At 41.7% G+C, this 121,896-nt stretch overlaps 1 long non-coding RNA gene across 2 annotated transcripts; it reads left to right on the top strand.

Annotated features, from left to right (window-relative positions):
* Positions 1 to 37,700: 37,700 nt before the first annotated feature.
* On the top strand, positions 37,701 to 119,218 carry LOC124711568. Of its 2 annotated transcripts, none has more exons than XR_007005489.1 (3): positions 37,701 to 37,889; positions 53,508 to 53,729; positions 118,705 to 119,218. It is a non-coding gene; the product is annotated as an uncharacterized LOC124711568 (long non-coding RNA). The 2 variants fall into 2 exon arrangements; XR_007005490.1 differs by lacking the exon at positions 37,701 to 37,889 and adding an exon at positions 47,712 to 47,817.
* The last annotated feature ends 2,678 nt before the right edge of the window (positions 119,219 to 121,896 follow it).

The following is a 121,896-nucleotide window of genomic DNA, read 5'->3' on the forward strand; positions in this document are numbered from 1 at the left end:
GTTTCCAAAACTTGCCGGCCGGGGTGACCGAGCGGTTCTAGGCGCTACAGTCTGGAACAGAGCGACCGCTACGGTCGCAGGTTCGAATCCTGCCTCGGGCATGGATGTGTTTGTTGTCCTTAGGTTAGTTAGGTTTAAGTAGTTCTAAGTTCTAGGGGACTGATGGCCTCAGAAGTTAAGTCCCATAGCGCTCAGAGCCATTTGAACCAATCCAAAACTTACAGAACACCTCCGTGGACTTCACTTTGATACTGATGCAGCTATGCAAACGGAGATGAGGTTGTAGCTCCATCAACAAAGTCAAACAATCTACAGTGATGGTATCAAGAAACTGGTCTCTCATTGGAAGAAATGTGTTCGCCGCCAGTGTGACTATGTTGAGAAATAAATATATAGACATGGAGAATAAAGATGCAGAATGTTAATAAGGTTTGTTTTGTTTAAAATACCTTAAGGAGCTTTCACATAAAAATTCTGAGGCATGCTTTTCAACATGCACTCGGATTTGTAAGAAAATGACAGAATCTAGCAGCGTAGTGAATCTCTTAGTTCGTCGATGAAGGTGGTCGAGGTATATCAATCTGCTTTGAATTAGTGTATTGTTTCCTCTCATTTTTGGGAAACATTATTGCTGTGCTAGTTTCGAAAAAAATTATTTTATAAAAGAGATCACGAAATGATTGAATCATGTTCCAGAAATGTCGCAACTTGTGTCTGTTATGTCTTTTGTAGGCCCATTAAATCGCCTGCGTAATAGTAATGGCAAGATTCGACGGGACAACAAGTGTTTGCTCCTCTCTAGACGGCGACACGCTCTACACATGTCTGGTTCAGAAGCGAGCGCGCTATTTTAACGCCGAGCAGCCGCTAGCGCCCCAGGAGGTGGAGCTTCCAAGAATAGGCTTCTACCTGCCGCTTCTGGCTGGTGGGTGGCGGCTGGGGGATCTACTCTCGCCACACCACCGCTTGCACTTGCTGCCGGCTGCCGACCAATCGTACGGGTTGGCCTCGTTAGCAGCTTCACTTTCTTCTGTTGCAGTGGTTGCAAGCATTGCTTCTCGTTACTAAATAGACCATTAGCAACAGGTGTATTGGACTTACGCCAAAAATCGCAAAGAAATCCGTTGCAACATTTAGTGAAAGTAACCCTCTGCCGCACTCAATAGACTGGCAAGAGATGTAAGCAAGGTCGCAAATATTCAAACAGGGGTGAGACGCCTTTTTGAGTGGTAGTGTAACTGAAGAGTCTAGATGGAAAAGTTTTAAGTGTCATTTCTCATTGTATGATATTTGTACTAAGTTCCTAGACATGATCCAGGTGCCAAACCATGGATCCAGAGACCTTTTCAAGTTTCAAAACTCTCTGCTGAATATATGCAGACTGAAGCGGAGAATTAAAATTTATACCAAGGCCAGGGGTCGAGTCCGGCTGTTCCAATACCATTCGAGGGCCTCTGCAATGCTGTTCAAGTTTAGGCGTAATGCCAAGTGGGTTGAGGCGTGAATGGCAATTTGGATTTACGAGGAAAACATGCTAGAGTTGTTCATCGAGCTGTGCAAAGCCACTGTGCCAAAGTGGCGTAGTGGTTAGAACATCTGACTAGTGGGCAGGAGACCCAGGTTCGAATTCTGGTCTTGGTACAAATTTTCATTTGTCGCTTGAGTCTGCATACATACATCACGGAGAAAGTCTTTCAAGCAAGTGTTAGCGGATGGCAGATGATCTTTGTGCCAACCTGTGATTCCCCCTGCAGTTCCTAAATTTGAAAGGTACGAGAAGTGGGTTTTATTGACTATAGTTCTACTACCTAAAAACCTAATGCTGTGTTTCTGTGCCGAGCGGTTCTGGGCGCTACAGTCTGGAATCGCGCTACCACTACGGTCGCAGGTTCGAATCCTGCCTCGGGCATGGATGTGTGTGTGATGTCCTTAGGTTAGTTAGGTTTAAGTAGTTCTGAGTTCTAGGGGACTGATGACCTCAGAAGTTAAGTCCCATAGTGCTCAGAGCCATTTGAACCATTTTATTTCTGTATCACAAAAAGAACCTAGTGCCTCAGTGTTAATGAGACTTGAAAAAAAAATTTCTTTTTATTGAAAACCGTCTTTTTGAAGACCGCGAATGGTGAAAAAATACAAATCGATTATTGCAAAAAGAAAACAGCAACCAGCCGCTGTTAATAACGCTATTTATTTGCACAAGTAGCGCCGTTATCGGTTTCGAACAGACAGGTTTATTTTCAGACGACTGTACGCGTTTTTACTACATTTGTTGTTCTTTAGATTAGTTATTGGCTGTTTTTTTACATTAGTTGCTAAAAAACAGCCAACAGCTAATGTCAACAACAACAAAAATAATATAAATGGCTCTGAGCACTATGGGACTCAACTGCTGTGGTCATCAGTCCCCTAGAACTTAGAACTACTTAAACCTAACTAACCTAAGGACATCACACACATCCATGCCCGAGGCAGGATTCGAACCTGCGACCGTAGCAGTCGCACGGTTCCGGACTGCGCGCCTAGAACCGCGAGACCACCGCGGCCGGCAAAAATAATATAAACGTGAACAGCAGTGTGAAGGTAAACCTGTAGAATGAAACCTGTAACGGCGCTATTTGTGCAAACAAACAGCATCATTACCAGTGGCTAGGTCCTGTTCTGTCCTTATAATAGATTAACTTGGAAAAACTTCCTTTTTGGCACCTATAATCTGCCGGTTTCCTGTTATGGCACTTGGGAAGTTCTTAACAAAGTATTTATTTTCTAATTTGTCTCATTATTTTTTACGGCAATGCAGTGAGTATCAGAATAGCTGTTAAATTTATTGGATACAAATCAGAAATGTAAAAACAGAGATATACTTTTTATTCATTATCCTGACATATGTCAGTTAGGTACTTCGAACGTTTTCTATGTGTACTCTTCAACTGATTTACTTGCGGATTTTTGCTTGCGCTTGAAAGGTTCGAATAATACAATCGCATCATTAACAGAAACTCTCCCCTGAGTTAGTTTTCGCATAATATTAAACAGTAACCTGTGGTTGTAGACAAACAAGTCTCAGAAATTATACAGACAAAATGGGAAAAAGGACTTGTAATAGTAACCTAAGTTCCGCGTCGACCCGTAGACGGATCGAGAGCGGCCGACCGATCGCCGTGTCATGCTCTGCCAATGGCGTCGTTGTATGTGGTCAGCATACCGCTCTGCCGGTCGTTGTCGGATTTCGTGGGCTTGGAACCGCTACTAATCGATCAAGTAGCTCTTCAGTCGGCCTCACGAGGCTGAACATAGCACGTACCAATTCTCACACCAAGGCTAAATCCCTCACAGTACCAGGAATCGAACTCGGGCCTTCGCATGTTAGTCAATCGTGCTGACACCGCAGATATGGAGGCTAACTCGTAATTTTAACAGAAATGAGGAAATATCATCGTGATCAGTCGGGGAGGGAACGCTATTGGTACGAAATGGCGTACTGTATGAAATTTGTCAGTCACTGCATCTAAATTTACCATACGCCGTGTGTCAAAGTGGCAGCTAACAGGAAAAGGAATGAGCCACGGTATTGTTTTAAAGAACCAGCTAGACATTGCTTTGAAAATATTTATTGACGGCTCGCAATCCTAAATCAAGATCACCTGACATTAATCGAAAGGTGATACAGGTGTCTTGAAAGACCTGCTCGTACAGCGTATGCGCAGCACTCTACGTTGTGAAATGAAGAGGTGAACCAGATAGTGCACATGACTTCCCTCCATTAGGTCACCTTGACTACTGCGGCGTCAGGAAGGGAATTCGACCACAAAATGAAATAATAAAATGTGACAAATCCTACAAAAGTCAATATCATACTAGATAGGATAAACGCTAGGAAAAGAATCTAGATGTCTTGAAACAACAGAAGGCCAACGTCATTTAGTGAGGACTTTCTTACAATTCGTTTGGGCGAAAAAAATAATAAGACTATCTCAGACGATTCCGAAAATATTAAAAGTAAATAGCTTAGGTGACTCACCTTGTGTATAAATTAGTAACATAGTACCACGAAAAGTTCTAAGATATTGCGAGCAACTTGTATAGGGAATAGTGGAAGCGTGCCACAAGAATTCCTTTCAAATTTGACTTGAAAAGCTGGTATTCATCATTAAGATTTTTAATTGTTGCTTTAAGCTTATTGAAAACCAAATCTGCAAAGTAGTCTCCATCTTTCTGTAGTATGATTGTCATCACGTAAGCGAAGTTTCAATGGGTTCATGGTGATAGTACGTGATTACTTTTGTGTTATTCAGGATAGTTGCAAGACTTGTTGTGGAAAAACAACCACTGCAGATGGACCGGGCATTAACATTACGACGACAATAAAGTCAAAAGATTCGGAGTACAAGCACATAATTAGTAAATGGTTCTGGAAAGAAATAGGTTATGACTAAGGCTAAGCTCCGAATGATCTACACCTCTGCGCCAAAACAATATAAATATCTACGTACTAATGTGTTGGACAACCTTAGGCTGGAACGTGGACAAATCTTCGTAAAGTCGGAGGGACAGGGCATCGGGAGCTTTAGCACAATGTACTCAGTTACTGTAAATACCAAGGAGGTGGTTTATGAACTCCACGTCGTCAGTCTATACCAATCCAGATGTGTTCGATAGGATTAATAAACCGAAAACGTTTAAGATCAGGATGTATATCGAGTTAGGGCCATCATACTCCTCAAGACTCTGTTTCATGCCACTGATCTCGTGGCCAATTAAATTAGGATGCTGCTTGGCGAGGAAGATCCCGGTCACGAAAGGATATTAATGTGTAGTTAAAATTGACACCTTTCGCATCTTGGATCATACATAGGTCAATGAGTGCAGACTACAGGAAGCCTCAGATGATATCCCCACGAGCGCCCATCTACAAGATGGTACGTCCTTACAAGTCATCGAAGTGATTCAACAGGAAACGTGATTCATCTCAACAAGAAATGGTTTTCATTGTTCCTTGGAGCAATCTCAGGCTTGGCATGGTCACTGCAATCGTTAACTTCTGATGGCGTTGATTCAAGAAGCGGAGCTCGCTCTCCAAAGTTGTGTAGTGAAGAGCGTATTCCGAAACATGTGTACGCAACATCCTGGAACTCTTCCTCTTGTTTGCTAACCGGTGGGCGATCCTTTATTAGCCTGGGGGCTTGCCAGTTATTTTGGGTGACATGGCCCAGGCGCCAGACAATCAGCAATATTTTCTCAACTTCCCGCGCTAACCACAGACTGCTACGGAGGACCGCTAATGTCGTTTATCAAACTAATATCAATCAATACACTTTTCAATTTTGGAGATATTTAGACTTTATAATGCAATTTTGTGCATATTTTCTTTGGTCTGCTATAGGTTCCTCCGTCATTCGTCAGCTTTCGATGCATTCTAATGATGGCAGTGTGACATTCTCAATGACCTGGTTGATGTAGACATTGAGAAACTAGCCTCTCACTGAAGTAGAGCGGGCTTCAGCTCCGTCCGACCATTCTCGTTTATCAGGTCTGTTGACACTGCCAGTCAGAACATGCGTGATCTGTTGTAATGTTTTTATTTATGCTGGGGACTGAAAACCCATACAGTCAAGGTCGCACAGTAAGTCTTTTTTATTTGGTTTCATTACTAGTTTCGGTTAATAATCTAGCCATCTTCAGAGCTCAGATATAAAACAGGTTTTTTCTCATATTAGCAACATACAACAGCTTACAGAACTGTACATATTATTATAGCAGGGTTCCAGAATATATACACAAATTAATTACAGAATACATACCATAAAACATTCTTGATTAGTGTTGGTGCTATTAAGGCTTCTCACCTCGTTACAGTCTTTCTAAAATGACAAAATTCATACATAACACAATGGAAAACAGCTTTTCATCGTTCGTGGCCAGTGTAATTGAACGATGGTCATAAAACTAAAATATGCATTAATACAGAGAAGCGGCAGTGCAAATAAAACAATATTTGGATAAGGAACTATCCCTTGAAATGACTGAATATGAAAGATTTCGCCTTACCAAAGGCATTATGCAGTTACAACTTAGTAACTGAGACAATCAACATTTACATCATTCCGTAACGGGGATCATCATATATAAGCAGCTGTGAAGTGATGTAAAAAGTGATTGTGCTGGTTAATACGTTGTAACGACATAACGCCTTTTGTAAGAGGTATCTTTTACATTTAGTCATTTCAGGCGATAGTTCCTTTTGCAAATATTGTTTTATTTTCACTGTTTATTCTCTGTATTAACTTATATTTTTAGTTTTATGACCATCGTTCTATTACACTGACCACGAACGATGAAAAGCTGTTTCTCTTTCTGTCATGTATGGATGTTATCATTTTAATAAAGATTGTAACGATGCGTGAAGCCGTAATGACACCAACACTAATCAAGAATGTTTTATGGTATGTAGTCTGTAATTATTTCGTTTATATATTCTTGAACACTGCTACAATATCACGAGCAATTCTGTAAGCTGTTGCATGTTGCTAACATGAGAAAAAATCTGTTTCATATCTTAGATCTGAAGTTGGCTAGACTGTTAGCCGAAACTAGTAATCAATCCATATAAAGAAGATGTAATGTGCGGTCTTGACTTCATGGGTTTTCAGTCCCTAACATAAAATAATATACTGGTTTAGGTTTTGCGTAGGTGGTTCCTTTGAAAAGTCCATGGTCATTTACAGCTCCTCCCTTGTGTAATACGACCTTGTCTCTATTATATGCCTCCTAGAGTGGCGCCCGCTTCTCGCCAGCTTCAGCAGACTCCCACAGAGTAAGCGGCCCGATTATGGCCACAACACTGTCGAAACCGGTTACCAGTAAATAAATAAACATCTCTATGCGGTTGGGACTGTTTTATTACATAAAAATAAATTTCATTGGCTATTTCCCATTAGAGGTAGTAAGATTCCACTGAAAAATGCTGCTACCGACCAAGGCGTTTCAATAGTTTATTTCCAAAAAGAGCTTAGAGACACCTGGGATTTTGGAAAAATAATTTCTTCTTGGGTTCAAATCATACACCACCACCACAAGCCTTTTAGGAGGATTTGGAAAGGAATTGAGATAGCCTCCTTCTCTCTGATAGTGGAAACCGGTTATAGCCTACAGGACGACACACACGTGACGCTAGGAAATTATATGCTACAGCTTGCCTTTATTTCTGAAATATCTGCACCTGGAGAAACGAAATGATTTTTTACATCATTCTCACCTATTATTTGTAATGCATAACGCGCCCTCCACGTTTCATTACGTGATCGTAATTTATAAATGAAGAAAATATGACATTGTTACAATATTCTAAAATACTTATGTTTTGCAATCCGGGTTTCAGCTGCTTCGCCATCATCAGATACGAAGATAAATGTGCGTGGATGTGAAATTTTTGTGGGCTCGCCGGCCGGGGTGACTGAGCGGTTCTAGGCGCTACAGTCTGGAACTGCGTGATCGCTACGGTCGCAGGTTCGAATCCTGCCTCGGGCATGGATGTGTGTGATGTCCTTAGGTTAGTTAGGTTTAACTAGTTCTAAGTTCTAGGGGTCTGATGACCTTAGGAGTTAAGTCCCATAGTGCTCAGAGCCATTTGTGGGCTCAAGGATTTTAAGATAGTGCAACCACAGAATTTCTCAGTTGATTTCCACCGATGACAATAGCTAATGTTTGATTTAGGACTAAAACGTGGCGGATTATTCAGTAAAAATTCGATATAAAGATATTTGATATTTTAGCTGAAGTATGTGAGGCATTAAGTAATGATCTACATGATAAATTACAACAGTTGTTCCGAGAGAAAAACTAAGTTAAAAATTTATAGTAAACTTCGGTGACGTGTGTCAAGGGGGAGAATGGACAAGATAATCTTGTCCTTAAAAGTCCATATTACAAAATGGTACAATATAACAAGTGAGACTAAACAGGTAAATGAAACAACTGTAGTTACACTAAGTAAAATTTTAACTGGTCGAATGAAACTACAGGAACTGTAACAAAGGGGAAAAATGGGGCCTGTAAGTAGGAGAGATAATTTACAATGTGATTTGGATGGGACAGCTAGCGTTATCTGCAGTGAGAAGAGACGATTAAGGTACCTAGCATACATGGGCAAGTGGACGCATGTTTATTAATTTCCATTATTTCAAGGAAATTCATCTTTCTTCCTTTCTGGATATTATGTAAGACTTCGTGTTGAACACTGTAACTGTGGCCTTGTTTAAGAAGGTGGTTGACAAACGTAATTTTGTGGCAAACATCGTAACTGAACAACAAGAACAATCTCTGTGGTTGGACTGAAACTTAACTAGTGCCTGCTGAACTCGAGATTAGTATCTCGTATTATGGCCTTATTGCACGATGCAAAAGAGAGAGAAAAAGAGAAAATGCGACTTATTGATATTCCAGGTCTCACATTCATCGCACTTTTGTTTCTTAGAAAGCCAGGCTTGTGTACTTATAGAGATCTGTCGGTGAAGCAAGACAAATAGGATACCAGGCTGTTGCTAATGTGAAGCCTGACGCTGATTCGCCGGTACGGCTTCAGCCACTTACGGCTCGTTAACGTAGCAGAAACACTATACGGCAGCAGCTGCTCGGGGGCCGCGTGGCTGCCCCTGTACAACGGAATCCCGGAGCGTTGGCGCCTAAACTGTGTTAAACGTTTCTGCCTTTAATCAAAATAATACTATTTATTCAAATTAATTTCTTTCCCGAAGGGCAACTTATGCAAGTGTTCTTCGCAAGCGCGCCGTAATAACTCTGTAACTCTGTCACGACCACTGTACAGTTCGGTGCTTCCCACTCAGTGCACGTAAAATATAAACATGACATAGTATTAGTAGACTGCAACATATTAACGTGATGCAGATGCATTCATTTTCCATTGGATCAGTTTCTGTACAGAAATTCTTTGATGTATCACGAAGGGCGCCAGTTTTTCATCCTATCAGAGCTAGGTTCCTTTCGGAGTATGCTGATCCATTAGCTCCATGCTCAACAATCATATACAAACGTTCGCACGACGAAAGATCCGTACCCAAAGACTGGAAAGTTGCACAGGTCACAACAACATTCAAGAAAGGTAGTAGGAGTAATCGACTAAATTACAGGCCCATATCGTTAACGTCAATATGCAGCAGGATTTTAGAACATATATTGTGTTTGAACATTATGAATTACATCGAAGAAAATGGTATATTGACACAAAGTCAACATGAGCTTAGAAAACATCGTTCGTATGAAACACAACTAGCTCTTTATTCACGCGAAGTGTTGAGTGCTATTGACAAGGGGTTTCAGATCGAGCCCGTATTTATGGATTTCCGGAAGGCTTTTGACACTGTACCACACAAGCGGCTCGTATTGAAATTGCGTGCTTATGGAATATCGTCTACGTTACGTGACTGGATTTGTAACTTTCTGTCAGAGGTCACAGTTCGTAGTAATTGACGGAAAGTCATCGAGTAAAACAGAAGTGACTTCTGGCGTTCCCCAAGGTAGTGTTATAGGCCCTTTGCTGTTCCTTATCTATGTAATCGATTTAGGAGACAATCTGATCAGCCGTCTTAGGTTGTTTGCAGATGACACTGTCGTTTATCGACTAATAAAATCATCAGAAATCAGAACAAATTACAAAACGATTTAGAAAAAGTTTCTGAATGGTGCGAAAAGTGGCAGTTGACCCTAAATAACGAAAAGTGTGAGGCCATCCACATGAGTGCTAAAAGGAACTTGTTAAACTTCGGTTACACGATAAATCAGTCTAATCTAAAAGCCGTAAACTCAACTAAATACCTAGGTATTACAACTACGAACAACTTAAATTGGAAAGAACACATAGAAAACGTTGTGGGGAAGGCTAATCAAAGGCTGCGTCTTACTGACAGGACACTTAGAAAATGTAACAGACCTACTAAGGAGACTGCCTACACTACGCTCGTCCATCCTCTTTTAGAATACTGCTGCGCGGTGTGGGATCCTTACCAGATAGAACTGACGGAGTACATCGAAAAAAGTTCAAAGAAGGCAGCACGTTTTGTATTACCGCGAAATATGGGAGAGAGTGTCACAGCAATGATACAGGATTTGAGCTGCAAATCATTAAAAGAAAGGCGTTTTTCGTTGCGACGGAATCTTCTCACAAAATTCCCATCACCAATTATCTCCTCCGAATGCGAAAATATTTTGTTGACACCGACCTACATAGGGAGGAACGATCACCACGATAAAATAAGGGAAATCAGAGCTCGTACGGGAAGATATAGGTGTTTATTCTTTCCGCGCGCTATACGAGATTGGAATAACAGAGAATTGCGAAGGTGGTTCGATGAACCCTCTGCCCGGCACTTAAATGTGATTTGCAGAGTATCGATGTAGATGTAGATCTGTTCTATGACAGAGTATGAGTACCTGTGACTACGAGAACAAGGACCTCTTTAGAGCTTGATAGGAGAGAAAAGTGCTCTCTGGACCACCTGAAGAGAGCAATGCGCTCTTCGGACCAAATCTGACCTTTGACTATGGGGTTGCTTTTTAAGTTAGTTATACCTCATATTAAAATTTCTTGCAGTCATCCCAGTACAGTTACAGATGCAGCTATTAAATTTTAATCCATATATTCCTGAACTACTGCATTGTATTTCGCGGTTTTTAACTTCTATTGTATTGTGCTATTTGTCTTCTACACTTTTTGAAGATGTTGCTAATATTGTGTATAAGCTGGTTGTGGTATCAAACGGTGTGCCATCATGTGTTTCTGTTGTGGGATGAATTTTCTCGTATGAGAGCACATTGTGTGTTACAGCTATCTTTTACTGTATCTTGGTTGTTCTCATTTTTCTGCCTTCTGTTTGCATTTTATTTTAACAATATGTAGCTTGTGTTCTATCTTGGTATTTTTCCATTCTTTTGTGCTGTGTTAATGATCTTTTTGATAGTTATCTTTGTTTACAGGTATTATGAATTGTCTGTATGTCAGATGTCTGCTATTTGTTGAGAATGTGGATGGTTTTATTTCTTGTGTATTATGATGTATTTAGCTGTTGCTTTTCTGAATATGTTGAAGCTGTGTCTGTTGAATTTTGTGATTTTGTGGTCAAGGTAGTGTACTGTTTACTTTTCTGTTGTAATCAATTAAATGTTGCAGTATATGTTGTATATCTGCATGTATTGTTTATATGTTCTTATGGTTTATCTATGAGCCGTATGATATACATATGTGCCAGTACAATACTTTATATTTTTTGGTTCTGTTATTTCTACAAAAATTCTGTTTTCAGTGTGGTTAATTAAGATATTTGTTAGTCTGTTTGATACTGGGCTTCTACTGTCAGGCCTTCCCTCATAAAGAGATGAATTGTTAAAAAATATCTAGCTTAGCTCAGTGATTACTTTTAGGATTTGTTTCAATTCTTCTCTAGTGATATTTTCCATTTCTGGGTCTCCTGTCACTTGTTCTTTCATGTTGCTGACTATGTAACAGGTGAGGAATAAAGTGTAAGTGTCTTGGACATCAAAGGAAATCAGTTTTGCAGTTGGTAGGATGTGTGTATCTCTTATTTTTTGGATTAATGCAGAGGAGTTTTATACAGTTCTATTGTTCTCTAGCTTGTAATATTCAGCCAAGTATTAGTGTGCAAACTTTGCAATGCGGTGTGTGGGAGCATTTTTGAAATGATTAACTGTTTTCAGGTGGCTATTGTCTTGATGTATTTTGGGCTGGCTACTGAGTGTTGGTACTGATGAATTTTTTTTTTGTCCTACGTTTTTTATCTGTTTTTGCTATATTCTGACATTTGTAATGTGTTTTTAGTTTCATTTGGAATCTAGTAGTGGATCACACTTTGGTATTTCAACATTATTTTATTTTTTGCTATTGGTCTTTGTTTTATCCAAATATTCCTGCGTATTCACGAACGTCAAAGTGTTACTGTTGTCTGCTTTTGTAGCTATTGCCCCCTTTCCTTTATTAATTTAATTATTAGCATTTCTTTGTTATATTCATGTTTTTTCTTCTATGAGTTCTTTTTTGTTTTACTATTAATTCCCTGATTAATCCTGTATTTTTATCACTATACAAGTCCATTCCTTTACAGAAGAAAACAGCAACCAATCACTGGTAATAATGTTTTTTATTTACATAAATAGTGCCGTTAGCGAGTTCGAACCAAGAGGTCCCTCTTCATGTGGATGTTCACATTTAGCTTGCATCTGTTGTTGTTTTACACTAGTTGATAGTTGTATTTCCCACTTGTAGAGAAAGTTAATTGGGCTGGTGGTGCCATCTAAATGCCCGGCTCATTATGCTGCACTGCTGGCTGCTTGTGATCACGAAACTGTAAAAAGTATACATCGCATTTTTTTGATATACGGATGCGTACAGTAAAGCACCACACACATACATACCGAATAGTTTTTGCCACATGAAAGACTGTATACAAATATTGTGATATCACAAATGTACTGTTAACGTCAAAAGCCATAATGGTGCTATTGTGTAATTAAACAGCGCTATTAACAATGACTGGTTGTTGCTTTCTTCTTTAGAAGAAACAACTTGAATTTTGTACACAGCTATAGTCTCAATATGTCAGCGTTCGACAAAACAGTTTTTATATCATTGCTTTGATTTTTGCGTTCTTGTGCTAGACTAAATTCTGTTTCTCTTACAAAGTTCTTAACATCTGCCATTTTTAATTTGTACTTATTAAAGTTATATTTTAGATCTTTTTCTTACAATTACGTTTCCGCTTCACTCAGTTGTACGTCAGTGAGATTCATCACTCTTGGGTAAAATGTGTGTTGGAAGTCTTGCCGCTGTGTGTGTGGTTTATTTTGTGTTTTCTGCTGTTCTGTTGACTTTTCGTAGGTATCTGTTCTGCTTTATCTATTACATTCCATAGAACTGCAGGATTGTTCAGATAAGTTGTTATCTGCAGGTGCTAATTATACAGTTTTTTTGTTTATTTCAAGGTTTTCTGCATTTCATTAATTAACCAAGGTCTCTGTACTCCTAACTTAGCTTTACGTGCTGCATGAAAATTGCTTCCGTACTTAACTATAAATAGATGTAATTTGGTATCAAGTGATACTGTTTACCCTTTTCCTTGAATTTCAAATTGTTTCTTATCCTGTGGAATTGGATGTGGGTCTCCCATGAATTATAGATCTGTGATGGAAATTCTTGACAGAGTGTAATAATATTGTGAATACCTTCAGTCATTCTTTCTCAGTTGCTACTTTATTATGTTTATCATGTAGATAAGGACAAATGTTATCTTCTCTATTGGAACATAGCCCCAACTACGCCCAAAATAGAACCTAATAAAAAGATATATTAGCCAGCTAATAACGTCAATTATACTTTCAAATGTAGAACAATATGCATATCATCTTCTTCGCTAGAATTATGTTTGGTGAAGTGAACCATTACCGAAAAACTTCTGAAAAACGTCACGTCATCAGAATTCTTTTTTTGTAGCCATTATTGCAACGTTATTCGCAATAACAGAGGCTGCCTCTCCACACCACAGAAAACAACACCATACAATTATGCGTTCTGTAAGTGGAGATAGTGGTCAATAGTGTAATTGTGTTATATAGTAAGTTAACAAACCGTTTTACATTTTGCTCACAAATATCCTCAATGTAGCTAAACAAAAATAGACTATTTGCTCAGCTGTGGAGCCGACTGTAGCTTCAAAGCAGTTTTCTTAAAAAAAACGTAAAAGTAATAAAGTCTACTTTAGTACGTTGCTAGTATGAATTTGTGACATCAACATCAATACCCATGTGTTTAGACACATATTGCTCACAATAGCTATATCTACAACAGAAAATCTATAAAAATGGCTCTGAGCGCTATGGGACTTAACATCTGTGGGCATCAGTCCCCTAGAACTTAGAACTACTTAAACCTAACTAACCTAAGGACATCACACACATCCATGCCCGAGGCAGGATTCGAACCTGCGACCGTAGTGGTCACGCGGTTCCAGACTGAGCGCCTAGAACCGCTAGACCACCGCGGCCGGCAAAATCTATAAAAAAAACAACAATGATATCCTCTCAGACTGCTCACAGTACAATGTTTTAACATTTTAGTCCCCTGGGTTACGCAAAACTACTTACGTTAGCAATGGTGCAAATATGTCCATTGTCATGTAGGCCCTATGCAAATGCCAACACCATAGCCCATCCTTGTACTAGAAGTCCTTGACGGGCCTATTCCATGAAGGTGGTGTGACTTAGGTGTTAGAAGCATGATTGGATGACCTGATACGGCAGTAAAATACTTAGCTGTAACTGGGCTAAATACGTGTAATGCAACAGGCTAAGAAGCTCTCGGATTAGCGTATTTCCAAGCAATGGGTGGGTTTTAGGTAAGGGAGGGGAGGAAAGGTAGGATGCAGAGGAATAGGGGTGAGGGTTGGCGGGGGAGGGGGGGGGGGGGCACGATGACATGGTGTGTCTGCCCCTGCGTGTAGGGAGCCCGACAGTCAAAGGTAAAATTTGGTCCAAAGAGTACTTTGCTCTCCTCCTATGTCTAGGGTTGTCAGGTGCCTCGGTTTTTTTGGGACAGTCCCGGTTTCAGATTTAAAAAATCAGTTTCCCGAAAAATACTTCGAATTTCGGATTTCAGAGAAATATTCTCATACTTCCTATTTTTTTCTCCAGACTCTTGCGTGTATCTGTGTTTAGACTTCAGCTGTTAAGCTAAATACTGAAAGTTTTTATTACAGCTGACTGAGTACCTTAAAGAGTATTTTTGCTCTGTACGCTGGTGAGTGTCCAGTATTGTCCCTTATCTCACTTCAGTGTACGTTTTGCACCAACGTGGTTCTATGTTTCTCCGTGTGAGTTGTATCGTCGTTAATTTGTTATTAAAGTGTTTGATTGTTTCAAGTGAAATCAGAATGCCAAAGAGGAAATGTGCATTCCAAGAAAAATATTCAGAAAAATGCTTCTTCATAAACAGAGAGAGAAGTGAGTATGAAGGAGTGTGTTATTTGTGAAACTTCCTGGCGGATTAAAACTGTGTGCCAGACCGAGACTCCCCAGGGCGTGAGTCGTTCATAGGTAGCTCAGTTGGTGGAGCACTTGCCCGCAAAAGGCAAAGGTCCTGATTTCGAGTCTCGGTCTGGCGCACAGTTTTAATCTGCCAGGAAGTTTCATATCAGCGCACACTCCGCTGCAGAGTGAAAATCTCATTCTGTGTTATTTGTGTTATGTTTCCATACTGTACTTCTAGGCTAAGCATCAAACTTTTTATTGATTCCGAAGCAGCAAAAATGTGAGGTTCGACAGAAGAAAATGAACAGCAACTGTGAAATCAGTGTTAGGGTGCGACTCTGTCAAACAATTATGAGATGAACTTTCAAAGGTCCGTTATTTTGGTATAGCTACAGACGGTAGTAATCACAAAACCGAGAAAATATTTTCATTCATTAATTCACTTTTTGCAAGCTTAAGAGAAGTGTTCCGGTGAGTCCCGGATCTGATTCCAAGATTACATCCATTTTAGTCAGTTTAGGAGATATGTCCTAGTCTGTCAGACAGGAATTGTAGCAACCCTACCCAAGTAATTTGTTCTCCTCCTGTGATCTAAGGAGTACTTTGCTGTCCTACTCTTACGGTGCTCTGAGACCGGATGATCCTTATAGTAATGATAATAAACAGAGATATAACACAAGGCCAGTTAGATAACCATGAAGAAGGAAAAAGAATGCGAAATTGCAACACAGTTTCGAAATTATTTTGGAAAATCATGAGAAATCTTTATCAGAATTGATAAATGAGAATTTGGGCATCTCGCTTTGGCAATTGAGCATGATGTCGTAACCACTGAGCCACCTCTTTCCTAACTCGTAGCAAAGTGAAGAAAATCAATCGAAGAGTTTCACTCCTAATTAGAATACTTCAGACATTAATCTACCGACAGTGCGCACAGACACTAAAGCCTAGTTTACACGACGACACTAGGTTGCAGGCAACTGCGCAACCGGCCACTGCCCATGCGCGCCGCACGTTTGCGCAACTCGTTGGTGAAACTAAACAATTTCGGCGTGTTCCAACTTTGGCGACACTAGTTGCATGAGTTTTGAGGTTATGTATGTTCGTAGGGTGTAGACAAACGGAAATATGAAGTGGGGGAGCGGAGAAGAATGTTCGATATTTGGAGATCTGTGTTTTGCACGGGTGTTTGTGGGATTTCAGTGATGCTGATTACAAAAATAAGCAACATATTGCTGCCGCTGAGACCGTCATGTGCGATCATAACATAGATGGTTTGACAATGCCTGAGCTGCAGGGCAAAATTTATTGAGTTAGGAGCACATATACAACTGAATTAAGAAAAATACAAGCAAGTGTAATTCTAGCTGTGGCAATGCTCAAGACTAGGATCCAATCGTTCGAGTTGGCCAACTCTTTGTTAAGGAATATTGCTGACAGGGGAGAGGGGGGAAGCTTCACAAATTTAAGAAGCTGCATTCTTTATTCAATATTCATCTATTTAAAACGTCGCTGCAGTGCTCCCCCATTCACATATGCTAGAATTTTGAAATATTGCTACTATACAGATTTATCTTCAAGACAGTAGTTTGCAAACCATTCTCTTCTTAATGCGGCCTGCTTCGAACAATTATTGTTGCTAATTTTAATAATTATTACTGTTAAGGGTAATAATTATTGGTGTTAATGAAAAAGCTTCATCACCAAGTAAAACCGTATGTTATAGCATGCTGAGTATTCTCGATTGTAAGGCACGCAATATGATATGTAATTTCAGTTCTGGCGGCAGTGCTTCATGCATTACAGTACCTTTATTCCTTCTCGCATAATTAATTCCATTTAGAAGAAACGTAAACAATTCTGGTGACATTCTATGATAATTAAAAGAACTTCTTGGATCTTCCGTTATAAATTATTTCAGCAAGGATGCTGAGCAACCGAGCTGACGTCTTTTCTTCATCCACTCACGAATCGAAACACGTTTCTTATTTTTTTCTTATGCAGCGATTCCACGCAACAAGCTTTAACTCCATCACAACTCGTGCAACGTGCAGCCGCCAAAACTTTCATTTCAGACACCACTCTGGAACCCCAAAACGACGAAACTGAAGAGTATACTCGTTTCGCCGTGTCTACAATCAAATATGAAACCATTTGCGTGCAACTCATTCCACGCAACGAGTGGCGCAACCCAATGTCGTCGTGTAAACTAGGCTTAACGTATTAGCGTGGTAAGGCGAGCAAATAGTGAAGAGCGCCCAGTCGTTCGCTGCCTCCGGGATCAACACACTTGAGGCGCTCGTCAGTAAAAAAGCCGTGGTCGTGGCGCGTAATTTCGCTGCCGTCACCTTCCCTTCCTGGTACGCCCGTGATTCCTGCGCAACTGTTACGGCCCTGCTGTATTGCGTCACAGTGCAAAGCGGCTGCACTCGTGTCACACGCTTCCTCGCGGAGTCTGCCGCGCCAGCACGTGCGGCGTGAGTCGCTCACACGGCGGTTCAGCCGACTGCTGTTTCGGCCACATCTTCGCTACCTAACCTACCGGTATATTAGTTACAAAAGTGTCTCAAATGAGTCGCTAGATAATTTACAGCAAGAGGATTCGAACAAATTGCGACCACACGAATGGTTCATGCAAATGGACTTGTTATGGTGAAAATTACCGAACTATCAGTTTAATAAGCCCCGGCTGCAAAATACTAACAAGAATTCTTTACAGACGAATGGAAAAACTGGTAGAAGCCGACCTCGGGGAAGATCAGTTTGGATTCCGTAGAAATGTTGGAACACGTGAGGCAATACTGACCCTACGACTTATCTTACAAGGGAACCTCCCCATCGCACCCCCCCTCAGATTTAGTTATAATTTGGCACAGTGGATAGGTCTTGAAAAACTGAACACAGATCGATCGAGAAAACAGGAAGAAGTTGTGTGGAACTATGAAAAAAATAAGCAAAATATACAAACTGAGTAGTCCATGCGCAAGATATGCAACAACAAGGAGAGTATGAGCTCGAGAGCGCCGTGGTCCCGTGGTTAGCGTGAGCAGCTGCGGAACGAGAGGTCCTTGGTTCAAGTCTTCCCTCGAGTGAAATGTTTTATTTTTTTATTTTCAGACAATTATTTGTCCGTCCGTCCGATGCGAGGTAACTGCGCCATAGTATGGGGTCTCTACACCTAAACAACATATTCCTGTCATGTGACGCACATGCCGTCATCAGTGTCGTATAGAATATATCAGACGTGTTTTCCTGTGGAGGAATCGGTTGACCTATGACCTTGCTATCAAATGTTTTCGGTTCCCATTGGAGAGGCACGTCCTTTCGTCTACTAATCGCACGGTTTTGCGGTGCGGCCGCAAAACACAAACATTAAACTTATTACAGTGAACAGAGACGTCAATGAACGAACGGACAGATCATAACTTTGCGAAAATAAAGGAAGTAAACTTTTCACTCGAGGGAAGGTTTGAACCAAGGACCTCTCGTCCCACAGCTGCTCACAGTAACCACGGGACCACGGCGCTCCTGAGTTCACACCATCCTCGATGTTGCCTATCTTGCGCATGGACTACTTAGTTTGTATATTTTGCTTACTTTTTTCATAGTTCCACACAACTTCTTTCTGTTTTCTCGATTGATCTGTGTTCTGTTTTTCAAGGCCTATCCACTGTGCTAACTTATAACTAAATCTGAGGGGGGTGCGATGGGGAGGTTCCCTTGTTAGAAGAAAGATTAAGGAAATGCAAACCCACGTTTCTAGCATTTGTAGACCTAGAGAAAGCTTTTGACAGTTGACTGGAATACTCTCTTTCAAATTCTGAAGGTGGCAGGGGTAATATACAGGGAGCGGAAGGCTATTTATAATTTGTACAGAAACCAGTTGGTAGTTATAAGAGCCGAGGGGCATGAAAGGGAAGCAGTGGTTGGGAAGAGAGTGAGACAGGGTTGTAGCCTATCCCCGATGTTATTCAATCTGTATATTGAGCAAGCAGTAAAGGAAACAAAAGAAAAATTTGGAGTAGGAATTAAAATCCATGGAGAAGAAATTAAAACTTTGAGGTTCGCCGATGACATTGTAATTCTGTCAGAGACAGCAAAGGACTTGGAAGAGCAGCTGAACGGAATGGACAGTGTCTTGAAAGGAGGATATAAGATGAACATCAACAAAAGCAAAACGAGGATAATGGAATGTAGTCGAATTAAATCGGGTGAGGCTGCGGGAATTAGATTGGGAAATGAGTCGCTTAAAGTAGTAAATGAGTTTTGCTATTTGGGGAGCAAAATAACTGATGATGGTCGAAGTAGAGAGGATATAAAATCTAGACTGGCAATGGCAGGGAAAGCATTTCTGAAGAAGAGAAATTTCTTAATATTGAGTATAGATTTGAGTGTCAAGAAGTCTTTTCTGAAGGTATTTGTATGGAGTGTAACCATGTATGGAAGTGAAACGTGGACAATAAATAGTTTAGACAAAAAGAGAATAGAAGCTTTCGAAATGTGGTTCTACAGAAGGATGCTGAAGATTAGATGGGTAGATCACATAACTAATGAGGAGGTATTGAATAGAAATGGGGAGAAGAGAAATTTGTGACACAACTTGAGCAGAAGAAGGGATCGGTTGGTAGGACATATTCTGAGGCATCAGGGAATCACCAGTTTAGTATTGGAGGGCAGCGTGGAGAGTAAAAATCGTAGAGGGAGACCAAGAGATGAATACACTAAACAGATTCAGAAGGATGTAGGTTGCAGTAAGTACTGGGAGATGAAGAAGCTTGCACAGGATAGAGTAGCATGGAGAGCTGCATCAAAGCAGTCTCTGGACTGTAGACCACAACAACAACAACAATATATGCCATCCCATCAGTCCAAAATGTTTCGAAACTGGATTAATAAAAAATTGAGAATACTTGCGATGATGCTTTTACTGCTTCAGATGACCTAGGTTAGTGCTTTCTTAGACCATTACTCCTGAGTGCAGACAGATATTCGACAGTACCCCTCACCATGCCCCTACCACCACTCACGCCACCATCACAAACTTCAGCACCTAACTAAACTCCAAAATCAAAAAGAACTTTCTTTGAACACTTTTATTTTAAAAATAGTGCAAGATTAATGGTATTTTGTCGGTGTTATAAAGTCACAAACTAATAAGTCAATGAGACAATTGGTAAACCTTATGTCTAACAACTATTTTTATATCACAAATCATGCTACTGATCCATTCAGTTTTTTGTTGTAACAACAATATTGTTATTCAGTCCTGGACTTTGCTATTACTTGTTTTTACTTTCATAGCTATCATAGTCAGATATATACTTTCACATCTATAAATCTTGAAATCCACATTTCTTTTCCACGTGTCATGTGTTGTGTTCGCGGAGAGAGAGAGAGAGAGAGAGAGAGAGAGAGAGAGAGAGAGAGAGAGAGAGTATCTATACGCGTGCGTGTGAGAAACAGAGATCGAGCCTGAATGAAATTTGAAGCAATTCCCAGTGCACTACTGGTACTAACTATACCTCCTTCTCAGATAAGAAAGCTAACTAGTAACAGTGAGGGTAGGCATTTGTTACAAAACTTGCTTCCCCTGCACTACTACACTCCCTAGTGGCATTTGCTTCACCTTCACTTGCATTTAAAATTAACCAAATTATACCTCCTTTTTGTAAATAATTGTATTGCTGGATTCCTTAAGTCTGAACTGGCAGAAATTAGAAGCAGCTGTTAACGCTTTGTGTCTGACCATTCTTATAATAATTAATAATAATAATAATATTCCTGTGTACAGCACTACATTAGCCCTTACGCAGTGTGTCCCAGGAGGAATGCCAGTATTCAGGGATATGACGGAATTATCATTCGAAGCAGGAAAGTCTAGTAAATATGGGCTCTAAAATGCATCCCTTAAGAGTTATGAACACTACTTCGATACCGTGAAACAAATCTCTTCTACTGCAAGCTCCTTGCTGTCCACGTTTTGGGAGTAGACAGTATGGACCAAAACAAGACAAATGTACATATGGGCTTTATAATCCATAACTTAAGCACTATAGGCAGTTATCCAGTAGGAGAGATGTGTTTCTCTCTGGCAACGTCGAATCAGTGCTCGTAGCTCACAAGGTATGCAATTTACAGTCCGTATTTACTGGTCTTTTTTTCTTTTTTTTGGTTCATATTATCACCTCTCAAAATATGGAAAGCAAAGAGCTTGCGGTAGGAAAGATGTGTTTCGCAATCTCGAGGATGAAGAAGTGCTGATAGCTCTTAAGATACGCACTTTACAGCCTGTCTTTACTAGACTTTTTGTTTCAGATGATTGTGCCTGTCATATCCCTGAATATTAACCAATCCTCCTGGGACACCGTGCATACTGTTGTCATGCTGTCAAATTGTTTATTTATCTATTTCGAAGTGAGCGATGAAGCAATTTCTGGTCTATTGCAGAAACTATCGATAACTTAGAGAACACATTTTCGAGAGATGGTTCAAATGGCTCTGAGCACTATGGGACTTAACATCTGCGGTCATCAGTCCCCTAGAACTTAGAACTACTTAAACCTAACTAACCTAAGGACATCACACACATCCATGCCCGAGGCAGGATTCGAACCTGCGACCGTAGCAGTCGCGCGGTTCCGGACTGAAGCGCCTAGAACCGCTCGGCCACCGCGGCCGGCTTTTCGTGAGCTATTTAGCATTTGTTACATACACGTCTCACTTTTACCATGACCAATGTATGGTATAAAACACGAAGTATGTGTGTAGTGGTTGGATTACGTGAGAAACGTGTAATGTCAACAATGCAAGTAACTGAGAAAAAAGTAATTATCGATAACTTACATAGTCAATATTAATCTTACAAAATTGTGATAGTAGTAATGATCTTTTGAAAATAATTTTGTTTCATGACTGAATTACAGTCAAACTCATTTGCTTTTACCCCTCAGAAAATTTCATTTTAGCCTTCTGGGGGTAGTTATCCTAGGTTGGGAACCACTGCTCTAGATACTCTCCCGCCACTTGAGTACAACTCACAGAACGTTCATACAACTATGCGAAGCTGTTATAAAAGTCCTTCTTTGGGATGTTGTTCAACTAGCGTGTCATACTGGCTTGAATGTCAGTTATATCGTTAAAGCATTGGTTCTTAACGTGAATTTGGTTGGTTGTTTTGGGGAAGGAGACCAGACAGCGAGGTCATCGGTCTCATCGGATTAGGGAAGGACGGGGAAGGAAGTCCGCCGTGCCCTTTGAAAGGAACCATCCCGGCATTTGCCTGTAGCGATTTAGGGAAATCACGGAAAACCTAAATCAGGATGGCCGGACGCGGGATTGAACCGTCGTCCTCCCGAATGCGAGTCCAGTGTCTAACGTGGATTTCTGCAGTTTGTTTTTGTGATAGGTTCTCGTCAGTCGTGATGATTTTTTCAGAATAGAATTATCTGCGTTTTCAATCAAGTCGCGGGAGGCGACGACGGGTCATAGTTTTTGTTTGAAATTCAAGGTCTGCAGGACAAACTATGACACGCTTTTTTGTTCCTCCAAACATTCTGGAGAATCTCTTGAACACTCGATTTAGAGATGTTGCTCCATTGCGATTCACGACACACAAAAAACGTTGACACACTTCGGCCGCACATCCACTACTTAACACTGCTTGCTCACAATTGACTTGTCGAATTCAGATTTGTTGTTTGGAGTTCAAGCTATCATCGAAGTTAATGCGCTGAAGTCGCTTATAAACCAGGAATAAAACCAGTGTCGGAACTTTTTGGACGGATGGTGTATACGTGGTGAGTGGCGTAAGACATAATACCTGTTTTGTTTCCTATACAGTTCAAGATATCACAACGAGTTTTCCACCAAATAATAGTACGCAGAGGACCATGTAATATTGCTGCATGGCAGTTCTCTTAACTCTTGTATGAACTTACCTATATAAGAAAGCTTTTTTTTTTTAATGAGACGATATACTTTTTTGAAAGACTACATTTAGACAATCCCTTAAAATAACGATCGATCTGTTCAAGTACCTCGTATCGGTAATAACATCTACCCCTAAGGATATAGACATTGAAAACAGTAAAAAAATTCAGTGGTTTTGAAATGGCAGACACTAACAGGAGTTATCTATAATGCGGAAATGCCTATCGAAGTCACAGGAAATATATACAATCGAGCGACAAGACCAGCTTCAACGTTCGGTTCAGCAACGCTGGGCCATGCGCAAATTAGATGCTTGAGAGCTCCAGGTCACAGAGACATGGATGCTACGACGGTCTGAAGGAGTAACTCTAAAAGACAGTGCAAGAAACGACTACATCCTAGGCTCGTTTAAGGTACCAAAGATAGCGGAAAAGCTTCAAGAGAAGCTGGAAAATGAATGTCATGCACTGTGAATCTCAACATATGACAAAAGCAGTGCTCGACATAGAAGAGGAAACATGCCCTGGACCCACCAAATACATGAATTAGGACACTAGAGAACAACCTCAAAACGATGGGAGTGTGCTCTAAAATGGCACAAATACTTTCAGAATACGATGCCCCACTGCATTCTGTTAACGAAGATATCAACGCATGGAACTGTTTTCCAGAAATGTTTTTCTTATGATCAAAACATTTATTTTCTGAATATGGAACGGAAAAATGTCAAAGAAATGGTAAAACGCGCCAACAACTGCAGTGTGCTCCCATACTATAATTTTGATGTTGCAGTGGTCCACAAACGTCTATAATTCAGAGACGAATAGAAAATAACAACAAAACTGGCGTGTGATTTTGAAGCCACATGGTGGTGGTGGTGGTTAGTGTTTAACGTCCCGTCGACAACGAGGTCATTAGAGACGGAGCGCAAGCTCGGGTTAGGGAAGGATTGGGAAGGAAATCGGCCGTGCCCTTTCAAAGGAACCATCCCGGCATTTGCCTGAAACGATTTAGGGAAATCACGGAAAACCTAAATCAGGATGGCTGGAGACGGGATTGAACCGTCGTCCTCCCGAATGCGAGTCCAGTGTGCTAACCACTGCGCCACCTCGCTCGGTGAAGCCACATGGGTCTTCCGAGTGTTAAGTTATAAAACCCAGTGTGTTGTCCTCAACTGCGGGTTCTCATCAGAGTCAGGAGTTACCCAGGTAAGTGCGAGAATATCGCTCTTATCTCTACGTACTTAAATGGTATGACAGATAGGACGTTCAACAACCTGCGGCTATTTGCTGATGGCGCTGTGGCGTATAGGAAGGTGTCGTCATTGACTGACTGTAGGAAGATACAAGATGACTTAGACAAAATTTAGTTGGTGTGATGAATGACAGCTTGCTCTGAATGTAAGAAAAACGAACCTGTAATGTTCGAACACAGCATTAGTTGCGTGCTGCTTGACACAGTCACATAGATTAAATACCTAGGTGTAACGTTGCAAAGAGATGTGAAATTGAACGAGGGCCTAAGGAGAGAAGGCGAATGGTCGACTTTGGTTTATTGGGAGATTCTAGGAAAGTGTGGTTCATCTTTGAAGTGGAGGTTGGCAGACCGCAGTTCGAGAACGTTAGATTGTGAGTTAAGAATACTACACTCTTACAAAATAGTCTCATCGTTTCCGTATCGAAAGGTATATGAATTCGCTAGTTGTTTTCTAGATTAGCTGGACGTACTGATCAGACCAAGGCGATAAAGAGTGCACGTACCGGAGATCATGAGAAAGTGCGACACGAATATTGTATTATACTCGATAGACTTTGTCTTTGATGAAGCTCCCAGGTATAGATTTTGTCTTTCCATTTTCATAAAACTCCCACGTATAATGAATGAAAGAAGTATACTATTAGCTGTCCGCGTACGCGCAGTGTGTCGTCTTTGGGATACGTTTGGTTGGCATGTTCCTCGCTTGGCACTAGGAGTCCGATCGTTGTGCGGACGACTGCTTATTGAGCGCGTGTTTTCATTGTCTCCTATTACGGCTTGTTGACGCTTTGGTAGTTGCGTCAGAAGCCAGCCTGTTTGGCACCCGTGAACAAATTCTTCAAACAGCAGACTTTTCCTGCCACCGACGTACTCACTACAGTGAGTTCAATTCGAGGACACGTTGTTCTTATATATGTCGTCTATACTTCTATCTCTCCCCATCCATTCGTCATACCACAGTGTCTTCAACTGGTAATAAAGAAAGAAGTCGTGATGACTGGGTGTTGTGTGATGTCCTTAGGTTAGTTAGATTTAAGTAGTTCTAAGTTCTAGGGGACTGATGACCATAGCTGTTAAGTCCCATAGTGCTCAGAGCCATTTGAAAGAAAGAAGTAACTCCCAGAAAAGAAATAAGAACGCTATACAATTTATGAAAAAGTAGCTCTACATTTTGCCTCCTCCTCTAACTGTCCTGAAGAAACGTGTCTAACCTGATCCACTCAGAAATATAAAAATGTGCATGCCTGTGAAACGGTACATCGTATCGTTATTATCTCCTAAAAGAAAAATTACTCTCAGTATGTCTCTGTACCTGCCCTAATCTATCTCGTTATATAACCTGACTTTTCCTCTGCAAAATAACAAAAGTGGCCAAGAAGCCAAAATTTAGTATTGCACGAGGCATGGCGTTATTAAAGCAGTGAAGCAGTATGATCTAGCCTTCCTGCTGTCTGTTATCTGGCTCACCCAGCTAGCTACAGACGGAGTAGACTTTAACACTTGATGTCGATCACAGTGTCACTTTCGACAGACGTGAAAATAACACCGAGTACCAAAGATAAAATTTTAGAACCAATCGGACGTCAAGCCCCGATTATCGCACTTAACATTTACCCTTCAACGACAACTACAGTCTGTGCAACCCATGGGGTAATTTCGGAGTACGTCTGAAATACTATCACCAGTCGCAAATTGTTGTCTTTCGTGCAGACTAATCCGACGAATTACAACGATAGCAGAAAATTTTCCCAAAGACTTTGTGAGGCTCTCAGCCACTCAGTGCCTGAATGCATTACATGACACAACAGAAGGGAAAATCGTGGAAAAACTGTGTTTCTACAGAGATAATTTGTTTCCTATAAGGTATTATTGAACGAATATACACTGCAATTCTCTGCCATAAACATAATTTCTTGTACGCCATTTAGGCAACTCCTCTAGTGCAAATTAAGCTAATGATCCGAAGAATTTGTAAGGCACTGTGGTGCTTCAAAGAAATAAGAAATAAGCGAAAAACAACTAGCACATACTAGATCAAAAGACGCAAGAACAATAAATCATCGGGAAATGATGAAATCATAACATTAATCCTTAAATCAGCAGGGTCAAAACTACAAAAGAAATCACCGAAATCATGCAAGACATTTGGTAAATAGAACAAATTTCAGGAGATTAGAAAAATGCATTCATTCACCCGTTACACAAGAACAGACACAGAACAAATGTAAATAACTAAAGGGACGTCTCACTAATATCAGCTGCATACAAAATTCTATTCCCCTGTCTTCTCGATACAGCACAGTAACAACTTGAATCAATAACTGGAGAATAGCAGGTGAGATTCAGATGAGGCTGTTCTTGTCCAGAGCAAATCTAAAAGCTGAAGCTAATCCCAAGACATCAGAGAATTTGTACCAAAAGTTTAGTCTGCGCATTTGTTGATTTATAACAAGCCCGAGTGCGCTCACTCTTTTAAATATTAAAATAATGAAGTCTAGATCTGAAAACACTTGCAATCATAAACCAACACTGACACGCATGAACTAACAAGTTAAATTCGTGGGGAAAATCTCAGATCCTTTCAAAATCAAAACGGAGGTAAGACAAGCAGGTGTTCTGTCTCCATTACTTTTCAATCGCGTCCTTGAGAAAATGATACAAGAATAGCGCAAACAAAAATCAATTCTCACAATTGACCAACCAATCACTTTCAGCGGAGATAGGTTATTTATAGATTGCCTAGCATTTGCAGACGATTTAGCAATCTGAACTCGCGACAATACATCGGCACAAAATTGAACTGAATTCTTGAAAGAAACTGCAGAAAAAGTCAGCTTCTAGATATATTTTGAAAAGACATAGTACTTGTCCTAAAGCAAAAGTTTAGTCTGCGCATTTGTTGATTTATAACAAGCCCGAGTGCAGAAAAAGTCAGCTTCTAGATATATTTTGAAAAGACATAGTACTTGTCCTAAAGCAAACAAGCACCAAAATTCATGGAGACGAAATACGGCAAAATTAAACGAGCTCCAGCACTTAAATTTCTCGGTGAAACCATTCAGAAAAATGGAATCGGAACAAAAACTACGAAATTAAATGCCAAAATATGGAAACGGCATATCGACTTGCTCAAAATATCTACAATAAGAAATATATCCCCAAGCACAAAATACTAAGACATTATTCAGCGATTAAGTCAGAATCCATCTACGAATATCGGAAACACTCATTTAGAATAAGAAAACAGACAATGGAAACATTGAGATAAGGTAATGCAAAATCACAAGAAAAGCTCTGGGCCCAAAACTTGTAGACTAACAATACCGACTCAGAGGCAAACAGGAAATCAAACAATATCCTAATACTCGTAGTGTCATTACCAAACACAAGTTAATATTTTACAGACACATTAAAAGAATGAACTCTTACAGACTTAGAAAACAAATAGTTGAATTCTTTCACAACAAGAGTAAAGCCAAAACGAACACGATGAAATGGATTGGTGAGATTAAAACTGATTTTAAATTGACAGGAATTAGACAAGAAGGTGTCCAAAACTGCGAAATTTTCAGGTCTATTTCACAAAGGCAAACTGACCACGAGGAAAAAGCAAAGAAAAAGACTGGGAAAAAACATGGTATGAAGAGAGAAAGGGACCCCACTAGAAGAGACCGGAAGAAATGTGGGCACAAAGGAGGGCAAATGCCCACCATTACGTAGAAGGTGTTTCAAAATGAATATACGGGTTTTAAGGCTTTGTAGCACATATTAAATTCATCTTACAATTATAAATAATACACCAAATGAAAGAGAAACACAAACAGTTTTTCTTACAATTATTCAGTGAGAACACCGATCACACATCGAGTCGATAGGTGAGCTGTTCCGAAACCTTGATCAATGTGTCAGAAGTAACTGTTGCAATAACACTGTTTCTAAAGTCGGATAGATCATCTGGTATCGGAGGCACATAAGCATGATCGCATCATATCGTGTGTGAACGTGGAGGTCATGCATAAAGTGCTGTGTCAACCGGCCCCTTTGCGCCCAATCCACCGGTCGGATACAAAAGGTCGTTTAACCAGTCGCGTACTGAGTTATTCCAGTGAGGTGGCGCACCATCTTGCTCCCAAATAAAGATGTGTTATTCAGCTTCTTTCCATTGAAGCACGGGCCAAAGCTGTAGCACATCAAGATAAGAAACACCAGTTACAGTTGATTCACCGAAAAAGAAAGGCCCATAAACTTTCCGCAGGGCTAAGCGTGAAAGACTCGCACTCGTTCAACATGTTTTCCACTCGCTCTTTGTCATTCCATACCCTTCCCATTGGGCACAGGTAAGCAAACAAAACTGTTTGAGTTGCTCTTTCGTTTGGCGTATTATTTACAATTGTAAATAGAACGTAACAAATGCTACAACGCCTTAAAACCGGTATGTTCGCCAGCCGCTGTGGTCGAGCGGTTCTATGCGCTTCAGTCCGGAACCGAGCTGCTGCTACGGTCGCAGGTTCGAATCCTGCCTCCGGCACGGATGTGTGTGTTTTCCTTAGGTTAGTTAGGTTTAAGTCGTTCCAAGTCTAGGGGACTGATGACCTCAGATTGTAAGTCCCATAGTGCTTAGAGCCATTTGAACCGGTATGTTCATTTTGAGACACCCTGTACTTTGAATTGTCCTAAAAGGCCCATTCGCAAACAATAATAATAAGGCAGAACTAACATGTCTTATCATATTAGCTAATAACATTAAGTGACGCTGTATCACTGCGAGTAAAATAGAAATATTTTGCCAGTTACGTTTGGTTTTCATTCCCCGTAGGTTTTCGTTTTAATTTAGCCTCGTATTTTTTATATAAGAAACAAAACTTATCAATGAAATTTCTCGGAAGCCAAAGCGTTTTCCATCTCCGGGGTAGCATGTACCGGGTGATCAAAAAGTCAGTATAAACCATAAAACTTAATAAACCACGGAATAATGTAGATAGAGAGGTAAAAATTGACACACATGCTTGGAATGACATGGGGTTTTATTAGAACCAAAATAAAAAACAAAGTATTGCTAGGCGCGTGAAAGATTTGTTGCGCGCGTCGTTTGGTGATGATCGTGTGCTCAGCCGCCACTTTCGTCATGCTTGGCATCCCAGGTCCCCAGACCTCAGTCCGTGCGATTATTGGCTTTGGGGTTACCTGAAGTCGCAAGTGTATCGGGATCGACCGATATCTCTAGGGATGCTGAAAGACAACATCCGACGCCAATGCTTCACCATAACTCCGGACATGCTTTACAGTGCCGTTCACAACAATATTCCTCGAGTACAGCTATTGTTGAGGAATAATGGTGGACATATTGAGCATTTCCTGTAAAGAACATCATCTTTGCTTTGTCTTACTTTGTTATACTAATTATTGCTATTCTGATCAGATGAAGCGCCATCTGTCGGGCATTTTTTGAAAGTTTATATTTGTTTGGTTCTAATAAAACCCCATGTCATTCCAAGCATGTGTGTCAATTTGTACCTCTCTAACTACATTATTCCGTGGTTTATTCAGTTTTCAAATTTATACTGACTTTTTGATCACACGGTACATTCAGCTGTAGTCCCAATGAGGCTGTTGTTTTCAGTTCCTATCTGCCGAAAGACGGGACCCTAATCACACGGTGTCTGCATCCCGTGATTCGTTATGTGGAATGTGTACGGTGCCTCCGATATCCCTCGTCACACACTGACGGTCAAACGAGAATTAGCAGACGCGACGTGGCTCCGTCGTTAGCTCGTAAGTCTGCACCTCAGCTGCTGCAGCACCTCCCCACCCCCACCCCTCCTCCCTGCTCTCGAGAGGCGCCGGGCCAGACGAAGCCGCTATCGAGCGGATCGGCAGCGTCGCTTAGGCGGCTCTTGCGCTGCCGTCCCGTTGCGCAACGGGCAGTGGGTCACGGCGCCGCGACGCTGGCGGTGGTGGGGGGAGGGTGTGAAGCCGCGCGGGGAGGGGAACGACCGCTGGAGGTGACGGACGGTTTTAGATGGAAACCTGGGAAAATGACAGCGGTCACCCCAGCTGCCGGTCCGCTGGGGGCACGCCCTCTGCCAAGGACTAATTGCGGCGCCTGTCGCCAGGTGACAGCGCCGCGCCCCTGTCAGGCAGCAGTGTCTGCCAGTTGGAGATTTAGTACTTATCTCTCTAACTCGGACAGAGAGAGAAATCAACGAAAGGCACAATGAATTTCAGAATATACGTAATTACTGGAGTAAGAAGGTATCCGCAACCCGTAAATGTCTTCAGTTACGAATATGGTTAGACTTACATTCTTTTGATATCAAGAAGAGCCTGACGATGTTTTCAGTTATCAAGAATTAGGACTCTGACATGGTTATTTGAGAGGAAAAGAAGCATTCTATACTGGGTATTCCGAAATCTCCCCTTGAATTTTCAGTGAGAACAGTGTCTGTGCGACAGGAGCAAATATTTAAGGCCTTATGTCCAACACTCTAGAGTCCTGCTGGACGAAGGAGTGTCAGCAAGTCTCTGAAAATATGGTAATTATTACATTTGTACCAAAATAACTAGTGTGGCAATAACTCGAAATGTTAACCGTTGTTTTAAGAGGATTTCGATTGCAGGCCGTCAGTGAATGAAGGTACATGAGCTGTGTAAAGTGATACATGGATATTTTTCGATTCTAACGCATTTTAGCGTTAGGTGCTGTTACTGTATAAATAAATCGGTTATACATTTAGTAAATACCACAGTCACAGTAAATTGTTATGGCCCCCATAAAACGATAGGTTTGGAAGTGTTGTTTCACGCGTGTTTTCCTGAAGCAAGAAAATGGCATGTCTCTGTCGCCTTGTGTTTCTGTGTAAATTGTTAACTACCTAGTGCCCTCTATACACCCCAGAAGTTCGTAACGAAAATTTCAGAAGCCTTTGTGTAAAAGCCACATGAATAGTAGGAGCGTAAACTTGTGACACGTATCCTTAAGAAAGTATCCTTCATTACACCTACGTTTGAAGGTAATATCAATGGATTTGCTTTCGTGTTCATTTACCGTTAGCTATTTTCACTAGAAGTAGAGAGTAAGGAACATGAGTAGTACGCTGTTGTTGTTGTTGTTGTTGTTGTTTTCAGTCCGAAACCTGGATTGACGCAGGTCTCCACGCTACCCCATCATGTGCAAGCTTATTCATCGGTGAATAGCTACAGCAACCTACAACCATTTCAGCTTGGTTTTTGTAGCTGAGACATGCTCTCTCTCTCAAGTTTTTACCCTCCACACTTCTCTCCATAAACAAAATACGATTTCTTGATGCCTCAGAATATGTACTATCAACCGAGCCCTTCTTTTAATTAAGCTGCCATAAATTTCTTTTTTCCACTATTCGATTCAGTATGTACTTATGGGTTCCATGATCTACCCATCTAATCTCCAATATTCTTCTGTAGCACCACATTTCAAAAAACTCTATTCTCTTTTTGTCTAAACTGTTTATTGTCCACATTTTACTTCCGTACAAGACTAGGCTCCGGACAAATACCTCTAGGATAGACTTAAACCTATATTCGATGTTATACAATTTCCCTTTTTCAGTAACGCTTTTCTTGCTATTACGAATCTACATTTTATTTGTTCAGACACCTAAAAAAGTGCAGGAAATCGTAGCAAAGAATCGCCAAGGCTATGCTTAACATAGTGACTCTGAAACCATACGATTACGCATTGTCGTATATATGGTTCATAACGGAGGATACCTCACAGTAACATTACACAAGTTACGATACATATATGACAGGCGGTACAACGACTGTACAGTCAACCTCGAATATCCTTCGCCTAAATTTGACCAATAAGATTGCTCCTGCACAACACGCTCTCTTCCCAAAAAATCAGCTTTTGGGGAAAATAAAACAAATAGCGTCTTACATAAGGCGGAATGTCTCACCAGTTTTCTCAGCAAGCACGGAAAGAAAGAGGAGCATCAACATCCAAAAGTTGATCAAGTTAGCTCTCTGAGTATCTCGGTTACGCTTACGTATGTACTGCAATACGTCATTACAACCCTGCCGAAGCATCTCTAAATTACTTTCAAGTTTTCCGTCAGGACCGCTATATAAGAATCCCTGTCACCTGTGCTCTAGAACTATGTGCACTGTAGTCTTCGTTGCGTTTTCCTTACCAGGTGTATTGCACTTCCACAGAATCTTCCTAAATGATTTGAGTCTTCCATTTATATTCTCCACCTCTGATTTTACGCATTTCGTGTCGCTGCGCAGTTTACCCTAAGGAATGTAAATGGTGTGACCTACCCGTAAGTTTACTGCGAATACTATAATCTTATATTGTCTGGCTGTTTCTTTTCTTTATGGTAATACCCTCCTTGAAACCATTTTCAAGAGAGACTGCCATTCAGCATACCTCGTAGTAATTCCGCTTATCATTAAACCACCCAGCTACCTTACTTTCCATTACACAACAGCACCATCAGTGAGTGCTGGCTGCATCTTCGACGTAAGATGTGAGAAGGTGTGGAAGTTTTGAAGAGTAATCTCAGTTTTAACAGAGGAGACACTTCCATTGTTCCAGCCAGCGAGCAAGCAGCTAGCCTTCAGCGAGACACTGTAAATACAAACAGCTTCGGCGAAGCCATCCCTGCCTCGTAGTAAACAGAAATGTTATGTCTGCCAGAATGTTTGACAACATTCCCCTCCCCGTATTTTACCCAGAAACAAGCCACATTTCATACGAACAAAGAACATTAGTGTACGCTATTGTGTAATTAATGGGTGCCCAGCACACAGTTAAGCAGTACCGGGTTAAAATCGCAATATAATATTATTTTACAATCGAAGATTTAGAACAATAGTACTGGAAGAATGACTAGAGAACTATTCACATTCCTCTTTGGCAAAGGGTTAAACGCGACGACAAAAAAAGGCTACATAAAGCTCATACCTGTCTCAGTGAACAGTGGGTGTGATAATCCAGAGACAACAAATAAATTTTTGAAGATCTGGACCGAGAGTTGCAAGATAATACTAAGGCTTACAGTTTCAAGCGTTGGCTCAGCTTATACCTATCCCAGCGATCCTGTCCTCCGCAGCGTCAGTATGCGTGACTATGACAGAAGTATAAATAGATTGTAGAATTGCCGTGGCGGTCCTGTGAATTAATGCTGAAGATTACCAAACACGTACGCAGGAAGTGCACTCAGCAGCGTGTCGAATACTATATAGGATGTACTCGGAACGGCTGCAGAAATTTCCCGTGAGATTTTGGTGGAGCAAGTACGCCCACACGGCCTGCAGCTCCCTGGGTCCTTTTGTGATGGTCCCAGTTCATTAAGATCCGCAAACTCTGCGGGCTGGCTCGTGCAATACATACAGTACCCGCATTGGTGACACAGGTTCTTCCAAGCCAGTTGCCTGTGACTATAGCTATCAAGTGACGGAGACTCACAGCAACTCACTCTGCGCAGATTCCGCACTACATTCCGCTTGCAGCATTTTCTTTATCTTCTCCAGTTTTTGAGTCGTGTCTTTCATCTGTTGTAAGATTATTCTGAAATTGGTTCACTCCCGATCTTATGTCTCTATTACTGCACATTTACTGTTAAATACCGCAACGACTAGTCTTCGTGATCCACACAACAGTTTGACTGTTGATTGATGCTTCTATTAGAGAACTAACGAATCCTGTGTGTCCTATGCATTGCCCTTGCAACCCTCTTTTCTTTCTGGCAGCCTTTCTTTCTTCCAGTATCCTACTTCAATTCTTTAGAAATAGTGCGCACAGACTGACATTGATGAAGTGGCTGCCACCTATTACAAAAGGAAGTTGGTGCCAGTTGCTCAGATATGAAAGCACAGATGGCGGTTGTTAATCGTAAAGACCAATATGCCGTCAGCAGTGCCGCTCGTGATTCTCAGAAGTGCGTCGTAATCAACTGATTGACACGTCACCAATTTACCATTACCCACAGATCTTATGTGTAAAAGTAATAATATCGTCCGAAAGAGTACGATTCATGTCAGAACACAAAACAATTCAAGCACTAAAAATCATTTTAACAATACTGCGCTCTCCATCTACCTTATTAGAATATACTTTTTTTCTCCTTGTTTCAGAGAGGACACCGATAACACAATGACAATAGTGTAGCAAGTGTACTCGAATGTTGAAGGCACAATCCCAGTTTTGTACCGAGTGATTTTTATTAAATCGTATACAAACAGGATTAGGACAACCGAACTAGAGTTTGCAACAGATGTATTTTCTTATTACTCTAGAAATTCCTGTCTATAAGATTGTTCCAAAAATGGTTCAAATGGCTCTAAGCACTATGGGACTTAACATCTGAGGTCATCAGTCCCCTAGACTTAGAACTACTTAAACCTAACTAACCTAAGGACATCACACACATCCATGCCTGAGGCAGGATTCGGACCTGCGACCGTAGCAGCAACGCGGTTCGGGACTGAAGCGCCTAGAACCACTCGGCCACAAGGGCCGGCTTTAGAGTGTTCGAATGAAGCCTTTACTTCTACTCAAAATTGTTCGTTTCACATATTATGAACATGATATTACACGTATCGCAGGAAGTAATTAATGCTATTGACAAGGGATCTCAAATTGATTCCATATTTCTAGATTTTCAGGAGGCTTCTAACACTGTTCCTCACAAGAGACTTCTAATCAAAATACGTGCCTATGGAGTATCGCTTCCGTTGTGCGGCTGTATTCCTGTCAGAGAGGTCACAGTTCATAGTAATTGACGGAAAATCATCGAGTAAAACAGAAGTGATATCCGGCGTTCCCCCAAGAATTGTTATAGGCTCTTTGCTGTTCCCAATCTACACAAACGATTTAGAAGACAATCTGAGCAGCCCTCTTAGATTGTTTGCAAATGATGCTATCATTTACCGTCTAGTAAAATCATCAAAAGATCAAAACCAATTGCAAAATTATTTATGACAAGATATCTGTATGGTTTGAAAACTGGCAATTTGAAGCTAAATAATAAAAAGTGTGAGGCCATCCACATGAGTACTAATAGGAATTCACTAAAGTTCAAATACATGATAAATCACCCAGATCTAAAGGCACACAACTTAGGAGCGGGTTACTGTTCTATTTTGAGACTCGACGAAATTTGTTCTATATGAATCTCCTGTAGCGAAGTTTTTCTCCTGGAGACTTTAACGCTGATGGCGTGGAAAATCGCCGACATCTCAGGCTGGCAGCTTGTATCAGCCGAACCAGGGGCACAACCCTTTCTCACAAGCCATTTGCTGCAAGAATTATCTACAACAACAGCTCAAAGCGCTGGCAACCCTTTCATACCCCGAAAAGCGTATCTTTCTCAGGACCTTCAACTGAAACGTTTTCTAAGTGTGTCTCACACTACCTGTGTCATCTCACGATATCGAGACACTAAGACATGATAAATCTTCAGTGAAAACGCTGGCGAAATACCATTTTCTCTTTCCAAAGATGACATTCACATAGACGTATATCTGTATCATAATATGCAACCAACTGAAAGTACACCGTCATGTGAAGTAACATAAAGAAAAATTATCATATCTTCTTAGTATCTTTTATGCCTCACGCATGCTTTTCGTTTCTTTTCTCAGCAATGAATGAAATAAGGACGATAAGAGAGTCATGTCCAATCGCCATAGAGGTGCTGAGTCAATTTAATTGGACAAAATAGGACAGAACTTCCCGGAAACCATCACCTGAAGTGATTTACGGAAACCACTTTGGATGAAGAGGCTATCACTATAACAAAATACCGAGCAGCTCGCTAAGTTAGAAGAATGTTCCTTGTTTCAGTTTGACTCCCCGAACGAAGAGGCTATGACTATAACAAAATACCTAGCAGCTCGTTAATTTAGTAAAATGTTCCTTGCTTCAGTTTGACTCCCTGCAGTACAGTATACTATCCGTATAATAATCTGTCTTCTACAACCTGATGCTTCTTTTCCAAGTGAAATTTTAGTACAAACTACTGCTTAACCCATGAAACGATAGGGTGCAAAAAATGAAAACTGTATGACGTAAGGAAACTTAGATTTATAATTCTGTTATTGCTTTGTAGTTCTCTAATTCTCACTTTGCAGAACATCTCCTAACAGGATTGATGTCAGTCTTCGGTGACGCAGAATGTTTAACTCCAATACCTTTTACTTCAGTCTGTTGACGATATATGCAGAATGAGAAACAAGCAACTCAGAGGAATTTCACCGTGAACTACTTGTAGGACAAATTCCCGCAATCTGCAAGTATTTTATAACGTTGTAATTTGTTTCTGTTAGCTCTCATACAAAAACATAACGTCAGTCAGGCGCAACTGCTTCACCAACTCACGACGAAAAGTCTCAAGCGAATCTTCCGCTCCAAAGTGTGTATGGGCTGTTTCATTTCATTTTGGACAATAGAAAACCTTCGATTTTTGTGGGGGCTCAGTTTTCTTTCAAAAAATGGTTCAAATGGCTCTGAGCACTATCCGACATAACTTCTGAGGTCATCAGTCGCCTAGAACTTAGAACTAATTAAACCTTACTAACCTAAGGACATCACACACATCCATGCCCGACGCAAGATTCGAACCTGCGACCGTAGAAGTTAGGTTTAAGTAGTTCTAAGTCTAGGGGACTGATGACCTCTGATGTTAAGTCCTATAATGCTTAGAGCCATTTTGAAAGAAAAATTTTGAAATTAATATTGTATAGTTTGAGATGGCATTCAAGCGGCATTTTTAGAACTTGAATTTAATGCAATCTTCATTAAGTTTCATATTATTTCTGAAAAACACAATTATAAATGGAATAAAAACTGTGCCACATTGTTCAGCATTTGATTTAAAAGCAAAATTAGTAAATATTTTATGGTATCTATAATGTACAGCTGTAGAAAAAATAAAAAGTAAATAGAAACAGCGACAAAACGCACTTGCTGCGCTACACTAGATTACGTAACACAATGCCGCGAGGTCTCTTCCCACGATGACTAGCAGACGGCAGCCCATCGCAACCTAAGTACAGCGCGTGCGTAAATATTTATTATTTAATTATTTTTATACGTTTCAGACAAGGGGGTTCCATAAAATTTAAAACTGAAATCAGTGTGTAACAAAAAGCGGTTTAAGGCTAAGTGAGTTTCTCATTTTCCATCCAATTTGAAATCGAATGGCTCTTACAGGAAATAAAAAAAACAACAAAAGCTGAAATATAGACAGCCGGCGAACTTGTCCTTGGCGTTTTCATTAAGGCACAGTCACAAGTAACCTTGACACGCCTTCAAAAACGCAGCCTCCCGCTAACAGCAGAAGCCACTGAGCAGGGGGACCATCCTCGCTTCTGCCAGATGTCAACCAAGAGCCGAAGCTCTTGCGACACAGCTGGCATAGTCGACAAATGCTCTAAATATAACTGTCACCGCCTGAAGCTGCGGCCATTCGCAAACACGAGGCGTTAATAACAGTCTCCAAGGCCGGGGAGGACAACATGGGTCTGACTAGTATGTGTAGAATGATTGGAACAAGTATCGTTGTTATTGTTTCAGTTGGTTAGCATGTATTTGACACTAGAGGATACTGATATGGCAGAAGTGGACGTTCAAGTTTACAGAACTCCACGCAGAATCTTTCCGTGAAGTAAAAGTGAGTACACAAACCAGATTTAGCTTTAAATGAAACTTTTTATTGGCATACATATATGAACTATTTGCTATAGTTTCTGTATTTTAAGACCTAGTTTTTGGACTAAAAGGAGAGATGTACAAGAAAGAAAAATTTTAAATGTACGAGTAAAATAATATGCGAGCGCCGCCTCGAAATCATGGGGAGGAGTTCCAGCTGGTCATTTTCTTTATGTTTTACTCCACTTACTGCACTTTTTTGTACTTCTTTCATACATATACAGATTTGAAATACCAGTTCTAATTTTGCAGATTTCGTCACACATTCTCCAAATATAAGAGTAATCTCTCCTACGATCTTCTTCAGTTTTACTTTTCTTGGATCATCTACACGATTCAGCGTAGGTTCTCTATTTGGGAACATCACTGGCGTATTTATCAATTTACTGGACCTGTTAAACTGTAGCTGATGTACATGTTTCACGACAGTGGACACTTCAGTGATGGTGATTTTTTTTGACTATAAATGAAACGTACGAACTGCGAATGTTCTACAGCATTGATTTATTTCATTAGCCGGTTTTCGGCTTACAAGACAAACGCCAGACGCAAGAAAAGCTGCGTATGCAATTTCTCTGCGAATTGTGTAAACTCTGTTATATTTACACCTTTTTAACAGTCTGTGTGTTGTGTTTCTTAGGTTGAAAGTGAATACAATTCGACATTCCACCGAGTGTGTGTCGGCCGGAGTGGCCATGCGGTTCTAGGCGCTACAGTCTGGAACCGAGCGATCGCTACGGTCGCAGGTTCGAATCCTGCCTCGGGCACGGATGTGTGTGATGTCCTTAGGTTAGTTAGGTTTAATTAGTTCTAAGTTCTAGGCGACTGATGACCTCAGAAGTTAAGTCGCATAGTGCTCAGAGCTATTTGAACCATTTTTGAACCGAATGTGTGAAGGACATTGACTAAACAGTGGTCGGTGTACCAGATCAGCGGTCGCAAATCTGATAGTAGATAGGGTCCATTTCGAAATACATAAGAATTTGCAATGGAGCATTTAAGAAGACGAGCAGAGACAGTGATGTGAGTGGGGGAAGTCCTGAATGGAAAGTAAAGACGTGGTAAAAAAGAGACAACTGCCGGCGCAGTTTACGGCGCGTGCTCGTCTGGAACGAGGGATGGCCGCGTGGCCCATGTATAGCCGGCACATCTGGACACGCTGGAGCTCTAATAATAACGCGGGCACGCTCCTTGGCCGCAGCTAATGGAACAACAGCCGTCACTGGGACGCTGGAATTTTTATAGACCGTCCTGGAGCAGACGCTGCGCTATTTCCGTGCCAGACCGGCGTCGGGTATCTGGTGGCTCTTTTGTGTTTTAAATGCGGAGCCCTGGTATCTGAGGTGACAGAACTGTCATTGTTGCAGGAGTCCTGAGGATAGTTCGAATTGGTAACGTTACGATGCTCCACTTGATTACTAATTAGTCTGATCGCGTAACTAAAATAACTAAGGACTCACTCGAGAGGGTAACTATGTCGGACTTTATTTTCAGAGCGAGAGCACTCGGCGAAAAGTAAACGTGAACAAACAAGTGAGTCTTTAGTTGTTCTGCCACTAAATTCGGATACTATGTTCCGTTCTCGATACCAATGATTTGACCGTAATTTTCAGCAATCTTCAGAAATGTATAAAATGACAGGAGAAATATGAAGAGATTTCCTACAAGATGATGAAGACAGTGAGAGAGCAGATTTATTCGAGAGCCTGTAACTGGTCCACTTTCAGTTTCAGAACGATCTTAGAAGAAAATTGATGCTTCACACAAGAAGAGTTCTGTGAAGAATGAAGAGGTAATGTTCTCGTGAAAACAGGGTAGACTAGAAAACATTTCTCTCCTCAATTTTGCTTTCAATGGCAGGGGAGACAATCAAATTAAAGCTTACCAGGTGCGTTCAATAAGTAATGCAACAGATTTATTGCTGAAAGCAGGTTGGTTTTATTCAGGATTCCAATACACCATATTGTTCTTCACTCTTTTCGCTACAAAACCTTATTTTTTAACACAATCTCCGTTCAATGCGACGGTCTTCGCCACCTTCCTGGGAGGGCCAGTATGCCCATATGACGCCACTCTATTGGTCGACGTCGTAGCCAACGTCTTCCTGCATCAATAACCTCCACATCATCCACATATTGCTTCCTGCGGAGTGTATCCTTCATTGGACCAGACAGATGAAGTCGGAAGGTGCGAGATACAGGCTACAGAGTGGGTGAGGAAGGACACTCCAATGAAGTTTTGTGAGTTCCTCTCGGGCGCGCAGACCTGTGTGAGGCCTTGCGTTTTCATGGAAAGGAGAAGTTCGTTTTCATTTTTGTGGCGACGAACACGCTGAAATCGTTTTTTCGGTTTTCTGAGGGTAGCAAAACATACTTCAGAATTGATCATTGTTCCATAAGGGAGCCCCTACAGAGTCCCAGACTTTGCAGGCTGAGGGTGCGTCTTTGAACTTTTTCTTCGGTGGACCGGAGGTGTGGTACCAGTCCATGGACTGCCGTTTTGTTTCCGGTTCGAAGTGATCAACGCATGTTTCATCGTCTGTGAGTATGTTCGACAAAAAATCGTCACGATAAGCCTTGTAACGCGCAAGCAATTCCGCAGGGATGATCCTTCATTGCTCTTTAACGAACAGACACATCCAGTTGTGCAGCGAGATGCTTGACTGCAATTTGTCGATAACCTCGAATGAGGTGCCCGCGCCTTCCAACACTGCAGGAGGTACAGCTGTGTGCGGATTCAGAAAATATCGTTCTTGTGCAACACACTAGCTCTTTATTCCCATGAAGTAATGAGTGCTGTCGACAAGGGATTTCAGATCGAGTCCATATTCCAAGATTTCCAGAAGGCTTTTGATACCGTTCCTCACAAGCGACTGTTAATAAAATTGCGTGCATATGGAGTATCATTTCAGTTGTGTGACTGGATTCGTGATTTCCTCTCAGAGAGTTCACAGTTAGTAGTGATAGACGGTAAATCATAGAGTAGAACAGAAGTGACATCTGGCGTTCCGCAAGGTAGTGTCATAGGTCCTCTGCTGTTCCTGGTTTATACAAATGATCTAGGTGATAATGTGAGCAGCCCCCTTAGACTGTTTGCAGATGACGCTGTTATTTACCGTCTGGTAAAATCATCAGACGGTCAATTCCAATTACTAAATGATCTATAGAGAATTTCTGTGGTGCGAAAAATGGCAATTAGCACTAAGCAAAGAAAAGTGCCAGGTCATCCACATGGGTACTAAAGGAAATCCGATAAATTTTGGGTATCGATAAATCGCACAAAGCTAAGGGCTGTCAATTCGACTAAATACGTAGGAATTACAATTACGAGCAACTTAAATTGGAAATACCACATAGATAATATTGTGGGGAAGGCGAAACAGAGACTGCGCTTTGTTGGCAGAACACTTAGAATATACGACAAACCCAGTAAAGAGACAGCCTACATTACACTTGCCCGTCCTCTGCTGGAATATTGCTGCGCCATATGGGATCCTTACCAGGTGCCGGCCGGGGTGGCCGAGCAGTTCTAGGCGCTTCAGTCTGGAACCGCGTGACTGCTACGGTCGCAGGTTCGAATCCTGCCTCGGGCATTGATGTGTGTGATGTCCTTAGGTTAGTTAGGTTTATGTAGTTCTAAGTTCTAGAGGACTGATGACCTCAGATGTTAAGTCCCATAGTGCTCAGAGTCATTTGAACCATTTGAACCTTACCAGGTAGGATTGACAGAGGACATCGAAAAAGTGCAAAGAAGGGCAGCAGGGTTGAGAGTGTCACTGATATGATAAGCAAATTGGGATGGTAGTCACTGAAACAAAGGTGGTCTTCTTTGCGGCGAGATCTATTTACGAAATTTCAATCACTAACTTTCTCTTCTGAATGCGAAAATATTTTGTTGACACTCTCCTACGTAGGGAGAAATGATCATCACAATAAAATAAGAGAAAACAGAGCTCGAACGGAAAGATTTAAGTGTTCCTTTTTCCCACGCGCCATTCGAGAGTGGAATGGTAGAAAAGTAGTATGAAAATGGTTCGATGAACCCTCTGCCAGGCACTTAAGTGTGAGTTTCAGAGCAACGATGGGACAGGTTTGAGCGACCTTGTTGCGATGATAACAGAGGCCTCCCCCAACGACTCACCGTGCTTTTGCTCACTGCCTCGATTCCGTAGATATTCTGCAAGCGTCTGTGAATATCTATAATGCTCTAGTTTTCCGTCAAAAGAAACTCAATGACAACCTCTGTGCTTGGACCGCACCTCCGTTATAGACACCATTTTGAAGGCTACATATAGCACCTCCACTGATCGAAACTCTACGAAACTATAGGGGCTGAAGCAGATATATTTCACGATGTCCCACAAAAAATTCTGCATTTTTGTAACCGAAATTGTTCGAAGAAGATGTGTTGCGGTACTTATTGAACATCTCTCGTAGTTTTGTTCGGCCAGTTATTTACGTCGAGGACAATGCGGCGTAGGTGTCAATTAAATCTTGAAATTATCTAGACAAAAGTTGAAGGAATTAGATCCACTATTGGAAAACGGGCAGTTCTGTGGCGAGTGTAGAAAGATTACTTGCTTGTGGTACGTACAGTTGACGCACTATCCAAAAACCGGCAAGCAAGGCGTAGCGGTGGACATTGTTTAAGCTGTGTTCAGGAGATCCAGATAGAGATTCGTTGACACCCGAGCAGTGGGAGTTGGGGACGCCTAGCGCAATTAAACATCAAGGTGGTGTCAGTAGTCTTCTTCGACGAGATAGGTATTCTTACGTCAGATTGTTTGACAGGAGCTCTGATCCATGTTACAACTACCTTAAGACGACGTTACACCCAATTATCAAAGAAATATACTGCGAAATACGCAGAAATGGTGTTCCGTTTCTTGAGAACGCGCCGTCTCACTTCAACCTGATAACATTGTTCCTCAGTCAATGACTGTGAAATTTTGCAGCGTACTTCAGTTCTCCCCATTTATCTCCTTTGCATGTCTTCGCTTGCTCAATTATGAGTTCAGTGTTACCCTAAAATAAAAAAAGCTCATCAGTGCTTTTTTATCACCTGGTCTTACAGATTTCTAGCATAAATGATCCATACGTTTAAACAATTTGTAGTAAGAATGAAACTTCCACTCTGCAGTGAGAAAGAAACTAACCGGCTGGCCTATGTGACAGGTAGTTTAACATTGCTATAATGTTAAATACCTTGTTACAAAAGGGTAGGTTTGGAAGGCGACTTGCAAATAATGTCAAATAGAAGGGTTTTTTAATTTCTAAGTTTATTCAGAGACAGCGTTACTCTTGCTCCACTCGTATTGTAGTAGCCGTACCCACGAAAACACAAGGGCTTAGTACAGAGACGATGTCTGGCTTGTACTGTTCCGTCTGCTATGAAATGACGCTGTTACTACACCGACGGAAAAAACCGCAACACCAAAAACATTTAATGTAGAGTAATGAAATTTTGGGAATACATTTGCCTAGGTAACATATTCCAAGATCACAGGCTAATAAAAGTGCGAGATCAGCCATTGCAAAAAACGCTGGTACGTTAACTACCCGTATAACCACCAGAATGGTGCATGTAGTCATGAAAACTTGCATATGGGATGACGTTCCTTGCTTGTAGCACTTGGTCAGTCAGTACAAGGGCGGTTAACAGTTTTTGTGGATGACGCTGGAATTGTCGTCCGATTATGTCCGGTATGTGCTCGATAGGAGACAGATCTAGTGATGTAATAGACAAAGGCAACGTGTCGACGCTCCGTAGAACATGTTGGGTTACAACAGCGGTATGTGCGCGAGCGTTATCCTGTTGAAAAACACCCCCTGGAATGTTGTCATGAACGGCAGCACAATAGGTCGAGTCACCAGATTGACCTACAATTTTGCAGACTGGGTGCGTGGGCTAACCACGAGAGTGCTGCTGCTCTGATACGATATCGCACCCCACACTATAACTCCAGGTGTAGGTCGTCTAGCACGCAGACACTGCCCTTCTTCTATCCAACACACGGTCATCACTGGCACCGAAGCAGAACCACCTTTCATCGGAAAACGCAACAAAGCTCGACCCTGCCCTCCAATGAGCTCTCATTTGACACCACTGAAGTCGCAAATAGTAGTGGTTTGGAGTCGGAGGAATGTACGCTACAGAGCGTCTGGCTCGGAGCTGTCCTTGTAGTAACCGATTTGTAACAGTTCGTTATTCACTAATATGCCCACTGCTGCTCTGATTGCTGCTGGAGATTCAGCATAATGCGCCAGGATCATACACAGAACACGGTAGTCTTCCCTCTCGGTAATGCCGCATGGCCGTCCGGAGTACGATCTTCTTGCGACCGTACAATCTAGTGACGACCGGTGCCAGCAATCATATACAAGCCGCGCGGAGTGGCCGCGTGGTTAGAGGCGCCATGTCACGAATCCAGCGGCCCTTCCTGCCGGAGGTTCGAGTCCTCCCTCGGGCATGGGTGTGTGTGTTGTTGTCCTTAGCGTAAGTTACTTTAAGATAGGTTAGGCAGTGTGTAAGTCTCGGGTTCCATGACTTAAGTAGTTTGATCCCTTAGTAATTCAGACACAGGGTTCCATGACGTCAGCAGTTTGATCCCTTAGTAATTCAGACACACACAATCATATACAGTGGCTACATTCCTGCCAACTCTTTCTGCAGTATCGCAGAACATCCAGCTCCTCGTAGCCCTATTACATGACCTCATTCAAACTCAGTAAGATGTTGATAATGGCGTCTTTGTCGCCTTAAAAGCATTCTCGACTACCATCAATACGCCACGTCCAATGTCAAAGGTAACTAACGCTAACGACTGTTGAAGCGTGTATTTAAAGCAGACTTGATTTACAACCTCATAGTGGCGTTACTTATGAGACTGACAAGAAATTTGAATAGACACCATCTTTCAGATGTAGAAACACGGCTACCAACTTCATTTATGTTGCACAACTACTTCTTGGTGGTTTTCTTTTTTTTTTCCTCCTTCATTGTATGAACTGCACCCACGATAGAACACGCAGAGTTCCTCAGTTTCCCTCCTATGATCCCATCAGCTATGCTAACACTAACGCAGCTACTTCTGCTTAGCCCTGTACGGCTGCTAACACTCCTGTTTTAGCGCTGACTGCCTCTCGCTACTTCTACGCATCTCATTCAGAACGTCCTGCTCAACCGCTCTCTGCACGGAGCGTCCTGCTCCCTTACTCTTCCCTAGAGCGTCCTGTTCCCCGAGTTTTATTCGGAGTTTTTGCGTTGAACCGAAATTTTTTCTCGTTACCCTGCCTGTCACTGGCATGAAGTGATCCCGAAGATGCAACGCCGATTCATTGGCTCTAATTATGCAAATGTCTCCAGTATGTTCATCAGAGGCTGGGTGGAGGGAAAGAGACGTCACTCCTTATATGGTCACATACTGAGTCCTAGGTCTGTCATTGGTTCCGCAGGATGAATACGTGTCCCTCCCAAGGAACTTCTCTCAGCCTCTCTCTCTCCGCGCTCTCTGCCTAGTCTTACGTGCCTTTTGTCAAGTTCATTTGGAGGTATATTCGTTAACGGTGCACCGTAATAACTGTGTTTATGGGCTTAAAGCCTAACTGCATCTCGTGCCCTGTCGTTATCGACCTCATGGCGATGCCACAATCTATCCGTTACGATTTTGTCACAGGACATGGCTTTTTCTTTGTGGATACTGCAGTTGCACCTTTTTAAACATCTGAACAGAACTCAGGGACTGAGTGACGCTTCAGCGTACCACTTTCTATACCTTAGATAGTGGGTACACCACTCTCGTTTGTATTGTTTCTTGGACGGTGTCAGTCCCCGCAGACACACATTAGAGCTCCGCGTAGTTTGAGAGGCAGCAGAAGGGTGCTGGTAGGCTGAAGCTCTGAGGCTGTTCCTAAAAATGTTCGTGTGCTTAAGTCCAAGTTTTGGGGTCGAGTTCTCGTCGGATACACATTTTCGTAATCCTGTAATAAAAGACTTAATAAGTTTACCGCTGACTATGCAGCATTCGTAGGGTCTACTCAAGAAACCTTCAAAAAGCTTATGAACAAATCTGCTGCTGCATACAAGCCCTTCTGTATGTCTGTGAAGGTAACGAAGCCTCCGATTATGGAGCAAGGATACGCGAATGTGCCTGGCAAAAGACTCAACGGCTACTTATTGAATATAGGCAACAAATTCTGCTAACTTGGATCGTCAGTGTATAAGATCTGTCCTCTGTCTGACGTAATAAATGCGAGAATTGGCGAAACGGCGAAAACTTTCGGGAAGTTGCGCACAACAGTATGGGACTGCAAACATCTGCCGAGCACTGCAAAGTGATATGCACAGTATATACTGAGTACTGAGGTGACAAAAATCATGGGACAGCGATGTGGCTGTATACAGATGGCTGTAGTATCTTGTATACAAGGTTTAAAAGAACAGTGCATTGGCGGAACTGTCACTTGTGCTCAGATGCCTCATGTGAAAAGGTTTCCTACTTGATTAAGGCCGCTCGACGGGAATTAACAGACTTCGAATGCGGAATGGTATTTGGAGCTAGACTCACGGGACATTCCACTTAGGAAGTCGTTAGGGAATTCAATATTCCGACATCCACAGTGTGCCGAATAGCCGAAAGTACCAAATTTTAGGCTTTACCTTCGCACCACGGACAGCGACCTTCACTTAACGACCGAGAGCAGTGGCGTTTGCGTAAAGTTCAGTGCTAACAGATCAGCAGTACTATGTGAAGTATCCGCAGAAATCACCATAGGACGTACGACGATCGTATTCGTTAGGATAGCGCGGCGAAATGTGACGTTAATGGGATATGGCATGAGACGACCGCCACGAGTGCCTTTGCTCAGCAACACGACATCGCCTGCAGCGCCTCTACTGCGCTCGTGAACATATCGGCTGGTCCCTAGACAATTGGAAAACCGTGGTCTGGTCAGATGAGTCCCGATTTCAGTTGGTAAGAGCTGATAGTAGGGTTCGAGAATGACTTAGACCACACGAAGCCATGGATCCAAGTTGTTAACAAGTCACTGTTCAAGCTGGTGGTGGATCCATATGGTGTGGGCTTTGTTTTATGAAATGAACTGGGTTCTCTGGTCCAACTGAATCGATCATTGACTGCAAACGGTTATGTTCCGCTATTTGGAGACCATTTGCACCGATGAACTTCATGTTACCAAACAACAATGGAATTTTTATGGATAACAATGCGCCATGACACCAGGACACAATTGTTCGCAACTGGTTTGAAGAACATTTTGGACAGTTCGAGCGAATGATTGGCTACCCAGATCACCCGACTTGAATTCCATCAAACATTTGTCGGACATAAACGAGAGTTAAGTTCGTTTACAAAAACCTGCACGGCAACACTTTCGCAGTTATGGACGTCTATAGAGGCAGCATGGCTCAATATTTCTTCAAGGAACTTCGAGCGACTTGTTGAGTCCATGCCACGTCCAGTTGCTGCACTACGCCCGGCAAAAAGAGGTCCGACACGATATTAGGAGGTATCGCATCACTTTTATCATCTCAGTGTAGGCGTAGACCCATTTCTCTTACATTCTGCTGTGCTATTCACGCTATGCAATTCATCTAGCAGAACGGTGAGAGTTTTAAGTGAAAACGGTATCCACGCGAAGTTGATCTTGCCTGGGAGAAACCCTAGGGGCAGTGGTTGCAGGGCCGGTGATGAGCTTCCATTAGGCCGCTAAGTATCAGCAACTCTGGCAGCGGGTGCCTTTGGTCCTAAACATAGCCCCGCGGGGCTCCTTGCAAGAGGCGCTGCGGTTCTCCACGCCCGCTGCCACAACATGGCTTCAGGCCTGCTGGGCCGCAGCAGCCAGATAGTTAATTTCTCCGCTACTTCTGACGTAAGTGAGCTTTCAGCCTGTAGCCGCGAGCCCACTGATAACTTTGCACGAGCGAGAGGTCACTCCCTGATCTTTCTTCGAATCCAAATTAATTGTTCCTTAGCTTCAGCCAACGGTAATAGAATAACACTTCGTATTAGAGATAAGCAGGTTTGAAATCTACCACCGCCCACTCTTATTAAAGTTTTCAATAGGTTCTCTTAGTTGATTGCTGACACTTTCTTCATTGAGGACACGAACGGTTCATTTCCCTATCCTGAACTATTATCTGTCTGTATGGGCCTCACTGACGAGTCGGTAAACCCTAACGTTCTTCTTTTTCTATTTAGAGCGAGGTGTAGCAACTGAAGTACACTGCACGGGGTGTTTCAAAATAAATAGCGGACTTTTACGGCTTTGTAGCATTTATTACATTCAGCTTATAATTATACATAACACATCAAATGAAAGACTAACTCGAACAGTTTTGTTCGTATACCTATGCGCATGCGCATGTACTGTTTCCAATCTCTTCCGTTACAGAGCGCTAGTAGCGTAGATGGCGACTAGTGAACAGAAAGCTTTGTACGTCTTACAGTTTGCAGGGACTGAATCTGTTGTTACAGTGCAGCGCGCTTTCCGTATTAAGTTCCACTGTAGTTCTCCAAGCGATAATAACAGCCGTAGGTGGTACCATCATTCTAATACACCGGCTGTATTTGCAAAGGGAAGAGTACGGGACTACCAACGCTGACTGAAAAACGTCTTGAACACGTAGCCACATGAAATCAGTTTAGAAGGCTAGTCGTGCATTGGCACTTCCAGTGCCGTCTATGTGGGTACTTCTAAGGAGACGCTTACTGCATTCTTATCACTTGTAGTTGTTTCAAGCTCTAAAAGCTATAGACTATCGTTTACAGGCCAACTTTGCAAACAACATGTTACTGCATGTCGATGAAGATTTCCTGCGTTGTGTCGTCGTCAGTCGATCCTGTCACCTTTAGTGATGGATCGATATTTCACCTAAGTGGAAATGTGAACACACATAATGTGCGCACGTGGGGGTCAGCAAATTCTCACATGAAGGTACAATTGCAGCGACACTCCCCTAAATTGAATTACGGGCTTTTCTTTTTCTGCACATCAACTGTAACTGGTGTTTCTTAGCTTGATGCGCTAGAACTATGGTTCATTCCTCAATTGGACGAAGCTGAACCACAGAACTTTATTTGGTAGCAAGATGGTGCGCCGCCTCACTGGCATAACTCAGTGCGTTATTGGTTAAACGACGCACTACCCAACCGCTGGATTGGCTGCAAGAGGCCAGATGACAGAGATGGTTTCGTATGGCCTCTTCGTTCACCCGATCTCATCCGATGCAGTTTTTACCTGTGTGAGTTCATAAAGCGCATGAGTATGTGACTCCACTAAGTGCTAATCCACCTGACTTAACAAACATTTGTCGCAACAATTACTCTAGACACAACGATCAAGGTTTGAGAAAAGGTCTCCAATCAGCTAGGTATGTGCTCGTAATAAACACTTGTACGAAAAATAGTTTGAGTTGCTCTTTCATATGATGTATTATTTGTAATTGTAAGTTGAATGTAATAAAAGCTACAAAGCCTTAAAACCCCAATATTCGTTTTCAAACATCCACTCGTTTTAAGTTGTATCTGTCCCATTTCCTTCATCTGAGTTTAAATCATTTGCGGGTATCACAACTTGCTAAATGCAAATATTGCGATTCCTTATAATACATACGTAGGCACTCACTATTAAATGAATGCGCCGTTTTTCCACTTTGGCTGTATATTTGTTAAAACCTCTTTTTACTTCCACAACTAGTTTCAGGTGTTTACCCAGCGCAACATGTCATACACATGAAAATGCCAGCGAATCACACTATTGGTTTCCATCCGTTACAGTTTACAAATGATACTAATAGCGATTATTTCACTGATCTGAAACGGTTGCGAGTACGCTTCTAATATCCCTATGATGTCATGCTAAACAACACGAATTAGGACGATCGAAACTGGATTTTTAATTATGATAATCGGCGTAGAAACAGAGTTTGACAGTTACGCGTCACGGATCTCAAAATTTAGCTTAGTTATAGTGAGACTCCGAATCAGAGTACAACTCCGCACAGTAATAACCATTGTCAGAGACAAAAGAATTGATAACTGAGAGTTAAAAATCGAAGGACTCGGTGAGGATCGAATATTCGGCCCCTGTTTCCATAGTCTGACATTTAACCACTGAGCAATCTCTTTCTTTATTAGCACTGACAGGAGCATGCTCTTTTACATGTACTTCTTGTCTACTGTGTATTTCTCTCTGGAAATCAAAGTTCTTCTATCTTTTAAACATTCTGAAAGCAAACAAAAAATAAAGTAAATTTCTTCTTTCTTGCAAACTAAAAGCCAGTACATTTTTCAAAGTTAAATATCTTATTTCTTGAAAGTGAAATTCTCCTTAGAAAACAAGTAAAAAAATCCCATTCTTGACGATTTAAATATTCTTTCTGGCTCGGTAATGGACATTTATACTCCAGTTTACATTCACTGTTAATAATTTTGCAATAGGTCAATGTATTTTCTGCTGTACCTTTGTTGCATTTGTGCGTCCTATCTTTATACATTGTTCAAATATGTGGGACCCACAGCACAGCGTTCAATTTGGGGTCCACTCCTATTCCTTATTTTTGTGAATGTCCTCCCCTTAACATTCAGCAAGCAGAGTTGGTGCTTTTTGCGCACGATACTGGTGTTACATAAATTCCGTTAGATAGAAAACAACAGAAGAGTTAGTTAATGATATTTTCCAAATAATTCTTAAGTGATTCTCAGAAAGTGGATTCTCACTGAATTTTGAAAAAAAAACATATATTCTGTTCTGAACAACAAATAGTAATACCAAAGACTGATGTAGCACATGAGCAGGAATCAGTAAATAGGGTACAATGCTCCAAATTTTTGAGTGTACATATTGATGAAACGTCGAACTGGGAGAAGCATATTACTAAAATTCTCAAATAGTTAAGTTCAATTACTTTTAATCTTTGTATAATTGCTAATCTTGGAAACAAAATTATCAAACTCGTAACATATTTTGCATATTTGCACTCAGTAATGTCGTATGGAATAATTTTATGGGTTAAGTCATCATTTGGAAAGAAAGCAATGATTGCACAAAAGCGAGCAGTAAGAATAATATACATGGTATTCACTCACAGACGCCATGCAGATCTCTCGTCAAGGAGTAGGCATTTTAATTGCGCCGTTACAACACAGTATTCGCTAATTAAATTCATCATAAATGATCCATCACAATTCGAGAAGAACAGTGTCGTACATACCTACAATACTAAAGGGAAAATGACCGTTATTACCCATTGTTAAAGTTGTCAGGGGCTCGGAAAGAAGTTCAATATGCAGCAGCAAAAATTTCTGATTGCTTGTCCAATACCTTAAATGTCTGACAGGTGGCAAAGAAAAAAAAAATGTTCAAATGTATGTGAAATCTTATGGGACTTAACTGCTAAGGTCATCACTCCCTAAGCTTACACACTACTTAACCTAAATTATCCTAAGGACACACACACACACACCCATGCCCGAGGGAGGACTGGAACCTCCGCCGGGACCAGCCGCACAGTCCATGACTAGCAAAGCAAAACAGCTCCTTCTATTCCGCAGTAGAATTTCTATTTAAAAACTGACATCCGGAAAAAGGACATGTTTTTAAGTGTCGTCGCACGAGTAAGAACAAAAGAATAATGTTTTCATAATGTTAAGACTAATCATGTATACATATCCTGTAAACAAACACTTTCCACATCGTTTCGATGAAAGAATCGTTCAGACGATCTGTGGAACGTGCAATTAACTAAGCAAACAGACTAACAGGGGGCACTGGACGCATACAAGGATGACGACATGAGCGATCACAGGTTTATTTGACCCACTAGAGACACTTTAATGTAGGCGCAAACATCTCCCGCGAAAGCTTACTTACAAAGACTCGAGAACCAGTATTAAAATAGGAATCTCGAGACATTCTTCAGATCGCTACGTGTTGCTCCTGTAGGGACCGTAATGACAGTATTAGACTAATTACAGCACGCTCAAAGCAATTTCAGCTATCGATCTTCCCACGCTCCATACGCACCTGCAACGGGAAGAAACTCTTACCATGTGCTACCACTCGAAGTATCACCCGCCACGCAATTCGCAATGGTTTGCTGTGTGTGTAGATGTAGATGTAGACCTGATCCAGTGTTAATGCTGCAGATATTTTTGAATGTTCAAAACCATCTTTCGCCATTCTTCCCTATTAGGAGCTTGTTCACTCCGTCTCTACCGATCTCGTTGTCAACAACACGTTAATTCGTTACTTACATGTTCCGTAGGTAATTTGATCGATTCTTTTATCAAAATGATGTGGCACGAGTCAGTTTACAGAATACGTATAAATGATTAGTGTTAGCATTAATGTGAACACATTGTCTTAACATTAATGAGAACACATTATTTTTTTAGTCCTACTCACGCAACCTGATTCAAAACAAGATTTTCCCAGCCTACCAGTTTTTAAATAGTAATTCGTGGGTGGAATAGAAGGAGTTGTCAAAAAAAATGATTTTATGTCTGATTTAAAATTTAGTTTGCTACTTGTTACTTATGTTATTGGGCAAATGGACAAAGATTTTTGTTATTGCACATTGAACTCCTTTATGAATCGTCGACAGCGTTAATAATGGGTAATAAAGGTCATTTTTTCCCTCTAGTTTTGTATGTATCGACATCACTGTCCTTTTCAAACTGTGATGGATTATTTGTGATGAATTTCATTAGCGGATATATGTATTGTGACGGCGCAGTTAAATTGCCTAGCTCGCTGAAGAGGCGCCTACATGATGTTCGTGGGTGTACACCGCATATTATTCTTATTGCTCGCTTTTGCACATGCAGTACTTTCTAAGTGATGAGTTACACAAGAAAATTTTCCGTAAGATATTATTAAGTGGAAATATGCAAAATACATAAGGAGATTAATTCGTTTCTTTCCAAGAGTAGCAATTATATGAAGAGCAAAAGTAACTGAACTTAATTGTTTGAGAAGCTCAGTTATATGCTTTTTCCAGTTCAAGATTTCATCAATACATACACTCAAAATTTGAAGCATTCTACCCTTTTTATTGAGTCCTGTTCAGTTAATGGTATGACTCTATTTGTTGTATAGAATTGAATGTAGTGTGTTTTCTCAAGATTTAGGGTGAGTCCATTTCCTGAGAACCACTTAATAATTCTTGCGAAAATATCATTGCAACCTCTCTTATTTCTTTCTTTCTAATGGGATTTATTATAACACTAGTATTGTCTGCAGAAATTACCAATTCAGATTGTTGTATGTTATGTGGAAGGTCATTCACATATGTAGAGAAAGGAGTGGACCCAGAATTGAACCTTGTGGGGCACACTTTGTGATTTCTCCCCAGTCACTCAATTTTTTTACCTTTACTACACTGTTGGGATTATTCAGCACAACTTTTTGCATTCTGTTTGTTAAGCATGATTCGCGCCAGCTGCGTGAAAAGCCATTCTAAACTTCGTTCCTTCTTTTCCCAACGGCGCTACTGTTCCACCTCTTATGGCCTGCATGTCGATGGGACGTTAAACTCTTTGTTCCCGCCCTCCTCGCAGCCTGCAGTGTGGTATAACAGTGGGTTACGCCGACCCGTTGTGTAAGCCAGCCTGCGTCACCGAGGTAAGGCGACGCCCCCACGTCGTCACAGCGGCTGGCAGCGTTCTGCGTGCTCGCGAATACCGGCGCACAAATAGCGGCCGCAGCTGGCGCGGCCTTGGACGGGCTGTGGGGCGTCTCCGCCAGCGCACAATACCGGCTCCACACACGACAGTGGAAAGGTAAGAAAACAAAATGCGAGCCGATACTGAAATTTAGGAATCGAGTTCTCAATCGGTTATTTTAAGTTGTACCAGCTCTTTCCAGAATGGTAATCACTCCACAAAAAAAAATTAGTCATCGACAGGGCGCCTCTAGCCTTGATAATGGTTTCAATTTGGGGAGGAAAAAAGTCCACAGCTTTCTTCAGTTATGTCATATCCAGCTGAGGCCATTAACGGATGACTGGATCACGTAAGCTACCAAGTTGCAAGGCTGCTGATTGCTTCAAATACACTACGCAACACAGTTAAACGATCACTTTTTCGAAACGCCGTAATTGTCTCCCATTGCGACGTTTAAGTATGAAATTTGGCTCACAGCTGTCTACACACTTCCTCGGTTATGATACAAAAGCATGACGACTTCGACTTTACCCTCGGGCTCGGCGACGCTTCAAACAGCAAGTTGTCGATATATCCGATAGGAAGCCGACAGCTCAGAAGTTCATGTGAGATGTAAGGTAGGTCAATGGAGTCACATTTGCATCTAATTTCACCACAATTCTGCCCAACGCCAACGTGGACGTGATGGAGGTCAGAACCGCGATGCACAATGTCAAAATCAAGTGGTTTTCTTATGGGTATCCGAGGAATATATTTTACACACCGCCGCTCAGAATTGACACGAAAAGGCCTTAGGGAGTGGCATAAGTGGAATCAAGAAAACACCCCTTTCCTTGGGACGTTGATTCCAATACATTTCGAGGTCAGAAAAGACAGGTCACAGTGTGATGAGCAACAGCACGATGTTCTTGATAGCCTCTGTCACTACTGACATCGCTTGGAAGGCCCAGCCATTCTCTAAGGACATCCTAGGCCAGCAACCCCACTGAATATCATCGAATCCCTTTGCAGTGCAGTGCAACTTCAGTTTTTGCTCTGGTGTACAGGGTGGAATCACTACAGACGCAAAGCCATTCGACGAAATTTGAAAGAGATCTCTAGCAGCAAAAGGTGCTCATACTTTTTCAGCCCTTCTGTTTGACGCCCTCTTGTGGCGTGCTCAAGGAGGGTTGTGACATCTCTACGTGCGCAAATAAAAATGCAGAAGCTCCCTCTTAGACCACCTATTCGGCAACATCCTCGGTGCCACCCACCTGCCTTTGTTGAGAACTTTAAAAATGTACATGTACAGAGTTAAATTTGATGAGAGTCGCGAACTCCTGCAGGTAGGCTACACTGCTGCTCTTGTGCTTACTAGTAGGCACGTCGAATTGGAGGGGTATCAAGGGGTCAACTGTTTCCAGCGCCTAGGGCTACGTTGTGATTTGTCTCTGAACAGGTAATCAGAAAAGGAGGGTGGGTCGCACTGAGGGTGTTGCCAAACTGGGGCGTCTTGGCGTACCCTTTGCCATTTTACTTATGCGTTTATTAGTGTCACATCCATCTGTGCTTACACCACAGGAAGGTGCGAAACAGGTGGGCTGAAAAAGCATGAGCACCCTTTGCTCCTTGAGATCACGTTCTAATTTCGTTGAATGATTTTGAACAGATCCATAGTGGTTCCACCCTGTACAGCGAGCATAAACTGCAGTCGCACTACATACCAAAGGGTTACGATCAGGTTCAGTGGGTTTTCTGGTCCGCAGTGTCCTTAGAGAAGGATTTAACCGTGGGTAAGGGGGTGTATGACGACCTTCCCATCGCGTGACGCGTCCACGGTAGCATTGGGCAGATTTGAGATGAAATTTGTGCCAAAGTGATATCATTAATCCATCTTATTCCTCACATGAACTTCTGAGCTCTGCCTTTTTAGGGTTCCGCGCCTCAATCTGTAAAAAAAAAAGGACCCCTTACGGAAAAAATCTGCAATTTCCTAATCTGTAATTATGTAACACGAAAAAATATTTTTTTGGCTTTTCTTTATCTGTCTGTCTGTTTGTCTGTCTGTGTGTTAAGAATCCTTTTTCTCTAGAGCGATTTGTCGTATCAAGTTCAAATTTATCTCACATACTAAGATCGACGGTCGCTTTACGGCTTAAAAATATTAAGCTTCTAAGTGAATGCAATCAAAAGATGCGGCTACTTGCGTAACGTATTTTCATACTCGAAAACTCACTCATCAAAACCTATAGGGTGCTTCCCGTTGACACTGAATCATGAAATGTGACAAGAAACAAGGTTTCACAGTATAAGTAAAGGGAAAATCCGAAATTGATAATTTGTAATTATATCACACGAAAACGTATCTCTTTTGTCATTTGTTATCCGACTTCAACTTGAAATTAAAACATTCTCGGAAGTCTTGGAATCCCTGGGATCTATATCTTGTCAGTACCAGTGTCGATAACAAGCAAAAATCGCCAGTATCCTCGATTCCCGAAGTCGATGAAATATCTGTATACGTGATTAAATTTGTACGGAACCGTCAGTGCGCGAGTCCTACAAGCACCTGGCCAATTTTTACTTTCCATCTTGTCGACAAATTTATGTATGAAGAGCCCCCAAGCCCGAGGATGACATCGCAGGGCGCTACGCTTTTGCACTATCACAGAGGAAGGCTGTAGGCACCTTTGAGAAATATTGCAAACTTCAAAATTCAATTACGGCTTTACGAAAAACAGTCACTTTAATTGTGTTGTGCAGTGCCAGATACTTTCTGCTAACAGAAACGAATACCAGAACCGGATGAGCAGAGACTCACCAGATGCTGACCCTGCATAGCGGTAAAAATCCAGAGGGGAAACTGGAAGTAGATAAATCGGACCCTCTATTTAATTTTTTCTGTGCATATTATTACGTGACCATTTAGGAACCACCTATAATGGTGTTCCTGTAGCACTGAATATTTACAGGTACAAGCAAACAGACAAAATACCGTTATCCACTGTACATCATTTCGTAGTGCTCTGAGTCATAATCATTCGAACTACCCCAACAAACGACAGTGTTGGGTCGGATGGAATGAAATTAATTAGTCCAACGCTTATTAGCCGAAAAATTTCATGTACTTTCTTATACTCCAGTACATTTGAAAGCCTGCAGACCTAGTGCCACAGTATTCCAGCGAGACTAGTCTACGTGAAATAATCTTGAAATAAATAACTAAACTAATACTTAACTTTCAGAAAAATATAAATTCTGAAATATAAGTTTGTTGAAGAACACGAGCTGCAAATGCTAAACACTGCATGTGAAGTACAGCAGTATGTGATTAATCTGAAAATATTCCAACACAAAATATAAGGAAAACACAAAAAATTATCATCTCTTCCCCAGAAGACCTCATGCCAATATCGTGTAACCTCGCCTCTCACCTTAAAAAAATGCCTCAATTTTGCGAGGAAGACAGCCCAACATCGCTTTCATATACGTCGTAACCAACTGAAGCCACACGTTGATGAGCCGGCCGCTGTGGCCGATCGGTTCTAGGTGCTACAGTCTGGAACCGCGCGACCGCTACGGTCGCAGGTTCGAATCCTGCCTCCGGCATGGATGTGTGTGATGTCCTTAGGTCAGTTAGGTTTAAGTAGTTCTGAATCTAGGGGACTGATGACCTCAGACGTTAAGTCCCATAGTGCTTAGAGCCATTTTGAACCACCCGTTGATGGAGTAGATCCTGCAGATTTACCAGACTCTGGGGATGCAGATAACTATGTTTTACCCGTTGCTATAAATAGTCACAGATATTTTGTACAGGGTAAGGGTCGGGTGATTTAGAGGTCCAGTCGAAATACGATAGTATGCTTGAGTGTTCGTCAAACCAGGAGATTATGCTGCAGTCCTGTAACATGACTACCGTCATCTTGGAAGACGGGGACGTCGACAGCACACACATCACGAAGACTTGGAAGAAGGGGTAACACTTGGTCCCCCAGAATGTTGATCTAAACATACTGGTTTATGTCACAATAACCAGAGGAGTGAGCGAAATGGTACGACCTCCACTCCCGCAACCTACACACACACACACACACACACACACACACACACACACACACACAAAATAAAGCAGAACAACTTCCAGCCTCAACTACATCTTTCACACACTTCCTTATTGGGTCGTCAGTGAATTAGACGCTTGCATCATTTGAAAGGGACAAAATCTCGGCTCTTTGGTCCACACTACTCGTCTCCTGTCAGTTATTGTCCAGATTCTGTGTCGTTTAGTATATTAAAGAAATGATGTTATATGTGCCGTTGCCCGAAATGGCTCTGTAAGAGGTACCCGACTCCGAATTCCATCACATGCGATATTCGATCGGAAACTGGTTGCTTGGACCTGCATTCACTTACAGCAGAAAAGGTGCGACTCTCGTCTCTTGCCCCTGTCGGTTAGAATCTGCTAGAGATAACTGTTCTTATGCCGTGTTACATGGTAGCGAGTGCTACACTGTTCCCTGTAGGGCAATCAGACAACTTCATTCACGATGTGGTCCTGGGTAACGTGATAACTCCTTTCTGCCATTCTGTCATGACTCCACGTCGACTGATAATACTGCGCTAATTCCATACAATAGACTGGCACAAGCACACCAATTCACTGCCGTGACTTATATCAATAGTGGAGGTCCCATGACCAACTAGTACCAGTTCTACGGGGTGTTCAAAAAGTCTCTCCACAGTGGTATATGATTGTTAGCCGCGCGAACCGTATGCCTAAGTGAATATACCGAAATGAAACTCAGTGAAATACAAGTTATTAATTTATTGAATATTCATTTTTACTCACAAATTTTCACATTAAATGTTGAAAGTGTCCCCCCCCCCCCCCCCCCCTCTGTTGTAGAATACGAATTCAATTCGTCTAATCATGTTTCCAAACACAAGCTGTAACATTTCTTCTGCAACAGAAGCAGCGAAAGTGGATACTGCAGTTTTCAATTCATCGATGGATTTTGGACGGTTTTTATAGACAGTTGCTTTCGCTGCAGCCCGGAAGGAAAAGTCAGGTGGTGTTAGGACAGGCGATCGTGGAGGCCAAAGTCCTGTGACATTATGCGATCACCAAAAACATTAGCAAGCAGTGACATTGAAACGCGAGCTGTATGAGCGGTTGCACCATCTTGTTGAAAATAACTGTTCAGTATTTCACTTAACACAAGTTTTCCTATGAATGGGTACAGAATATCACTGCCGTATCGTTGTGCGTTTATTGTTTCGCTGAAAAATATGGGACCCACAATCCGACGTCTAGAAATTGCAATCGAAACTCCTATTTTCACAGAATGAAGTGGCTCCTCATGAATACACAATGGCTTCGCAGTACTGCACATACGAGAATTTTGCGAGTTCATGTACCCGGATAAATGAACCACGCCTAATTAGTGAAAAACGTTTCCTTAAGAATATCCCTTCCATTTTTTGAACGAAATTTTTGAACCATTGACGATAATACAGTCTCTTGCCATGATCAGTATTTTTCAGTTCTTGCACGACTGTCACTTTGTATGAGAAAAGTTCTAATTTTTTCCTTACAGCTGTGTGGGCCGTTCCGACACTAACATCGATTTCCTGGGCGAGTTTTCTTACTGACTTGTTCGGACTCATGGAGATTTTAACGGAAATATCGAGTAGTTTATCCTGAGACAAAACGCTAGGACGACCACTTCTCGGTGCATCTGTCACTGAACCCGTACTTCCAAATTCGTTAATGAAATCTCGCACAGTATCGCGATGTGGGAGTGATGTCTCCGGGAAAAATTAAATTAAATGTTTGAGGAAGTGAAACTGTGTATTTACCTCCAGCTTTGAACACTTTTTCGACTAAAAACACACGTTCTTCAATGGTTAGCATTTTAACAGTGACAAAACGAAACAAACGAACAAAGGAACTAAACTTGAACGTTCACGTCAACACGTAACGATACTCACCAACGATACGACTGACGCTGGCTGAGATAAACGGAACAGTGGAATGATGGGAGAGTCCACTTGAAGGGATGTAACCCAGGCAGGCGAACAATCATACGGCACTGGCGGCTAACAATCGTACGGCACTGCGGAGAGACGTTTTGAACACCCCGTATATCATATACAGCGCACCAAAGCGAGCAGGTTGCTCTTTTAAGGGAGTGTCTAATATTTTGGCCGGTGAACATATAAAATATGAGAGACAGTCTACTGAAAACCGAACAGCCGCCTCATTGAGCCATGGAATGGTTTCATTCAAAGGTTATCACCACACGCGTTAAGACTGTAAGTAGGCTGTTTAGGTTTTTATGTTGGTAACGTCACGTAGCGCTCTGTATGAAAATCACTGGCTGTGCTGTGTGCAGTCTGTGGCTGGTTGGCAGTGTTCAAAATGGTTCAAATAGCTCTGAGAACTATTGGACTTAACATCTGAGGTCATCAGTCCCCTAGAACTTAGAACTACTTATACCTAACTAACCCAAGGACATCACACACATCCATGCCCGAGGCAGGATTCGAACCTGCGACTGTAGCAGCAGCGCGGTTCCGGACTGAAGCGCCTAGAACCACTCGGCCACCGCGGCCGGCTGGCATTGTTGGAATATTCGCTATTGTAGTATTGGGCAGTTGGATGTGAACAGCACGTAGCGTTGCGCAGTTGGAGGTGAGCCGCCAGCAGTGGTGGATGTGGGAAGAGAGATGGCAGAGTTTTGAGAGCGGACGATCTGAACGTGTGTCCGTCATAAAAACGAAATTTGTGAGACTGGATGTCATGAACTGATATATATATATATATATATATATATATATATATATATATATATATAATGACTTTTGAACAGTATTAAGGTAAATACATTGTTTGTTCTCTACCAAAGTCTTTCATTTGCTAACTATGCCTATTAGTAGTTAGTGACTTCAGTAGTTAGAATCTTTTATTTAGCTGGCAGTATTGGCCCTCCCTGTATTGCAGTAGTTCGAGTAACGAAGATTTTTGTGAGGTAAGTGATTCATGAAAGGTATAGGTTATTGTTAGTCAGGGCTATTCTTTTGTAGGAATTATTGAAAGTCAGATTGCGTTGCGCTAAAAATATTGTGTGTCAGTTCAGAGTTGATCAGAGTAAGTAAAGAGAGAAATGTCTGAGTACGTTCAGGTCTGCTCAGCTAATTGAAAATCAAATAACATAAGAGGTGTATCAGCACAGTAATTCATTAATTTTTCTAAGGGGATGTTTCAAGACATTTACCCCAATGGGAGATGAGACGATCAGTTCCTGCTTCCCCTGGAGTCGAGGGCCTGGCCCACACTGGCAGTCGGACGAAGGCTACGCTTCAGCGATTTGGGTCGGAAACTCTGAAACATCCACCGTACAGCCGGGATCTTTGAGTGTGTCATTTTCACATCTTTGGCGACCTGAGCAAAGACATGCGTGGAGGTCGGTTTCAGACGGACGAGGAAGTGCAAGAGTGGATGCGGTTGTGGATCCCTCAGCGGCCGACCGCGTCCTACGAAACAGGAATTGGTAGTCTCGTCTCCCAGTGAGATAAATTTATTTATTTATTGATTTATTTAACCCGGCAAGATTAGGGCCATCAGACCCTCTCTTACATCTAACCAGGCATTCTACTTATTTTACGTTCATATGTTTTGGTAGGCATGTTAAACTACATCTAGTACAAAAACTGAAATAAACAATTACAAAGGCACACTTGAAAAAATACATACATATAGAGTTTATATTCGTAGGTGATAAGTACTGTTATAATTAGACAGTATGAAAGAGACAGATTTTAGACAGGAGTGCTAGCAGCAGGGAGACTGATGGTGAAGGGAGGAGAAGAATAGAGACATGATGTAACATAATCAAGGAAACACAAAGGAAAAGAAGATTGCATGGTTAATAGAGATAGATGAAGAGGAAGAAGAGAAAGGAGCAAGATAGGAGACACTAGCTTTGCTATTTGACAGAAGAGAGGATTGGCCTTGTACATTAATTTTGTAGAAAACGCTATGAAAACGATAGTAGGAAATGCTTCAACTTCTTCTTAAAAACAGCAGGGGATTGAATTTTGCGCAAGGTAAAGGGCAGTTTGTTCCAGAGGCGGACAGCGGTAACTGAGGAGTTTGCAAAAATTTTTGTTTTGTGAGTGGGCACAGTTAGGATACCAAATAAGAACGACCTCGTGTTTCCATTATGACGGTATGAAACGTGTTTAATCTCTGAAGCAAAACACTGGGGTGCTTGCGCGACGAGGAGTCGGTGAAGTAGACATAGAGTGTGGTAGTCACGCAATTTGTCCGGCCGCAGCCACCCTAGCTGGGAGTATGAAGCACTAACATGATCATATCGGCGAATGTTGCAGGTGTAACGCACACAGGCATTCATAGTTAGTTCTAGCCGTCGGTTGTTTTCACTACTCATGCCTTGTTGAATTAGTCTTAACGCATGTGGTGATCACTTTTGAATAGGAACATTCCACGGTCCAGCAGTGGCGGGTGTTCGGTTTTCATTTGACTGCCCCCTATAATCAGGTTTCATAAGTGAAAGGAAAATTCAGTCGATACGATGTCGGCTATTAGTTCTCTCCCAATCTCGAAGTTAGAATGAGATTTTTGGTACATTCAGCAGTAAAAAATGCGCCCGGTAATAAGATTTCCACCGTGAAACCATTTACCAGCCGTGCCAGCAAATTGCAGAGTTTCCGGTGCCTTTGTGCGAATTTCCGGGAACGGGGAACGCGGCCGACGCCCCGCGGCATTGAGCGAGTGGGCGGGCGTTTTCCACTCTGCGCCACGCCGGGCCCGCGGAACGGACACAGGGACAAGCACTTCCCGCCTACGCTGCTCTTCCGCGCCGCTGCCCGCAGGCTTCATTCAGGCGACTCTGCCGCCTCTGAACACCTCCGCCCCGCTGCTGCTGGGATGCAACCGTCGTGGGAAAGCCGGGTGTCGGCTTGCTACTGCGCCACTTGGCGAGAGCGTGTGCTGCCGGTACATCTGGGGTTGGACTGATACGAGGGCCAGTTCCGTGATTTACCAATTAGCGCCGCTGGCTACAAACGCGGAGGTCCCTGTTTGATTTGGGGTGACCACTTCAGATTTTCCTAGCGTGGAATCTGTTAATTTTGGACTGTCACCATTGTTATAAGCAATTTATTTAATGGTGTTTAATCCATCAGTTTGATCAGTAAAATAAACCCCACACAGCCATCCACAAAGACAAACCAACACTAAATAACACCACATCCCACCTAGCAGAAAAAATATGCGAGCATTTCATTTTTAGCAAAACTATCAATTAACGTAGCAAACTTTTCCAACAAATGTCAGAATCAGTTTTCACACAAATAACAAAATAAAAAGACAAAGCCATCCACAGTATCAGAAATAACAGTGCGCCATACAGTCGATCAGGAATATAGAAACTTAGCTCTAATTCTAGTTCACCTACAGCTATCTACAGCAACATCAAGGTGTCACAATGCAGAACTCGTTAGGTTCGACACTGACAAGCTAAATGATGAAAGCTTTAGAAGAAGGTACAGAATAGAAATTTAAAATAGATTTGATGCTCTCAGGACACACGAAGATCAAGACGAGGATGTAAGCCGGCCGGAGTGGCCGAGCGGTTAATGGCGCTACAGTCTGGAACCGCACGACCGCTACGGTCGCAGGTTCGAATCCTGCCTCGGGCATGGATGTGTGTGACGTCCTTAGGTTAGTTAGGTTTAAGTAGTTCTAAGTTCTAGGGGACTTATGACCACAGCAGTTGAGTCCCATAGAGCTCAGAGCCATTTGAACCATTTGAACGAGGATGTAAATAAACAGTTGATCACTGTGAGGAATGATATCAAAGAGGCAGCGAAGGTCACAACAGGTACAATTAAGAATAACAGGAGGAAACCGTGGTTTGATGAGGAATGCAAGAAATTGGTAGAGGAAAGGAGAAAAGCGCGAATAGATTGGGATAGAATGGGAGACAGAAAACGAGAGGTTCTTGAACATGAGAAGGGAAGTTGGTCGTAGGCTACGGGCAAAGAAGAGGGATTATTTGAACAACCAAATTAAAAAAATGGAAACAAACAGTAAAACAAAAAACATTAGGGAACTTTACCTAGACATAAATGGGTATAGGAAGGGCTTCAAGGCTAGGACAAATGCACTTCGAGGGGATGCCGGGGGAATACTGACAGACCCCAGTGCTATATTAAGTAAATGGAGGGCGTATTTTGGGCATCTATTAAATGTACACCAGGAAGCAGGAAATGAGCAGGCGTACGAAATACATACAGCAGAACCCCAGATACCTGAGCCAACGTTAAAGGAAGTAAGAGATGCAATCAAAAAATTGAAAGACCATAAAGCACCAGGATCAGATTGCATAACTGCAGAATTAGTTAAAAATGGGGGACAGAAATTGGTGGAAGTAGTTCGCAAAGTGATAACTAAAGTATGGAACTCAGAGATGATACCTGAAGAGTGGCAGGACTCGATTCTGATCCCAATTTTTAAGAAGGGCGACAAAATGGATTGTAGTAATTATAGAGAGATATCACTATTACCAGTATGTTCCAAAATTTTCTCGAATATTCTGCTAAGCAGGCTTACACCATATGCAGATGAAATTGTGGGGGATTACCAAGCTGGCTTTCGGAGGAACAGATCAACTATAGACCAAATATTCACCCTGCGTCAAATTTTGGAAAAGAAATGGGAATACAATAAACCAGTTCATAATCTTCTCATGTATTTTACAAAAGCATATGATTCAGTATTGCAATCAAAATCGTACAGAATTCTTTTGGAACTCGGAATACCAAAGAAGTATGTTAGACTTATAGGAGCGAGTTTGAAAAACACAAAAGGTAGAGTACGCGTGGGGAAATTGGAGTCAGAAGAATTTGTCTCCGCTACTTATTAATTTAGTCCTAGAATATATTGTACGAATGGCAGCAGATAATTCAGAGAGTGTGGAGTTAAATGAAATATTAAGATATTAGGATACGCAGATGATCTAAACATCAATAGCGATAGGAAATAATCTGTAACAGCAAATGCGAATGCGTTAATCAAGGCTAGTGAAGATGTAGGTCTAAGGATAAGTGAAGACAAAACTAAATACCTGGTTACTACTAGAATGCCAACAGCGGTAGATCAGGAAATGTTAAGAGTTGTAGACATGCAGTTTGAAAAAGTGAACACATTTAAGTATGTAGGCGCGGGCATCACTTCGAGAAATGAGATTGAATCCGAACTGAAGAAGAGATTACGGGCGGGAAATGCGTCCTTCTTCTCACTGAATAGATTACTTTCATCACGGATACTGTCTAGGAATTTAAAGATTATAATAGACTAAACTATTACTCTACCAGTTATGCTGTATGGGTGTGAGACTAGGTCTCTCACTGTGCAAAATGAAAAGCCGTTTCGAGTATTTGAAAACAAAATTTTGAGGAAAATTTTCGGAGCAAAAAGGGATGACAGCGGAGAGTGGCGAAACTGCATAACGAAGAGGTTCACGAACTCTGTTCAAGCCCCGACGTAATCAGTATTATTAAATCACGTAGGCTGCGATGGGCGGGTCACGTAGCTCGAATGGATGAGGGCAGGGCAGCGCGCAGGGTACTGGTAGGGCACCTAGAAGGAAAACGTCCTGGAAGGAAATAGCCCAAGACAGGGACAGATGGCGAAAATACGTTGCTGCGGTAATGGACTCGCGGGTCCGGTATGACCAGTGAGTGAGTGTGAGCTGTAATTCATGTTCTAACATATTCATTGGCCAAACAGGAACAAACTTAAATATAAGTGTCCGGTAACACATGGGTCCTACTCGTTTAATAAATTCAGCGACTCCACATGTGCACTACATGTAGCAGAAGGTGAACATAAAGTGATAGATATAGCTCACAACTTACAAATACTCCACTTGACCAACAAAGGAAAAAGAATGAACTTACCTGAAGAAACTGAAATTTATTCTCAGAAATGTGCACCCGCAAATGGCATCCTAAATCACCAAACAGAGTTACCCAGCAAAATTTTTCTAAGGAATTTCCATAATTTGCTCATACAACAGCAATGTACACTCATGAAAAAGCACAATCAATCGTGAGCCTGTCGTTTGCAAGTAGTAGTTCCACATCACGTAAGTCTGTTTCTGCCTTTATTTTTTGCAAATGTCACTTCTACTGTGAGTAAAACACGTAATTTAATTCTTCTATATAAAATGTACTATGTTATTTTTTTAATGTTCAATATAACCTAAGTAAACAGTAGCCACTGCACTTATTTATTTAACCATACAAGCACTCAGCACATTCATTTAAACAATTTCATCTTTACTTTTTAGTCATACGGAATTTTAAACTATAAATAGCACATTCAGAACCTATATGTAAAATATAACTTTGACCTAGATATAACTTTCCAGTGTTACCATAGATGTCAGTTGGCAACATGGTGGATACTGCGCTGTCTTTGTGCAAGACGCAAGTTAAAAAGTCTTTGGGGTGAAAAATAGGCAAAAGTATTACGTGACGGTCATAACAAAAACAAAAACGTTTTTAGGAAAGCAATGCAACCGACAAATTTTAAAGAATTAATTAATAATTACCGGATAACACCTCACATTTGAAGAGAATAGAACTTATGTAATGAAATTTACTGCCAAAAATACTTGATATTTAATGGAATCTTATGCTATTTCAAAATAAGTTTTATAGAATCATCCAAGTCGATTTTTCTCAAATATTGCATTTTTGCGTTGTATCACTTTTTTTACTGGGGTGCGAACATTTTTTTCCTTAAAAACTCTCCGTCACCATAGTGAGCATTTGTCACAGTTTTTTTCTCCAATCTGACACAATTTATTAATCAGATCAACACATAACTCAACTGGCAAATGAAATAATCTGTTAAAAATCAAGGAAAGAGGCACTTTACACTGAAGCGCCATAGAAACTGGTATAGGCATGTGTATTCAAATACAGAGATACGTAAACAGGCAGAATACGGCGCTGCGGTCTGCAAGACAACAAGTGTCTGGCACAGTTGTTAGATTGGTTGCTGCTGCTACAATGGCAGGTTATCAAGATTTAAGTGAGTTTGAACGTGGTGCTGCAGTCGGCGCAATAGCGATGGGACACGGCGTCTCCGAGGCAGCGATGAGGTGAGGATTTTCCTGAACGACCATTTCACGAGCGCACCGTGAATATCAGGAATCCGGTAAAACATCAATCTCCTGCATCGCTGCGGTCGGAAAAAGATCCTGCAAGAACGGGACCAACGACGACTGAAGAGAATCGTGCAACATGACAGAATTGCAGCCCTTTCGCAAATTGCTGCAGATTTCGATGCTGGGCATCAACAAGTGTCAGCGTGCGAACCATTTAACAAAACATCATCGTTACGGGCTTTCGGAGTCGGAGGCCCACTGGTGTACCCGTGATGACTGCACAACACAAAGCGTTTACACCTCCCCCTGGGCACGTCAACACCGACATTCGACTGTTGATGACTGGAAATATGTTGCACTGTCGGACGAGTCTCGTTTCAAATTGTATCGAGCGAATGGACGAGTATGGGAGACAACCTCATGAATCCGTGGACCTAGCATGTCAACATGGACTGTTCAAGCTCATGGAGGTTCTGATGTGGTGTGGGGCGCGTCCAGGTGGAGTGATATGGGGCCCCTGATATGTCTAAATATGACTCTGACAGGTGACATGTACGTTAGCTCCTTGTCTGATCACCTGCATCCATTCGTGTCCATTGTGCATTCCGACGGACTTGGGCAATTCCAGCAGGACAATGCGACACCCCACACGTCCAGAATTGCTACAGAGTGTCTCCAGGAACACTCTTCTCGGTTTAAACACCTCCGCTGGCCATCTAATTCGCCAAACATGAACATTATTGAGCATATCTGGGATTCCTTGCAGCGTGCTGTTCAGAAGAGATCTCCACCCCCTCACACTCTTGTGGATTTATGGACAGTCCCGCAGGCTTCATGGTGCCAGTTCCTTCCAACACTCCTTCAAACATTTTGCGACACTTCTGCGTGCTCGCGGGGGCCCTACACGATATGAGGCAGGTGTACCAGTTTCTTCGGTTCTTCAGTGTAATATATCTAGCAAAAAAAAATTTTGTGAACAATATGTAATGATGTAACCACAATTCTAGGTTCCAATCGTACGAGAAGGCATCATTTCAGGTCCTTGAAACGTGTCTTTGTTTTAAAGAAGTTAACTTTAGGGCACCAGAGCATTGTTGGTTACTATCACTGGCGTAGCTCATGTTACTAAAATTCAGATCCGTATATGCGTTCGGCCATAATGATGTGTAACGCTAACAGCGACAACAAAGGTGCGCTTTGTATGCCCTTTGCAAGTCTTCGCTCTCCCTCTTTCCGGTCACCAGTTTCAACGCCTGACTAGCAACCAGTGTTGGTTTCGTCGCTCCGAGCAGCGACCAGTGACGGCGGAACCATACTGTAAATAACATAATTTCCGACATCAAAGCTTCAATTCAACTCGACTGCTACCCCACTGTGAACTACTTTCATTAGTCAAGCAAACATCAAAATGTACGTTCGAAGAGAATAATAACTGTCAGCAACTGGCTTATTTTCAATGCCTTTGCTCGTGATTGCAGTGGAGGGAGGAGCGGCGAAGTCAGTAAGTTCATATACGGAAAAACCTGTCTTTCCTTTCACAAAGTTATCGGGTAATTAACTACCAAATTGCGGAAATTTATAAGGTGCTAAAAAGAGTTATAAAGAGAGAATAGGGTAGGGGTTGTGAAAGCGAACAAGACGTGCCGCGCAACCATACTGAGTAGAAGTCAACATCTGTGAACAACTGATCGTAACAATCTTTGAGACCTTGGTAATCATTTACAAAACGCTAGGAATTTTCGAGAAGATGAGTCAATCATTTCTTCGAAGATGCCGAGTTTCTATCGACGCTACAGTTAGAAATTTTCTATAAAAGTATTTGACAGAATAAGAGGATTAAAAGTTTGATTTTTGTTCTCGCTCCCTCCAGTGTCTCGGTTGATAACTACTGATCTACCTTTTACTATAAAAGTTCGTTCATACTCTCCGTATATTAGAAAAATTAAAACACGTGACCTTTATATGTCATTAAAAATATCGCACCGTACAGTTCCACATGTCGCCTATGTTATTCTACTGCTGTTTCTATTGTGCAACTTACTATCTTAATAAATTTTATTGACATTGCGGTGCTCCTAGCGTGGTTTTTAATAGTCATGGTTTAACCAGAAAAAAATTATAGGAAAATCGCCCATAACAAATATTAATTTTGCCTAACTTGGACTTTACAATTAAAACAATTACACTGGGAAGATTTAACTAGCAACTGCGCACTTCAAAATGGGCGATCAAAAAGTTACCGTGCAATCCAGAATCGACTTGTCAATCAGACAAAATCACCCTGAGCGTTGAGGCAGTCATCCTACCCGTTTGGTGAAACACAGTACCCTGCTGCGTGACGCAGTCCATAACTGCGTGCTGCACATGCTCATCTGGCAGGAAGTCGACTAAGGACTTTTTTAAACGACCAAAGCCGTACTAATAGCACGGGGGGAGATCAGAACTATAGGAGTGTCACCCACTTGAGTTTGCGTAACTCCGACGTTACGACATTCGCGATGTGGCGACGTGCTTTATTATGAACCAGTAACACCCTTTGGTGCACCATTCCAGAAAGGTGGTTTCCGACAGAAATGCTGCCCCATATGGATTCTTCATTCTCCGATCCATATCTGCCAGTATTTGTCCTTCGGCAACCAAGAAAAGAATGACAGCACGTTGGTCCTGTTTGGACGCATTTGGTAATATCGTCACCATAGTTCACATATCCGCATTTATCGCACCCACTGTGGAAAGACACGAAAGGCACTCTAATACCTTGCCTACATGTCGGTACTTACATACGTGCATCGGAGACGCAATACGTTGCATACTCTGCAGCAAAACCCTCAAACGGAAACTTTTGATCTCCCCTAATAACACGTTCAGAAGACAAAGAGGAGTTACAAACGTCTAAACAGACTCGCTTCATAGGCCCTTAAAAATTGCCTACAAATAAAACACAGAAAAACCAAACAGATGATTTTCAGAAGAGTTGGTAACCTCACATCAAAAGACACACTGGCTCTTCAAAATAAAGCCTTAGAAGTGGTACAAAAATATAAATATCCGGAGCTATTCTGCAAACAACATTGACAACATTCAACACCAATGTGAAACAAAGAGCAACAGCGGCAATAAAATCAAGTTACAATAGCCAGCAACCTCAAAATTTCTCAATAAAAACGGCAGTGACGCTATTTAGAACGGCCATAGCACCAACAGCAGCTTTTGGGATCCACATAATATGGGACAAACGAAAAGTCAACGATCTCGTAACATTAGAGAAATTCAAATCCCGCTACATGAAAAGAATCATGGTCACCTGGAAGACAGTCCTTGAAGGCTGACATATCTTAACGAAAGAAACCTTCTTCATAGAAGATGTCAGAATGCAGATGCTCCTGCCAAACACCAGACCCCACGAAAGTATATGCCAGATAGCCCAAAAAAACACACCTCTATCTGGAACGACTTCTACTGAACCGACGCCATAATTGTGGAAGAATGGAAAAAGGCAAACTACTTACTGAGACATGTAGTAATACGGTACGTAACACATGGTTTTCATCACAAGTCCAGCCAAAACAAGAGATTTCACCAACTGAATGAAGACAGCGTGTGTGAACTGTGCAACGAACGCTGTGAAAGATATTAGGCAAAAACTATAATAAAAGACAAATCAATAATAAAAGTAGGACTACAGCAATGTAACTCAGTTATGCATTCGCCCATGTGCGCATTTTCATTAATAAATAAATTACAGTTGTTGCTACATCTGATTTGTCCCTTTTGATGATACATATATGTCGCTTAAGCACACAAAACTGCTAACATCCTCAAGAGAAGCAAAAGAGTCTTACTAGAACTTGGCACACTGCAGATTTGGGAGTCTGTGGCTACAGCTCTATTTATTGTTTAGGGGAAATTGTAAAACATTATCTTCACTTCAGTTTCACTTTGTAGAAGTGTAGTAACTTCTTTGGTAAATGTGATGGTAACAGATCTTAATTTATATGTAAAAACAGAAACGAAATCGAAGAGCTCACATCGATCGAGTGCTATAGAAATTATGGGGATTAATGTCATTCCAGAAATGATATTATTTGAAAATTTTATGTATTTCTTTGTGACCATTAGCTAAGCATAGTAATAAAATAGCAATGACAATATAGTGAAAAAAAGGATTTCTGATGAATGACCGTGTAATGATTAACACTTCAGGAAGTGGTACGCACAAAGCTAAATAGGACAATTTATTACAGGCAACTGCACTTAGTTTGCGCAGGAAACCACCAAAACGGATGGATCTGCACTCCTGAAAGGAAGACACAACTGAAGTTTATAGCCAGCAGCTAAGAATAATTTCATTGGGTTGCGTGCTGAATTTAAATTCTACACCTGTGCTGCTAGTGATGGCGGCAATGGAGCGGCGAATTTTGTCCGGGCGTTATAGTCCCGTTATAGTCCTTGAACTTTCAAGGTTCCTTCTCGTCTGTAATTCAGATACGGTGCTGCCTACTGCAGATTTATGCGATCTCACCCTGACCCAAGGCACGTTAGAAATAGGAGGTAGCTAACTGCGGTGAGATAGGGCGCTGATGCGAGAAGGAAGGGTGCTGGGAACGGGAATGGTATGGGTGTGAGACAGGCTGTTGTAGGTATGTACATCACTGTTCTCAAATTGTAGTAGGAGAAGAGTGAAAGGCGTATTGACGTCCGTTGCTGGCGTTCCTTTTTGTAGGACTCATGATTTTCTAGATCCAAGAACTTCACTAAGAAGTGATAAGAACTGTCTATTGAGATGTTTTTGCATAACAACTGCAGTTTCTAGTTTATCCATCTTTTTTTAGCTAAGGAAACTAATACGAGCGGTTAGAGAATTCTTCACTTCACGATGTCTTATAAAGATACAACTGTTCACTCTTTGGAGCATATGTACTACGAAATACGGAGGCAGGTATAAATTACAATATGCGAAATGTAAGGAACGAAATTAGAGGACAAAATCAAAGAGCTTGTAACTCGCTCATTATGATAGATATTCTTTAATAGATTGGAGCATCGTTTCAATCGAAATGATGTATAACGAGTCAGTTTACAGGATAAGTGTACATGATTAGTGTTAACATTAATGAATACATTATCATTTCATTCCTACTCATGCAACTACTCGTACACTTAGAAACAAGACCTTTTTTTTCTTTCTTTTCTGGCTACCAGTTTGTAAGGAGTTGTCCAGGGACAAAGATTTTAAATTACATTTAAAGCTTGCTTCGCTGTCTGTCAGACATTTTATCTTATTGGGCAAATGATCAAAATTTTTTATTGCTGCTTATTGAACTCCTCTGTGAGCTACTGACAGCTTTAACAATGGGTAATAAAGATCATTTTTCTCTCTAGTGTTGTAGGTATGTAAATCACTATTCTTCCCAAATTGTAACAGATTATTTACACCTTTACATCCGTCAATTTCGTCTCGGTAAGGAAAGAACGGAGCTAGTTTCCGCGTCATTTGGTTGGAACGACGAGACGTAGATTGTAACTCATTTTAAAAGCAAGCATCCACTAATTACTCAAACTCAATAACCAAGCATCTGCATAGTCTGTTAGGATGTATCGAATGGTAATGTTATAACCAAGGCAGCTAATAAGTACACCAACATTAGAAAAACCTCTGTAGTGGCATGTAGCACTGTCTTCATCCGGGGATTCGACAAAACACCGAGAGCAATGTGGATCTTGCTGTTCCGCGACAGCTCACGAACATTGATCCGAGCAGAATCGCAAGTGAGTGCATCGTCTTGACACAGACCAGGAGAGGGCGGGAACCTAGAGATGGGCCCAAGGGTCGAGTGTCCTCGTGCCCCTGAGTGTTTATCGAGCAGATAGGAACAATGGCGTGATACACGAACGCAGATGCCCCTTCCGTTAAGTAAAAAGTGAACAAATAGGTGAATGTAACCTATCAGCAGGCACTTACGTTGTCCCCGAGGATGGGGAAAACAGAAAGAAACCGACAGTATCTGATTCAAAGATTTTGAGCAAGTCAAACCTAGTAACTATTTATGGGCAACACTAGCATGTGATAAGCAATGGACCAGTCACGTAAAATTATTACTATAAAAGGTAAATGTAAAATACAGATATCTTGGAGGGATTATGAGATTATGCAATCTATTTGTAAATGGAAACGCATTGTATAAAATTTTTTCTTGTTTGCAGTCGTTATAAAGCTGCTATGACAAAAGACATGAAACAAATTCAGAGACATGTAACTATGATAGTAACAGGTAGATTTAATCCATAAAAAAGAATAGCAGCAGAGCTCGGTGAACTTATGTAGGAATGAAACTATACGGTTCCAGAGACCCTTTCAGGGGTCAGTGATCTATGACGTAAACAGGGTGTTACAAAAAGGTACGGCCAAACTTTCAGGAAACATTCCTCACACACAAATAAAGAAAAGATGTTATGTGGACATGTGTCCGGAAACGCTTAATTTCCATGTTAGAACTCATTTTGTTTCGTCATTCCAATGTGATCAAATTGTAAATTTTCACAATCAACATGTGTGGGCTGACGAGAATCCGCACGCAATTGTGCAATCGCGTCATCAACACAGATTTTCTGTGAACGTTTGGGCAGGCATTGTTGGTGATGTCTTGATTGGGCCCCATGTTCTTCCACCTACGCTCAATGGAGCACGTTATCACTATTTCATACGGGATACTCTACCTGTGCTGCTAGAACATGTGCCTTTACAAGTACGACACAACATGTGGTTCATGCACGATGGAGCTCCTGCTCATTTCAGTCTAAGTGTTCGTACGCTGCCGGCCGCTGGTGGCCGAGCGGTTCTGGCGCTACAGTCTGGAACCGCGCGACCGCTACGGTCGCAGGTTCGAATCCTGCCTCGGGCATGGATGTGTGTGTTGTCCTTAGGTTAGTTAGGTTTAAGTAGTTCTAAGTTCTAGGGGACTTATGACCTCAGCAGTTGAGTCCCACAGTGCTCAGAGCCATTTGAACCATTTTTTTGTTCGCACGCTTCTCAACAACAGATTCGGTGACCGATGGATTGGTAGAGGCGGACCAATTCCATGGCCTCCACGCTCTACTGACCTCAACCCTCTTGACTTTCATTTATGGGGGCATTTGAAAGCTCTCGTCTACGCAACCCCAGTACCAAATGTAGAGACTCTTCGTGCTCGTATTGTGGACGGCTGTGATACAATACGCCATTCTCCAGGGCTGCATCAGCTCATCAGGGATTCCATGCGACGGAGGGTGGATGCACGTATCCTCGCTAACGGAGAACATTTTGAACATTTCCTGTAACAAAGTGTTTGAAGTCACGCTGGTGCGTTCTGTTGCTGTGTGTTTCCATTCCACGATTAATGTGATTTGAAGAGAAGTAATAAAATGCGCTCTAACATGGAAAGTAAGCGTTTCCGGACACATGTCCACATAACATATTTTCTTTCTTTGTGTGTGAGGAATGTTTCCTGAAAGTTTGGCCGTACCTTTTCGTAACACCCTGTATATGCAGAGTGATGCGAAAAATGAAAACATGTACCAAGGCCGAATTCAACCCAGATCTGCTGCTCATTCGGCAGATGCGCAAGCCACTACGCCACCCTGTCACAGTGGCTTTGCACAACTGTACGGACTACCCTAGCAAGCTTCCCTCCTCATTCCAAAACCCCATTCACACCTCAGCACTCTCGGTATTTCATCTAAGCTCGAACAGCAATGTAGAGACTCTCCAACTGTGCTGGAAAAGCATCTCAGCCTCGAACGAATATAGCTGCATTTGATTAAAGAACCTATGCCTGGGTTTCAGGCAGGATCCCCGTTTTCGTCCGATGGTGAGCTGCTATTCCAATACAGTTGGAGAGCCTCTACGATGCTATTCGCGTTTAGGGGGAATACGAAGTGGGCTGAGGCGTGAATGAGAATTTGGATCAAGGAGGATGCGTGCTGCGGCAGTGTGTGCAGCTGTGCAAAGCCAATGTGCCAGAGTGGAGTAGTGGTTACAGCATCTGCCTACTGAACAGGAAACCTGGGTTCGAATCTTGGCCTCGGTACAAATTTTCATTCGTTGCTTCAGTTTGCATATATTCATCTTAAATGGGAACCCTTGGACCAGGACGACTTCGTTCTCACGGCAGCCGATCGAGTGTATTTAGAGACCCTGTATTCGAAGAAGATTGTGCGATAATTATTCTGACACTGTTGTACATCCCGCATAGGGTAGCTATAATATTGCTCAAGTCTGTGGGACCAGTAGCAAATAGCACTAACAGGTGATATTGAACGTATACAGAGAAGGGCAACACGAATTATCACAGGTTTGTTTGATCCGTGTCAGAGTGTAACAGTGACACTGAAGGAACTGAAGTGGAAGGCTCTTGAGGATAGACGTAAACTACCGCGAGAAGTCTATTAACAGAGTTTCAAGAACTGGCTTTAAAGGATACTACAGCCTACTGCATATCGCTCACAAAGGGATCGTGAGGATAAGGTTAGAATAATTACTGCACGCAGAGAAGCATTCAAACAATCATTCTCCCGCGTTCCATACGTGAATGGAACGGGAAGAAACCCCAATAACTGGTATAATGGCACGTACACTCTACTATGCATCTCACGGTGCTTTACAGAGTATAGATGTAGATGTAGATTTGGAATGCTTCGTTTAAGTGTCCTTCCTGCCGTCGCTCAGTTACCCTCCCGGGACGTAATGTGTTTACCCCAAATATCTGCGTCTAGTAGTAACTATGTGGAAGTATGCAAAAGTTTTCGGAATGTTTGCGAATCGCGCAAGTGAGGCGGAACTTTGGTACCAGCCCGGTATTCACCTAGTAGCATGTGGGAAACAGCCAAAAAGCCGCATCCACACTGGTTGGCACTCGGCCCTCGTCGTCAATTCCTCCGTCAGATTCAGTCCGAGGCTAGAGCACCTCCCTATCCCGGAAACTGAGCTTGAACACGCACGGCTATCCAGATGGGTACGACCTATACAATGACTTGCGGGGTACACCATGGTGATGTGATTGTGAAGGAATGTGAAGGAACAACCCCAGATAAATCAAGACCAGTGAGTCCTCTTGCACTGACAGACAGCGTCTGTCAAGCATTCAGGAGGGTGGTTGTAAAAAATTCACGTGCAGTCAGCGGGAGGAGTCCTCGTGAGTTCCGAAGTACTATCAGCAGTCCAAACAGCAGAGTGAATGTGCGTAAGAAATTAAAAAGAATAGTGCGCGGTGGTCGAGCAGCTCCTAATGAACCACAGATTTCAGTAGTCAGTGCTAGGCGACGCTTCAGGTTGTGTAAAGAGGGACGTTACTAGGCTGCGGATGACTGGAAACGAGTGACGTGGAGTGATGAACCACGGTATAACCTGTGCCGATTCGATGGAAGGGTTTGGGTTTGGCGAATGCCCGAAGAACGTTACCTGCCGTCACATATAGTGATAGCAGTGCAGTACGGAGGAGGTGATGCCACCGTGCGCTGTGTGTTTAGTGATCGAGGTGTGCTACTCCTGTTGCGCCTAGGAAAACGCTGAAGGATAGAACACATTTCACAGCACTGTATACTACATGCGGCAGAGGACAGTTCGGAGATGTTGACTGTATCAACATGAAAACGCACCCTGTCGTAAAACAGCATTTGTGACGCATTGATATATGGACAACAGTATTCCTGCAATGGACTGGCCTGCGCAGAGTCCCGATGTGAACTCAATGGAACACCCTTTCGATAAGTCAGAAGTCGACCCCGCTTCAGACCCCAGCGTCCGGCATCTTTACCTTTTCTTGTTTCGGCTCCTGAGCAAGAATGGGCTACTATTCCTCCATAGGCATTCGATGCTCCATTCAAAGTGTTCCCAGCAGAATTCAAGCCGTTATAAGGCGAAGGATGGGCATAAGCCATATTAATGTGTATTCTCAAATGTCCGAATACTTCTGATCAGATAATATAATGGGTGATCAAAAAGTCTGTATAAATCTGAAAACTGAATAAATCACGGAATAATGTAGATAGAGAGGTACAAATTGACCCACATGCTTGGAATGACATGGGGTTTTATTAGAACGAAAAAAATACAAAAGTTCAAAAAATGTCCGACAGATGGCGCTTCATCTGATCAGAATAGCAATAATTAGCGTAACAAAGTAAGACAAAGCAAAGATGATGTTCTTTACAGGACATGCTCAACAACAGCTGTAGTCGAGGAATAATGTTGTGAACAGCACTGTAAAGCATGTTCTGAGTTATGGTGAGGCATTGGCATCGGATGTTGTCTTTCAGCATCCCTAGAGATGGCGGTCGATCACGATACACTTGCGACTTCAGGTAACCCCAAAGCCAATAATCGCACGGACTGAGGTCTGGGGGCCTGGGAGGCCAAGCATGACGAAAGTGGCGGCTCATCACACGATCATCACCAAACGACGCGCGCAAGAGATCTTTCTCGCGTCTAGTAATATGGGGTGGAGCGCCATCCTGCATAAACATCGTACGTTTCAGCAGGTGTTTATCAGCCAGGCTGGGGATGATGCGATTCTGTAACATATCGGCATACCTCTCACCCGTCACGGTAACAGTTACAAAACCAGAATCACGCATTTCCTCAAATAAAAATGGCCCGATAACGGTAGATGTGGTAAATCCAACCCATACCGCGACTTTCTCGTCGTCCAATAGTGTTTCCACGACAGTTCTAGGATTTTCGGTAGCCCAAATTCTGCAGTTGTGGGCTTTGACAGACCCTCGGAGCGTGAAATGAGCCCCATCAGTCCACAACACATTACTCAAACAATCGTCATCTTCCGCCATCTTTTGAAACGCCCACACCGCAAATGCCCTCCGTTTCTCTAAATCGCCAGGTAATAGTTCGTGATGCCGCTGGATTTTGTACGGATAGCATCGGAGGGTACGCCTCAGTGCCAACTAAACGGTAGTGTATGAAATGCCTGTGCGACGTGCGACTGCACGAGCGCTGGCTTCCCCGTGCATGGACGAACCCGCTATAGTCTCCATTTCTTCCTGAACTGTCTCAGCAGCATTACACCTTGTGCTCGGTCGGCCACTACGGGGTCTATCGTCTAAACAACCCGTGGCTTCGAACTTCGAAATCATTCTCGCCACAGCTGCATTTGTCAACGGACCTTTACCCGTTCGAATCCCATTCCTATGGCGATAGGATCGTAACGCTGAACTAGCACATTCCCCATTCTAATAATACAGCTTCACTAAAAGCGCCTTTTCAGGTAACGTCAACATGCTGCGATTGCTGGCGCATCTGATTCTCTCTCTCATTACAGCTCCTTTTATACACGATTGTCATGTGCAGTCACTGACGTTTTGCTGTCCAGCGCCATCTGTCGAATATTTTTTGAACTTTGTTTTTTTTCGGTTCTAGTAAAACCCGATGTCATTCCAAGCATGTGTGTCAATTTTTACCTCTCTACCTTCATTATTCCGTGGTTTATTAAGTTTCCAAATTTATACTGACTTTTTTATCACCCGGTAGATATCACGTCAAAATACCTGTGGGGGATATGTCTCCCACCTCTTCCTACGTTGGAAAACGAAATTACATATGCAAAATAGACACGGATTCTCCGCCGGCTAAATAAAACTTCTTAGCCATTCAGAAAATACTTCCTATAGAATTCGTGTCACTGTACGCAAGATTTAATGCTGTGCTTGTGCTAGTGTAACATCTGATAACGCACAGAGGCACTTTGTAGCAAGCTGTTTTTAGAGAATATCACAATAGCTGAAATCACGATCGTAAACAAATAAATTTGTTAACAGACCAGGTGGAATATCTCATCGTTTCTAAAATACCGCGTTTCTAAAATACCACGCACGCATAGGAAATAATAATAAACACAAAGCTTTGTTCTGACTCGCTGAACTGCATTCATACATCTCATTCACTGAATTACAAAAAACTGATAACTTGCGAACAGACTTTTGGCACGCATTGAACCATTTTCAAATTATAGCAATGCCGCACAATGTCCGTGTGCTCGCATGCACAAGGCGAAACGGCTGGTATGGTTCCTGTGTTAATCAGAACCTTTCGTTTAAAATGATGGATCAAATGAAATCCAAGAAGAAAACACCGAAGGTGAGATAGATATAGGGGCAAGAAGAAGACTGCGCATGGAAAGCAGGAAAAAGGCGTTGCAGCGGAGAAATATAATCAGGGAATGGGACATTTTTTCCAGGTAAAAGTGTAAGCAAAGCTGGCGATGCTGTAGTAGCATTTTGCGCACAGGAAGTATCGGATGTCGTGGAAACTCAATACAGCCCCGGGCGGTAAACAGGTTAAGTGAACAAGGGTACACGCCGGGGGCCATCGCGCACGCCTGCTGGGCTGAAACTCAATAGTACCTCTGGCCGCCCACCTGCACCGCACGGGGCAGCGGCCTGTATGCAACACGCACTTCCCACTGGTCTACTTTCTTGCAGATAGAACGCTCACATACTTTCTGGCAGTGGCAGGCGTAGATACGTGGAGGGGGGGGGATGAAGGAGATGCCATGTGAATCACTCCCCCCCCCCCCCAACAAAATAAACATTTTAATAAAGTATATTTTTTTCCAAGCATAATTTTACAAATTTCTCAGCTAACTTTCATAGAATAAAGTATCGTGATAACTTGATAACTACGAGTTATGCGAGAAACTGCAAACTTAGTTTAACACAGAATATTTTTCAGTTACTTCGTGAGGACTGGCCTACGTGGAAGGGCTTACAGCCTACCAGACTACAGAAAAAATTCTAGCCAGGAAAATAAGTATTTTCGCAGGCTGATTGTACCTGCTGTCAACTACAAATCGGATACGGTTCGTGAGTAGCACCGGGAAACCACAGAAAGTTCAATAAGGGAATACAAAACGAGAAAGACCCTTTTTTTTAATAAAAAATAAAAAAATCCCTTGTCGAACGCAGGCGGAAATCATAGAAAGAATAGCATTCGCCACATTGACATTCTCTCTTAACATAGTCTGCAAGCCTGCGTTCACAATCGTAAAGCTACTTGCTCACTACGATTTTATATTGCGTAAATTAAGACTTTATCAAATCTATGAGAGTTTGTTGTAATTTTTAAATCAATTGCATTATACTTGTACGACTTAACTTTTTGACGAATGATTTCAGACTCTGTATTTCTCTGAGTTGCAATGTCTTGGAAATTACGTTGAAGTGATGCACTAAGCACTCATTTAAAAACTTATTGTTATTGGTGTAAGGTGGGCCTAAATCAATCATTTCAACTTTTTAGGCCACAAAGGAACAGGAATTATTTTCTCGCGCATTTTAAACTGTAATGGTGAATAGATCATAGTTGTAAGATTTGTATGGTAAAGATACATTGCCGTAAGATCTATTCTTCTTCATTGTAAATAGCAAAATTTAAAATGTTGAAACAACGGAAAAATGAACACTTTGTGGATCTGTTTGAATCGTAAATAACTCGCAACAACTTACAGGTAATCTTAATTCTTATACAGTATTTGTTTTCGACTCTCATATTGCGGAGATGGTTTTCATAAAGATCGAACTGATCACTACAGTTGTTGCAAATTAAATGTTGCGATCTGAACTGAAAATTGTTGAGTTTATAGTGACACGTCCCACGGTGGCGCTCGGCAGAATTGTGGTAAAATTTGATGCAGTTGTGGCATCATTAACTCACCTTACACCTCACATGAACGTCTGAGCTACGGCCTTTTTGTCGCATGTGTCAACATCTTGTTTGAGAGTCGCCGAGCCGAGGGTGACATCGTTAGAGGCTTCTTTGTTTTCATTGCACTTCTTCGCCGAATCAGAATCACTTTCAGTATTATTTACCATTTGAGCAGTACAAACGAACAAAAGTATAATTACTGGGTACGAAATCCGGCCGTTATACAAACAACTGTTTTTTTTTTTAATCTAAGCCAAAACATGTTTCTTCACTATTGTACCATCGTCAGTGGATATTCTTTACGGATATCTTCAATTTTACATTATTAGGTTGTATAGGAGCTTCTGTATATTATCAGATACTGATACCCTGTCATCTGCAAATTTTTACTTTCGAAAGTCCTTTCTCATCTGCGTTCCCATGAGTAGTTGAGAGGCACACATAAACATTTTACAATTTTATCAAAACACAGTGCTAAAGCTGATGTTGCGTGTTTAGTCCCAGCTGAAGTGTGAACCAATGGATTATCCTTAGCGACAAGTGGGCACGCAAGACAACTGGTCCCTTTGTAAAACTGCCCAAAGATATTATTTTCGCTTTTCCTTTGCCTCATCATTTAACCAATGCGGTACACATCTTCAACAAAAATTTCTCAAAGTTAATTCCAGGAGTAACCTGTACCGTACTCTTTCTTCTAATGTTCCTATTGTATCAGTAAATTCAAACATCATTAACAGCTATCATTCAGTAGCATACTGATCAAGTCATTTCTCAACCATTCAGAACGAAAGAGTAGTTTTCTTAGAAAGACTCACTCACTTTGGATGAATTTCCATTGGCTATGAGGTGTCCAAATCAACGACTTTTTTGACGGCATAGTATTCCAGTCCTACCCCCATGAACCATGGACCTTGCAGTTGGTGGGGAGGCTTGCGTGCCTCAGCGATACAGATGGCCGTACCGTAGGTGCGACCACAACGGAGGGGTATCTGTTGAGAGGCCAGAGAAACGTGTGGTTCCTGAAGAGGGGCAGCAGCCTTTTCAGTAGTTGCAGGGGCAACGGTCTGGATGATTGACTGATCTGGCCTTGCAACACTAACCAAAACGGCCTTGCTGTGCTGGTACTGCGAACGGCTGAAAGCAAGGGGAAACTACAGCCGTAATTTTTCCCGAGGGCATGCAGCTTTACTGTATGGTTAAATGATGATGGCATCCTCTTGGGTAGAATATTCCGGAGGTAAAATAGTCCCCCATTCGGATCTCCGGGCGGGGAATATTCAAGAGGACGTCGTTATCAGGAGAAAGAAAACTGGCGTTCTACGGATCGGAGCGTGGAATGTCAGATCCCTTAATCGCGCAGGTAGGCTAGAAAATTTAAAAAGGGAAATGGGTAGGTTGAAGTTAGATATAGTGGGAATGAGTGAAGTTCGGTGGCAGGAAGAACAAGACTTTTGGTCAGGTGAATACAGGATTATAAAAACAAAATCAAATACGGGTAATGCAGGAGTAGGTTTAATAATTAATAAAAAATAGGAGTGCGGGAAAGCTACTACCAACAGCATAGTGAACGCATTATTGTGGCCAAGATAGACACGAAGCCCATCCTACTACAGTAGTACAAGTTTATATGCCAACTAGCTCTGCAGATGATGAAGAAATCGAATACAGGGTTATAAATACAAAATCAAATAGGGGTAATGCAGGAGTAGGTTTAATAATTAATAAAAAAATAGGAGTGCAGGCAAGCTACTACCAACAGCATAGTGAACGCATTATTGTGGCCAAGATAGACACGAAGCCCATCCTACTACAGTAGTACAAGTTTATATGCCAACTAGCTCTGCAGATGATGAAGAAATTGATGAAATGTATGATGTGATAAAAGAAATTATTCAGGTACTGAAGGGAGACGAAAATTTAATAGTCATGGGTGACTGGAATTCGAGAGTAGGAAAAGGGAGAGAAGGAAACATAGTGGGTGAATATGGATTGAGGGAGAGAAATGAAATAGGAAGCCGTCTGGTAGAATTTTGCACAGAGCATAACTTAATCATAGCTAACACTTGGTTCAAGAATCATAAAAGAATGTTGTATACATGGAAGAATCCTGGAGACACTACAAGCTATCAGATAGATTATATAATGGTAAGACAGAGATTTAGGAACCAGGTTTTAAATTGTAAGACATTTCCAGGGGCAGATGTGGACTCTGATCACAATCTATTGGTTATGAACTGCAGATTAAAATTGAAGAAACTGCAAAAAGATGGGAATTTAAGGAGATGGAACCTGGATAAACTGAAAGAACCAGAGGTTGTACAGAGTTTCAGGGAGAGCATAAGGAAACAATTGACAGGAATATGGGAAAGAAATACAGAAGAAGAAGAATGGGTAGCTCTGAGGGATGAAGTAGTGAAGGCAGCAAAGGATCAAGTAGGCAAAAAGACGAGGGCTAGTAGAAATCCTTGGGTAACAGAAGAAATATTGAATTTAATTGATGAAAGGAGAAAATATTAAAATGCAGTAAATGAAGCAGGCAAAAGGGAATACAAACGTCTCAAAAATGAGATCGACAGGAAGTGCAAATTGGCTAAGCAGGGATGGCTAGAGGACAAATGTAAGGATGTAGAGGCTTATCTCACTAGGGGTAAGATGCCTGCATACAGGAAAATTAAAGAGACCTTTGGAGAAAAGAGAGCCACTTGTATGAATATCAAGAGCTCAGATGGAAACACAGTTCTAAGCAAAGAAGGGAAAGCAGAAAGGTGGAAGGAGTATATAGAGGGTCCATACAAGGGCGATGTACTTGAGGACAACATTATGGAAATGGAAGAGGATGTAGATGAATATGAAATGGGAGATACGATACCGCGTGAAGAGTTTGACAGAGCACTGAAAGATCTGAGTCGAAACAAGGCCCCGGAAGTAGATACAATTCCATTGGAACTACTGACGGCCTTGGGAGAGCCAGTCCTGACAAAACTCTACCATCTGGTGAGCAAGATGTATGAAACAGGCGAAATACCCTCAAACCTCAACAAGAATATAATAATTCCAATCCCAAAGAAAGCAGGTGTTGACAGATGTGAAAATTACCGAACTATCAGTTTAATAAGTCACAGCTGCAAAATACTAACGCAAATTCTTTACAAACGAATGGAAAAACTGGTAGAAGCTGACCTCGGCGAAGATCAGTTTGGATTCCGTAGAAATGTTGGAACACGTGAGGCAATACTGACCCTACGACTTATCTTAGAAAATAGATTAAGGAAAGGCAAACCCACATTTCTAGCATTTGTAGACTTAGAGAAAGCTTTTGGCAATGTTGACTGGAATACTCTCTTTCAAATTCTGAAGGTGGCAGGGGTAAAATACAGGGAGCGAAAGGCTATTTACAATTTGTACAGAAACCAGATGGCAGTTAAGAGAGTCGGGGGGCACGAAAAGGAAGCAGTGGTTGAGAAGGCAGTAAGACAGGTTTGTAGCCTATCCCCGATGTTATTCAATTTGTATATTGAGCAAGCAGTAAAGGAAACAAAAGAAAATTTCGGAGTTGAAATTAAAATACATGGAGAAGAAATAAAAACTTTGAGGTTCGCCGATGATATTGTACTTCTGTCAGAGACAGCAAAGGACCTGGAAGAGCAGTTGAACGGAATGGACCGTGTCTTGAAAGGAAGTTATAAGATGAACACCAACGAAAGCAAAACGAGAGTAATGGAATGTAGTCGAATTAAATCGGGTGATGCTGCAGGAATTAGAGTAGGAAATAGACGCTTAAAGTAGTAAAGGAGTTTTGCTATTTGGGGAGCAAAATAACTGATGATGGTCGAAGTAGAGACGATATAAAATGTAGACTGGCAATGGCAAGGAAAGCGTTTCTGAAGAAGAGAAATTTTTTAACATCGAGTATATATTTAAGTGTCAGGAAGTCGTTTCTGAAAGTATTTGTATGGGGTGTAGCCATGTGTGGAAGTGAAACGTGAACGATAAATACACTCCTGGAAATGGAAAAAAGAACACATTGACACCGGTGTGTCAGACCCACCATACTTGCTCCGGACACTGCAAGAGGGCTGTACAAGCAATGATCACACGCACGGCACAGCGGACACACCAGGAACCGCGGTGTTGGCCGTCGAATGGCGCTAGCTGCGCAGCATTTGTGCACCGCCGCCGTCAGTGTCAGCCAGTTTGCCGTGGCATACGGAACTCCATCGCAGTCTTTAACACTGGTAGCATGCCGCGACAGCGTGGACGTGAACCGTATGTGCAGTTGACGGACTTTGAGCGAGGGCGTATAGTGGGCATGCGGGAGGCCGGGTGGACGTACCGCCGAATTGCTCAACACGTGGGGCGTGAGGTCTCCACAGTACATCGATGTTGTCGCCAGTGGTCGGCGGAAGGTGCACGTGCTCGTCGACCTGGGACCGGACCCTCAGCGACGCACGAATGCACGCCAAGACCGTAGGATCCTACGCAGTGCCGTAGGGGACTGCACCGCCACTTCCCAGCAAATTAGGGACACTGTTGCTCCTGGGGTATCGGCGAGGACCATTTGCAACCGTCTCCATGAAGCTGGGCTACGGTCCCGCACACCGTTAGGCCGTCTTCCGCTCACGCCCCAACATCGTGCAGCCCGCCTCCAGTGGCGTCGCGACAGGCGTGAATGGAGGGACGAATGGAGACGTGTCGTCTTCAGCGATGAGAGTCGCTTCTGCCTTGGTGCCAATGATGGTCGTATGCGTGTTTGGCGCCGTGCAGGTGAGCGCCACAATCAGGACTGCATACGACCGAGGCACACAGGGCCAACACCCGGCATCATAGTGTGGGGAGCGATCTCCTATACTGGCCGTACACCACTGGTGATCGTCGAGGGGACACTGAATAGTGCACGGTACATCCAAACCGTCATCGAACCCATCGTTCTACCATTCCTAGACCGGCAAGGGAACTTGCTGTTCCAACAGGACAATGCACGTCCGCATGTATCCCGTGCCACCCAACGTGCTCTAGAAGGTGTAAGTCAACTACCCTGGCCAGCAAGATCTCCGGATCTGTCGCCCATTGAGCATGTTTGGGACTGGATGAAGCGTCGTCTCACGCGGTCTGCACGTCCAGCACGAACGCTGGTCCAACTGAGGCGCCAGGTGGAAATGGCATGGCAAGCCGTTCCACAGGACTACATCCAGCATCTCTACGATCGTCTCCATGGGAGAATAGCAGCCTGCATTGCTGCGAAAGGTGGATATACACTGTACTAGTGCCGACATTGTGCATGCTCTGTTGCCTGTGTCTATGTGCCTGTGGTTCTGTCAGTGTGATCATGTGATGTATCTGACCCCAGGAATGAGTCAATAAAGTTTCCCCTTCCTGGGACAATGAATTCACGGTGTTCTTATTTCAATTTCCAGGAGTGTAGTTTAGACAAAAAGAGAATAGAAGCTTTCGAAATGTGGTGCTACAGAAGAATGCTGAAGATTAGATGGGTAGATCACATAACTAATGAGGAGGTATTGAATAGAATTGGGGAGAAGAGGAGTTTGTGGCACAACTTGACTAGAAGAAGGGACCGGTTGGTAGTACATGTTCTGAGGCATCAAGGGATCACAAATTTAGCATTGGAGGGCAGCGTGGAGGGTAAAAATCGTAGAGGGAGACCAAGAGATGAATACACTAAGCAGATTCAGAAGGATGTATGTTGCAGTAAGTACTGGGAGATGAAGAAGCTTGCACAGGATAGAGTAGCATGGAGAGCTGCATCAAACCAGTCTCAGGACTGAAGACAACAACAACAGTATTCCAGTTACCCATTTCAACGAAAGATGCACGGCACAAGCACTTTAAAAATTCGACATAACAAAAATAAAATATTTTTGATATCAATATCATTCCTCAGACCCAGTGAGACTTTTTCACCTCGCCTACATAATACCAATAACATCCGACTAGTACGGCGGAGACCAAGCCCAATGTTGTCCAAACAAAATGCTTCAATGACAGCCGCAGCGCGTCTATGTGTACGAAGCGTGGACGCGGAGATGTGAGAGGAAACAACGGCAGTCGCCTCCTGGCCCACCACCGCTGGGGAGAAAGGAAGAAGAGGCCAAAAATAGAGCGTCCGGGCCGACACTATTAATACCGGCTCTGAACAAGGTCTGGGTTACGGCCGAGGGTGATCTGGTCCAGGACGTTCACCGCTCAGCCGCTGCACCGCCGCACCGCGCCGACGCCCTCCAAGACGAACTCTTTTCTTAGCGGGAGCGCCGAACCAAAGAGCTGCACAGAATACAGCGATGGACTCAGCTGAATAAATAGTGGTTTCTTTTAAAGAACATTTCTCAGACCATCAGGGCGAGGTATACAACAGTGTTACCAAATTCATAAAACGACACACTCCATCTGCATCTACTCCGCAAATCATATTTAAGTGCCTGGCAGAGGTTCATCGACTCACCTTCACAATAATTCTCTATTATCCCCATCTCCTACAGCTCGCGGAAAAAACGAACATCTTCATCTTTCCGTGCGAGCTCTGATTCTCCTTATTTTATTACGATGATCGTTTCTTCCCATGTAGGTCGACGCCAACAAAATATTTTCGCATTCGGAGGAGAAAGTTGGTGACTGAAATTTCGTGAGAATATTACGTCGCAACGAAAAACGCCTTTCTTTGAACGATGTCCACCCCAAACTCTGTATCACTTCAGTGACATACTCTTCACTATTTCGTGATAACACAAAACACGCTGCCCTTCTTTGAACTTTCTCGACGTACTCCGTTAAGCCTATCTGATAAGGACCCCCACCAGGCGGTAGTAGGCTATTGTAAAAGAGGACGGGCACGCTTGGTGTAGACAGTCTCCTTAGTAGATCTGTTACATTTTCTAAGCGTCCTGCCAATTAAACGCAGTCTTTGGTTAGCCTTCCCCACAACATTTTCTATGTGTTCCTTCCAATTTAAGTTGTTCGTAATTGTAATTCCTGAGTACTTAATTGAATTTACGACCTCTGGTATGACAGATTCATCGTGTAATCGAAGTTAACGGATTCCTTTTAGCACTCATGTGCATGACCTCACACTTTTCGTTATTTAGAGTCAATTGCCAAATTTTGCACCATACAGACATATTTTCTACAGCGTTTTTCAATTTGTTTTGATCTTCTGATGACTTTACTAATCGATAAACGACAGCATCATCTGCAAACAGCCTAATACGGTTTCTCAGATTGTCTCCTAAATAAGATATATAAGGAACAGCAAAGGGCCTACAATACTACCTTGGGTACCACCTGTACCACACAAGTGGGCCGGCCGGAGTGGCCGAGCGGTTCTAGGCGCTTCAGTCTGGAACTGCGCGACCGCTACGGTCACAGGTACGTGCCGACGTCAACCTATCATGAAGAAGAGGTGGAAAGGGTATACAGTGAGATAAAAAGTGCTGTAAACGTGGTCAAAGGACAAGATAACCTTATCATTATGGTAGAATGGAATGCATCTGTGGAGAAAGGAAGAGATGGCACTACAGAGGAACCTTTTGGGCTTGGAGAAAGGAATGGACAGGGAAATGGACTACTAGAATTCTGTACAGAACATCCATTCGCGGAGAAGGTATACATGGAAAGCCCGTGGAGATAGGAAAAGACATCAGAACGACTTCATTCTAGTTAGACAAAGGTTCCAGATTCAAGTAAGAGGCTGTAGAAGCTACCCAGGCTCAGACATTAACAGTGAACATAAAATAGTGATACGAGAATGTGATCTGACATTCAAAAATCTTATGAAAATAACTTGTGAGAAATACGACCTGAATAGACTAGAGGATGACATAGTTGGGAGACAAAAGGCAAAGCGTTTTAAAGAACGCACTATGGTTCAAATGGTTCAAATGGCTCTAAGCACTATGGAACTTAACATCTGAGGTCATCAGTCCCCTATACTAACCTAAGGACATCACACACATCCATGCCCGAGGCAGAATTCGAACCTGTGACCGTAGCAGCAGCGCGGTTCCGGACTGAAGCGCCTAGAACCGCTCGGTCACAGCGGCCGGCGAACGCACTATGGAAAGCATAATAACAAAAATAAATTTAAGACGTAACCTGCAGCAAGACAACACTGAGGAAGAACAAAGGCAAAATAGAGCATTGAAGAAAATGAAATCAACCGTGAGTCGAAAAGGGCTAAACCACAATTCTTGGAGAACCAGCGCAAAGAGGTGAATAAATTGATCACAGCAGGAAAGCTGGAATCCGCCTCCGAATCAATTAAACAGTTCTTTGTAAACAGACAAATAAAATGCAGTGGAATCAAAATTAAGATGGAGTAGTATTATCTTAACAGAAAGACATTGATTCAAATGGCTCTGAGCACTATGGGACTTAACTTCTGAGGTCATCAGTCCCCTTTAGAACTACTTAAACCTAACAACCTAAGGACATCACACACATCCATGTCCGAGGCAGGATTCGAACCTGCGACCGTAGCGGTCGGCGGTTCCAGACTGTAGCGCCTAGAACCGCTCGGCCGCTCTGGCCGGCCAGAAAGACATTGCAGAAAGGTGGAAACCGTGCCGTTAAAAACTATATGCAGGAAATAATGAAGACCTGGAACTGGAGAACGCTGAGGAAATCGGTGTGGAAGAAGTGGAAGAAATGGGAGTCTATATCTTCTGCCATGAGTTCAACCTTGCAGTCAAGCAGAAAAAACCTGCGAAAGCCATTGGGGTTGATGAACTCATTAAGACTGCTGGAGAGCACCTACATGAAGAACTGTGCCATCTCATACAAGTTATATAGGAAAATGGGGTGGTCCCAATAGACTTTAAAACATCTATCACAGTACCAATTTGAAAGAAAGCCACTGCAAACAGATGTGAACAATCTAGGACCCTCAGTATCGAAGATCTTCACCTCTATCATTCTAAGGCAGATAGAAGGCAGGATAGATGCAATGATCACAGACGACTAGTTTGGCTTTAGAAGAGGTGTAGTCACACGAGAAGCAATACTCAGCTTACGATTAATTCTTGAGAAAAAACTAAAGAAGGGTCAAGACACTTATATTACCTTCGTCGACTTGCAAAAAGCATTCGAGAGGATAGACTGGTGACAGCTTTTTAAGATGCTGAGAGAGACTGGCATAAAGTATAAGGGCAGAAGAGTCATGCGGAGACTGTGTAGAGGAGAGACGGCTGTGATAAGGCGTGGAGAACATCAAGAAGAAGCTCCTACTAAGCAGGCTGTACGACAGGCCTTCCCACTCTCTGCTAGCTTGTTCTGAGGATACATTCACGTGATAATAGAGGAAACTAGGGAGAAACTAGGAGACATAGGAGGAATTAAAATTCAGGGTGAAAAAATAAACATGCTGAGGCTTGCTGATAATACCGCAGTGTTAAAAGAAGATGCAGAACAATTAATAGCGACGCTGGCCCAGATGAAAACCACTCCCAGCTCTTCCGACAACATGAAAATTAATAAAGGTAAAACAAAAATCTTAGAGGTGAGCAGATAAAACACCGTTGCCCAATGCTCACTTAACGAGCGACTGGAGACTGTCAAACGCCTTGTCCACCAAGGGAGTAAAATTACATCAGACGGAACGTCAAGGAAGGATATCATAAGCCGAACCCTCCAGGCAAAATCTGCTTTTATCAAGAGAAGAAAACTTTTCACATTCAGCAGCACAGACAAACATCTCAGGAAAAACCTCATAAAGACGTTTGTTTGGAGTGTGCTGCTTTACTGAAACATGGACACTCCGAGAAGCAGGAAAACATAAAATAATAGCCTCCGAGATGTGGTGCTACTGTAGTTCTTGGGTAGACAACGCAGAGGTGCTCCACAGAGTGAAGGAAGAGAAGCCGTGTCTCCTGAAGCTAACCTTACGCAGGAGGCACACATGGGTAGGCCATCTGCTGAGACATGAAGGTATTATTAAAAGTATCATTGAAGGGACAGTAGAGAGGAGAAACAGAAGAGAGAGACCGAGACTAGGATACATCAGTCAGATCATGGAGGATATCAGCTGCACCTCCTACACCACTCTCAAGAGGAAGGCCGAAGACAGAAATGAATGGCGAACTACTGCTAACTAGCCTGATGGTTGAAGACCTAAGAAGAAGACATCTACATATACGTTTGTACTTTGGTAGACACCGAAAAATGTATGGAGGATGACGTGCAGTGAACGGCTCCGCGTAACTGCGAGTTTCTGCAATTTTACTGTCATGCTCATTGCACGACGTCTGTGTACGAAGAACTAATATGTTGCTTCACTAGTTTTGTAACGTCCGCTCTTGGAATTGCTTTTCTTGCACTCTGGTAGCATCTCTGACTAGTGTCTGCTGTGCAAAAAAAATGGTTCAAATGGCTCTGAGCACTATGGGACTTAACTGCTGAGGTCATCAGTCCCCTAGAACTTAGAACTACTTAAACCTAACTAACCTAAGGACATCACACACATCCATGCCCGAGGCAGGATTCGAACCTGCGACCGTAGCGGTCGGTTCCAAACTGACGCGCTTAGAACCGCACGGCCACACCGGCCGGCTCTGCTGTGCATTCCTGTAACACTCGCAGACAGAATAAATCGTTGACTTTATTTCATCTCTTCCATCAGGACAACCAAACCCATCGTAGACGAAATGCCCACACCACATAAATTAGAGGACAGACGACCGTCGACCATCTGGCACCAAGCTTGGGCTAATATCAACAATCCAGGCCTTCCCACGGAAGTTTCAGCGCTATGGTATCGTGTCGTAAACAATTTAATACCCACTAATCATCGCCTGGCGGTCATCCGCCTACGGCCCTCGGCTGCCTACAGCCGATGTGGTGACGTAGACACCAGAGAGCATCGTCTCCTATGCCCTCACGTCACAGAAGTGTGGGACCTTGCACGTGTGCTGTTAGCGCTGATCGGTGGGACGACACCAGACAATGTGTCAATCGACTGGTTCCTTACCCCTGATATTCAGACCAACCCCCGACCACGACGTAACGCAATGGTGTGGCTCTTGGGCCGCACCATTTTCACGATCTATGACCTTTCCCTCACCGATGCTGTCTCTTTCATGGACTACCTGTGGAGCCAGCATCGCCTGGCAGAATCTGACCGGAAATATACCACTACTTCAAACTACCCTTGACTTGCCTATACCCAAGATTTGACATTGGCCTTCTGGGCATCACTAGAGTAGACTGTTCTATGATACTGATGATATGGCAATTGGTAACATGGGAATTGTGTGAACCTTGTATGAAAAATTATTGGGAAATTAGAAAACACGTAATCTATCTTAGAGGATTATTACTTCGTTAATTCTATGGGCGATGGGATTATCTCGCCAGTTTCGTTTTCATTTGTGTGTGCTGCCGTCCCTGTTTTTAATTTGCCTTCATTTCTGTCTTTATTTCTTTCTTTCGTCTTAGTTTCTAAACTCGTCACTTGCTTCACACCTGCAGAGAGAGGTGAATTTCTGAGTAGTGTATCGTCGCCCCCTGAGGCATAGCAGAGTATGCCTCCGCTTTTATTTTCGGTTTATGGCAATGAGTCTTGCTACTAACAGCACCCTGCTTTACGTGCTGCGTCGAGACTAGAGGATGGCGGCATTTTTGGAGAGAAAAAGGTAGGGCTATAGGGGAGGAAGGAGGCCCATTTAAAAATAAATAAATAAATAAATAAAAATGCCCGTCTTTCACTCCCCTCCAACCTATCTAGAACCTGATTTATACGATCGCCGTCCTAAGCTCCTCCGGTTCACTATTCATAGATATTGATTGCAATCTGCAAGTCTCTCTTCTGTGAATACACTGCAGTATCATTATTAACAGATACCGGTACTGTTAGAAAATTATGCAGATACGTTGTTACCAGGTGGTAGGTGCGCTGTATAGCGTTCATAAGGCCCTTCAATGCGAAGTCGCAATTTCAATATTTAGTAAGATTCATTTGAAAGTGTTATGTTAAAAATTATGACGGGAAAAATATTAGCTGCTAATGAATCACCATGTGCATCAAGAGGGCGACAGATGATGAGTGCCCTGAAGGTGCAGAGATCAACTTTCTATGGGAGGCGTGTATTACACTTGACAAAATCGACGTCGTCGACATTCAAGAAATGTTAAAAACAATCCATTAACTTGCAACATGAACGCCGAATGAAAAATGGCGCGCCATAGTGATCACAAAGATCCACACCACCAAGATCGACGGCGAATGCCTTGAGAGTTACAAACCGAGCAGAACGTTCAGCTACGTATCTACCCTTAAAGAATGCGTATAGAATCATTCTGGTATAAGAGAATGATGATAACCGAAGGAATGTGACTACATGCAGCCGAATGCGAAACAGTGTCTCGTGGAGCTTTTCGTGAAACTGGCTATCCTGTAAGGCGTAGATGCAGATAGTGCGATAATATATTTTACAGGTACGGATAAAACAAACATTCAAAGGCTGAATTTGTCCAGTGGTTCGAGATGGTATGAACTGCAATGTCACTCTGTTTTCAGGAGGGATGATTTGCTCTAAAGGAGCATGATTATTATAAGCAGACCAGAAATCAAGCAAAAGCAAGTTATTTTGACCAGCTACGGCCAAAAGTAGTACTTACATTCTCTTACGCCTGTTTTCAAAGTCGTGCTTACTGTGCCATAAATACTCCGTATTGCCCTTACAGAATCACGCACACGAGAAAGAATCGTAGGGGGCAGAGCACCTCCAACTTCTCGTAACACAATAAATAATTTTCCAGCCAATTTACCATCCAGGTTAACAGTCGGTGTAATTGTATACGTATGCGTTAAGGCATCTAAGTTAGTTGATCTTGATACAACTCTCTTGCTACCTGTTATTTCCAGGGTTTTTTCCATATGCATTTTGTCTTCGAACCCCGATTGATCGGAGCTGAAAACAAATTTCTTACTGAACGATTGGAGAAGTCTGTTTATCTCATCTGCTAGCTTTCAGGCCGGTTCCGCAGTTTTCTGTGCATCGTCAAGTTTATGCTTTGTTCGAAATTTCGTCGTCTTACGTCTTCCAGTTCGGTAGCACTGTTTGAAAGTAAGCAACCATCCACTGCTTTCCTTGAAAACACTGTAAGCTATGTCGCGCCAATTTGATGTGCATAACGAATTAGTCACTATCATGCTCATCCTGTAAATTGTATTGAGTATCCAGTTTTCGTAAAAAATGTGCCATGTCCTCCCTTGAATATCCGTAGTTTCTCTTACGCACTACGGTCATACTGCTACGGACTTATTCGAAATCTGTTCATACTTGTTTTTTTTACTATGCAGAGGATGGTCTTCCATGTACGTAATTACGTTTAGTAATCACTCCTTGGACAACGATTGTCCTTTACTACGGTTCACTGGGGAGGGGATTTATGGCTCCCTGTCCGATAAGGATGATGAACTAATGGCTCGACCCCTATTTCAGTATCAAAATATTGCTCAAATGCGTGTTAATTCCTAAGGGACCAAACTGTTGAGGTCATCAGTCCCTAGACTTACATACTGCTTAAACTAACTTATGCTAAGAACAGCACACATCAATGCCCGAGGGAGGACTCGAACCTCCGGCGGGAGGAGCCGCGCAATCCGTGACATGGCGCCTCAAACCGTGTGGCCACTCAGCGCGGCATTTCAGAAACACTTTCACTACTTAAGCAAGTATTGTCACAACTGTATTCCTCATGTACATTGTCTGTATAGTCGGGCGTATACGACACCACACATTCCACTGACTCATCCTGCAGAAACGCTAATAATTCATCTGCCACTTCTTTTTCACTCTGCGAAATTTTCCGGCCGGTGTGGCCGTGCGGTTCTAGGCGCTTCAGTCTGGAACCGCATGACCGCTACGGTCGCAGGTTCGAATCCTGCCTCGGGCATGGACGTGTGTGTTGTCCTTAGGTTAGTTAGGTTTAAGTAGTTCTAAGTTCTAGGGGGCTGATGACCATCGATGTTAAGTCCCATAGTGCTCAGAGCCATTTCTGCGAAGTTCCTTGGTTTCCTTTCTGACGAAATGTCAACTTCGGCAACTGTTGTTGCAGATATAATGCAATGTTTGCTTTGTTTATCGTTGCCGTTGCGCTGTTTTGTATCAACGCCGCTAGCACTGTAGCATTTTGTGAGTTACTCGTCGACTAAGCAGTTTAACGACGCTCCGTAGCCTCCTGCTGTGCTCACTATTGGATACCTCCACTCCCGCCCCCTGTTGCCATTAGTAACTAATTTGTAGTTGCATGGTAGACAACGTATGAAGCGTCGAATGCCGTAAATATCATTGGCCTTTTGCGGCCTTGCTCTCAAGAGATTCCTTGTCAGTAATTTCTAACATCAGTTACAGTGCTCGCATGAACTCCCCCCTGTAACGTAACAATAACAATAGGCGACGACAGCGAGAACTAGGATTGATTATTGCTTCACCAAGAAGAATGCAAGACCAGCGCAAGTAAGAAGGGAGTACCGTTGTTTTGTTAGTACAGTGTCAGGGTTTTTAGCAACATCAGCTTTGAGAACGACAGGGAAAGTATCGTATGTTAAGCCAGTATCGTTAACAATGATGTCCCAAGATGGAATGCTTTAATTCGTCTTATTTACTTTCAAGTAAAAGAAAATCGGCTTTAAGTCACCAACCAATTCTTTTACTAGTCAAATTTAATCACCAGTCGCCAGAAATTTACACTGACTACTGTTCTAAGCGAAGATAGCCAAGGGTCAGATAAAGCGCAATATCTGGCAACCGTGGCTGGGAGCGGGAAGAGTAGAAATGTTTTCGAACAACTGAGAAGTAAAATATTTCTGTTTATTGTGCACCTGGGGTGGCTTGTTTATGTTTCCCGCGAGACACGGCCGGTCTCAACGCTGAAACCGCGAGTCGAAAGGCCCTGACATCATTTCTACCGAAATTGGTTCTCGCCGGCCTCCTCCGAACTCCTACCTGTAAACGCTGTTTTCTTCCGCTTGCAGTTAAAAACTGTACCTTTGGCACAATCATTCTACTGATCAAGACTGATTTTTATACCTAGTTCCACAGCCCTTGATGTTTCGCATATGTACTTCTTTTCATAACCACATGTCGTCGCGCAATCGTATGCATAACGAAGGCCATACAGAGTTGTCGGTTTATGTAGCGGTTAAGTTTTTCCAGGTTGCGTTATTGTCAAGCGGGAGAATACCGGAATAGTAGCTATTTAATTCAAAGTCGCTATCTGTGAATACGTCGTCTCACGACATTCTTGTGAAATATTTAGTCCGGAATGAGTAATAGAAATAAAATAATACTGATGTAACAAGGAGACCTACTCAGATTTGGGGACGGAACAACAAGAGAGCCCAGAAAACGTGATTTGTGAAGTTATTTGCCTGGAGATAATACTCATTCCTTTGATTAAGTGATACAAAAGTTTTGTACAGTCGTTTTCATATCTTTATCAAAATATTTGATGAATTTTCACGATATGTGATTGCTGAAAGATTTGTTGTTGTTGTTGTGGTCTTCAGTCCTGAGACTGGTTTGATGCAGTTCTCCATGCTACTCTGTCCTGTGCAAGCTTCTTCATCTCCCAGTACCTACTGCAACCTACATCCTTCTGAATCTGCTTAGTGTATTCATCTCTTGGTCTCCCTCAACGATTTTTACCCTCCACGCTGCCCTCCAATACTAAATTGGTGATCCCTTGATGCCTCAACACATGTCCTACCAACCGACCCCTTCTTCTAGTCAAGTTGTGCCACAAACTTCTCTTCTCCCCAATCCTATTCAATACTTCTTCATTAGTTATGTGATCTACCCATCTAATCTTCAGCATTCTTCTGTAGCACCACATTTCAAAATCTTCTATTCTCTTCTTGTCCAAACTATTTATCGTCCATGTTTCACTTCCATAGATGGCTACACTCCATACAAATACTTTCAGAAATGACTTCCTGACACTTAAATCTATACTCGATGTTAACAAATTTCTCTTCTTCAGAAACGCTTTCTTTGCCATTGCCAGTCTACATTTTATATCCTCTCTACTTCGACCATCATCAGTTATTTTGCTCCCCAAAAAGCAAAACTCCTTTACTACTTCAAGTGTCTCATTTCCTAATCTAATTCCCTCAGCATCACCCGACTTAATTCGACTACATTCCATTATCCTCGATTTGCTTTTGTTGATGTTCATCCTATACCCTCCTTTCAAGACACTATCCATTCCATTCAACTGCTCTTCCAAGTCCTTTGCTGTCTCTGACAGAATTACAATGTCATCGGCGAACCTCAAAGTTTTTATTTCTTCTCCATGGATTTAAGAATGGATAAATTCATTGGCAGGAGAACATTAGGTGGATCATATTTCCAAATAAACTTTTAATAACTTTCATCGCGTGTTTAGAACAGTTTGATGTTTGATGTTTCCTTAATGGCAAATACCAGTTTAAGAAAGAACTCTGAACACTTGGGTTTGGCTTCACCTCTTACTTTGTCCAGGTTTGGTCACTAATGTCAGCATTTGTAGGTAGAGTATGTCGTTGTTTTTCTAAGAAGGTTGTTGCCCTAGCAGTCTATTAGAAAGGCAACAACTTTACTAAATTTAGTCATATTTTTGAACTCGGGGCCACCGTAATCTATTCCATATGGCATCTATAAAATGGGATCAAGTAACTACTTATCAAATAAAAGTGAGCATCGTGCGGTGGAAGAGATTTCAGCACACAAGTACGTAAACCCACATCTAGGATGAATTTGCTTCAGTAATTTCATTTACAGCCTACAGTAGCTATGAAGCACATATAAACCCCAAGCTCAGAAAAATGCAGATTTGTACGACCAAACGTTATCTCAAGAGCGTTGTTCGAAAGTCCACTCTTTTCTTATTAAGACTTGGTGTAATGGTTGGAAAATGTACTGATATCACGCTAGTACCATTCTGTAAGTGTAAAACATTAATAATATTTCACCATCTCATTACTGAGTTGTGTCGGGAACACGGCGCGAAGTTCAAGTAGCTATCGTTTATAACGACGCGAGCAATTACGAAACGTTCCGATCACGTAACTGAAATTGCAGATAAGATAAATGACAAGTATCAAACAGTTAATGCACCGCCAGAGAAAGCGGTTCTCCTGACACGGTGAAATTCTTGAGCAATGCCCGTGTCTACTATACAACTATGGGCCTGTATTAAATGTGGATAACAAGATTGTGCTACTAATTTATAAATAGCTGGGTATATAGTCGTGTGGATCATATGTGTGTATGACTAAATGTTTGTAGTGCTTGTGTATGGTTATGTAATGAGTGTGTTTTTATTTTTTTGCATTATGTCGAACCTTAGTTTAAAATATTAAAAACTAAAAAGTTTCTTCTTTTATAAATTATTTATTTCAAGATTTTAGCTCAGCACAGTTGTATAAACAATGTTTTGGTCTTGCCTTCTTTTGCAAGGACGTACAGGTTTTGTGGGCTGGACACATGTGAGCGCACAACATAAGAGTTTTCCAAGACAAAAACACTTTTTTTTCTAAAAGCACATTGAGTGTGTGCCGTTGGGCTTTATTTATGGTCATTCCAAGAGCATTTTTTAGCGGGAATTACGATCTTTCAAACTGAAAAGGCAAATCCGTCTATATTAACTGAGATTCGTGGAATCAAAACACTTTCTCCTTTCGCTGAGCTGCTAATTATAGCACCCCTAGCAATATTTTGGCTCAGATTTGTAACTTGTTAGCGCATACCGTTACACATTCTGGTCGCATCAACATTTCTTATTAAGAGGACTGGAACACCAATCTTAAACCTCAGTTTATGAGAAGGCACTCATGACAATTGCAAAGATTTAATAAACTCTGTGGGGTAACAGACGACTTGTTCAGTGTCTGTATTTATCGACAGAGAGATACTCTTCATCATCTTCTTCTAACTGTAACATAATTTTTTCGTTTAACTGTACTATAAATTCATTACTCGGGGCCATAATTGCCCTTTCACACAGCCAATTGTTATTTCTTATTTTTGCTTGTAATTCAGGATACATTTTTCTAACCAAACTCTTATTTTCGATGAACAATATTATACAGGGTGATTCAAAAAGAATACCACAACTTTAGGAATTTAAAACTCTGCAACGACAAAAGGCAGAGCTAAGCACTATCTGTCGGCGAGTTAAGGGAGCTATAAAGTTTCATTTAGTTGTACATTTGTTCGCCATTTCAGCCAATAAAGTTTTTGGTCCTCTTTTCTTCGAAGGTGCTACTGTAACTGGACTACAGTATCTGGAGATGTTAGAGAATTGGCTGTTCCCTCAGCTCGAACAAGAGGCACAACAATTCATATTTCAGCAGGATGGAGCGCCACCACATTGGCGCTTATCTGTCCGTAACTACCTGAACGTCAACTACCCGAGGCGATGGATCGGCCGCCAGGCAGCCCGTGACAGAGCACTTCATCACTGGCCTCCAAGAAGCCCTGATCTTACCCCCTGCGATTTTTTCTTATGGGGGTATGTTAAGGATATGGTGTTTCGGCCACCTCTCCCAGCCACCATTGATGATTTGAAACGAGAAATAACAGCAGCTATCCAAACTGTTACGCCTGATATGCTACAGAGAGTGTGGAACGAGTTGGAGTATCGGGTTGATATTGCTCGTGTGTCTGGAGGGGGCCATATTGAACATCTCTGAACTTGTTTTTGAGTGAAAAAAAACCTTTTAAATACTCTTTGTAATGATGTATAACAGAAGGTTATATTATGTTTCTTTCATTAAATACACATTTTTAAAGTTGTGGTATTCTTTTTGAATCACCCTGTATATTTCACGATGTAATGTAATCATGCCCTTTGCATCTGTGGCAATACGATCTTCGCCGATTTTCAGAAGAGTATCCCGCATATTATGCAAATTTCTGTGTCACGGTGTACTTGCACGAACATATTTGTTGTTAAATTAAATTTTTATCATGTCACTATAAGGTTGGCGCCTTTAAACATGCGTTTACTTCATCTGACGGTGTGTTTTTAGTTATTATGAGCAGAGTCTGTCAGACCATTGTACATTCGTAGACGATCGCTATTTTTGTTAATGCTACAAATAGATATATCTTTGTGAGCGAAGTTCACCTGCAGCTTAGATACCGAATGGGCCGTTCAGCCGCCATTGAGCAGCGTCGCTGTTAGTCCAGAGGAGACTATTGCAGCATCTCTCTTATTTTTAACGATTTGGGCTCAGAGCAAATTTGAAAGAAAAGTCTTAACAGTTCTTTCCGGGAGCGTGGTGTATCTCTTTTTATTTGATGCCAATGATGATAAAATAATGACGACGACGACACGACGACGACACATGTACACTCAGTCGTGAGCGGAAAAAAAGATCTCGCCTGTAATCGAACCCAGGATTGTAAGACTGAGGGTGAAGAAGGTTAACCACATGACCACGACCTGTTCATCCGAATTATTAAGCTTCTCAGAACATATAACAGACGCGAGACGCCGAGCGGCTAAAATGCGATGTGCTGTCGCTGATATTAGTATGGAAGTGTGAATTAAACAAGTAGAGGATTGTATAAGCATTTTATTCATTACGTTGAGTAGTATTATGCAGCACATGTCAAGCAATAAATGCATTTTAAGTTCTAAAGCCGAAGAGTAAATAGCTTCTTCGACGAGTAATTATAGTTCCATATTTCGCTTTGTATTCTTCAAATCTATAAATATGTTGTATACACACTTTCTAAAGTAGCCTGTGCTCTTCCTCAGTTATCAAGTTATCTCCATACCAAATCTCATCAAAATCGGTTCTGTGGTTTTATCGTTAAAGCGTAAAAGAGTTACTTTCGCATTTATAACATTGGTATGGAAAGCATGGATATGGAATGGCACTTCTTCTGGTTGTACTTCGTAAACGCAGTGAAATGCAATGTTACATGCCCCGGAAGAGAGTTGCTATCATCTCTTGAGAAATTATTTATATTATTCCAGTTTTTTGTAAAGAGTGAAATGTGTGTCTGTAGCTTATCATTTATATGTTAATGAAACGACATGAGCAGATGATGTACGCGGTTATGGAAACGCGCAGTCTTCCAACTGTGCTGGCAAGGTCGAGCTACACCAGACGAACAAACTTCTCTAAACGCCAAACGTCCACTCCAAAAACAGCAACCGTAAAAGTAATAACGCGTAGGACTTTCTCTTATAACTGTTCAGTCTCAGAGGACATCTTTCCACTAAGCTCTGATATAAAAAAAGGAAATTTGACTCCGATTTTTCCTGCAGCATGGTGAATATTTGGACGAATTGATCTGGCACGCAAAAGAAGCTATACTTCATTCAAAAGACGTCTGGCGGGGTCCAGTCCAGGATTTGAATAGGCTAATCCAGCGAGTCCTTGATGAATTGTTTCTTGTGTGGACAGAGATATTGTCATGTTGACATAAATTACAATTCCAACCTGTTACTGCAGTGCGGGTCATTGAATACTGCCGGAAATACTATCTTAAGTACGATATCGCCAACCTCTAAAACCATTGATACGATATCAAGTCAGAGAAAAAACCAGATACAGACATGGAATATGGACTGAATCTTACTGTGACTGCAAAACAATCATACGGCCCTAAGAGAGCCATAGGGATTCATAATTCCAGAAAACCCTCCACTGTTTCGCAGACCAGCGACAGCATTGTTTGCATCGCTCTGACAAAGCAACGTCAAACATTTATATTTGGTTCAATGGCCTTTGGGCAGCAGCGTGACGGAGAATACCAAAGCATATTGCCTCTCCACATATGGCTTTGTCATTTGTCTCTCTGTGCATGAGTAGCAATACGGTAACTGACGAGGATAGCTGTCGATCGTTCCCTACATTAGAATTCGGCGGCTACTATCCGTTAAATTCTTAGGTCTATGTAAATGACATGTATTCAGATTTCTCTGACATTTCCGCTTCATATAACGTCATGAACTCTGCGCTTCGAGATAGTGACTACCATAATTCTCTGACAGGCGCGCCTGAATTTCTTAGTCCCTCCATTTGTTGTTTAAACTTACTCATTAACTAGTGTTGATTTATTTTAAGAGAAAACGTAATATACCATCACCGCAGAGTTTCTACACTTACACACCGTCGGAAGCATAGAGTGCAATGAGTGTCTGTCGACTTTAAGCGACATAATGTTGGCAGCGCACTGGACGAGCCTGGTTTCTCAAAAGTACCATGGCATCAACATGCTTTATTCCTCTTCTATCTGAGCTATTACTCTGTCTAATGGCCTCGAAGCGTCTGCGACGTTAAAACATTAATCCTCCCCTCCCAGAGCCAACGAAACTGGAACAACATCTATTCAAAGAGACCTGGTATAGCCTGTGATCTGCAGAATTCAGGTGTTACGTGCTTGGAAATATTTTGACAGCCGTTCAAGAAATATTGCACGTTCCGTAAACACGTAATAACCACCGCAGACTTCCTCGCGCAAACTCTGTCAATGAAAACTGTGACTGATGTATGTGGGGCGGTTCGTTTCTGACGGGTGGAAAATTTTATTTATAGACATCGCGAGATCGGTTTTGTACTTGTTACAGTAAATGGCGAAAGCACCATAATGCGCTCAGTGTGGGATAGTGTCGGTTAATGTACAAAAATGGACGATCGGATATTAAGGACGCCGAGTCATCATGACCAATGGATAGACGAAAAAGGCGAAACGCATCACTGAACAGAATCAATACTTCACAACTAACGAAGTGCGTCGTTATTGCCGTGAGAATCAGGTACTGTTGTTATCATGGCCAATGGAGAGAAGGAAAAGACGAAATGCATCATTAGGCAGAATCGATACATCACGACTAAAGAAGTGCATCGCCATTGTCATCCCTTCTGAACCCCCCCCTCCCCTTCTGACCACAAAAAATAAATACCTTTTATTGTAATATCATATTATTTAGGCGAGTAATAACATCAATCATAAGCATCTCCTTATAATACAAGTGAATCTAACATAGTTTACTGTCAGTGCTCAGTTTAATGAGTGGATCGATTAATGCTGGGTATTGCTCCTTTTAACGGTTGATTATCCCTATGACCTTAATTTCTTAAGCGTTAAAAAAGTCCACAGACTCCCGCGCAAGCTTATAGTGGGTTTGCAGTCTGTGTATGCACGCACGTGGACGGACCAGGACAAGCTGTTGCGGTAGAGATAGTTCTACCTTTTGACTTGACTCCAAAAGCCGCTCCATTATCTTTGTTGATTTTTTGAAGGCTTGTAAGAGGGTCATGAAACAACAATTTTGTCCATTTCCATAATGGATTGGTGCCAACCACAGCATGTGGCTTAACTAGTAATAAAATGTTCGATCTTCGCTGTTGTATTGTATTATTTCTCAAACTACATATTTCGGAAGATATCCATCTTCAGGTACGGTTACGTGAGATACTTAATTATTCTCATGTATTCATTGTCTGGGTATGTCGCCACTTTCAGTATTTTGAAACCGGTAACAACAAAAATCAGCATTTCATACTAATGTAATTCTTAGCAGCACTAGCCGCTCCAATACATCCATGGGAATAAATATTTAATTTTTTATTACATTTTTCGGGCTGATGTCACTCAAATGGTATCATTGCCAGTTTCAACTTATCACCAAGACATCATCAGAAGACGTGAGGAAAAAGAGGGCTCTGATTGTTGGAACTGAAGGCTTCAGATAATTACGTAACAATGGATACTCTTAAATCGTTTATGGTCCTTAGATAAACCGCGAAATTGCTCATGGTTAAGGGAAGCCTGCGAAACACGACTAAAAATCATAAGACTTATTGACCAGTAACGTTGCAATCAAACGGTCAGTTACGGGAAAAGCCTATTAGGCGCGTGAGTATTTAACGTTGCTGCTTATTTGTTGTTTTCGGTAAAGTGTCAAACTGCATTGCGTGTCCAGTAATCTAAGTATTTCACCTAACCGTACCTGAGGATGGATAATATCTTCCGAAATATGTAGTGTGAGAAATAATGCAATACCCCAACGAAGATCGAACATTTTATTACTAGTTAAGCCACATGCTGTGGTTGGCACCATTCCATTATGGAAATGGACAACTGTATGAAAACGTAACTTTTTCTGTCTAAAATTGTTGTTTCATGACCCTCTTATAAGCCTTCAAAAAATCAACAAAGATTATGGAGCGGCTTTTGGAGTCAAGTGAGAAGGTAAAACTAGCCCTACCACAACAGCTTGTCCTGGTCCCTCCACGTGCGTGCATACACAGACTGCAAACCTACCATAAGTTTGCGCGGGAGTCTGTGGACTTTTTTAACACTTAAGAAACTAAAGTCATAGGGTATTAGGAAAGTTTTGCAATACAGCTTTATTTATTTAATTTTTTCGAAGTAATTTCTGCCACGTTGAAGACGCCTCTCCATCCTTCGAAACCAATCCCTAAACCAGTACTCCCAAGTTTCTGTGGGAAGTAAGGCACACTCGTTGCCCCAAGCCCTCAGGACGTCCGCATCACTTGAAAACTGCACTTCTTTCAGCTATATTTTCACATGCGGGAACAGTGCAAAGTCATAAGGAGCGAGGTCTGGACTGAAAGGAGGGTGCTCGAGAAGTTTCAGTCCTATATTCCACAAATATTCGGCGCATGCTTTGGCGCGGTGAGCTGGAGCGTTGTCGTGATGGAGGAATCAAGTGTCCAGTCTTGACTTCGGTTGCAGGTTCTTCAAAGACTGGATGACTTTGGGCAGGCACTGTTCAGTGTACCATTCAGCTGTGACTGTCTTCTGTGTGTTCAAACCAACATGCTCTACAATTCCACTACACTAGAAAAAAAAATTATCATTTTCTTCTTTACTGGTCGGGATTTTCTGACAGCTTCGGGTGTGCCGTCATATTCAAAGACACAAACTTTGTTTTGCGTCTTAGTCGGCACCTCATAATAGTGCAGCCACGTCTCGTCACCATGTTATTCACATACTGAGATTGTACCTTAGAAAACTTCTTTAACATCTCCCGGCACCAAGTCATACGTCGTGTCATCTGCTCTTCCGTAAGTCTATGCGGTACCAAGAGACAAAGATTCTTTACTTGCAAATGACATGCAGAATCGAACGAAATGCTGGTGCATTTAGCCCTGAGGCATTCTCTATCTGCTTATAGGTCACTCACCTGTCTTCGTCTAGCATTTTCCCTTACAGCATCAATGTTTTCCTCAGTAACTGATGATCGTGGGCTCCCCGTCCTCTCAGCGTCCTCCAGAGTGAAATTTCCTCTTTGGAATTCTCTGTATCATCTGAATATAGTTGCACGATGTGGACGCACCTCACCAAGTGCAAGAGTTATTTCTTCAGAGCACTTGTCTATGTGTAAATCACGCGCGAAATTGTAGCGCAAAACTGCCCGAATCTCACTTCGTGACCACGATGCCATAGCTGGCACTTCCTATTTCCTCTGTTGATGACTAATAAGGCTAAACTCAATTGATAGATTTTTTTCAAGTGATTACTTTACTCCTGCCGCTAAACAATCGTTGTGGACAGACAAAAGACATTTTAGTTGAAATAAACTTCTCTCTTCCCTCATTTTTATAAATTTACAAATAAATTTGCTTCTGCATTCCTGGATGTTTAAGTTTTTGATCTTCAGCTTCAACTGTTCACACGAGTCTACTCAAATTAATTTGTTAGTGGTAAAAATAGATGCTTAAAGTCAACAATCAACCACTGGGACATTTACAAACAGTGTGCTATCGAACTTGTTTATTGTGGATATGATTTTCCGGCAGAAAATGTGTTTCGGTACCGTAGTTTTACCTGAAGAATGACTAAATTAATACCTATCCATACTCAGTGTGAAATTTCTGTCGATGAGCCGGCTAGGAAGGTAGACAGAAAAGCACATCAGCAGTGTCATAATATATCGTTACAGAAAATTCGAAAGAAAACAATATCTGTAATAAGTAAATGATGTGATCAGCTTTGTTTCGGTTGTTCTGTTTCAAAAAATAATAAAATTCGCCTTATTTCTGCGGTCGACTTTGCCGAAAATTTTCAGATGTGGACGAATGTCAGGTAGCCGGTGTACTACATATTGGAAGTGTCCCTCGGTAAAGACGGTAGAACCAAACTGTTTCATTCTTTGTTGACGAGCACCTCGAGCTGGAGCTCTGAATGCAGACGTGACCTGTCCTCTAGCGGCAATAGGAGGTACTCGCCTGAGCTGAGGCGCGAAATTCGGATCTTTCCCAAGCACCGACTGTCTGCTCTTCCTCAGAACCTATTTATACATGGGTAACACGAATGTCATTTACGAACAGTTTATTAGACAGCAGTGCACAACGACAGATATGCTGCAGGAAAAGTCAGCAGTGTTTTAAAATAATTCGGTGTTGTTATTAGTGTAATATTTGAGCCATTTGAGTGCAGAAAGCTTTGTAGAACTTCGTAAGTACTCCATTTATACAACTGCTACAAACAGAGGGATGCATTAACACAGATTTAAATACAATAAATTGCGAAAACGTTGTACTTCTACAAGAACAATGAATGTATATTCGAAAGAAACCAATACTGACAGTTTAGGGAACTGATATTTTGATATTGGTTGATACATTTCCAAAAAGCCTTTTTATAGTTGATATACGAATCTACGCTTCCTCGTGAAGTTAAATGGTTCTTGGCTTACAGTAAGCAAAGAAACACAGAAGCAATGAACAAATACGTTTCCAGTAATGTTACTTGTTGCAAAAGTTACTGTGAAGCATAGTTATTAACGGTAACAGTCACGGCTGTAAAATATGCAATGTAGCTATGTAACAAAAACCACAACATATTCGACAGGAATCTCCTATTACACGTGCAGTGTTCTGCCACTAGCAAAGTTGTGTACAGTTTAGTGCAATATTGGCGACTACTAGAATGTTCCTCACAAAGAACTGCAAGCACCATGTCCTTCACGTCAGTTTTTGATGCATGTGAAGCTGTGCTGCGTTTATATACAAGGTAGAATCCAGCTGCGTGACCTACACAATGTTACTAAACCATCATTCAGTAATGATTGAGGTTGAGTGATAACGTTCAATCATATTTAGAAACGCCAATGCTATTCGCGAAACTCAATAGGTTATTGTAGCTCCGCACTAAAAAAAAGCAGTGACAACAAATTAAGCGTCAGTAGGAGGAAGAAGTAATTGTTTCTACTTACCTCAACGCTCTGTAGGCGAGGAAAGCGTACCATAGACTGAACATGCTGGTCGTTGTGGTCTTTAGTGCGTTCCTTACAGCTGTTGCTCGACTACAGAAGGTAAGACGTTCACTTCTCACTCTTAGTTGGTGGCGTAGCAGGACGGCTGCAGTGCAGAGACTTCGGGAGAGGGCTGCCAAGGCTCGATCACGTCTAGAGGACAAGAGGACCAATAACGTACACGTACTGGGAGCGAAAGATAGGCCGAGATAAGACGTGTGGCACCCAATAATAAGCGTAACGACGGTGTCACGCGGATGCTGAGGCCGCTGTGTTCGGATAATTGTTGCTTGTTACTGTGTATGTGTTAAGAGAAAGTGTCTTTCGCGGTTGAGTGAGAGAGATATAGCAAGTTGGGGCAGAATGTCGTGGCTGCGCCTGTCTTCAGCCTGACATTACACGAGCCAGCCAGTATATTGATCAGCTGCTCGGAACTGGCCGGCATGCGTAGCACACAACTCTCGTAGGACGAACTTTTCTGCCATCTCTTCAATCCCTGTAAACGCCTGTGCACTGTGCTCTTGACTGGGTATATTGGGAAACTGTGCACTTTTCTACAAATAACAAACAATATTCGGTAATATTAGTGCGAAACAAACCATAGTTTATGCGCTGAAAACTGTATTTTTTATGCATTGCATGTAAATACATTAAGCACACCAATTATAGTTAACTCTATTCCTCTTCCCTCTCCGTTTTCTAGCGTAGAACGAGAACAAAGATTTGCGGCCTCCATTACGTATCGTCATAAAGTTTATCAACTGGAAAATTAATTTGGGTAGGAGGCTGAGACGAAATGGTATACGTGCTGCAAAACGTAATACAATTTTCAAACTAAAGAGAAAGAAGCTGAATGAATGGGTTGTTAATTAGGATATCAGTAATGAAATATGTATTTCGTACTAACACGGCAATTATAATACGATTTCCACGTATCACTTTTAAGGCAGCAGTTGAAATTCAAACAATGCTCTCTTGACTCGAGAATGCGCACTTGCGTTACAGTTTCCACAGCTTTATCATTAGCGTAGCCAGAAACGGATTGAGTGAATAATTTTCTTCGGTATAGGAGTCCATCTACAGCAGTGCAACGTAAATTACGTCTACTGTAGACGACAGCCACCCAGATAGTGTTTGTAACCCCCTCCAAACAGATCGGTGCGCGGCAATGAAAGGATCTAAGAAATGAATTCGGGCAGACGGGATTGGCTAGACTAGTGGCATATCTTACACCGTGGAAGATGAGTCAAAATGTTTTGTAATGTTAAGGACTATCAGGACTCTATTTAGTTACTATGAAGAAATTTTTTGGGGCAATAGGTAGATTGAGTATCTGTATGGAATGTTTGAAAATATTGCGATTATTATCCCATTATTAATGTAGTTTCAGACAGGCACAAAAAAAAGTTTTGAAAATTCTTACCATTGGTTCAGCTGCAACACTATACAGCAGTAGTAAATTTTTTGACGCAAAATACCGAACGTCATTCGTCTCTTGTTAGTGAACTAAAGCTTCTTTGGCTATTTACCGATTACAGAAAGAGAATAAAAACATTAAATACTGTTAGTTTTGTGATTGGATGCTCTTTGTGCAAAGCGACTTCCTGTTTTTAATTCTGGCGCCTTTATTAATTTAGCGAAGAGAGTGTAAATTCTATCGAACGAGATACCTAACGATAAACTCCGATCTATACAAAATAGGAAGAAATTCCAGACAACTACCGTTAACGATAGACAACGCAAGCATCAGCTACTGTAACGAGAGGTAATGTTAAACATCAGTTGCCATATTGTAGGATAGGAAAAAAAAGAAAAAAAAAAACAATGTGAGTGCAGTGCAGACGAACACATTTTGAAAAATATATACGTTTGTCTCTTTGGGCAACCGGGAATTAAATGAGTGGAGGAAGCCTGTCACTGTAATGGTAGGTGTACAATTAAGTACTTCGTCTCTCTCTCTATTACATATGGATTTTGTGGAGAACAGTTACTTATTTCCACACACACACACACACACACACACACAAGGACAGCAATAGTTCAAAACAAAAGGTGGCCCAATCCACCTCCACCTCTTTATTGACGATTAGGGGATTTCTCTTGGTTATCAGGCATACGCTGGAACTGGAGAAGCCCAGATATCCCATTGTTCCAAAAACAGATTGAAAGCCGTCACAAACCCCCAGTTTTTACCAAAGTTTCTGGGGCTTCTCTTTATGTTTAGGTAACTGCCAGGCCTGGAAACTCCCTCCCAAATATTCTTAATTGGGACCCCTCTGCCCCATATTTCCGGGATTTGCCTTTTAAGGACGAAATGCTACAATGATAGGGAATGAAGGATACTAAAAAATGAAAAAAGCAATCTTCCCCACTCACAGCTCCCTGCTACTTCCCTGAAACGAGCTGAGTTCAAATATGGGCTGAATCTAAAAGGCACACCTGGATTCAGCCTGAAAAGTAAAGTTTTATCTCACTCTCTTTTGTCATATGGAGGTGTTAGGGGGTTTGCTATTCTTTTCTAGCAGGAACTGCACTGATGCCCCACCTCCTCTAAGACCTCCTAATCTTCCAGTCAAAACACATGAAGTAATGCTAAATCAGGGCAAGCTTAAGAACACTCATTTGTAGTTGTATGCCAGAGTGAAAACAGCTGTTAAAAGCAAAGGCAGGCGAGGCACATATCAAGATGACAATGATGATTATCTATACATTTATTAACTATCCATTTTATCATATTCAATTCAGAAAACAAAGAAATGAATAAAAGTATCTCATATAATAGTTTAAGTGAACAAATCTTAAAAACCAAATGTGTACTGTAGATCAAGCAAATTAAAGTTTACATTATTTAAGTTTATGACAAGACAGTGAAGTAACCAAATACAATAGCAAATCACATATGTGTTAAGTACATAAAAACAAGATATCATTAATTATTTAATACTCTATAATAATACTCTATATGTACTCTATAATAACACTCTATAAGAATATAATAATTCCAATCCCAAAGAAAGCAGGTGTTGACAGATGTGAAAATTACCGAGCTATCAGATTAATAAGCCACAGCTGCAAAATACTAAGACGAATTCTTTACAGACGAATGGAAAAACTGGTAAAAGCTGACCTCAGGGAAGATCAGTTTGGATTCCGTAGAAATGTTGGAATACGTGAGGCAATAATGACCCTAATGACTTATCTTAGAAAATAGATTAAGGAAAGGCAAACCTATGTTTGTAGCATTTGTAGGCTTAGAGAAAGCTTTTGACAATGTTGACTGGAATATTCTCTTTGAAATTCTGAAGGTGGCAGGGGTAAAATACAGGGAGCGAAAGGCTATTTACAATTTATACAGAAACCAGATGGCAGTTATAAGAGTCGAGGGACATGAAAGGGAAGCAGTGGTTGGGAAGGGAGTGAGACAGGGTCGTAGCCTATCCCCGATGTTATTCAATCTGTAGATTGAGCAAGCAGTAAAGAAAACAAAAGAAAAATTCAGAGTAGGAATTAAAACCCATGAAGAAGAAATAAAAACTTTGAGGTTCGCCGATGATATTGTAATTCTGTCAGAGACAGTAAAGGACCTGGAAGAGCAGCTGAACGGAATGGACAGTGTCTTGAAAGGAGGATATAATATGAACATCAACAGAAGCAAAACGAGAGTAATGGAATGTAGTTGAATTAAATCGGGTGATGTTGCGGGAATTAGATTAGGAAATGAGAGGCTTAAAGCAGTAAAGGAGTTTTGCTATTTGGGGAGCAAAATAACTGATGATGGTCAAAGTAGAGAGAATATAAAATGTAGACTGGCAATGGCTAGGAAAACGTTTCTGAAGAAGAGAAATTTGTTAACATCGAGTATAGATTTAAGTGTCAGGAAGTAGTTTCTGAAAGTATTTGTATGGAGTGTAGCCCTGTATGGAAGTGAAATGTAGACAATAAATAGTTTGGACAAGCACAACTTGACTAGGAGAAGGGATCGGTTGGTGGGGCATATTGTGAGACATACAAGGGATCACAAATTTAGTATTGGAGTGCAGCGTGGATGGTAAAAATCGTAGTGGGAGACCAAGAGATGAATACACTAAACAGATTCAGAAGGATGTAGGTTGTAGCTTGCACAGGATAGAGTAGCATGGAAAGCTGCATCAAACCAGTCTCTGGACTGAAGACCACAACAACAACAACTCTATACTGGCAGGTTAATTAATTTTTTACATGTATACAAAAATGGATAAATTACAATCACTTTATCACATCATTGACACTGCCTTAAGCAGCGTTTTATTGTTATTATTATTATTATTATTATCATATATTCTTTCTTAATCAGAGATCACTCTTCTGTGGTTCTGTTATTGATCTTTGTATGTAATCTGGTTTGTGTATCTTGCTGTAATTTGGGTTTCTGTTTTGTTTTTTTAGATCACATACTGTAATTTGGAGTTGTCTATCACTTCCTCAATTTGTGTAATCTATTTAGTGTTGCCCTTACTATTTCCACATGTTTTCTGTTGTTCTCTTGTTAATTCTGTTTTCTGGTGTTCCCATCAGATATTCAAAGAATGATATACACTTCTTCCTTATCAGTGTTTCATTTGAAGCTATTCTCCAATTCCCATTTACTTGATATTGTTTATTTATACATGTCCTAATTATTCTTCTTTCTTCATTTAGTATTTCGTCAGTTTCTGCTGTATTAGTTGTTTGAAGATGGTTGCAGCTGTGTATGTTATTTCTGGTTATGTAATTGTTTTATAATGTTTTAATTTTGCAACTATGGATAGGCCATTTTTGTTGTATGTGTTTTTGTAATGTAATTTGCTGTGATCAGTTTTATTATTTTGTTTCACTATGTTGGTTTCTCATTTAGAGTGTATGTTATGATTTCTCTTATATATTTAAATTTATCAGAAATTTTGAGTTCCAGTTCTTATATTGTAATTTTATTTGCAAGTGGTGGATCATTAGCATAACCTTGGTTTTTTCAAAACAATATTCTGAGGGCAATTTTCCATGCTATTTCGTGTAGTGATTTAACTTCTTGTCTGATTTCTTGAACATTGTTTGCTTGGATAGCAAGGTCATCTACACATCCAAGCAATTTCAACTTATATCATTTTTCGAAGTTCCAATTCTTACGTTCTTTGCTTTATTCTTGTATCATTCTCTCATTATGCCGAGGTGACAAAACTTGTGGGAAATCTACCCAGCTTTGTGCAGCAACTAGCAACTTGATGTGGCATGGACTCAACAAGTTGTTGGAAGTTTCCTGCAGAAATATTTAGCCATGCTGTCTCTATAGCCATCCATATTTGTGAAAGTGTTACTTGTGCATGAGTTTGCGCATGAACTGACCTCTTGATTATTTCCCACGAATGTTCAGTGGGATTCATGTTGGGTGATCTGGGTGGCCAAATCATTTGCTCAAATTGTCCAGAATGTTCTTCAAAGCAATTATGAACAATTGTGGCCCGGTGAAAAGACATCGTTGTTTGGGAACGAAGTCCATGAATGGCTGCAAATTGTCTCCAAGTAGTCAGATATAACCATTTCCAGTCAATGATGAGTTCAGTTGGATCAGGGGACCCAGTTCATTCCAAGTATACACAGCCCATATCATTATGGAGCAATACCAACTTGCACAGTGCCTTGTTGACAACATGAGTCCATGGCTTCATGGGATTTGTACCACACTCAAACCCTACCATCAGCTCTTACCAATTGAAATCGGGACTCATCTGACCAGGTCACACTTTTCCAGTCATCTGGGCACCAACCAATACGGTCCCAAGCACAGGAGTGGTGCTTCAGGCAATGTTGTGTTGTTAACAATGGCATTCACATCAGTCATCTGCTGTCATAGCCCATTAATACCAAATTTCACTGTACTGTCCTAACAGATACATTTGTTGTACATCCCACATGGATTTCTGTGGTTATTTCATGCAGTGTTACTTGTCTGTTAGCACTAACAACTCTATGCAAACACTGCTGCTCTTGGTCATTAAGAGAAGGCCAACAGCCACTGTGTTATCCACGGTGAGAGGTAGTTCCTGAAATTTGGTATTCACAGCACACTCTTGACACTGTGGATCTCAGAATGATGAATTCCGTAATGATTTCTGAAATGGAATGTCTCATGGATCTAGCTCTGACTACCATTCCACATTCAAAATCCGTTCATTCCTGTTGTGCAGCTATAATCACATCAGAAACCTTTTCACGTGAATTACCCGAGTACAAATGACAACTCTGCCAATGTACTGCCCTCTTACACTGTGTGTATGCATATATGTACATTTCCCTGTCCCATGACTTTTGTCATCTCAGAGTATAGTTCATCAAGATGGAGCTGGACAGGGTGGGGTGTCAGAACCTATTTATGCTGGAGAGTGCTAAGAAAACATCATTTACAAAGCAAATTTATTATGCAATAATACAGGACTGTCTTCCAAATTGATGCGCCACAGCTGGGCTGGCAGAGCAGTGCCTTGTCAGAAGCCAAAGGCCAGCATGCTCTCATCTTGCAGTACTGCCAGGCCAGCGAAGTGTCGGGTGGTTGCTATTACGTCACAGGGCAGCCATTGGTCTGCGGACTGTGGTGGCCTCCAGCTATACATATCAATGTCCAGAGTGCACTTGTTGATGTCGAAGATCTGAATTCAGGAATCAGACCACAGTTCCACCTGAAGTACTCACTGGCACACAGGGGTCAGCTCTCAGCCTCTGTTTAGGAGACAGGAGCCACCGGTATCGGTGTTTGCCACAGAAACAGAATGAGCAACACCAGCCCCCCCCCCCCCCCCCTCAAAAATGGATGACAGAGAGTGTCCAGATCACAAATGTGAAGCCTCCAGTAGGCCTGCAGGGTGGTGACAGCCTCTGTGCTCTGTCAGTGTTGCCTTGGATTCAGCTGGCAACAGCAGTGCCCTTCCAGTAGAACTCATGGTTCCACAGATGATCAAAGACAGCTAGGCATGCTGAGGGTTGGTCTCCATAGCCTTCCCTCTCACTGTATAGCTGAAGGTGACACAAGGGCTGAGACTATGCACTGGATGGTCAGCAGTCAGCACTCAGCAATGAGACATTTGTTAAGAAAGTCTGGTTATTTACGTTGACACTTTCCAAGCACTCTGCGGTAGTGTAGGTGTTCTGGTTTTTTGCTCACTGTCAGCTCTTCTACTGACTTCACACTTTAACAGCTTCAGCTTTCAGAGGCTCTTCTCTGTTGAAATGGGACTTGAATACTTACTGTTGCGGTGGTCATTCCTCCGTGCTGTTATAACTTCCATGTTTACTACCACTTACTCAGAATCTCCCTGTAGTGGCAGTCTGCCGGTCATTGACAGAGGCAGTTTGGCTTCCAGGTGCTGAGGTTGAAGTTAGATGAATTTTTAATGTCCACCAGGAATATTATCCTGGGACATAACAGTGCATGTCGCCATCCTATGACATTGGTTAGATCAGTGTATTTATTCCAGTGCGCCATTTAACAGTAATGGTGATACGCAGTTACCTTGTCTGAGACCTATTTTTATGAGGAATGGTTCATAACTTTCTTCTCTAAACTTCACTTTCAATTTGATATTATTAGTAAGAGTAAGTACTAATAGATTAACTGGTTTTGGTTGGAGTCCTAGCTAATAACACTGCTAGTTACGAACAACCAACTTCTGTAGGACTCAATATATCAGCCCAGTCAGTATACCCAGTGGCACATGGCTGCATGTAATTTACTGAACATTCGGGTACTCATTAACAATCTAAAAAACTTTCACTTATTAATATTTTTAAGCTCATGTTTAAAAATACACAACTTTGATATCCTTTTAATGCTTGGGGGAACGACATCAAAAATAATTTTGGGTTGATATATTGTCCTTTTGTGATAACGGATTTTCTTATGTACTCCTCTGTGAGAATAATTTCTTTGTCTTTTTAAATATTCATGGAGCTCACTGTTAAAAAGAAGAAATCAAGGGATGAGGTGTCAGAAACCAGATACTTTCATAGATATAAGTAGATGGAAGATTATTTGAAAATTTCTCTGCAGGTTCCCTAGGTGCAGCCCCTTTCATTATTCTTATTGCGCATTGTTGAATGGTAAATGAATGTTCTGCCAGACTTGAATTACCCCAAAACAAGACACCATATTGGAATAGACTAAGCATAAATGTGTAATAAGCACACATTATTGTTTGTTCACTGCAGCAATTTTTAAGCATAACAGCATTGACTGAACTTTTTATTGAACACTTCTGTATGTTTATCCCACTTTAGATTTTCCTGTGGCCAAATTTCTAAAAGCTTTGTATTTATAGTTTGTAATATCATCTGTTCACTTAACTTCATAACTATATTGGGCTTTACATTATTCAGTATGTGGCTGAAATTCATTCATAATTTTTTTTTTCATTTACAAATAAACTGTTATCTCTAAACTATTAATTTGCTTCTTCTGTTGTTATTTCCACTTTTTTGTGCAAGTCAGTCTCATTATGACCTTTAATAAAGAGGCTTGTATCATCAGCAAACATTACAGCATCAGTGTATGTTAAATAGCTTGGTAAGTCATTTATGAATATCATGAACAACAGTGATTTGAGTACCTAGCTCTGGGGTGCCAGTAGGCCTACTCCATAACTAACTTTCTTATGTTCATAAAAGTATGAGTTTCCTCCATGAACTATTTCTACTTTCTGGCATCTGTCAGACAAGCAACATTTAAAGCACCTGTGAGCAGTACCACGGAATCCATAGCAGTATAGTTTTTCAAGCAATAGTCTATAATCGATAACACTGAATGCCATGTATAAATTTAAAAACTCCCCACAGTTTACTTCATTGTGATCGATGTAAATTAGCTGTGTCAACTGGATTTTTTTTCTTTTCACTGACTAGTATTCCACTTTTTTTTTCAGGACAGCAGGAATTCTTTTGTATATTGCTCCTTCAATAATTTTTAAGAAACAAGACAGCATTGATAAAGGCCTTAAGACTTTTACATCATAAGGATCACTGGTTTTGTATAGTGCTTTTATTATTGACAGCCTAAGTTGTCTAGGAAAAGTACCAGAGCTGAAAGAAGCATTAATTATTTCTACAAGCAGAAAAGCAATATATTTCCTGTGTTAATTACTCTACAGTACCATAAGACAATTTATTTTTTGTTTGATGTTACCGTTCACTTCATCTTGCACTATTACAGGATACGAAAACATAGTTTTAGGATTATAGAGATATTATGATTAATGTCAGTATGATTGAGTTTTTTTAAGGTTTTCTAAAAGGCTCATTTATAGTTCTGCCCCACCTTTAATAACAATGTTGTTTCTTGCCTAAGTTTGTTTTTATTACTTTCCAAAGTAATTTTATTTTTCTGGTACCCTTGTTTCTACAGATGTATGAATTGTTGTTTAACTTTTTTGCTGCAGTAATGACCTTCCTGTACAATTTTTTGTAACAGTTGACATACTGTTTCACAAGCCGATTTCACCTTGCTGGTTTAATTAACTTTCTAAGTAGCCACCCAGAATTTGTTATCCTCTGTGTTATTTAGATGTTAGTTCTATTTTTTTACTTTTGTTTTCTTAAGAGGGGACATGATTTGATAGTTGTGCTTATAGCAAGCTAAAATTGACTCATTTTTCACATCTACATTGTTGTGTTTACCCAAATTCCAGTTTAAAATTTTTAACAAAGAGTTAAAATGTTGTCCACATTAATACACCTTTTGTAGTATTTCTTACTTATCATGGAGTCTGTACTGTGTACATTATTTATACAAAGTTATATTGCTTGTGATCCAAGAATCGAGTGTCGGTCACTTCTAAAACTTGATCTAGTTTTTGCAAGTCAATAAATATTTGATCAATTATGGTTTCACAGCTCTTTCCATGTCTAGTACACTCATGGACAATTGGGGCTAAATTGTTAGAATATAACAAACTGGATAATTTTAAATTTGACACTGAAATCTCCAAGTACAATAATGCTTTCTGTAAAATGCCTTAATTCACTAAAAAGTCTTTCAACACTGTCCAGAGGTGCCATAAAGTTACATGATGGGGAATGGTATATGCACACAATAATTATTTTGGGTTCTATAAGTTTGTGCGCACTATGTTGGAATTATTTTTCAATATTTTTTTTATCGCACTGAACTTAATTTCTTTATATTCAATTCCTTGTCAGGTATATATGCATGTTCCTCCACCTTTAGAAGTCTGTGTACAAAAGCTACTAACAATTTCAAATCCTGTTATACTAGCAGTACAAGCTTAGTTTTCCCTTAGCCAGTGTCCACTCATACATAAAGCTGAAATATCCCTTTAGTTGATCAAGCAAAAGAATATCTAATACAGCAATCTTACTTACTATTTTGATACGAAATTACTAATGAAAATAATAATTGAAATGGCCTGGTGGTGACACTCTTCTTTTACTTAAGGGGCAGATGGTTCTTACTGCTTCTGCTGGTTTAGTTGTAAGGATAACTCCCATCTGTGCAGTTCAGGGCTGCATAGACGGGAGTTATCCTTACAACACATTCTCTGCTCCTGTAATTATCCCAGCCTCAACATTCGGTAACATACTGTCCCTACACCCTATACCCAACAGTTTCCAACCACTCCGTCCTATCATCTCCTCCCCATCGTTGTTTCCCACACTCTTTGTTTGCTGCCCTCTGCCAATGCACGGACCTACCTTTCCCTGCTCCTCTCCTTTTCTCTCCAGCTCCCTGCCCCACAACCTCCTGATGCTGCACCTGTTGGCATTCTATTCCCTGCACACTCTGCCAGACAACGTTAATCTATCTCCCTACCTGTACACTACTATCCTTTCCGCTTCCCGTGCTCTCCAGAATAATGTACTGCTTGTATCCCACATGATAGTTGCATTCCAGCCAGAGATGCTGGAGTTGGTCATCATGTGTGTATGATTGGCGTGCGTTTCTCCTTTGCTGATGAAGGTTACGGCCAAATGCTTTATGTAAGTGTCTTGTAATTGTGTCTGTCCACAACTTAATGTGTTTTCTTTACAGTAAGTAGCAATCTGTCTTTTCCTACCTGGAGTTCCCATTGTTAGATATGGTAATGGGAAGTCCTGGTTGAATGTAAATAACTTAGAAGTAAAGGTAACAGCTCACTAAATAGTACAGGCATTGAATCATTGACAGATGCATAAACATGACTGAAAACTTTGCTAGCTTTATATATATAACAAAGATTCTGTGACTTAACAAGTGGGAAAGCACTGGTAGATAGACACAATAAAAAAAAACACACAAACACACATACAAAATTTCAAGCTTTCGCAACCCACAGTTGCTTCATCAGGAAAGAGGGAAGGAGAGGGAAAGACAAAAGGATATGGGTTTTAAGGGAGAGGGTAAGGAGTCATTCCAATCCTGGGAGCGGAAAGACTTGCCTTAGGGGGAAGAAAGGACAGGTATACACTTGCACACACACACATATCCATCCACACATATACAGACACAAGCAGACATATGTAAAGACAAAGGGATAACTCTTTGCCTGTCCTTAACTGTCTGCTGAAGCTGGAGATGTTATTAAGTTCTCTAATATAATGTGGAAGGATATTCCACAGTCAGGTTCCTGGTACTGAGAAAGACTTCAAGAAAGTGGCTGAATGATGGAGTGGAACAGGAAGGGTGTTTCTGCCATGTTGTTCAGATAAGAGTATTAAGGTCAAGGAGAGATATGAGGGCAGTATTCATTGATTAGACAGTAGAGAAGACAGAAGGTATGGAACTCTCTGCACTTGTCTACCAGCAGCCAAAATAGCCAAGCATATGATGGCAAAATATGATCAAAGTGTCACACATGACAGATACAATGGACACAGGCATTCATAGCAAATTCCAGCATTATAAGCTTTCCTGAGAAAGGCCTTGTAGGATAACATCTTTGTAATCAATCTCTGGAAGTATAAGTGTTTGTAAAAGTTTCTTTTTCAGGTCAAGTTGGAGACAAAATGTTAAGAAGCAGTTTTATACATTGACAACGGCCTCTCTGTCTGGAAGCTTCAACTGAAGACAACAGCCTCTCAGTCTGGAAGTTTCAACTGAAGACCAAGCCAGGTGTGAAAGCCTATATTTATGTTAAATGCCGATGTTTGAGAGATAATGCACAGATTTTTAAAATATGTCCTGAAGTTTCATCCATGACTTTATATATCTATTTGAGAACTGATAAACCAAATGTTGGCAGTCCTAGGAAATTAGCTTTCTCAGTGCCTTCGTTTCCTTTCTATCAAAGTACGCACTGTATCAACGTTCATATGCATGTATCTCTTTAGTGTGAATTTGTGCATTAACAGTTTAATTTGAAGGTATTTGTGAGCAATCATCATCTTATCATTCCCATAATCTTATTCTCAGCATAGCATTTATCAAGCTGTATATCAGCTCCCTTGACATTTGAATCTAGAATGGTGTAATATATCGTTTCAATACAACTAATGTTAGTATGTTGCCCTCTTGAGAATAAAAAAATAAACAAATATTGTAAATTTGAGAATCCAGTTTTTCATTTATATAAACTTGAAATATTGATCACAGCAGCAGTGGGCAGGCACATGTGAATAATAGCTGTAAACATTTAATGCATAGAACCATATTTTTTAAATGTTTGTGTCACTACTTTTTGTATCACAGTGCAGTCAAAGGATATTAGTCATATGCTCTTTTTATATCATTTCAATGCAGAACCTTTTCTGATAAGGATTCAAAGGAACAATTGTCAGACCCAGATTTTAATTGGGCCAAGGATTTTATTTCCTTTTCAGCCTGACCAAATAGACTGTCTGTAATGTGCAATAAGCAGTGTAGACCATGTGTATTCACACAGCTACGATTGTATATATAAAATAGAGGGAAACATTCCACACGGGAAAAATATATTTAAAAACAAAGATGATGTGACTTACCATACGAAAGCACTGGCAGGTCGACAGAAACACAAACAAACACATACATACACACAAAATTCTAGCTTTCGCAACCAATGGTTGCTTCGTCAGGAAAGAGGGAAGGAGAGGGAAAGACGAAAAGATGTGGGTTTTAAGGGAGAGGGTAAGGAGTCATTCCAATCCCGGGAGCGGAAAGACTTACCTTAGGGGGGAAAAAGGACAGGTATACACTCGCACACACACACATATCCATCCGCACATACACAGACACAAGCAGACATTTGTAAAGGCAAGACTGGTCTTTAAATATGTCTGCTTGTGTCTGTATATGTGTGGATGGATATGTGTGTGGGTGTGTGCGAGTGTATACCCGTCCTTTTTTCCCCCTAAGGTAAGTCTTTCTGCTCTCGGGATTGGAATGACTCCTTACCCTCTCCCTTAAAACCCACTTCCTTTCGTCTTTCCCTCTCCTTCCCTCTTTCCTGATGAGGCAACAGTTTGTTGTGAAAGCTTGAATTTTGTGTGTATGTTTGTGTTTGTTTGTGTGTCTATGAAATTTGTTTTTTAATCACAGTGGTTAATTGTGTTAGCATGACAAATTACACAGTCAAAGTTTAAAACATTTCAAATAAGGCAGAAAAAAGAATAAAATCATAGCTGTGTAAATACACATGGTCTACACTCAACAGTACAACACAACAATTATAGACACACAAACAAACACAAACACACACACAAAATTCAAGCTTTCGCAACAAACTGTTGCCTCATCAGGAAAGAGGGAAGAAGAGGGAAAGACGAAAGGAAGTGGGTTTTAAGGAAGAGGGTAAGGAGGCATTCCAATCCCGGGAGCGGAAAGACTTACTTTAGGGGGAAAAAAGGACAGGTATACACTCGCACACACACACACACATATCCATCCACACATACAGACACAAGCAGACATATTTAAAGACAAAGAGTTTTGGCAGAGATGTCAGTCGAGGCAGAAGTGTAGAGGCAAAGAAGTTGTTGAAAGACAGGTGAGGTATGAGTGGCCGCAACTTGAAATTAGCGGAGATTGAGGCCTGGCGGATAACGAGAAGAGAGGATATACTGAAGGGCAAGTTCCCATCTCCGGAGTTCGGATAGGTTGGTGTTGGTGGGAAGTATCCAGATAACCCGGACGGTGTAACACTGTGCCAAGATGTGCTGGCTGTGCACCAAGGCATGTTTAGCCACAGGGTGATCCTCATTACCAACAAACACTGTCTGCCTGTGTCCATTCATGCGAATGGACAGTTTGTTGCTGGTCATTCCCACATAGAATGCATCACAGTGTAGGCAGGTCAGTTGGTAAATCACGTGGGTGCTTTCACACGTGGCTCTGCCTTTGATCGTGTACACCTTCCGGGTTACAGGACTGGAGTAGGTGGTGGTGGGAGGGTGCATGGGACAGGTTTTGCATCGGGGGCGGTTACAAGGATAGGAGCCAGAGGGTATGGAAGGTGGTTTGGGGATTTCATAGGGATGAACTAACAGGTTACGAAGGTTAGGTGGACGGTGGAAAGACACTCTTGGCGGAGTGGGGAGGATTTCATGAAGGATGGATCTCATTTCAGGGCAGGATTTGAGGAAGTCGTATCCCTGCTGGAGAGCCACATTCAGAGTCTGGTCCAGTCCCGGAAAGTATCCTGTCACAAGTGGGGCACTTTTGTGGTTCTTCTGTGGGGGATTCTGGGTTTGAAGGGATGAGGAAGTGGCTCTGGTTATTTGCTTCTGTACCAGGTCGGGAGGGTAGTTGCGGGATGCGAAAGCTGTTGTCAGGTTGTTGGTGTAATGATTCAGGGATTCCGGACTGGAGCAGATTTGTTTGCCACGAAGACCTAGGCTGTAGGGAAGGGACCGTTTGATGTGGAATGGGTGGCAGCTGTCATAATGGAGGTACTGTTGCTTGTTGGTGGGTTTGATGTGGACGGACGTGTGAAGTTGGCCATTGGACAGGTGGAGGTCAACGTCAAGGAAAGTGGCATGGGATTTGGAGTAGGACCAGGTGAATCTGATGGAACCAAAGGAGTTGAGGTTGGAGAGGAAATTCTGGAGTACTTCTTCACTGTGAGTCCAGATCATGAAGATGTCATCAATAAATCTGGATGCGTGCAGCCCGTAGATCCTTACATCACTCTCCCCAGAGAGAAAGAGCAACCATAGGTGACTCAAAATGACATCCTGGGCGTTATGAATCAATTTCGCCATTTGT

The sequence above is a fragment of the Schistocerca piceifrons genome, chromosome 1, assembly GCF_021461385.2.
Source record: "Schistocerca piceifrons isolate TAMUIC-IGC-003096 chromosome 1, iqSchPice1.1, whole genome shotgun sequence".
Classification (NCBI taxonomy): Eukaryota; Metazoa; Arthropoda; class Insecta; order Orthoptera; family Acrididae; genus Schistocerca; species Schistocerca piceifrons.